Genomic DNA, 129023 nt, shown 5'->3' with positions numbered 1-129023 from the left:
CTCCCAGAGAAGAGGGCTCTGGCTTTGTGGTCTGACAGCTGCCCTCTATTCCTTCTCCTGTGCAGACTCCAACTTGAAGGGGGTGCCTTTTGAAGGGGTGCCACTGAGCAGAAGGAACAAGAGGTCACCAGATTGTGAAGTTGCAAAAGCACGAGGTGGCGGTTTTGTGATCTGGCTGCCCCCACCAGCCATTGCTTCTGCTCAGTGGTATACTGCCTCTTGCGTCCAGGGCAGATGTTGATAATGGCCATGCCTTAGATATGCCTCTGGTTATGATCTGTGTCTCCCTACATAGCCACAGGTGTCTGGCATATTTCCAAATTGACAGCACCTGGTCTATGTCCTTGCAGCTCCCATTGCTCATCAGATGATGGCCATCTGAAGTTACTCCCTTTTTGTTCCCAGCAGTACCTCTACACCCTGGTGTCTCAAAGTGGCAGCTTTATTCCTCTTACTGGGCAGTTCTCAGACTTCTCCCCCTTCTTCACATGATTTCACACTTGACTTCTCTTACAAGAAGATTCTTACAGGAAAGACTTCAAGGAGGACTTTCCATTTCAAAGCACCCCAGATCTTACAGAAATGGCATCCCACTTCAAAGACGAGCATCCTTCTTCCCACCTTCCCCATTCACTTCCATGAGACAATTTAGTGGGGGAGGGGGAATCCACCTCCATGACGCTGTTTCTAAATATGTATATATACTGTATTTAATGCCTAGGATTCTGAAAGGCTGTGGAGACTTCAAATTCTAGCTTCATTTGCAACTGAGAAATGTAATAGAGGTATTACGGAGAAAATGCCAGAGGGGTAGAAATGGAGAATAGATTCTTGAATATTATTGAAGAAGATCTGCTAGCAGTTTGCTTAAGTGGCAGACCTTTGAAGATAAGATGGGGACAAGAAGAAGTACCTGATACACTATTTTCCATCTAGAGGCTGTCTTTGTGTCTTCTCAGTTTGACTGCACGGGAAGTTCTGGTGGCATTGTGGCTAGAAGCAATCAGAGCACACTCGTGCTGACGGAGGGTGAACAAGGTGACACTGAATTAAGTTTTCAGGAACATGCTTTCCCCGACTCATTGTACTTGGCTGTTTCGATCTGGCTGGCACTGTGGAGGCTTTGTGGCTGACAGAACCAAACAATTAGCAGTGAAAAGATCATCCCATTAGCAGCTCTCAAACCTGCTGTGTGCGCATGAATTTTTGTTGTGCCTGGATTTCCTGGGCTTGGCAAGGCTCGAGGTAAAGCAAATGCAGGGGCTAAGGACAGTGCCCTTAAGAGGCAGGTGCAGGGGGTAAATTGTACCCTTGACCAGGTCAAAAAGGGGGGCCAGAAGTCAAAGGAGGGGCTCCAGAAATTTCCTGGGATCTTACATTTTCCTGTCTGAGGGGGGCACCTGCAGGGCAGGAACAGCAGGCAAGAGAAAGCCTCCTCCCCCATTCCTCCCTTTCCTATACTAATGCTCTCCCCCTCCAGACTGTTTTCCCCCTCTCCAGGCAGGCTTCCTTCCAATTTTGAGTCTGGATTTCCAAAATATCCCAGGGAGCACTTGCAGGGGAGAACTGGTGGTTGGGACCTGCATAGTTCCCATGTGACATCTAGTTCTGCCCTTAAGACCCTTCAAGGTAGTTTTCCCCCATGTGTTGAGATAGCGATTAAGCCTGACGTGCCCCCCCATCTCATAAAGGTAAAACATCTCTGCCAAATATATACCCACAGATACGTTCTCCCTTGCTCCCATTGCACACCTCTGCCTCTCTCCATGTACCCGCCCCCCTTTTCTGCTGTTACTTGTCTCCTCCAACTTCTCTTCTCTCATGCTGTGTTCTGTCTCCAGTCTCTCCTGGGTGCCACAAGGAATGGGGTACCATTTGGGCAGTGAGGGGAGGGGTGGTTGCCCTCATTCCACCCTCATGGAATCCACAGCAGTACTCATATCTTGGGCTACTCTCTGATTCTTCACGCTGGCTGCAATCCCACAGAAAGTTAGAGCACACATAAATTCACTGAAAACTGGACTCAATTGCTCATTAGTGCAATTCTATGCACACCTACTCAGAATCAAATACCAGTGAATTCCATGGGGCTTACTAACAGGTATAGGATTGCAATTTAACATCTGGATTGTGACCAGTGAATGGCTATTTTTATAAACAATGAAATGTGCCTACATAGGAAACAAAATGTGCCTATATAGTAAGCTAACAAAACTCCCTTTATTTAAAGAAAGATGAGTGTTCAATCTGTGCCGCTAGCTTTCCTAACATTGCTATGGTTTTTATGAAGTACAAAAATGCTTACAGCAAATACTCTTAGTTTTTTCCCCCCGAAGCTTAATCTTGAATATACAAGGGTGAGTTTTTGAAGCTTGCCATGAATTTTGTTCTGCTACTGAAATAGCAGAATTTTGTTCTGCACTGAAAGTGTTTCCCTGGAGAGATGCTGGAGCTAACACCACCCTGAAAACCCAACACCTCATAATCCTAAGTGTGTGGGGATAGTTGCAGCTACTGAATGATGAAAGCACTTTGCACATGCTCAGGATCTCTTTTCCTCATGATGAGTTCACACATTCCTAGATTATGAGCAACTGGTTCTGTACTTTGGCACAAAATTAAGTCCTGGGAGCAGAAGTGTAACTCACAGCCCCGGCGCCCGGACTAGTGATGTCTTGACATCATGTGACGTCATGACATCACTTCCAGGTTCACCCAGAGAAGGAGGAGGTGGTGGCTGCCGCCACTTTGTGATCTGGCTACCACACTTGTTTCATCTTCTGTGGGGGCTCCCCCTTGAAGGGGCAGTGCTACAAGACTCTACTTTCCTTCATAGTTACTTTTCCTAAAGTAAAATAGTAATACTTCTTCCATTCTTTTCTGCCGCCCTCACCTGCAGACTTGTCTCTCTCTCTCTCTCTCTCTCTCTCTCTCTCTCAACCTTTGTCGTGGAGGGAAAGAACCATTTGCAGCCAAAGAGGAGGGAGCAGCAGTGTTTCTATAAGACCTCAGAGGTGGAATACAAGAGTGGGCAGAACTGATTGTTGCTGGGGCTGTGCTGAGAAAAGGAGGTGGATCCTGTCAGATGGGTGAATGGGCAGGAGCTGCCTGGTACGTGCCTGCAAGTGAATCCAGAGTGGTTTAGGAAGGAGGAGGATGTACAGAAGTTATTGCACACCCCTTGACATAACACAGGTGCCCCTCAGGCTCTGCCCTAGTTATGCCTCTGCCTGGAATAACTTCTTGTTAAGGCCTTTTCAGGAGGAGGGACACAAATCTGCTGCCGAATTCCTTCTGCCTAAGATTGTTGAACTGCCAGTTTGAATCCCTGTGAGCAATCATACAGACTGTGTAAGGCTAAGCAGTATGTGACTGTTGGCTTTGGACTAGAATTTGCCATAGTTATACATATAAAGGTATATTGTATACAAATGCAGTTGGGTTGCAGCCCTCTGTGGGGTATATTTCCAGTGATGAGAAAGCAGCGCGTTCCTCTTCTATGCACACAGGAGTGTGAGGGGCAGCCACAGTGACAGAGGAGAGCAGAGCCAATTTCCTCTGCAAATCAATATAATGTGCTGAAAACAACAGTCAGTCTCTGCTGCAAACACACCCTTGACTGCAGAGCAGCAGGCAAGTATCGGGAAAAAATTATATCCAAATGAAATCACAAATCAAAGCCTGCATCTTGTTGCTCTTCAGGTTCAAAAATGCCAGCCCTGCTGATAAATGGAGCAAGCAATCAGACAAGAAGGGTTCTCAGATCACTGGAGCAGGGCAACAGAACTATGCGAGTCTGTGGGAAGAGCAAATCTGATAGCAACAGCAAAAGCTACATTGCAATAGATCTTTTCACGTATCTTATACGGCTAGAATATGCCTCCCTGGTGAAAAGTCTGCAAGCAACCAGAGGGAGACTTACTGCCAAAAACAGATCCTGTTTATCTTGCTAGATTCCCAGCACTTTGCATTTTATACACTAGTTCAAAAATTGGTGTGCCCTGAGATGTACATGGAGTCTCTGTGCTCCATTCCTTCCATCTGGGAAAACAGAGCCATGTGTATCCCAGATACAAGTAGATGGGATTCTTCCATTTAAGTGAATGGGAAAGCAGTCATAATACCCCTATGGGTTATTGAAATAAAACTGCAATTGACAATGCCGGAAAGCAAAAGGGAGCTGCCCCATAGGGACTATTTTGGTGCAAGCCAATCTGTATTCTATTTCAGCTATGCATATTTTGGTATCAGATGACATTTACTGATTTTCAAAAAAATGTGTACCCCAGTTTTCATCCCGTCATTGGTGCTGGGAGGCTCTGTTGAGAGGACTTGCTCGTTACTGCTTAATTGCTCTTCACTGCATGCTTAATTGCTCTGCTGTCTGTCCCTCAATACATGTATTTCTAGATATGCATCACCCAATAAGCACATGTGCCTGCAGTACAATTATCTAGCACACACAGACCCCAATCCTTTGAGTATCTACTCAGATATAAGCCCCATTATACTCAATGGGGTTTACTTCCAGGTAAGTGAGGATAGGATTGCAGCCGCATCTCATATATGTTTTGTTTTTCTAAGCTCATCCTTGCATCTTGTTCACACAGAATTTGAAAAGCCTTGTCAGTGTAGAGCTGTTATTAACTATAACCTAATCTGCCCTCTGCCTCTGAGAGCTAGTTGTGTATCAGTTCCTCCATTTTGCTGACTTGTCAATGCTTGTGGCACTTATGCCTGTCTGTTATGTATTTTATTTCTTTCAGTTTGTTCAAGCTTGGCTGCCTGTTACTTTGGGGCCATGTACAAAGCAAAGGGGACATGGGTTTGTATATAGAAAGGGATAAGACGTTAATAATACCTTTTGTAAAATGCTTCTCATCCACAAGGTTTGGAAATAGGAAGTGACTTCTGAAACTAATGGCCAGTTCACACAGGAACCCATTCCACACAATCTGTTCAGAAATGCCCCTTCATCACACAGCAAGCAGGTGATTTAGCAACTTGACTACATCCTGCTGTGATGGTTTTTCACTCTTTGTCTGATCCCCCATGTACACTGAAGAAGTAACTATATTGGGTGCAAAAGCTTGTAAGAAAAATTTAACAAATTGCAATGTTTTCCCCACAAATCTTCAATTCTCCTCTGAGACTAGGGGCACAATCCTAATCCACTTTCCAGCACCAACATAAGGGCAATGCAGCTCCAAGGTAAGGGAACAAATGTTCCCTTCTTTTGAGGAGACATCTGTGAGTGCCACCCAACTGCAGGATGCAGCACACCTCCCACTGGCACCACTATGCCAGTGCTGGAAAGTTGGTTAGGATTTGGGCCTAGGCCTCTAAGTAAGATGGGTCACTGGGAATTATAATAAAGTGTCTTCTTTAAAAAGTAGGCATGGAACTCAAGAAGGGAGGCCTCAGCATTCAAAACTGGGAGAACACTGATGCTACACAGATGGCAGTATTGGACAGAGGAGACATTTGCCAAAAGTGCTAGTTTGGTGGGAGGTTTCCATTGCATTATGGGTCAAGAGATGAGCTCTGTTGTTCAAAAATCTAAGGGCGCAATCCTATCCAATTTTCCAGTGCCAGTGCTGGTGTACCTATGGGGGATGCACTCCTTCCTGTGTTGGGGAAGCAGTCTTGGAGGCCTCCTCAAAGTATGGGAACATTTGTTTCCTTACCTCGAGGCTGCGTTGTGGTTGCCCTAGTAGCTACAATGCAGCCCCCAAATAAGGGAACAACTGTTCCCATACCTTGAGGAGGCTTCTGTGATTGCCTCCCCATGAAAGGATGCAGCGCATGCCCCATTGGCACAGCTGCACTGGCACTAGAAAATTGGATAGGATTGGGTCCTAAGAGCCCAATCCTATGCATGTCTACTCCAAAGCAAGTCACATTATAGTCAATGGTGCTTACTCCCCGGTAAGTATGGGTAGAATTTCAGCCTAAGTATTACAACCCAGTCCTAACCTGGCTGCCTGCGTCCCAATACAGTGGTGCCCAAATGGCTGCAGCTGTATCCTGTGCGGGCAAAGAGGCAATAGGAGATCTCCTCGAGGTAAGGTAACCTTTGTTCCCTTACCTCATGTTGAGCCTTAGCAGCTTCCATGGGCTTACTTGGATCTGCACCAGCTAAATCACTGGTACAGAATTGAGTAGTCTGCTTTCAGGCCTAGGATGGGGGTTAGGATGCAACAGAGGCCTCCTCCATCATCCCTGCTCCACACCTGGGCCTGAACCACTCTTCTCCCTGCCCTCCAACCCCTCCCTCCTCACCCCCGCTCCACTCTCCTTCTGCCTCCCCATCAGCTAGTGTAGGATTTACACTGATTGGTAGGTGCCACTTATAAGGTGGTCGTATGGCACATTAAGGCGGCCCTCATAAGGCAATGGCCTCGCGGCACATTTGCAACAGCACACATGCCCATCCCACCAGTGCCAGCTGGCTTAGGATTTGGCTGTTAATCAAATGAACAATATAAAATGATCTATGACCAAACTCACTGATGATCAGTAGTGATGTTAGCCAAGCTGAAAGAAACATTTATCTTTACAGTGTGAACTCTACACAGTGCTATTCGAATAGAATAACTTTGTTGTTTTAAAAGAGCCTTTTTACTAAATAAAATCACACAACGTTAAATTGGTTTACAAAGCCTGATTTTCCCTGATGCTGTTTGAATTATAAAATAGAAGCATATGATATTCAGTAATACAGAGTCTGATGGTTAGAGGTATTTTTATTGAAAGTTGATAGAGATACAAGATCTATGCAAATTTTCCATATGTTGTCTACATTCTCAGTGTTTCCATGAGGTTTCAAAGAAGACCATTAAAACTTTTCTGGGATTCATCCTGAAAGGTTCCAGTGTGCAGTAGACAAGGCTAGAGTAAATTGTCTAGAATCCAAATTTTCCTGGTTTTTGAATTATTTTTTTTTCCAAGCTGTTACGGGCTTCGATCAAATAAATATGAAAACAGGTAAAATGTATACGGCAAAGGTGTGTGTGAGGAGCAGAGTGGGGAGGGGTGAGGGAGGGAACTTGGAAGCAGTCTGAATGCAACTGATATGTTCTGCAAAGGCCATGCCTATCTCTTAGCAGCAAGCAATACTTTTCCCTTCCCTCTCTTGAGCTCTGAAACGGTGTCTGTGCTTCCTGGTAGATCCAAAAGAAGCCTGCAGTTCAACTGGCCCAAGAGGGCCATCTGTTGCATTCCTCAGCTCAGCACTCAGGCTGGTTGTATAATCTTCACTGCAGAATCATCGATGACTTCGTCTTACCTCCATTCCACCACTGCTATTCTCCATCCCCTTTGGTTAAGCTGTGCTGGCTTTCCATCTCACCATCAAACTCTATTTCTTTTTATCATGAAAATAAATATTTTGTATACAAAATGTAAAAGTAAAACTCTCTGCTACAGAAGTTCGCATACCAGTCAGGCCATGGGGGAGTGTGTGGGCAGTTCTGATTGTTTCTCTGAATTGTTTGGGACAGCTTTTGCCTTTAGAAAGGAGTTGTGTGGGGTATCTATTTCTTTGTGTCCCTTCTGTAAGAATCTCAATGGCAGCTTCTGGCATGGAGTAGAAGTCTGGGCAGCAACAGCTGGACATGTTCTAGTAGTTGGTAAGTGGGTATCGTAGGAAAATGAAGACCAGGATGATACAGAAGGTGGCTAGCGCCGAGCTGGTAATGTTAAAAAGACGGGCCGTCTTGGCATCTTCAACAGCACCATTCAGGTCGTTGAGGAGTTTCTTGTCCCGAACCTGGAAAGAGAAGTTTGGGGACATATTAACAGGGAACATACATAGCTAACGGGGACAGTGTTAATGCCCCCACAACAAGAGCAGTGCCTTCTCCAGCATCTTTCCTGGGACTCAGGTACTTTGAAGCTTGTCAAACACAACATGTATGGCATTGCAGCGCTACTTTCTCTGGCTGGAAAAAGGATCACAGGGAAATTGTGGTTGTTTCTTTCAGCTTTAAAATTTCAGGGAAGTTGCTCCAGTTGGGAAACTACTGCATCTTTTGCACTGTTGGTGGTGATAGCAACAGGCAACTGAGTAGCTGGGGAAAGTTGAGAGAAGTGCAATTCACCACTAGGTACTTGCCCTAGGACTACAACTGCTCCCCCTAGAAATGGCATCCCTGCCTTACCTTTAGGTTGCAACATCTGTTTACACAAGATGCAAAGAATGAAAACAAAGGTGTGATGCAGACAATTGGGGCGTTGAGTCACTGAGGTGGACTGAGAAGCAAGTGGAGGAGAAAATAATCTGTATATGGTAAAGAGCTTCCACCTCCTTGATGTCTGCAAACATACTACCAGATCCAGACCTGTTTGCAAAACTGCATGATCCTGAAAACCAGAAATCTGTAGTTCTCCCTCAAACTAAAAGCTGAGATTTTCAGCACTTTGAGTAAGTCACCAGGCTCAGCACTTTCGTTATTTGCCACACAAGTGCAGCCAGGTTCATTTCTCAAGTTCCTTTTCAGTAAAACACATTAGGGCAAAGCAGCATAAAGCCCAGAATGCGAATGCTGGCCCTGTCATATGACTTCAGGCACCTAGCCTCTTGGATCTGGGTCATGGGCATTGGCAGTGGGATTGTGAAAGCTGTCACTAGCCCAGCTCTGTCTGTGTGTGTTCTACCTCTGCTAGTGAGACAGTAGCAGCCTATTTCAAAGCCTGGGGGCATGAAATCTGGCACCAGATTCCACTGCTGTATGAGGCCACTTACAAAGCTTACTGTACATTAATATTAACGGAGTTAGACTAATAGAGGCCGTCTGCAGCTGCTATGTAATTTATCCTACCAGCACTGCAGCTAAAATGCATTTTTCATCTCCAGCAGGGTGGGCAGATACAGAAACTAGCACATCATTAGTCAGTGGTGGACCTCCCCAGCCCTGTATCCCAGGGCAAAGGTCCACAATGGCCCCCCCATGTGCAAATCCAACCCCCACCACCCAATTACCTGGAGTGCAAGGAGCCTACTGAAGCTTGCCCGGGCTCTTAAACTGTGCTTCCGATAAACAGTTTCTGACTGCACAGGGAGCCTCAGAGATGCTTCTACACAGTCCTAGAGGTGCACAAGGTTCTGCACCCTGGGCACTTGCCCCTTTCACTGAATGGCAGGTCCGCCACAGTCATTAGTGCCGTTAAGGCTGGAATAGTCCAACAGCATACTTTGGGGGCTGGGGCAACCCTAATGACACCGTGTCTTCCAGAAAGGGTAACAAAATGCAGTTGAGGATACAGTGCCTATACCTTTAACCATTGTACAGAAAAGGGAATTTTGGCAGGTGCAGCTTTTTCAGCCGTTCCAAAATTACCCTTCTATGCAATGTTTAAAGGTATAGGCACTCTGTCCTCCACTGTATCTGGTCACTCTGCTTCCAGAGACTGGCCAAAGCTGTATCACCAATCACGCAATTGCTTTAGGTGTGCACAGGTTGCAAGTATATGAATCTAGCTTGACATGACTGCAGCCATGTTTGATGATACTATGTGCCAATGTGATTCTATGATTAGCCTTAAGATGCTGACAAGATAGTATAATATACAGACTTGTTGATGTCAGGATTGCTATGGGGAGAATTCCAATGAGAGCTTCCTATTAAAGCTATGACTTCATTTGGGAAATGAAATTCTGTAGTGTTCCATTACCAGTCTGCAAAAGAAAAGGCACCTGTTCAGAACCTGCAAATTGTGTAACTGATGCATGCATAACAATGAGTCAAAGCATTGATCACAATACTTTAATACTTATTGGGGGGAGGAATAAGTGCAATCCCTGCCAAGCTTGTGACTTTTAAAACTGGACACAGTTTAGAGTTGTATATTGTGGTTGGCAATCCCCCCCCCCAATTTTTGCAGACAGGGAGCATTATTCAGCTCCTAGTAACCCACCATCCTTGGCTCGATGGATTGTAAGCTGTGCACGCCCACTATAAGGGCTGAGCCTATCACACGTTGCAGCCTGCTCAGTTCAAGCTTGAAGGCCTACCCTACATCTGAGTCTTATTTTCTTTCATAGAACTCAGGATGCAGCTGCTAACACCATGACTAAAAGTTGCCATTCAAGACAAGTCACCACATGCACTGCAGAGGGCTCTACTCGATCTCACCTGGTGGTGAGACCACCCTCTTTTATTGCCTTTCTCAGCATTATCTGCTGCTGAGGACTTAGAGGAACTCTGGAATTCATCACTCTCAGATGAGGATTCTTCAAAACAAGGAAAAATATATTGAAAAGATTGAACAGCAGCTGCAACTTTATACTTGAAGCTATTTTTGTCCTGGAGACAATGGGCTATTATTGCTGGTCAAAGGGCCTTCCATATGAACATAAAATGGTTAAGAAATTGTTGCCTACCTGCAATACACACAAATGAGCACCAGATGCCAGTGGTGGGCCACGTATAGAAAACTCACTAGCTAGCCTATTGTGCAGCTCTGCCTAGAAAGAGCTAAATGCTTCTATTGACCAAGCGTCTCTAGAAATATTCCATGATTCATGCAAGTTACTTTTTAGTGATTTTTATCTCCCATAAGCATTTACTATCTTGTGAGCCTGACACTTCCCAAGGAACGTTAGAGTAATAACTAATGCCACAGGTCTAAAGATTAGGTCTGCGATTTCAGCTTGCCAATTTCCAAAGCCAAGAGCTTATTTCAGGCCATAAAGCAACATTCCGCGCATTCTAAATATGTGGAATCCTCCACTTTGCTCTCCTTGCAAGACAGAGCGTTTACAAAAATACTCCCTCTTTGTCAAAAATGTAGCCTGCTCTCTGGCAGTTTCCACTGAAGGACATTGAGATCATATTCTCATCTGAAAGAGGCTGCTGTGTATTTTGTGAAGCTGGTGTTGATTACCACCAGAGAAGTAACTATTATTTAGTACATTTCCATCCTGCTCTTCCTCCAAAAACCTTACAGTAACATACCTTTCCCCACCATTTAACCATCACAGCAGCTCAGGGAGGTAGGCAAGGTTGAGTGACAATGCTGTTTCATTTGCCCAGATTTCACTTGCCTCTAGCTCTTTCTCACAGTCTTTTGCTGGGTTGGCACAGCATCCTACGCATGTTGACATATATTTAGGTCCTTGGAGCAATCCCACTAACAGTTAAACTGACATATCCTAATGAATAGCTCAGAGCCACTGCAGCGGTAATCTGCAAAAAACATTGCTAAATGATGTATTAGCAAGCATTAGTGCCAGTTTGTTGTAGTTACATTTATACCCTGTCCTGCCTCCAAGTGGCATTCCCCCTCCCACAACCTTCCTAGTGAGGAAGGTGAGACTGTGAAAGACAGTCATTTGTTCAAGATCACCCAAGGAGCAGCTTGGGCGACTGCAGATTTAAAGCTGGACTTTCCATATCCAACCTATTCCTCAAAGTGCAACCATCTTTGAATGATCACCAACTAGAGCAGGGGTGCTCACACTTTTTTGGCTCGAGAGCTACTTTGAAACCCAGCAAGGCCCGGAGATCTACCAGAGTCTTTTTTACAATGTTCGCGCCATCATAACATATAACATTTATGTGTACAATGTATGTTGGTGTACCTTGAGCCCCACTGAGTATAACAGGACTTACTCCTGAGTAGACATGCCTAGGATTAGGCTGTGAGGCTGCAATCCTAGCCACACTTACCTGGGAGTAAGGCCCATTGAGTACAATGGGCCTTACTCCCGGCGTTTCCTCCCAGAGGCACCTGAAGGGGGGGGGGTCAGCACTCAGCGATCTACTCATTTTGCCTCGCGATCTACTGGTAGATCGTGATCCACCTATTGAGCACCCCTGAACTAGAGGTATGAATTTCTTCCATCAAAAAGTGTTGTGTTCAAGAGGTAATATAAAAGTTCTGCTTTCTAGTGTTCCACTAGTGATGGCTGTTTTATGCATTCCAATCAGCATCCAGTGTTATTGGTCACTTAATGATGTGTTCACTGAAATTATGCAGGGAGTTGACTCTGCCTGATTAACATGTTATAGGATTATGTGGTGTTTCACACATTACATTTTTAGATATACACTTAAGATTTTTTTGTTGTTTAGGTCAGGGGTCCTCAAACCCTGGACGAGGGACCAGATGTGGCCCTGCGGCGAGCCTCTATCCAGCCTGTGGCCAGCCTCTGATCCTGAGAGCCTCTGGCCCAATTGACCAAACACAACTGGAGATATGTTTGTAGGGTGGGGAAATGGGGGTCCATTTAAGCTGGGCTGTGTTGGTTCTTGGAGAAATCCTGGTCATTTGAGTCCATCCATTCATTTATTCATTCATCTAAGTTCCATCTTTAATGTATTTATTTAAATTTTATATTTAATTTTTTTTCTGGCCCTCAACACTGTACCAGATATTTGATGCAGCCCTTCAGCCGAAAAGTTTAGAAATCCCTGGTTTACGTGAACAATTAAAACAACTGTAATATGTGGCTGAGACAGCACATGTGCCATGCAGATGTTCTCATCAGACAGCGAGAACTGGTTAAAAACATAAGAACAGCCCCACTGGATCAGGCCATAGGCCCATCTAGTCCAGCTTCCTGTATCTCACAGCAGCCCACCAAATGCCCCAGGGAGCACACCAGATAACAAGAGACCTGCATCCTGGTGCCCTCCCTTGCATCTGGCATTCTGACATAGCCCATTTCTAAAATCAGGAGGTTGCACATACACATCATGGCTTGTACCCCATAATGGATTTTTCCTCCAGAAATTGTCCAATCCCCTTTTAAAGGCATCCAGGCCAGATGCCATCACCACATCCTGTGGCAAGGAGTTCCACAGACCAACCACACGCTGAGTAAAGAAATATTTTCTTTTGTCTGTCCTAACCCTCCCAACACTCAATTTTAGTGGATGTCCCCTGGTTCTGGTGTTATGTGAGAGTGTAAAGAGCATCTCTCTATCCACTTTATCCTTCCCATGCATAATTTTGTATGTCTCAATCATGTCCCCCCTCAGCCGTCTCTTTTCTAGGCTGAAGAGGCCCAAACGCCGTAGCCTTTCCTCATAAGGAAGGCGCTCCAGCCCAGTAATCATCTTAGTTGCTTTCTTTTGCACCTTTTCCATTTCCACTATGTCCCTTTTGAGATGTGGAGACCAGAACTGGACACAATACTCCAGGTGTGGCCTTACCATCAATTTGTACAACGGCATTATAATATTAGCCGTTTTGTTCTCAATACCTTTTCTAATGATCCCAAGCATAGAATTGGCCTTCTTCAGTGCCGCCGCACATTGAGTCGACACTTTCATCGACCTGTCCACCACCACCCCAAGATCTCTCTCCTGATCTGTCACAGATAGCTCAGAACCCATTAGCCTATATGTGAAGTTTTGATTTTTTGCCCCAATGTGCATGACTTTACACTTGAAACGTTAAACTTACTCTTAAACGTTACACTTGAAACGTATCTGCCATTTTGCTGCCCATTCTGCCGGTTTGGAGAGATCTTCACCACTCAGAAAAGTTTGGTGTCATCTGCAAACTTTGCCACCTCACTGCTCACCCCTGTCTCCAGGTCATTTATGAAGAGGTTGAAAAGCACCGGTCCCAGGACAGATCCTTGGGGTAAACCGCTTTTCACCTCTCTCCATTGTGCAGTTTCCCATCAAGTGCACACTCAATGGCAAACCCAGTTTATGACAGAAAACTGTCATAATGGCAGAATAGTGTATGAAATAGCCCTTGGTCCCCTTGCTGGAATCTTTTCCTCCTATTCGCCCTTGAAGTATTTTCCTTCTCATTCCTTCCCCTTTGGATATACATACACTTTTCTCTCCATTGCCACAAGCTGCTACCTAAGATTTTTAGCAGATTTTTCAACATCAGTCTTCCCAGTTGCTGAGTCAAGCTTCATGCCATCTCTGAAACTGTTTCAAGACTGTTGCTGGCCTGATTTCTACAGTGATGAGCAGACAAACTCCCAGCACAAGTTCCTAGGAACTACAAGGACACAGTACCTTCAGAGCATGCACTCTCTCTCTCTCGCTCTCTCTCTCTCACACACACACACACACACACACACACACACACATGCTTGAGAGACAGCGTGCATGTGCACATCCTCCCCCCATTCCAGTCCATTAATTTCTTGCAGGATGTTTATGATAAGCAGGACATCGAACTAAGTGTTAGAACTTGCATCTACCAGGAACACCAGAATGAAATTTTCCCCCTTTTTGATCTATAATATCTTTGTCATCCCTTTCCACCCTCCCCTCACCACCCTTTCATCACATTACTCCTTTTCTCCTCTTCCTATTGTTTTGAAGCTTATCTGGCACACTGAACACTTTAATGGTTTGTGATATGATGCAGAGTATCAGCAGGAATTATTACAGAAAAGGCAGGCACTCTTTAATCAAGCTGACAATACCTTCAGTGCTTGTACAAGTCCTTCTGGCTATCCGTGCTAAAGCAATATAGGCCTCCTCCTCCTGTCACAGCAATGGCTGTTTACACAGGTCTCGTTCCTCCTGCTCCCTCCCCTTTTAGCAACACAATTCTCTGACACAGGACCAAAATACTGCACCCATGGCAATGCACTGCTATCTCCCACCGATGCTATTTGGCATGGATGCCTAGTTACAGATCTGCATTTTCTTTCAGGAAATGTGAATTAGGGCACAATCCTACCCACTTTCCAGCACCGACAAAAGGGCAATGCAACATATGGGTAAGGGAAAAAACATTGCCATCCCTTGATGATGCCTCCGTGACTGCTCCCCAACTGCAGGATGCAGCACATGCCCCACTGGCACAGCTATGCCAGTGCTGGAAAGTGGGTTAGGATTGTGCCCTGAGTGTCTTAGGGCACCCAAAGGATGGGACTCCACATTAACAATTGTACAGAAAAGGACATTTCAGCAGCTACAGTTGGTCAGGTAGGAATGAGACAAGCTTCCCTTGAACAATTCCCTCTTTTGTACAACTTGTAAAACTACAGGTGTTGTGCCATCTTTTGCAGTTGGCCACCCTAGGATGCTCAGACTTCACACAGCTAGAAAGACAATGACACAAAATCTGTTTTGAGACAATGACTGTTCAGTCTCTTGGAGTTTATTGTTTAGTAGTAATCTAGGTGGTTTGGAAAAACAGACTTCCAATTTCAGTGCAATTCATGGTATAACATACCAATTGCAGTGAGGTCTGTTACAGGGTATATAGCTGAGCCTTTTGTTAAACACAGCTCTTGGTCAGCAGCATTTTGCAACTATCTTTCTGGTTTCACTGGCCTTGTGTTGCTGCGCCTCTCCTCTCTGTTAGCTGCTGTTTTATATGGATCTATAAAGGAGATGTTGGAATTGTACTCTCACCAGGAAGACGCATTATTTTCCTGGCAGTATAGATCCCTTGTCCCAAAGGCTATGCACATATTATGTTTCTGCAGCATTTGCTAGAGGAACAGTTGCAATCAGTGGGCAGGAGATAGGCTACTGGAATATCCTCAGTCTTCTCCAATGCAGTATTGTTGTCTATTGTCTCCTTTTACCTGGAATAACTCTAGAGATAAGTGTAGCAATTCCCACTTGGGATAACAACTCTATAGAATGTTGGAACAAACTCCTATGGACTCAAAGCTGCACATATATAAGGACTTCTCTTGCTCCTCTTGGAAGGGAAATGCTCAGTGAACACATAGGGGTTCTGTAAGCATCATTCTCTTTCTCACAAAAGGAGAAGGGGACCCCCAGATGCATGGAGTCCACACTTTACTTATGAAACATTTTTATTCCACCTAATCTTATAAAATTCATTTATAAGAAGTCCTGATGCAAAAATCATTAAAACAAGATAGTCACAACCAACAACTACACTAAAAAGAAAAAGAAAAGACCAGCTCACCCCACACAATACCAGTCACAAGATGCTCAGGAAAATCTGCCTCAACAAGAGAAACTCTTCAGAAACACCCTAACAGGGAATTAGCATTTTAAACAAAATACATGTTTAATTTAAACAAGCAAAGGTGGATCTCATGGGAGAGCATATTCTAGGATTTGGGGGCCATTACCAAGGAGGTAGGTCCATCACTGTTCTCCTATCTCTCATAGGACTTTGAGCTGGCCTCTGGATAAACTGAAATGGTCAGGAGGCTGATTATGGGAGAGATATAAAAGACTATGAAAGTCTACATAGATTAAAACCGGCAGCTCTCATAAGGTAATAGGTAGCCAGTGCATCTGTTGTCCCATCTCCCTATCCAAGTAAGAAGTTGGATTGCAGTAGTGTATATAGACCCAAGATAGTGAACCATCCTCAGCTTTTCAAACTGGAGTCTCTTGAGAACAGTCAAAGTGTTCATAAGGTCTCAAGCCACCAACCTTACTTGATACTGAGGTACTTCACAACACTGAATTCATGAGGTTGATATTTTGAAATAAGCACTCTTATGATCTTGGATACACTTTTGTATGTACTGTGCAAAATGAGTTGAGAGTTATTTTTATAATCCTCTCTTTTTCTAAAATGACTTCAAATAATCTGTTACTTATGTGGGACTCTTACCAATTCTCAGAAAAGCTGACCAATATATTTATCTTTGTAAAGTTTTCATGAGGCAAAGCATATGAGATGGGTAGCTGAGGCACAGCCTCCTTAGGCCAAAGGGTTCCATGGGGCTCCTATCCAGATTGTATATGTGCACAGAATTCAAAACCAGACCTACACTTTCTGAAAAGGTGCCATTTACTAAATGAATTAAAGTTGCAGCTCTGGGAATCTAGTTTCCATTATGTAGCCTTTGGTGTGATTTTCAAACAAGATCAGCAAGCAGAATAAAACTATCAGATCTCATCTGATGAATTTACATCCTACTTAAAATGCAAAGGCACATCTACATGAGAGCCGCTGTCCCTTCCAGTTCAATGCCTTAGTGTTGAAAGAGAAGTCTCCTGAAAAAGAAGAGACAAATGAGATAGAGGCCAACCTCCCTGCACTAAAGCTGCAGCATGGTTTGCCCAAACAGTGCATGGATTGCCCAAACAGTGCTTTCCTGCTGTTGTCCCCATCTTCTATGCAGACAGGCAGTCCAGGTAGAATACTGATAAGACTGACCTTGCTGACTGGAAGAAGAGTCCATTTGTTCTGGCATTTTGTCTGAAAGGGTGGCCAGCAAAGCTTACTGGAAAACTCACAAGCAGAACATGATAGAGACAGTCACCCCATTATTTGTCATCAATGATTGGATACAGCCTAGATATATTGTTTTTAAACAGAGGTTCCATTTTTAGATTTCAGGGCTAGGAGCCACTGATAGGTTCTCCACAGATTCGTCTACTGAAATAATTTGAAGTCGTGTCCATTGCCACATATTGTGGCAATGAATTCCATAGTTCTGTCTTCTGCAAAGGACCAACCTGAAATGGTAGGGGGAGTCCTCTTTGCTTATTACAGACAAGCATTTGCACTGAAGAACACATCTTTAGTAAGCTATTTACTAAAATTCTGCAGGACAACATTCCTAGCGGCACATGAAACAGTAGGTGCTCCACTTTATAATGGGTAGATCTTACAATTCTGCTCCCATGACCATTCCAAATGTGCAAATGCCTCTCAGGGTAACTATAGCTGAAGAAAACTTGCCTGTACTGTGCCTATTCCCCACTACAGCTCATTTCCCTCTCCTGCTTTCAAAACCCATCTGCACAGACTGCCCACTCTTTCAAAACCATTTCTTGGCTTCCTTGGATTATTTATTAGCTTCCAATTCCTTGTCTCTGCTTCAAGGACCACTAGGTTTTCAACACCAGACAGCGCAGGATGGATGTCTGAGCCCTTTCTCTTGGTCTCCTTCCATCTCTCTGAGGCTTCTTGGGAGCTTTTCCTGCTCCTGGTTAGATGAATGCTTGGAACACCCCTGGAAGTGTAGGGGGGAGGTACTTTATATTGCATGTTATTTGTTTTGTGTTTTCCTGCCATGTGGAATCTGCCACCCATGCTGACTCCCATGGTTTCTGTGGTCTGTCATGCAGGCTATTAGGGGATTTGCCATGTGTCTTATGGGGTATGGTTGTGCACATCCAAAATCAGAGTCCTGCTGGATCAGGCAAAATGTGCACTTAGTCCCACATCCTGGCTTGCACAGTGGCTAACCAGATGCTACTAAGAAGCTCACAAGTAGGAGAGAAATGCATAATCTTCTCTTGTCATTGCCATACACTCATTTGTACCAAACTCAAATTTCCCCTCCATCTGTCTGCCGAATGTCCCTGCCTTTGACTGCCTTATATACATTTCCTCTAGAATTTTGCCCTGCTCCATTCTACTCACTCTGCAAACCCCTGTTCCTGTTTCTGAGTCATGCATTATCTCTCCCCAGTTATCAGAGGTAAGGAATGGGGTCTTGCGTTTATAGCAGTGCTGTAAAAAGCACATACTATGTTGTCAGTGAGCACCTGACTTGATTCAGCTCAATCTGTCATGAAACTAGTTGTTTTCATGAGGTATTTTGTTTAGTAAATTTTGATTTGGGTTATGGTGTATGTTGAGGTTTCTCTTTATTGGTACACCTTTCCTGCATTGTAGAGTTGAGCAGGGGTGGGCAAACCCCGACCCAGGGGACATGAGCCTCTGGTCCATCAGAGACTGGCCTGCTACTGCCAGTCACAACCACTAGACATGAGCTGCGGGCCAAGTTAGAACAAGGCCTTTTATCGTCTCCATGTGTTTTCTGTTTTTCCCTGGGCATTATTTTAATCCTGCCCCCATTGCCTCTGAACAACTTATGTCTCCATGTGTTTCTGGTTTGGCCTGTTTTCACTGTGCCTGGCAAACAGTTCATAGTTCTAGTGTGATTCTACATACCTGTATTATAGTTTTCATGTGTCTTATAAATAAGCTCAGTGAAATCCATTCGTTCATGTAAGTTCCATCTCTAATGTATTCATTTATGTAAATTTATTCAAATTTGAAATGTAAATTAATTTTCCTGGCCCCCGACACAGTGTCAGAGAGATGTTGTGGCCCTTCTGTCGAAATGTTTGCCCACCTCTGGAATATTGTTGCGAGGGTGTTCTTTTTAAAGGAACAGCTTGTTTCCTTTGCTTTTTCTCCATGACTTTTTTTCTTTTCCTTTAGATTTTACAGATCCATGTGTTTATGAACTTTGAAATATTATGAACTTTACTTGCAATTTTCATAAGGTATGTTTTGATTTAGATGACTGTGTATGTTGAAGTTTCTTTTTTTAACTGAGAAATCATAATACTGTATAATTTATTTAAATGCTTTTTTACAATCATTACCACAGTGAGTCAACAGTTAAGATTGTGAGAACAGAATAAATAATCTTATTCCATAAAAATGAACCAGAAGCCGGTGATAAAATGCTGCAGCAATGTATGGAAGTATAAGTAGAACTAATGTCTTTACTCCACAGTAACATCATACTGTTTGTATCCTGTACATGCCGATGCAAGTTAACTTTAGCATTATAAAAGATGGAGGAGATGAGCATCAGCCTAATTACCATCCACAAAAAAGAAGATAGGTACAAGATTTTTGCCCAGCATGTTCAGGACTCTTCAAAAGGAAAAAGATATCAGAATTTGGTGCCAAAGTAACCCAAATTTGCACAAAGAAACTTGTGCAATGTATGGAAATTAAGCGTATTTAGCTTGGTTTTTCTTTTCTTTTTGCAAAATTAATTCTACTTCTGCTAGTCATGACAAGCAACATAGATCCTTGAATTGGAAGTCCTATTCAGCTGCCCTCCTCCACTGGGCACTGCTTGCACACTTTCAAGGCTATCTTCACAGCCATATGGACTATAAACTTGCATTTTAAAAAATGAAAGTTGAGATCCATGATTCTAATTTTAGCATGATCTATCGTGGCTGTACAAAATTACGGAATACACCAGACTGGTGTTCACAAAGTCCTGATCGTACTGCATGTAACCAAATTGCCCATAGTAAGCCACTGCAGCCATGGAGTGTATTCTACGCTATATAAATCCTAAACTTAGAATGCTTTTTATATAGTTAAATCCTTTCTGGATACAGCTTTTGACAAACACCTCTTTTCTGACTACATCTATGAGATATGCAATTGTACAGGAAACTGGTCAGCTTAATCCAGCATTACAGTAACTGCAGCATTGATCAGACTGAATTTTGCATCATCAGAATGTAGTGGATTTCTTTCTCTTTGTACATGCTACATGGAATTCTACTTTCTCATTTTCTTCTTCCCCTACATATAAAGCAGAATAGAAAGCTCTTCACCTGCTTTCCCAGTTATACATAGCCTTTCCAGCTCACAAGTCAGCAAAGTGGAAAAGCTTTTGAGGAGTCTTATTTAACTGAATCACTGGGACTAAACTGGTTCGTGAATTCAGTGTTGCTCAGAGCCTAAACAGACTTAAAGCTGCCTCTACCACCATGGACAGCACCAGAGGTCAAAAATGTTGAATGATTGCCAGGGCCCAAAGAACCAGCTCCGCTAACCTGGCAAGAAGTCTGGTCAAGTCAGAAGCAGCCTGTGCCCTGTCCAATCTGTCCAGGCCCTGTAACAAGGGAAAGTGTGTAAGTGTGTCTCATAGCCCAGTCCTATGCATGTCTACTCAGACCTAAGTCCCATTATAGTCAATGGGGTTTACCCCAGGTAAATATGGATAAGATTGCAACATTAGTAGCCTTACATGTTGGTATGGAGATGCTCTCTTAGCTTATGTGCCCTGCTCCCCTTGAACCTTTGCCTTTGTCATGCCTTTGCTTCCTCCCCCCCAACAGTTAAGATGCCCTCCTAGACCAAGTTTCTGAGCCTCACCTTCTACAGCTGAAGCCCCCATTTTATCTATCTTAACTGCCATGAACTCTCTGAATCTTTGACTATGCATGTACAGCCCCATCTCTGTGGTGATTATCATCCTTGACTCATCCGCCTCTACTTATGAGGCAATCTTGATGTTTTTCAATGTCTTCAAAGAGAAAACCATGAGAACCTGGTGGCTGTTTCTTCACTGAGAATTGACTGCCACCTACTCACCCATCCACCTACAAGTTCAAGAGATGCAATCTCTTATTTCAGAGAAGACGCTGCAGAGTCATAGATCTATACACCCTGTGCTAGAAAGCAAGTCCTAAAGAACTGAGTGGGACTTGCTTCTAAATAAACATGCTTTACCTTGCCCTGCCTATCCCCTCCTCTCTTTGAAGCACAACGCAGATGCCACAGGGAACAACATTCAGGTCCTGATCCTTACCCAAGGGCCAGGGCACATGGAACATTTGCCTGTAGAGGGGGCTGTTAGTTTAAATTGATCCCTGCACTGTCTGTCTACATGACATGTTGTTTTCATGCAGTGGCTTGCCATGTGTATTGTGGTGCTAAACAAAATTGTCTCTGTATCATTGTTTACTTTTTAAATCTTAGTTGGTGCAGCAAGCTGTTGCACTTAAACAGCTAGTTTCATGGAGACACCTGACATACGAAACCATTCAAAATAGTATTTGTGAGGCTGTTGTTCCACACTCACCAGACCTCAATGCATTACTTTACAATTGAGAGAGGCAAACAATATCTACTTTATGCTTAACACCGTTCTTCACAATCTGTCCAAATATGCCCCAGTTGCATGCGTAATGCTTTGTGTAATCCTCTGAGTAATGCTTTCACACCTCCATTTATGACAAGTAGCACTATATTCTGTCCACATGTGATATATGGGGGAAGAGGGAATAGTCATTCTACTCTTGGCTTTTTTGGGGGGGTTGAGACATGTGACTCAGTCTGCTCTACAGCATAGCTAAAAATATAACTTCCAAAAAATGGAGAGCCACTCTTGCTGATATTTACTACTTAAAAACAAACAAACAAACCCAGGGCCCAATCCTATCCAATTTTCCAATGCCGGTGCAGCCGTGCCAGTGGGGTGCACATTGCACATTGCGATGGGGCAACAGTTACAGAGGCCTCCTCAAGGTATGGAAACTTTTGTTCCCTCACCTCCGGGTTGCATTGAAGCTGCACCAGTGCTGAAAGTTGGATTGGGCCCTCAGTTTCCTTATGCTGGAATTCTACAGAAAAACGGGAGGCAGGTCCACAGCCTCTAGAAATGTGAGGGTGCACATATAGGTGTGTCAAGCAGGAGAGGGTGCAGGTTCTATTTTCCTTACCTTCATTCCTGAATGACACATGTACAATCCCTGATCAAATGGGGTTCCCCTTCAATACTTCAGGTGGACTCTTTACATTGTTTTTCAACATTTTGTATCACTTTCTGCTCATATCTTTAGTTAGTACTTTTTTTTTAATTGCACATTTAAAAAATGCTCCTTCCCCCCCAAAAAAGTGGGAGATAGTTTTAAGGACTGGCACAAAGATCCATCAGTCTATGCTCTGAAGAGCCCTTTCCCAATAGTCGTGGGGAAATGTGGGTTCTTGATGGGCACAAGGGCCTGCTAAAATTTAGAAAAACAGATTTCCTCTAAACACAATTCAGAGTGACAGGAAGATGTTTTGATATGTGAGTGTGTTTCCACAGCAGGCTGATCACAAACGTTCTATACATTTGTATGCACTCTTATTTGAAAAAGAACAAGAAGGCCAAAACAAAGGTATATAAAATTGTGCAGGTGGAGGAAGATATGGGTCATATCACAAATAATATCGAGCATGTGCCTGTGACACTTTTGCAGCACTTCCAGTGCTATCTGAGATAAGTGTCAACATTTTGTCAGGGGAAAAAAAAAACTGTAGCTAAAGTGCTATCAAAGGCAATAACCTCATTCTGGAAGTGTAGCTTTTTAGTAAGATGGGAAAGACAAATGTATATTTATTGAGCAAAACACTGACAGAAGCTCCAGCAGTCAACTAAAGCTTCTCTTAACACTATATATTGCAGAAATACACAGTGCTTGTGTACATTATTAATCACTGATCCAAGATCACAACCCTTCAATTCTGTTTCATCCTTGATATAGCTTACATAAGAAACAAAACATCAACTGCATCTAGTCTTGCATGGGAGAAGGCTAAGGGGCATTACTGGGATGAGAATTACTGCCCCTACCCAATACTGAGGGCCTCAAAGGCAGAAAAAAGGGCAAGTTTCCCCTCACTTGAACTCTATCATTCAGAGTGTAGCCCATATAAGGAAAAAAAGAGGTAGATAAAAATTCTGGAATGGACTCACAGGTAATGGGTCTGTATGTGCTTTCTTCCCCTTACAGAATTCTTATGCCAGAATTCTAGTATATGCATACGTAAGAGGAAGCACAGCAACCAGTATATATAAGAAGGCATACTCTATACATAAGAAGGTCAGTACAAGAAATAGACAGTTCAGTAAGCTGGTATCTATATAGCCCCACTTGACCACAAGGATGGGAAGGGATGGCTAAATGGAGTTGTCCTTAACAATATAACTTGTGGAATGGTAACTGATGGCTCTCACATGAAGAATCTGTCATCTCTTGAGATCTAGAATAGTCCATGGAAATGTATACAAACAGTAAAGGAACTTGTAAAGGAGATTATAGGTTTTCAAAGTTTCAAGTTTTCAAATAGATGTATTTACAGTTTAAAATTGCACCGATGTCACCACCCTCTTTGTCGGTCTTTCACCAGCTAGAGTTGGCACAAGTCTGAGGAGGTCCATGGTGGAACAGGAGACTTACAGAAGCTTAATTACTCTTTCCCCTCTTAAACCTCACAATCCACCCCCCCCCCCACTTGTTACAGCGCACTCGTTTTTGTGTGTGACTGCATCAGTGGAGGGAAAGGATAGAATGGGTTCTTACTCTAGCAACCTTTTAGTGATAATTTAAGGAGAACATGCACTCTTGTCTTTTCCAGAGGTCTGTTGTATGGCAGGTCTGTCTGTTGTATGGTCTGTTTTGTGGCACAGATCAGACTGACTGGATGCAGGGAAAAGATAACCTTTTCTAGATTATATACTTGATTCTAGAATCAAGCTTCTTCTTTTTTTTCCCTTACGGAAATCATGAAATAAAGAAAAAATTGGATCCTAACCTTGCTGATCTACCATCTCATAAGATTATAATTATAAGATTAGTACAATGAGGGTTTGGCTTTTTCCAAATGTCTCTTGTAACTCCCCTGCTGGTGACTAATATTCAATCACCTGCCTATAAATGCTGAGAAACAATTGTTTTATAGTGGGTGTTGCAGCTTCCTTACAAAACAGCAGTAATAGACAAGCTATAATTATCACTGTAAAACAATAAGAACATAAGAAAAGTCTTGCTGGATTAGGCCTAAAGCCCATCTAGCACAGCAATGTTTCCCACAGTGTCCCACCAGCTGCCTCTGGGAAGCCCACAAGTGGGAGAGAAAAGCATCCTTATCCCCTATCACTGTTCCCCTGCAAATCTGTGACATAAATTCAACCCCTGAGCTGCTCAAATGGCCTTTACTGGATACGGAGAAGGCCATATCTCTGGATACTAGATATGGACAGGGTCATGAAAGAATCAGCCCAGTTCTGCCTCTTTTGCACTTGATGCACTTTGCACCATTTCCCATACTGTTGTCTGCACCTCATACTTTTTTTTGCTTTTGCCAGCATCAGCTCCCTCTACTGTTTCAACTCTCTGTGCTCCCATTATAAAAGGTTAGATCCTGGGAAGCTGAAGAGTCTATATGCAGAAAGAAGAGAATGTCAGACTAGGAGATGCTCTAGACTAGGAGTGCCTAAACTCTGGCCCGGGGGCCATTTGCGGCCCTCAGAGACTCCCAATCTGGCCCACAGGGAGCCCCCAGTCTCAATGATCCTCTAGCCCTCCGAAGAGGTGCTGGAGCCCAAACTGGCCTGACACAACTGCTTTCAGTGTGAGGGTGACTGTTGGACCTCTCATGTGAGCTGTGGGACAAGGGCTCCCTCCACTACTTGATGTTTCATGCAACAGCAGTGACGGAAAGGCTGGCCTTGCTTTGTGCAAGGTCTTTTATAGGCCTTGAGCTATTGCAAGACTTTCATTCATTCAAATAGGTTCCATCTCTAATAGGTTCATTCATATAAATTCATCTTCAATATATTCATTTATGTAAACTTATGTAAATTTATTCAAATTTGAAATGTAAATTAATTCTTTTTTTTCCTGGCCCCTGACACAGTGTCAGAGAGATGATGTGGCCCAACTGCCAAAAAGTTTGGACACCCCTACTCTAGACCACCACTCTCCTCTACATACTACACATCCAAAAGCAGGTGTGAGGAACCTGCCACTTTCCACTGGCACATTGCCTGAATCAGCCATCTCATCATTAGACTTCATCAGTAAGTCCTGGGTATAGAGCTGTCACCGGTTGTTGTTTTGGTAGTGCTGAGATCTTACACTTGATACTACATGCTGTTGTACAGATGCTGCAGCAGCTCACAGCATTGGGATCTTAGGAGCCTGTTGGAAAGCGTAATCTGCAGTACTACAGCTCATCTAAAATATTTTATTATTTTACATTATCTTTAAGTTTTATATTTTTAAGTTTTTAAATTATTGAAGAGTTCTAAGAACAAACTCTGGGTACTCCATAGCTTTCAGCATGTTGGCTGCCTTCCCACCCATAATTCTCTGAACTTGCTTTAATGCAGAACAGAGATTGTTATGTATACAACCGGAGGCTGTCTGTTAACAGGCATCAATTAAAGCTGCCTGAACAGACATGCAGCCCCAGTGACATTAATGGGTCAAAGTTCTTCACAGAGTTGCTGTGGAGGTCTGTGTGCTGCCTGGAGAACTTCCAAATGAAAATAACTAACCTGCTTTTACAGAACAATAGGGGATGCTTCTCTCTTTCTCTCTCATACACACACCTCAAGATCTCCCACCACATGTTCTCTTCTCAGTAAATCCCTCAGCCTTTTCCCCACAGCTGAACTGTGTCCATTCAAAAGTCTCATGTTGATATGAGATCTATAAAGACCGATTTGTTGGAGCACATTCACATATGTTAATAATAATAATAATAATAATAATAATAATAATAATAATAATAATAAAAAAAACCGGGTAGATGGGACTCGTCAGCCTGGGAAGGCAGCTCATCTAAGAGAAGGAAAACTCTGATCCCAAACCTCCACTGCCTTGTGGCTACATCCAGTTATGGAAAAGGCTTCAGGAGTCAACCTCCTGAGCCGGAGTCCCTGAGGCAGTTCATGGCTGAACAGTCACGTTCTGGCAACTCCTGCGACGCCGCTGGAACCAACTGTATTGGCCTCTGCCTTTCCATTGGACCATTTCAGCGACGTGGAGAGGGGGGATTTGCTGCATGGGTAACAGCCTATCCTCCATACCTACTTTACCCAGGCTTCACGCACTGGAGAGGACAGTCTGTTCTAGAACCACCATTCAGAGCGTGACACCATGGTCTTCCAAGACTGAAGGATGCCAACACACAATAATAATAATAATAATAACAATAAAATAATAATAATAATAATAAAATAATAATAATAATAATAATAATAATAATAATAATAATAATAATAATAATAATAATAATAATAATAATAATATGAAAGTTGGTTATCACTTGAAGGTGCAGTTCAGTGATGGGATGATCATTCATAAGTGAATCAACTGGATGTTTCTAGCCACATGTTTCTAGCGCTTTTCAATTTTCTTGCTAAATGATCCTAGAAAGTTTAAAATTTTTGTAAACAAAATTTGTTTAAATAAAAAAATTAAAAAATTGTATTGGTGTAGAAGTATGCAAGAGATAAAGGAGGGAAGGAACCATGTAAACCACCCTGAGATCCTTGAGGAAGGGCTGTAAAAATGTGAAAAATAAAATAAATAGGAACAGCAGGGACAATCGATGGGTGGGGAGGCAGGTGAGGCAGTGCCTCCCCACTGGAGTCCTTCAAAAAGTGCCACTGCCATGTGAGGTGCTCAGACACTCACAACTTGCACACAAGCATGTGGTTTATGAGTGTTTGAGCACCTCACACAGTGGCAGAGCTTTTTGAAGGACTCCAGTGGGGAGGCACTGCCTCACCTGCCTCCCCACCCACTGCATGTCCCCGAGGACAATGATGAAGATTCCATCTTGTCAGGATTGCAGCTTTGGGATCCCTCTAGTTCCACTGCCGAGCCTGAAATTTAAACTTTTCCCAGTGGTCAAACATGGCATTTACCAAATCCATTCAGAGAGATGATTAGAACCCTGCACATTGTGTATAGATCTGACAACAGCAATTCATGCCTTTACTCTGTAAATAACAATTGCAATACATTCTACATGGGGCTGCCCTCTATGACTGCTTGAAAGTACCAACTGGTGCTGAACACACAGCAGCCCATCCCCTGAGGAGGGCAGGCCAGCACATTTCATCAGTGCTCCAGCATTGCCATTGCTCCCCTATGAAATGCTAGGCTCAATTCAAGGTGCTGGATGTGATTAATGAAACTCATCCCAGCTTGAGGCAAAATAGCTAAGAATCTATTCCCCATCTTCCATGGCTATCATGTCACTAGGGATGGACCTCAACAAGTGGGAAACCCTCAACACCCTTAGGGATGGACCTCAACAAGTGGGAAACCCTCAACACCCTTAGGGATGGACCTCAACAAGTGGGAAACCCTGGCCTCTGAGCGGCCCGCTTGGAGGCAGGCTGTGCAGCATGACCTTTCCCAGTTTGAAGAGACACTTTGCCAACAGTCTGAGGCTAAGAGGCAAAGAAGGAAGGCCCATAGCCAGGGAGACAGACCAGGGACAGACTGCACTTGCTCCCGGTGTGGAAGGGATTGTCACTCCCGGATTGGCCTTTTCAGCCACACTAGACGCTGTGCCAGAACCACCTTTCAGAGCGCGATACCACAGTCTTTCGAGACTGAAGGTTGCCAATATATATGTCACTAGGATGCCTAATTTCTTCACTATCAGAGTAAGGATGCCCCAATCATAATTTGACCATAGCATCAATTGATCTGTAAATCCTAGTTCAGGAATCCTAGAGAACCAGTCTATCTGCACATAAAGTGGGGCAGGCATTGGAAGACAGCGGCAAGGATATTCACCACCACCCCTTTCAAACTTTGGCTGTATGCAAACTTTGGCTGTATGCTCCGCTCAAGCACAAGAGAGGGCAAATGCACACCCACCAAAGAATATTTGCAAATTAAAATTTAAAAAATACAACCATAAAACTGCTTTAAGAGGTTAATGTTGATTCTTTAGTTTTTGCAGTGTTGCAGCCCCGTATTATTAATTATTATTATTAACAACAGTATGTATATACCGCTTTTCAGCTAAAAGTTAACAAAGCGGTTTACAGAGAAAAATCAAATAAATAAATGGCTCCCTGTCCCAAAAGGGCTCACAATCTAAAAAGATGCAAATGAATACCAGCAGACAGCCACTAGAACAGACAGTGCTGGGGTGAGGTGGGCCAGTTACTCTCCCCCTGCTAAAAAAAGGAGCACCCACTTGAAAAAGTGCCTCTTACCCAATTAGCGTATGAGTCAAGGAAGGGACAGAACCTGAAATGCTTGCAGAAGAAATTTTGCCATCACCTACTACAGGATTCCCCCCAAGGCTTCCTCTGACAACACTGAACCTCTATCTCTGTGTCCCACAGTGCACAAGCGACAGATGCAGTGGTCACAGTCTCTTTTGTCAGTCTCTTTTTGTGCCTTTGAAAAATGTTGTGCTTGCATTTTCTCCATTCCTCCCCATCTCTCTCTGCCATCCCTCCCTGCTACAAAATCAGAGCTGAAAGAAACAGAAGAGTTTGAGCCCTATGGGCTTGCTGCAAGAATCACTGACAAAAAAATATCCTGACCTGTGCCATGGAGAAGGTCAAAATAATTGACCATAATAGTCCCTTCTGGCAGTGAGAGCTATGAAGATACAGGAGCTGTCTAGAATTGGTGCAGCCGCAATGCAGCCCTGACGAAATGGAACAAATGTTCCCTTACCTTGAGGAGGCCTCCATGACTGCCTCCCTACCACAGGATACAGCGCACACCCCATTGGCACAGCTGCATCGGCAGTGGAAAATTGGGTAAGATTGGGCCCTCAGGCAGCAAACATGGCACTGATCTAGAGAAGTACTGACTGCCCAATCCTGAACACTGCGCGCTGGCTTACCACTGGCGCACATTATCGCAAACATGCCATTTGCGGGCCCTACTGCCAGGCGAGCACTGGTGCTAGCCCAGCGCTGGCTGGAGCTGGGTGGCTGCCGGACCTCCACTGCTCGGCAGTTATGCGAATCACCAAGCAGTGGAGAGGTAAGTGGGGGGCATGGGGAGGAGGTGTTCTAGGGAGGGGGAAGGCTGGTGGAGGGCAGGGAGGAGGTACTCTGGAGGAGGGAGCGGAATGGGAGAGAGGGGGGACCAGTGGAGCTTTGCTCCACTGGATCCAGAGCCTCCATGCTGGGCTCTCTGTCTGACACGGAGGCTCGATTCTCCGCCGACCTTTGGGTTAATGGAGAATCGTGTAGCCCTATTGCAGGGTTACTTGCTTTACCAGGGGAAGGGAGTCCCCTTCTCCCAAGGAGCCACTGACCGTTACCCAGAGTTTGCAGGATGCGGCAGCAGTCATTTTCGGTGCCACTGCAGCCCCGTGGCCTGGGCAGCTCAGGATCAGGCTGTGAGTGTCTCCTCAACCCTTCAATTTTTTCTGAAGCCTGGCCCAAGCACAATTCTGTTCATGAAAAATGAAATGTTATGGAGCTTTTTGACTGACTAGACTTCCTTCCAAGGATCTGTGGACCACAAGAAGCTCAGAATTAGAATCCACTGCAGTGTCAAAGACACCTGTTAAGGACTTGTTTTCTCTTTTTAATGAAAAAGTCAAACTCATGCTGGCATGTTTGATTATTAGATGGTGTCTTCTTCCAATTATCTAGCTTAACTCTTTGCCCTCACAGTCATTTTGCAAGCTGCTATTATGAGCCTCAAAAGTCCACTTTATTAAAACAATAAATAAATTTGGGGGAAGGGTGCAAAGCAAGCTACTTCAAAAAATCTATACAGGTGGAGCCTATTTATCCATGTTAGGATACATCTATACAGGTGACTCTGCCCGATTAACAAAAAATTCCATAGAGTGCTAAATTCCATAGAGTTACGCAAATACGGAGCAGTCGGACACTTGGGGCTGGAAGGAAACTAAGGCAGCTGTTCTCAATCCCCTCCCCTCTGCTCCTTCGCCTCCCCCCTTCATACTCAGCCCCCCCCCGTTGCCAGCTGTCCCGCTTCTTTCACAGGTGGGATGCTGAGCTTTTAAGAGACCAGTCCTATGCATTTCTACTCAGAAGTAAGTCCCATTGTAGTCAATGGGGCTTACTCCCATGAAAGTGTGGAGAGGATTGTAGCCTAAATCTCATGCTTTGCTTGCTGGGAAGGCTTGCTTGCTGGGTTGTTTTGTTTCCGTAGGCTAGAGCAAGGAGAGCCTGCACCATTTGGGGGGAGTGGGTTTTTTAAAGCAATCCCCTGTTGCTACCGCACCTGCCCCTGTGTGTGTGTGAGAGCGAGAGCGCTCCACCTTCCTGCACATGCTCTGGCTACAGAGGTTTTCCGCCCCCCTTCACCTCTTCACCCTCAGTTGGCTCAGGGGCTCCAGGAGTCTTACTGTTCCTTTGCAAGGGGAACCTCTGCCATGGCTCCAGGGCTATTTTCCTGCCTGGGCAACGCTGAGCCTTTTTGCAGTGTTTTGGGCTACCTAGAAACAGAGCGAGACGATAGCACAGGGCAAAGGAGGCAAAGGTGTGTGTTCCCCGACCCCATTTGAGACAAATCCGCAGATAAAAAATCTGTGGATAAATAGGTTGCACCTGTAGTGCTAGATGCCATTAAGAAAAGTTTCCTTTCTGCCTCAGTATCTACTCTTTAGCTGTACATTTCACTGAGTTTAGGTCAAATGTTGCACTCCTCCAATTAATGTCACACTACAAAGTGGATTTTTATTTTTTTCAATTTTAAGCTCAACACAAGGTCAATATACAATTTTGCACTTTATATCCAACACGTTGATCAAATAATATGATATTCTTTGTAATTTCACTTCCCTTGTATGAATGACATCCATTAACAATTCAACATTAATATTTAAAACTTTTAAAAATTCAAAAATTTCCAGAAAGTTACTCTCCCCCCTTTTCTTGGTGATATTTACTGTAGCCTACTATAATTAGCAAATGAGTGAAAATGCACAATATAAAAGGACTAACTTTATGTGTTCAGATGGAAGCCCCCCACTCCAATATGGCAAATCTCTTCTGAAAAGGAAACATAAGAACATAAGAACAGCCCCACTGGATCAGGTCATAGGCCCATCAAGTTCAGCTTCCTGTATCTCACATCGGCCCACCAAATGCCCCAGGGAGCACACCAGATAACAAGAGACCTCATCCTGGTGCCCTCCCTTGCACCTGGCATTCTGATAAATAGCCCATTTCTAAAATCAGGAGGTTGCACATACACATCATGGCTTGTAACCCGTAATGGATTTTCCCTCCAGAAACTTGTCCAATCCCCTTTTAAAGGCATCCAGGCCAGATGCCGTCACCACATCATGCGGCAAGGAGTTCCACAGACCAACCACACGCTGAGTAAAGAAAGAGTTTCTTTTGTCTGTCCTAACTCTCCCAACACTCTTTTAGTGAATGTCCCCTGGTTCTGGTATTGTGTGAGAGGGAAAAGAGCTTATCTCTATCCACTATATCCTTCCTGTGCATAATTTCGTATGTCTCAATCATGTCCCCCCTCAGGCGTCTCTTTTCTAGGCTGAAGAGGCCCAAACGCCGTAGCCTTTCCTCATAAGGAAGGTGCCCCAGCCCCGTAATCATCTTAGTCGCTCTCTTTTGCACCTTTTCCATTTCCACTATGAAGCATGTTTTAAAAGTATGCTATGGCTAGAGGGTCTACATTTCAAAGGAAAAAAAATCCAAAGTCTCATAGAGCAGGCTTTAAGGTTGCTCAAGGCCCAAACTTATCCAACCTATCCAACTTTGTAGCCACAATGAAGTTCCAAGCAGAGGCTTAGCTGGAGGAGGGGCGGAGCATGCAGCCTGGCGAGGAGCCTTAGCGCGGCAGGCAAGCAGCACCTCCTTTCGAAGCCATTCCCGGCGGCGGGGGGGGGGAAACGGAGCTATATGGCTAATTACATCACTTCAGGCTCTCAGCAGAGAATGCTGGGTAATAAATGAGTTTGACACCCCTGTTCTAGACTGTGCTCTAGTAACAGCCTGCTGTTCGTGTACACTGCTACCTACTACTACTCCTAAATGAGACCAAATTATTCGTATATATTTTATTGAGCGTCATGGTATATGCTTGGGATAAAGAGTCATTTTTATGCTAATACACTCAGACGAGCTTTGCCTATTTTACATAAAAGTGTCTATTCTTCCTCCAAAATTGGTCTCTTACATAGCTTTCTGCATGCATTAACTTTATATTCAATTTATAATAATGTTCGCAAGTAAGCCTTTATTCTTTTGTTTATGTTATTAGGTATTTCTCAAAATTTGTTAGTTCTTTCCTTTGTTATAATATATCAGATTTGGAGATACTGGTAGTATCATATAATGTCTCCTCCATGTTTTTTCACAGGTTTTCTGAATTTATTATACAATTACACTTTACAAAATTTAGTAACTGAATGTGAGAATTGCTTTCATACAGAAAAGCCATGTTGCTGCAGTATGAGCTTAAATCTCTGTGATACATAATAGGCTCCAGAGAAGACTGGATTTGATTCAAGGTTCATTGATAAACATACTAATAGGTTACTTTTCAGTACTGTTGACATCGACTTGAAGGCTTGTAAAATGACATCTTGGTTTTGAAAGAATGCAACTGTGCATCTCACAAGGGAAATAGCCGCCCTGGGTCCCTTTTTGGGAGAAGGGCGGGATAAAAATAAAGTTTTATTATTATTATTATTATTATTATTATTATTATTATTATTTGAAATAGCCTTTCCAATTTCACAGTTCTATTTACAGGCTGCAAAGAGGGTGCCTTTTTCATTGATGAGGTTTGCTGTGCATATGAGCAGTGTGTTCACCCATCATACTGTTCTGGCACTTGTCCTGATGGTGGCAGCAATTGTGGCTTCCAATTCTGGTTGGCAGGCAAACTATATAATTGCATCTTCCAAAAAGCACTATTATTCCTAGCATATTGATGCACATTTTTAAGAAATATCTCTGGAGGTTATTAATTGAATTACAGAGAATATTAACTGAATTGCAAAGAATATTGTGGCACTGAAGAGCTACAATTATTGACAAAGGTTCCCAGCTTCACATATACCATATACTGAGTGGGACTGAGCTGTCAGTGAGAAACTGAAAAGAGATTTCGGGGCTAGTGAAAACACTGACCCTACCTCTTTGTGTTCTCTGGTCCACATTCTCCTAAAATTTCCCTTGCATGACCACATCCCTCCATTGATGCCAACCCCATCAAACTTCTCATGCCCCTAGGCTGCCTGTGTGCAGCAGCAGCAAATAAGGCAAATTCCATGCCAGGGATCATCAGGAAAGGGACCGAGAATTAGACTATTATTATAATGCACTACTATTTTGGAAATGCTCTCCTACATTTTCCCTAGCTTTTTTTATATGTCTGGTACATTATTTGAATGGATAAAATAAAATAAGTTTGATTTCTTTTGCAATTAATCTGACACAAAATTACATTCTTAATGGATTTCTAGCAGTTCAACTCAGTGCACTCTGCACAAAGTTGTGTTGTGTCACTCACATGGAGTCCTTGTCAACCGGGGGCTTTGCCATTCAATATTAAAGACAGATTATATCTCTACCATCATTCCACAGTATAAAGAGTAAAAAGAGTGAAATCTGCCTCAATCTCTCCCTTGTCTTGACAATTGGGGCTTGTTTTTCCCTTTCCCCCAAATTAACAGATACTATTTAGATCCTTGGGAGAAAGTGACTGCAAATGGGAACATAGAGAGGAAGACAAATATGTCCATCACATCAAACTCTTGCCATCCTCACTGTATTCCAGAACGCTTCATCTGCACTGCCCCACCATGGATTTCCTTTCCTGGTCATAGTTGTCCATAGCAAATACATATAAAAAATAAATTCTATTTTGCTTTTCTCCCAAGAAGGTATCTACCAAGAAGGTATTAAAACCTGAAAAATAACAAAAATTTTAAAAAATCAAAATAAATACATCTACAAACTTTAAAACATAACAGCAAAATAATTCAAGGCAGCAGATTGATTTGAGCAGCACATTAGGAAGCAAGCAGCAGGTAGCTGAACTATCATTTTTCAAATGCCTTCTGGAATTTAAAAAAAAAAAACAGTCCAGAAAAGCTGCAGAGAGAAAGACAAAAAGCCTTCTAGGAAAGAGATGAAATTCCAAATCCTGGAAGTTTCATAGACCCTTTCCCATGAAAAATCACAAACACCCTTAGGCAGACAAAGAGATAAGGACAAAGAGATAAAATTTACTGAATGGAAAAGTTCAGAGGTACAAAGAGGTAATCAGAAACCTGGGGAGGAGGTACAGAACCTTACAGGTACTGGAAAAGTTCCATTCAGTACCTGTAAGATTCTGTACCTCCTCCCCAGGTTTCTGACTACCTCTTTGTGTTCTCTGGTCCTCATCTTCCAAAAATGTCCCTGGCATATCCACATCACTCCATTGATGCCAACCCCATCAAACTTCTCATGCCCCTAGGCTGCCTGTGATGTTTTCTTTCAGCCCATCTTTCTCACTGGCTACCAATGACTTCCCTACATTGAATCAGGCCAACAGGCACACAGTATGATTTTTAAACAGGCCTGAGCTCTAGCACCACTCCTTTAAAAGAAAGTAAATACAGTACTGCCCCATCTCCTTTGCCTAGCATAATGTGCAATCAGAGAACAGAATGCTTGCCTTCTTCAATCCACTTCTGGTTTCCCACTCATTAACTTTCTTTCAGTTTCTCACAATAGGGCTTTCTTTTTTCACAGCCTTCTGACCACCATCCTTCCACCCACTCTTGTTCACCAAGCAGGTTATAATATTTTATATTATATTTTGCCCTCACCAAAAAATATTTTGCTCTCAATCAAAGCTACATTTGTGAACAGATCTGGGATTCGGTTCAGGAATACCTTTCAACAAACCTGGAGAACACATTCCCTCTATTTCTCCCCCACAAAAGTCCATTTGAGATCCTCCCCCCACACTTCCCTTCAGTCATAGAACTGCACCCCGCCCCCCCGTGCACATGTCTGAGGAAGGGTAGGATGAAGGCTCTTTATCCGTGGATTGGGGAAGGAAGCAACTCTGCTGAGAAAGTGAGGCTTGCTGGAGAGCACCTGAGCAAGGACTGCAAAGATTATCTCTTTCTCAATAGGAGGCTTAAAAGTCGCATGACCATAGAAAGTAGCAACATTAATCTCTCTCTCCCAGTGCTCTCCTCTCTAAAGCACTTACACAGTGCTCATGGTGAAGCTTTACAGCCACAATATGAGAACTTCTATTGTTTAAAATGCTTCTGTCCTGCTTTATCTCCAAGGACCCAAAGGAGCTCATAGATTCTGTAAGACTCCTGTTATCCAGCAATGACCGCACTGCATATGCTTGCATTTGCTTCCCCTACTCTATACCTGTCTAATTTCAGGTTTTTTTCATAATAATTCTTTGGAGCAAGAACCTGATGGTTTGTCAAACTCAAGCTTTTTTAATATCACTGTGGTAACGGAAGGTGCTCATATCTCCTACATTTGCATGGGTGCTGTATGACAGATAAATAATTGGAGCCTTAGAGTCTACCACATTCCGTATTTGCTCACTTACTAAGAGTACTATCTTATCACTATTATGTATGCACCATGCTGGACTAACAAGGGCACATAAAGGGACATTCTCAGTGGCAATGAAATGAAATACTCTTCCCTGGGAGGCTTACAAAATCCCCAGCATGGATATTGTTGTAGGACAGTTTTCTTTGGGCTGGTACTTAGAAAAGAAATATAAATGAAAGAAGCAGAGCTAGTCATCTTAACACACATTTCTACTCAGCAACCTACTTGGAAACAAATCACAGACACTGCTCCTATCCTTTGTTTGTAAAATAGAATAGCAGGATTTATTACTAATGCAACTATGTAATAGATTCCCAACCATCTGAATTTGCTCCAAAGTTTAACACTGAACAACTTCATAGAAACCAGGATTCATCATACTTTATATCATACCTTCCCTATAAACCCAATTCGATGCTTGTCATTATTAATTAGTATTTCATGTTCCCCATTCCTGCTTCGCTTGAGAATTTGCTAAAAGCAATCAAGTGAGAAACAGAACTGCTAGAAGGACTACTTACCAACACTGTGCCAGAAACTCCAGGATATGAACATATAACCTTACAGACCTGAGGTTGCAACCTAGCATAGTCAGGTACCTGGAACTGTGTGTGCTCAGGCTTCAAAGCTCTGTCCAGGCACAGAAAGGAGCAGTGGTGTGCAACATCAGCCTCTGCAAATCATAGTCAGTAAAAAATGTCTAAGTGAGGCCATGTCTGGAAAAAATGCTAGGAGGCTGGACCCTGCCTGGTCAACAAAGCTGCTTGCTACATTTCAGCTTCTAGCTCAAGCCCTCAGCTCCAGTAACTGACTTTTAGCACTATGAGCTGGAGAACATCCCCATCTCTCCTGGTTTAGATTCAGGTGTGGTTGCCAATGGCCAAGCTTGATCCTGGCATACTGCTCATGCCCAAGTACAGGTTTTTCCCAAGCACTGCAGAAAATCAGCAAGGACTGAATAAGATACAATGTGAACCATTGTGTGGTTCTTGAAAGAGAGAACTGTTTATGATTGTAAAAATTCCCTTGAGGGATTTAGAAACGCCTGCCTATGTAAACCACCTTGAATAAAGTCAGAGGAGTAATCCGATGACCAGAAAGGCGATATATAAATACAGAGTTGTTATTATTATTAATTATTAACCATTGGATAATTAGTATACAGCCATCTTCCAACAAACCACCTGTGGAGATATGTCCTAATGTTTGTAATTGAGTACATGCATCCCCCTATATCTGCGGATCCGGTATCTTTGGTTTCACGTATCAGCAGATCTGTAGAACCGGAGGGGACCCCCCACCAAATCCTCCCCCTGTGTCCATTACAGTAATTTTTTTTAGCAGCCTACACCCTAGAGGAGAGTAACAGGAAGCTGGAAACTTCCTGTTTCCTGTTAACATTTGGTTAATCTCCTCTCTGTAGCGTGCAGGCTGGCACGTCCCATTCTTCAGTTAAGCAAGAATGTTCCTTTTTTAAAAAAACAAAAAACACCCAAGCTTCCATAATTGCTAAAGAAAACAAAGATAATGGGGTGTGGGGGGCCCCCTACTATGGATATAGGGTTTCCCCATATCCATGGTCTCTGTATTTGCAGGGTGCTAAAACTGAACCCCCACGGATACAGTGAGATGCCTGTACAGTACTTGTGATTTGGATTCCATAGAACTAGGAATATTTGAACAGTATTCATAATAAAATTAGGTGTATTGTTGATATTCATGATATGTTAATGTCCTTGAGATGGAGAGAGTGGATACAGAAAAGTTTTTCTCCCTCTCTGATTACACTACGCAGGATCATTTAGGGTGCAATCCTAACCCCTTATGTCAGTGCTTTCCAGCACTGGCACAGCGGTGCCAGTGGGACATGTGCTGCATCCTGCAGTTGGGTGTCACTCACGGAGGCCTCCTCAAAGTAAGGGAATGTTTGTTCCCTCACCTCAGAGCTGCATTGCCCTTATGTCAGTGCTGGAAAGCACTAACATAAGGGGTTAGGACTGCGCCCTTGGTGAAGCTGGAGACTGAGGATGGACAAAAGAAGTTCCTCTTCTCAAAATACAGTAATTAAGTTATTCATGACCTTGGGATGTGGTGATGGCCAACAGCTTTTCAAAGGGGATTAAATCAATCCATAAAGGACCACTCTATCAATGGCTACTAGTTATGGCTATGTGCTACCTCCAGGTTCAGGGGCAATATGCCTCCAAATACTAATTGCTGAAGGGAAACAACAACATATGACAGCATTTGCCTATGTGTCCTGGGCTTCCCAGAGGCATCTGGTTGACATCTATGGGATGACTAGGTGGACTTTTGGTCTGATTCAGTAGGGCCCTTCTTGCATTTAGTACAGGCTGCAGGAGAAAAAGCAAGGAAGGAGAGATGAACTTCAATCAGTAAGGGAATTGAAGTACTGTATGTGTCCCGCCCCCCCGCCCCCCGGAAAAAAGATATAAAGTTGGAGATTCAAAGAAAGCTAACACTGTGCTGCATTCTGCATTGTGTCTATGTCCATGCTTAATACAGAACTTTCATTATTTGGTCCCTGTTGACATTCTTTCTCATTTTGCAAGGTGCTTGTGGGTAAGGCAGATAACAGTACCAAAAACAGCAGTGAGGATTAAAAGCCTGCATCAAGGGACCTTATGACCACAATGACCTTCCTGCAATTTCCAATGGAGACTCAGCCCTTAAAGAGGATGTTAAGTATATTCCAAAGGGTGGTGGTAGTGTATAACTTTTGAGTTGCCTGCCAAAGAATACTAAGCTTTTGCATAGCTTTTGGCAAACAGCAGCACATTAAACCTCCTGAAACCACTTTGAGGAGAGCTAGGTAGGCATTTGTAACCCAATTTCACACGCAGTGAAATTGAAGAATGGAAAAATGCAAGTACTGTAATGCAGTCCAAGTAACCAAGCCCAAAATGAACATGGGGTACAGAACACCTTGATATAAGTCAGGTATTTGGTGGCAGGCTAGCCTGTAATACAAAAGTGACAGAGGGTAGAGCTGGCTTGAAAACAACTCCAATGCACTCTTGTGGAATTCATGGTCGCTGGACTTATATGCAATTAATTGATCTATTTCTGAGATGAAATCCCTCTGAATAGTGCAAATGCTGTCTGCCAGCATGCTGTCTGTGTACATAACACATCCATTATGTACTCCTTCTCACAGGCTACTGGACCTTTGATATGTTTGAGGTTGGTCAACAGCCCCAGGTCTTCCTCAGTCTCACGATCAGTTAGCTATTCCCCTTCCCTTTTTATTGAAAAAAGGGAGTGAAGGGAACAAGATGGGAAGTCACCATCCATTCTCCCTTGATAGATTATCACAATTTGCTTGTTGGCTGCACTGAGCAACAAAATCCTGGAGCCCAGCTGGCTCATATTCACCCTGCAGTTATGAGGAATAATTACAGCAGGTCTGGTGTGCTCAGAGGGTACTGTTACCTTAGCTAAGGTTACATAAGCCAGATAATCTCTACAGCCAGTTCTTCTCTTAAATATAATTGACACCCTACCCCTGCCAACTCCATTTTTGCAATTATAAGCAAGCCAAAGAGCTCCTATAGCCTTTGAAGGAGCTGTAGGTTCTCTTTAATTCCACTATCTAAGCCCATCCTTTCTCACATGCCTGCTGATTTCCCATTCTTTATCCAAACTCCCATTTTCAGATCCACCTTACTTATCCATGTGACCTACCCCCTCCCCAGTTCCTTCACCACTCTAGCCAGAAGCCTTGTTCTCCTAGAAGGTCTCCATTGCTGACCTTATGTTTTTGGAGGCCCAAGGGAGAGTGAAGCATGAGTTGCTTTCCTCCTCCTCGCCTGGGTAATCTGAACAGCAGCAGATCAGCAGCTGTTTCTTTCACCCCCCCCTCCTCTGATCTTACTTGCCAAAGGAAGAAACTGGTCTACGTAATGAGTAGCAGGGGGTTACAAGGGAGCCAGAGGTCCTCCAGAGAGCAGGCTGAGAACCTGACAATTGACTCGTCTGTGCTGTAGGCTGTTTCCCAAGGATTTCTCAGGTCTTCCAGTTTGCAGCTGCTCTCTCTACATCAAATGATTGCTTTTTCTCAGCCTGCAAACACAAAGGATTTCTCACTGAGTCTTAAAGTCACAAATCTGGTGAAAGAATTTCCATTGACTCAAATGAGAAATGGATGTAACATTCTACAGAGTTCTTTTATATCTTGCAAAAAGTATTTTTTTTAATATAAGGTTATTATTTTAATTGTCTGTTTCAAGAACTTAGCCATACCCAGAGCTAAGAAGAAAAGAACACAGTTCTAGTGCAAGCAACAGTAGTGCAATGTGCTTTATCAGTTTGATTCCAGATGTTTGCATAATGCAATGCAACAAATTACAGTGCACCAAGTACAGTACATCATTTAGAACTTGTATGTAGAGAGTCCAAACCACACTCCCAGCTTCCATCATGACTCTTATGATGACTAGCAAATCATCCGAAACCTAGTTGTGCCTTAATAGTTAATCTGGGAAACAACTTTGTTTATAAGAACAGTGTGAAGCTGAATTAAAGTTTGGAAAGTGCTGCAAACAGATAGTGCCTCATGAATTATGAGTCAGTGTGGTGCTAAAGGACCAAGTTTTAATCCCGATGCAACCATGGGAAACCTTAGGACAAGCCACGATCTTTCCACCTCAGATCCTCATCTATATAAGAAGAGAATGTCAATAACCCGACATAAGAATCTTGTGAAGATAAATGCAGTACTATTCATTAAAAAACATTACCAGTGATACAGAAATGATTTATGATGGCGATAATGACGGTTTTCCTTGGTAGTCAAATGAAACATTTCCTAACCCACTAAAGGACCTTTTCTTACTTTTTTCCCCCCTGACTGCCTTTATAGCTACCAGTTGTAAAGTTCACTTGCTTACCTTATTTGCCATGAAATCAGAAATCACAAATCTCTAACAACAGAAAAACGTAATTCATTTCTATAACGTCTTGTGCTTCTCTATTCATCTAGATTCCTATATTAGTTCCTGTATATTAGTTATATCCCTCACCTTGGCATGAGAATGCCTGCAGGTTCCAAAAAACCCATCAAAACCCTCCTATATCACTAGCCTATTGGCCCACTCCATAGATCAAAATATTTATTGTCAGTCACAAGAGAATGTTCACCTCTTTAACCGAAGACATTCCCTTTGATAATATGCAATACGGAACATATCTCATTCCAAGCCAGGATAAATCAGAATCCCTCCACTCCAACTGGAAAGAAACAGACTTACTCAAACCATGGGCTTGACCCCAGACAGCCTCACTATATGGGGCTGAGATCAGTACTTACTTTCAGAGAATACGCCAAGGCAATGAAACCCAGACAGCAGAAATTGAGGTATACAAAGTTGAAGATGGACCAAAGATAGTAATCGTTCACTTCGGTGGTGTCTGGGTAAATTTCAATCACCGTGGTGGGATTAGTCATCGTTTTCTTCTCTACAGAGTGTTTGCATTGGACTGGTGGCCGCAGGCTATCCCCTTTGCAGCTCTTGTTCTCCATGAGGCAAACGGCAGAAGAGGGAGATAGGATAGGTGATCCGTGCTGTGCAGGAGGCGTCTTGGAGATGCAAGCAAAGCACCCCTGCTGGGGTATGTGAGGGGGTCTTCGAGTCCAAAAGGCCCCGTCAAAGGGACATGGAGGGCCCAAGGGGGGTTCCTGTGATCTCTCCGTGGTGGCAGCTTGCAGTTTACACAACTATATCCCAGAAAAGTGTGATCCCCTGAGAAAGATGGGGAGGAAGAAGGCAGGGAGGATTGGGATGGAGAAGGATATGGGAGAGAAAAACAGAGTATGAAGATGCAGGAATTGGGGGGGGGGGGAAGAACGAGAAAACATAGGATGATGATAGAGGAAGAGGCAGCAAAGAGATTGGGGAAGAGATAGGGAAGAAGGGGGGATGTGGAGGAGGAAGAGGAGGAAGGGTTTTCAGGCAAGGAGGAAAGAAAGAATTTTGTTTACACACATGCACCACAAAAGAGTCTTCTGCACACTGAGCAGTCATTAACGTATGCAGCAGTGTAACAGTTCCTGGTGTGCCTGCAGCCGGGTGTCCCAGCTCCCGCAGTCTGCTTGGCTTCCCCTCCCTGCCTCCCACACAGAGCAGCCCCCGAGTTCATTAACACCCTGGGAAAAGCACCGAGCCTGACACAGCCATCTCTCTCTGCTCTGCTCCGCTCCGCTCCATCTTCACCGCCTTCTCCCGAGCCCTGCCAAAGTCCTTTGCGCTATTGTCTGGCAACAACTCCTCACGCACACACCGAGCCCTGTGTGCGATCCCGCAGTCCCCTGAAAAAGGCACGAGAGAGAGACACTTCCGAGGAAGCGAGTGGCCCAGGGCTGGAGGAGAGCTTCTGCTCCAGGCAGCGCTACCCTCCCCGCTTCCCAGGGCGACCCTTCTCATCCCCCCCGTCCATCTGTTCATCAGAGCCCTCCGGATCTCTGTCCCGTGCCAGGATCGAAGCTGGTTGCTGGGAGCCGGCTGGCTGGCTGATCACACTGTTCCTGGAACAGGCTGCCCAGCTGCGACATATCAAGCCCTGCCTTGTCTGTCTGCCTGCCTGCCTGTCTGGATTCTGCGGAGTCCTCTTTCTGCCTGGATTTCGGATGCAATGGACTCTCCCTCCATCCCCCTTCACCTGTCAGCAGTTTTCCCCTCTGGACAATGTCGCCTAGTCAGGGCTGGCTGGAGGAGGAGGAAGGGGGAGGACTGAGCCTGAAAGAGGCGCGCGCGCTCCCTCTCCTTCCCATCCGATTCCATCAGCTTTGCAACTGGGGGGGGAGCAGCCTCTGTGACCCCGCGTTTGTCCGTCCGTCCGTCCATCACCCCGCGCCTTCCACGGCAAAGAGCAGCCGCGGAGAGGACACTTACGAGAAGGGAGCCAGGGAGTTGCCGCATCTCCGGCTCAGCACCGCCTCCGGCTCTTCTTCTTCTTCCACAACTGGAGTTGGTGGAGGGGAGGGGAAGAGGGATGGGGGAAGAGGTCAACCAGCATCTCTCCCCCCCCCCATCCCAATCAGGGCGCGCGCCTGCCTCCCCCGCACCAGCTCTGGCCAGCTGCACCGCCCCACGCTCTTGGTGGGAGCCTCTCCCCCTCTGGCCCTTGCGCGCGCACATCAGCATCCCCTGCTGGAAACAAGTCTCTCAGCCGCCTCCCCCCCCGCCCGCCCCCCAGCCTTTGGGCGCCTACCTGGCGGGAACGCGGGCCCCCCGCAAGGCCAGGGCGCAGGCATCTCCAGGCCACGCGCTCTCGACGCCCAGGGCGAGGAGAGCAGGGCCACCTCTGCCCTCAGGAGTAAGCCCCGTGGGGTCCAGTGAGGCTTACGCCCAGGAAAGCATGGCTAGGGCTGCAGCCTCCCTCAGCAAAGCCACTTGGGTCAGGGAGGAGGACTCCAGTGCCAGGCGCGCGTGGCAGCAGAGCGACGTGGCCAGCTAGCCTGGGGCTGTGTTAGCCACCCCTCCCCCACTCCCTCAGTGGAGGGCTTGGGGGAGTGAGTGCATCATGTGCTGAGGGTGTTGACAATGGTGGCGCCCTGCAGAGGGCCCAGCAGCAGAGCTCAGTGTGTGCGCTTCAGTCATGAGGAAACTGAGAGCAATGGGATAAATGTGCAATGCAGTCTGTGCAAAGGCGGCAGAAGTTCTCCCTGGGCCACAACAGGGAGCTGAGAACACAGAGGAACATTCGGGGAAGAGGGGGACATTTGGTGCCAGGCTTGGGTGCGGCAGGAGGAGCCCACCTTATGTTTGGAAGATGGCTTTCCAAGGCGCAGGCCCCTGTGAACTCCCAAGAGGCCAGCCCCTCCACACCACCTGCCAACCTCCAGTGTTTCTGCTTGCATGTCACCATAAGAGAATGCATCTGTCCCAAATCAGTAGTATGGAAAGTTAGAAGACGTTTGCAGTTGAAACTTCATTTCTAGAGGTCCGTTTTTCAAAACCAAGAGTGGCCTCTTCATAACGAGCTGATCAAATGAACACTCATGTTTTTGTATCCAGATTTTGATACCTTCTCAGGACTGGAGATAACATTTGTCCTGCTAGTCTGAGGGTAGCTGAAGTCAGGAACTCTATTCAGGGATTGAATTGTGGGAGTTAATACTGCAGGAATTGTTAGTATTGTAATGCCGTTGTACAAATTGATGGTAAGGCCACACCTGGAGTATTGTGTCCAGTTCTGGTTGCCACATCTCAAAAAAGATATAGTGGAGATGGAAAAGGTGCAAAAGAGAGCAACCAAAATGATTACTGGGCTGGGGCACCTTCCTTATGAGGAAAGGCTACAGTATTTGGGGCTTTTCAGTCTGGAAAAGAGGCACCTGAGGGGGGACATGATTGAGACATACAAAATTATGCAGGAGATGGACAGAGTGGATAGGGAGACACTCTTTTCCCTCTCACATAACACCAGAACTAGGGAACATCCACTAAAGTTGAGCGTTGGGAGAGTTAGGACAGACAGAAGAAAATATTTCTTTACCCAGCGTGTAATTAGTCTGTGGAACTCTTTGCCACAGGCAGTAGTGATGGCATCTTGCCTAGATGCCTTTAAGAGGGGATTGGACAAATTTCTGGAGGAAAAGTTCATTACGGGTTACAAGTCATAGTAGTAACTGTGCAAGCTCTTGATTTGAGAGGCAGGCCACCTCTGATTGCCAGATGTAGGGGAGGGAACCAGGATGCAGGTTGTGTCTGTTGTCTTGTGTGCAACCTGGGGCATTTGGTGGGCCACTGGCACTGTGAGATACAGGAAGCTGGACTAGGTGGGCATTTGACCTGATCCAGCGGGGCTCTTCTTATGTTCTTATGGGAGAGGGAACAGGATTGGGACCAGAGAGGGGACCTGGTCAGGGTGATCAGGTATGACCTCAAAGAGGACAAGGCACCCCACAATGTAGGTTATCCATGAAAAATGCAGGACATGACAAAATAAAAGCTAAAAACACTTGTATATTGATTTCATGTGGTTAACTGAAATGCCAAATTACTTATTAAATTTAAAACTATAATACATATCATTATTACATATAATTCATTAATTACAAGAAGGCTATGTGCTGCCTGCAGGGGCCCACTCATATGGAAGAGGACATTTAAGTTCGTTTCTAGGACAAGAGGCTAAAAAAGAGGACTTGTCCTGGAAAAAGAGGATGCCTGGTCACCTTGGACCTGGTCCTCTCACCTTTTTGCCAGCCCCTTAGCTACTGTCTTTAGAAGGTGAGTGAGGCTGATTTGGCTAAACTGGTGGGGAATGGGGTGAAGCTTGTGTATTTCATTAGAGGACCCTTATCACCTCTCCCAAATTTCAATCTTGGATCTTATCCACAGGTTTATTTTTTGTAAGGTTTTGAGCCTATTCAGAATCCAGAAGACTTTAAAAAAGAATATGGCATCTCAGGTATGGCTTTGTGTAGATTTAATGTATTCAGGTATAAAATATTCCAATGATTTTCACAGTTTCACCAACAGAGATGCCAACTTTAGCTATAAACATTTCTAGTAGCAGGCTAATTTACCATTTCGGCTTTGAGACTTCTAGTATTTGCATACATACTCCTATATATTTTGTCCCCCTTCTGTCTATTTTATGTGTGAATTTACCCTTGGCAGTTTATTTGTTTTAATTGCCTCCCATTAGTATTAATGTGCTTGTTGTCAGTGTCTGTCTTTATTTGAGAATGCAGAGCATTTAGATCATCACCCCCTAAGGAATAAGTTGTCCAGAACCAGATGCTCTCTCAGTACCTGTCAGCTTTCTCTCAGAAGTCTGCTCTACAGCCTTTTTTATTTTAAGTGCTGTCAGCAACCAGCTCCCCTTGTACCAAAGTATTCCTCAATGCCTAACAAATCTCAACCCTTTCCCATCTACACACTGTGATCCTAAAAACTCTATGTGGCCCTGTGCATGGAAAAGGGAGAACTGCAAAAAACTTCCCTTGGATGCTCTGATCTTCGGTTCGTAATAAATAGATATTTTGCATTCGTATATTTCAAGAGCTCAAAATGTGTGCCATACAATTTCCTAGTCATCCTCAAAAGAGGCCTCTGAGGTCAGTCCTACATTTAGCTCTTGAAAATCTGTAGTACCAAATTCACCTTTATTGTTATTTCATTGAAAAACACAAGTAGCTGCAGTTTCGCCATAACTTCCTGTTTTCTTCTGGAAAGAGACTTCAGAATGCTATTCAGATTGACTAATAAGTTGAGTTCCATTTGAAGTTTTGTAATTTGGCTTCTAAAAATTGCTTATATATACCGACTTGCATTTATTTATATCACTTTATTATCCATGACCTTTGAGGGTGAGGAGGATGACTTGCTGAGTTATCTAAGCTAGTAAATATGTCTTTATTTATTTAAATAATTTATACCCCACCTTTTTACCATACTCAAAGGAATGCAAGGCGGCTTACAAAATAAAACTCCTATACAATTATAGATGAAGCAATACAAAAACATATAACATAAACAATTAATAAAACCACAACATACTACAATGGATCACAATTAAAATTAATGGTTGGCAGCCTTCAGTCTCGAAAGACTATGGTATAAGCCTACAGCAACAGGTGGTCTCCCATCCAAGTACTAACCAGGCCTGACCCTGCTTAGCTTCTGAGATCAGACGAGATCAGGCATGTGCAGGGTAACAATTAAAATTACATTTCATTAAAATGCACATTTCTTTATGTTTGATTGATACAATAGATAGTGTTGAACTTCGGCAATGAAGACCTATCTTCAATTCCCCACACAGCAATGGGAGGCCCTGAGTTATAAACTGTTTCTCTTAATCTCGTTAGTTATGAACAACTTGGAACCTGGCTATCTGAAGAACCACCTTCTACTGCATGAATCTGCCTGCCCACTGTGTACATTACCAGATGTCACACATGGCAACCCATTCTCTTTCAAGGCTTAGTTGGTGGGCAGGACCTGTTCAATGGTAGTACTTAGATTGTAGAACTCCCTAACCTATGAGGGCTATGAAAAAATCCATCTGTTTCAAGTAGCTAATTGACACCTGTGCTTTTACTACTTTGTGTTTAATTGAAACTGTAGCACCTGTTGTTTTTATGCAATATAATTATTGCAATGGTTCTCAAACGTTTTAGTCCAGGACTCACTTTTTAGAATGACAATCTGTCAGGACCCACCAAAAGTGATGTCATTAACCTGGAAGTGATGTCATGGCTGGAAGTGACATCATCAAGCAAGAAATATTTTTAACAATCCTAGGCTGAAACCCTACCCACACTTACCCAGGAATAAGCCAGTAGTGTACCTCCCATAAACTTCCCTGGGGCAAATGTCCCAGGTACCAGCCACTAAGACCCTGAGGAAGCCTCCCTGAGGCTCCGGATGGGGGTGGAAACTGTGCTTCTGGTTTGCCGCAGAGAGGTTTCCCTGATACGGGAGAAGGTTGTGCGAGGCTCCATAAGCCTCTGGTGAGTAGGGGGCAGATTTCTGCACGGGGGCAGCGATAGCCTGGGGGGACGCCATCGTGGAGCTTTGCCCCAGGCGCAAGGCTATGGAGGTCCATGGCTGGAGTAAGCTGCATTGACTATCATTGTTAAAAGCATATACATTGTAGCCTGTTAAAAGTATAGGTCTCCCCAAATGCAGTCACATACCATGGTGGCATCAAATCTATTATACTAAAAATAAAGTATTGAAATGAATGGGGATCCACCTGAAATTGGCTCACGACCCACCTAGTGGGTCCTGACCCACAGTTTGAGAAACAGTGATCTATTGTATTACTGCTTTTAAAAATACTAGTCACCATCACTTAGATGGGAAAGTTCAGAATAAGTATTTTAATATTTCTGCCCAACATTGCATATACGCAACAGGAACCAAATGTGTACACCTGTGAGCTGGGCAAAAATGGGTTAAAACCTACAGGGTTGTTTTGAGGACAACCCCATGTATGCCACTCTGGACTCCTTGGAGTAAGGACAGAATGCAAACGAGATGTGTAGAAGCCTTTAGCCTTGGAGTGTTTACACAACAGCTAGACCAGGAAAGTGCAAGTGTATCTGGGATGATATATCATGGATAATCCCCTTCATCTCTGTAAATGTGTGCCATTTTACTCCTTTTTCTTTTGATGCTCCTACATGTTTGCCATTGTGGGTATGCTTCTGTTATCCGACTTTTAAATGAACATACCTATATAAGAACATAAGAACATAAGAACAGCCCCACTGGATCAGGCCATAGGCACATCTAGTCCAGCTTCCTGTATCTCACAGCGGCCCACCAAATGCCCCAGGGAGTACACCAGATAACAAGAGACCTCATCCTAGTGCCCTCCCTTGCATCTGGCATTCTGACATAACCCATTTCTAAAATCAGGAGGTTGCGCATACACATCATGGCTTGTACCCCATAATGGATTTTTCCTCCAGAAACTTGTCCAATCCCCTTTTAAAGGCGTCTAGGCTAGACGCCAGCACCACATCCTGTGGCAAGGAGTTCCACAGACCGACCACACGCTGAGAAAAGAAATATTTTCTTTTGTCTGTCCTAACCCACCCAACACTCAATTTGAGTGGATGTCCCCTGGTTCTGGTATTATGTGATAGTGTAAAAAGCATCTCCCTATCCACTCTGTCCATCCCCTGCATAATTTTGTATGTCTCAATCATGTCCCCCCTCAGGCGTCTCTTTTCTAGGCTGAAGAGGCCCAAACGCCATAGCCTTTCCTCATAAGGAAGGTGCCCCAGCCCCGTAATCAACTTAGTCGCTTTCTTTTGCACCTTTTCCATTTCCACTATGTCTTTTTTGAGATGCGACGACCAGAACTGGACACAATACTCCAGGTGTGGCCTTACCATCGATTTGTACAACGGCATTATAATACTAGCCGTTTTGTTCTCAATACCCTTTCTAATGATCCCAAGCATAGAATTGGCCTTCTTCACTGCTGCCGCACATTGGGTCGACACTTTCATCGACCTGTCCACCACCACCCCAAGATCTCTCTCCTGATCTGTCACAGACAGCTCAGAACCCATCAGCCTATATCTAAAGTTTTGATTTTTTGCCCCAGTGTGCATGACTTTACACTTACTGACATTGAAGCGCATCTGCCATTTTGCTGCCCATTCTGCCAGTCTGGAGAGATCCTTCTGGAGCTCCTCACAATCACTTCTGGTCTTCACCACTCTGAAAAGTTTGGTATCGTCTGCAAACTTAGCCACTTCACTGCTCAACCCTGTCTCCAGGTCATTTATGAAGAGGTTGAAAAGCACCAGTCCCAGGACAGATCCTTGGGGCACACCGCTTTTCACCTCTCTCCATTGTGAAAATTGCCCATTGACACCCACTCTCTGCTTCCTGGCCTCCAACCAGTTCTCAATCCATGAGAGGATTCTATGTATAGAATATCTCCCAATCCTTTCTATGTATAGGCTTTTAAACTACTCTCTACTTTATTTCCCATCACAAAGGAAACGGATAAAGGAAGCAGAAAGAACAGAAAGCATTTAGGGTTCTCCAAAGTAAAAGCAAGTTTCTAAAACAATATTTCTTTACCAGGCAACGATGCTAAAGTGGTTGCCCCAGCTCCTAGACATCTATAACCTCCATTACTCAAATTCCCACATAAGTTTTTTTCTGTTCATTGTTTGACCAGTGCTAGATTTTAAGCATCAGAAGGATGATGAATCAGGCTTAGAGAAACAGTAGGTTTCTACATCTATAAGAGACTAACTATAAGAGAATACAGATGGGACCTCAGTATCCACTGATCTTCTCATCCATTATTTCACTCAACACTGATACTGGGATCCACCTTAAAATGCCTTCTAACAAGGAGAAAAAGCACAAAAATCCAATGTCCTACCTTCGTGCTACTAAATAATAATTTCTTTCAATTAAGATTCCATTATTCACTCCATCTAGTGGTTGAATGTGGTACAGTGTCTACACCTATGCATTCTAGGGCAACCATAGAGAAGCAAGAAACCTGGAAATGGATCTTTAAAGCTGTCTTTCCTCTGATTTGATATCCACTGACTTTTTCTTAAATCCACTGGGGGTTCTGGAACAGAACCCTAGTGAATAACGACCTGTACTATATAGCTACCAGATTTCTAAACATAGGACAAGACCTATGCATTGCAGAATAGAGCATTTTGCCCAATGCAGTTTCTCCCATTCCAGGGTTAAGATAGTAGCTGCACTTGAAAAGTAGTTGTGCTTCAATGTACCATCCAGTAACAAGAATTCTGTTTTGGGACATAATTTTGCAAACTTACTTGCTCTTTCCAGGTTGAGAAGTGGTTGCATGTGTTCTTTCCTGTTCCTAATACAAAATTCTAAGGTGTAAATAAAAATTTGTTAGGAAGCATATTTCCTGCATGTAGAAATGGATCTCAAAACATACAAGCCATGCAAGTGCATTTTTTAAAAATGTAATTTTATCTCTGTTGTCTTCCAATGTTCATATACATGGTCTGTTCCAACTATTTTTTCATCTTGTATATGTTTAACACAATTAGCTGCTTTTTGATTCCAAATAATTGGATGAAGTAACTTCAGAAAGGAGAGCACTTGTTTGTATGCACATGTATGGCTATGAAAAGGGTAAAGTTCTATTGTCCCTGACCTCTCAGTCTTCCCCAAACTATTGATTCTGCATTGCCACACTCTAACCTCAAAAACTACTAGCTAAAATTGCTGATTGAGCAGTATAGTAAGTAACTGCTTCTTTAAAGTTCACCTGTCAATTGCTAGGCTGAAGCTACAGTAAGCCCAAACCCAACATCCAAAGGCCACCAGTTCAAGTTTACCAGAAGTTTCTGTGAGCTACAGTATCTTAAGAAACTGACAAGCTGAGCTTTTTCCAGCTGCTCTTTGGTGAGAGGAAAAGAAGCTGTCTCACTGCCCTTCAGTGTGTGAGAGAAGGAGCTGTTAGTCAGTGTGAGAGACGACTGTGGCCAGAAGCATTACCAGACTGTGAAAGATCCATCTGGAATGTTGTGTTCTTGAAAGATTAGAACATCTTTGTTATTGTAAACCCCTAGGGGTTAGAGAAAGCCTGCCTATGTGAACCACCTTTGATTAAAGTCAAAGGAGTAATCCAATGGCCAATAAAAGATGGTATACAAATACTGATTATGCAAATAGTGAAGATATTTGTGATCTATGCATAACCCTACTGTAACCTGTCTGTAGCACAAATCTGGCTCCCCCCCCCCCAATGCTATTCCAGGAGTATTTTGGGTTAATCAGGTTGTACTTCTCAGTCTTGCTTTTCTTTTCATCCAATTTGGATGTTGTGCCTATATTCCATCTCTTGGTTTCTTTTTTAAAAGAATCTTCAAACCCACCCAAAATATGACACTATAAAACACACTGTGGAGGAGAAATGTATATTTATTTAGTTTGCTATGACAAAGTGAGAACAGATATGACAGCAGATTGTATTTCCAACAGAGGAGTCATAACAGTATTTCACATGTTTAGAAAAAGCAGGAATAGAAGTATGGCAGCAAGCTACAGATCTAGTAGCTCTATTTGCATCCTAAAACAAACCCATTCCTCCACTTTAAGTTACACCTTCCAAAAGGCTTGTGGTGGACTTCTGTCCTTAGATTGTGATCCATGTGTAATGCCTTCAGGCTAGACAGATGTTGCCACCAAGATACACTAGTACACAGCATTACCAGCCAATCCACCCACATCTAAAATAAGCCAGAGATGTTATTTTAATGCCATTCAAGAGGTAGCATTTCAAGATTAAGTCTGCACTCAATCGCACAGTATATCCCACCTCCTAGACTGAATGGAGCTGGGCATGGGATTTAAAAAAAAAGATATTCTGTACAGCTGCTTTCTTAAAGAGCCTTAGGTAGTTTGAAAGAAGGCTCCTTGATGTGAATCTCTTCTTTTGATATTATACTGTGACTAGAATAGATTACTAATTCAACACTGAAGATCACTACAAGCAGCATGTTCAGAGAAGCATGTTTATTATACCTGGGGCAAGCCAGAACATGCTATAGTTAACAAATGCCTTTAAGACACATTCATGTGATACAAATTTATAAACACAACCAGTTTGAATGGCAGAGAACTATGAGCAACCTTAAAACAGATATTAACTGGAGTTGCAGATCCCGACTGGCTTTTCATCCGTATTTCCTCAATAGCCTTCTCAAGGACATGTTACTATTCATAAATGTTCAGACCAACAAGGAAGAAAAGTTTAGGACATGCAGATAATGAATACTCCCCTGTGACTGCAAGCTTTTCTATGGCAATGCTCTACATGTGCCAGGTATTCAGCTGTTTTGAGAGCGCATCTTCAGCCAAGCACTGCTGGCATAAGCAGCCTTTTGTTTTATTCTCAGATTCTGGGCTCTGCTGTCTGTACTATCTCACAACTTTAGGACTGGATCCAAAGTATTACAGAATGTGCTACATTAATTTAACAGGTACTGAAAGCTCCTCATTCACAAAGCCAATATTAAATTAACTCCAATTCAATTAGCTTCCTACCACAAACATCCATCTATCCTTCCTCCTTCTCCTGAAAGGCCATTTTATGTAATGTACTTTACTAGTCAATATTAGATCCCAATACAGAGGCAGACCCTTATCTGAAAAGACTTGTTGTAAAAGTCTTCAGAACTTCTGCCAAGGCAGCAGGAGCCCGACTGTTCAGCTATTCACATATTTGAGTTTCTAAATCAAACTTCTCAAGTTTGAGACACAATGGCCTAATATTCTGCATATGAACTGCTGTAATGGGAGGGAGTGTATGCTAGTGGCTTGACAAGGGTGGAGGGGAGGAAGAACCACACAGACTTTAGAGAAAATTATAAATTTAGATGCTTCTCCAAAACCAATTTGAGTCAAAGGTTCTCAAGAATAATTGTTCAAAAGAACTTTTGGTTTGGATCTAGTAGGATGAACTACACCAGGTCACTTTTCTTGTACCTCCAAAGAAGCTGTGAATTTCAGAGGTGTGGGAAATAACTAACAAGTTTATAAATAGACATTTGATGCAGTATCCCCTTGAATGAGATTGTTCAAGCCAGAAGTACCAAGGTGACCATTTATGAATTTGAACTGGAGAACTCAGTTATGTCCTATGGAAATAACCTCCCTGTTACTACTCCCTGAGGATTTTCTAGTGGCTGGAGCCACCCTCAATTGGTGACCCAGCTTGACTTATAAGATTTGTACGATCAGGATCTTTGTTCCACATTCTCATGATACTAGAAAAAACTACTAACATTTTCTTATCCTCCACAGTGCAAACTGGGAAACATTAAAAACAAAAGCAAATTTATTGGTAACCTCCCAACTATCTAGTAGTTTATCCTGGAGAAATATGAGACAGATAGTTTCCAATGAGGCTGTTTTGTTTAGGGGGGGGGGGAAGAGAAGGGGAAATGAGAAACATTTATCCAAAAGCTTTTGTGGGGAAGGAGAAGGGAAAGAACTGGACCAATAGTCAATCTAAGTAAGGGCTCATTTATAATCCTGATACTTGGGAAAGTGTTTGAAGTAACCCAATGTATGAAGAGGCCACACAAAGCAAGGGTTCCATAGATGTGGTGATTTTATTAGTAATTTTCTATAGTATTTTTAATTTACTTAAGTGGGGTATTAAGGTCAACATTAAATGAAAGAGTTTTCATTTAAGTCTTAAATGAGTAGGATTTTAAAATTTTAAAATATGTCTTTCTTGATTTTTTTTTTAAATACCATTAAGTCACAATACAAGACTCCAGTGTGCTTGTGGGTGCAGTTTGTGGACAGACTCTGGGAGGCAAGGTTCAGCTTCTTTTACACTTTGCCTGTACACTTTGCAAAACCAACTGAATCATTATCACGGTCAAACACTGTGTAGTATGGGCCAATGAAGACATCTCCCAGGATCCAAAGAGGGCCACCAGGTGGTGGGACATCCAGGCCTGAAAATCCACTCAAGCAGAAAGTTTGTCCTTCAACAGTAACCTACAAAATGGGTTAAAAAAAAGAAATAAGACATATGTTTTCCTCCCCATATTTCCCAATAGAGTGTGTTCTGCTATAACTGCATTCCTAAGGAATCCTGCATTACCAAAAATAATTTTTCAATGAGAAAATGAGTTATGGGCTAGAGAGTTTCAGACTTGCAGTAAGAGTTAAGAGTGTTTGAGATACAAGCCTTTGCTCTCATTTGCCAAAGCACTTGGGGTGTGTGCATGTGTATGTGTATTGCAGCCAGTGTTCAGGACCTGAGAAGGCAAGGGAGGGAAGAGAATAACTGAACAGACCTGACAAAGTGATCCTAACCATGTTTACCAAGAAGGAGATCCCACTTAAAGAGGGTTTAATCCCAGGTGAGGAAGCAAGCAAGGGGGCAAAGCACCAAGCAACTTGCAGGCCAGGTGGTATGGGAGTATCAGAGCCTGTTGGGGGGGAGGACCCAGCCCCAGAAGGAACTCTTTCCAGTTCCCTGTTTTGCCTGCAGCTGCCATGCAAAAGTGGCCAGCAGCTCAAGAGTGCAGCAGAGGTGGCTGGAACAAAAGCTGGTAGGGCCTGTAGTCCCTACTACCAGGTTCTTTCCTTGGCTCTCTCTATTTCCAGGTCTGCTGCCACCCATGTTCTCCTGCTTCTCTTGAGACAAAGGTAATATTGTCACTGCAGAATGTATTACACAAATCATGTTCCCCAATTAATCGACTGCATTATATTCAATCTGCATTATGAAAATTCATGCTGCAAGAGAAATGCCTGTATGATCTTTGTGCAAAGAATCAAGAGACATAACTTAAGGCCTCATAGTTAGCCTCACACTTTATCCCCCCTCCCCAGACATAAACCACCCCCCAGTTTATAATAGTAGTGGGACAAATCAGGTTTTAATGAACTTGTAGAAGCCACTGATGAAACATTTAGTTTTTGATCCTCCATGCCAGATTGAAGAGGTGGTACCCTACAGCTTGTTCTTGGTGTAGTTTTTATTGCAAGGCTACCAAAGATTTTCTAGTGAATAGCTAAATTCCCCACACACAACCAGCTTGTTCCAGATGAACAAACAAGTACACACACCCCTTCAATAGAGTTGCTCATGACTACCTCCAGTGTCAAAACAGTAAGGATTTATAATTGAAGTCTCAAATTGAGACCATTGTGTTGGAAAGCCCTAGCTATTTTCTTGAGCTAGAGAGATCTGGTTCTAGAAAACCATTACTAGACAAGAGGCCACGATTACGAAACCAGGGACATAGTAATATGCCTAAGATTAGGCTGATAGACAATGTAATAGAAATAACTTTGAACTTACCTTTAGGGCATATTGATCTGCAGTGAGGGGATACGATTTCCCTCCAAGTACAAGGTTCACAGTGGGCAGGCTGTCCAGTTTATCACAGGGAAGCATGTACTGCAAAACAGAAGTGTGTAAGAATCTGGCATGAACACCAATCTTCTCCTTACAAAAGATGAAAGGTCTGTTCTTTGAGAGAGTGAAGCTGGTAATTGATACCCAAGGCATATTAACACCAGAGCTTGTTCACATCCCTTTAGGCAGGCACCTGTATGGATTACACTGGGGTGTCAAACTTGTTTCATACAGAGGGCTAAAGTTAGCATTCATGGTGTCAGAGGGCCAGAAATGACATCATTAAGCAGATGATGGCCAGAAGTTTAACTTCTTAAATCTATTTACTCACCATGATCATTAAATTTGTTCAAATGGTATAACACATTTAAAAATAGTTTGAATATTCATATGTACTTTTTTCCAGAATTCTTTTGCCTTAGGACAGAGCCACCACATGTGATAAAAAGATCCTTTCGCCTCCTTACATTTCCAGCATTTATTGCATGTACCGGGATACATTTTTGCCAACCTGTCTAGAGATAGATACCATCTATAAAATATTTTATAGATATTTTCTTTCATTGTTGTTGCTTTGATTATCTTCATATTTCTTTTCCAGATCTGTTCCCAATTGCTCATTGTTATATTATGTCCAATATTCTTTGCCCACAGGATCATCACCTCTTTTACTGATTCATCCTCCATTTTCATGTTTAACAAATGTTAACATGTTTCATGTTTAACAAATATTGGTACATCTTCTTAATATAGTGTTCCTCATTTGATAAGAATATTTATACCCTTTGAACCAGAGATATTTCTATTGAACATTTTTCCTGAAAGCTGTAATAATGATACAAGACCTTCTGTTCTACACAATTACAGCAAGATTACTTTATGCTAAGATGTGGAAGAGCTCAGAAATTCCCATTATAGATATGTGGATCAAGAAATTATATGAAATGATTGAAATGGATGTCTTAACAGAAAGATTGAAAGATGGCAAGATAGAAATACAGCAATTATGGAATCTGTTTTACAGATGGATAGACAAACGATTATGAGATATTTAAGTAAAATCAAAATAGACGAAAGTAGACAGACGAAAGTATATATATTAAGGATAATTAGACTAGATTGAAATTTCTGTTAAATTGGTATTGTCATTATAGAATGGAGGAAAGTAATAATTAGTTTTTTTGTGTATGGTGATTTAAAATGGTATTAACTACAGTTCTGCAATTTCCCAATGTTTTTCCCTTTGTACAGGGTGACCCCAAAAAAACAGAACCCACAAATCTTTGAATAAAACTGTTAATTTTTCTTTGGAAAGAACATGACTTTTATGCAAAGCGACCAAGATAACTGAAACTTTGGGGAATAATCGTACACAGATTAAAGTTTGAGTCCAGTAAGTTTCTTGAAATTTACTGGACCTCTGTAGGATTTAATAAAATTTTATGGGCTCTGTTTTTTTGGGGTCACCCTGTATTACCTTTAACCAATGTATATTTGGTTCTTCTTGTACCCATTTCTTTACTCAAACAAAAAACAAAAAAAAATTGTTTTAATCCAGTGGACTCTGAGTTTATAACTGGTAAATTATAAAGCTTGAGGATTTCATATTTTATATTCATTGCAATGCAAAAAGGAACTTATTTCCATTGCAATTCCAAAATGATGCAAAAGGAACAAAACAAGGGGACACCAAACATGATGTACATACAGGGGCAAGTTTTAAAGCCCATCCTTCTTTGAGAAGCATTTTTCAACTGATCTCTTTTCTATACTTAGGAGAAACTGATGTTCCATACTATGGCACTATTGTGCTCATGTGGGGAATCTGAAGTCTTTCCCAATGCAATAAGTGCTCCTTGACTGCTATCACTGCTCTTGTGCTTGAAATATGGCCTATGCCATACCATTTCCTATAGTGGCCAGATAGATGCATCCAGGAAGAACACAGACAGGGCTTGAAGACCTGAATCTTCTGTCACCGTTTCCCTGTCTTCTTTAACCTCAGTAAGTGAAGTTCATGTAGTGATCCATTCCTGGCCAATAGTTGTTGACTTTATCCAATCCCCTGTTGAACCCAACTAAGCCAGCAACCATCACCCCGCATCCTGGCACAACCAATACCACGAGCCAAATTATGTGCTATGGAAAGTGGTACTTCCTTCCGACAGGCCCAAATCTACCGTCAATCAATTTCAGCAGCTGAGCCCAAGTTATCGCATCAGGAAAGTGTGCGGACTCCTTTTACATCTGGTATAGAGAAGTTCTATAAGCACCCTGTGTCACTCCACACCCCTTTAGATTATTTATTCTGAACTAAACACCAGAGAGAAGAAACTGCTCCAATCCCTGGATTCTTTCAATTTCCAAATGTTGCCCCATAAAGGTAGTACAATACAGGACTCCCATCTACTGTTCACTCTGCTTTAAAATAGCAAAAGGTGCAGGAAGTGGTCGTTCTGCTATCTTATTTTCAGTCCCTGGTAGTCTTACAACAAAATTTATCACTATCGCAACAAACGGTTTCTCTTAATTTACCTATCAGGACCCTTAAGAGCTGGTTTCTAGCTATTTACACTTGAACACTGATTGATAACTTGGAGTAGAAATTTTGCCATCCAAGACATCACATGGGGTGTGGCATGGGGAAGTGAAGATGTGCTTTCACCATTGCTCCAATACCTTCTGTTGTCACTGGGGATGGAAATGCTTGCCAGACATTGTCTCTCTGGATTGGAAGCACATCTTCCAATGTGCTCCAATGGATTGGGGCAGGATGCAATGAACTTACCTGCTACAGCTACTGAAAAGGAATAAGGAACCATTTGTTATGGCCAGTTCTTTAAGCAGATTGTGTTGTGGGACAAGCTAGGGGCTGTTGTATGCCATTTGAGATAAACTGGTTTGAATCAATAATCATGTTGCCTTTTGGATGACAATCCAATGGAACCTGAAAGTGGAGTCACACCAATACGATAGTAGTTAAGGTGTCATTTAGCCAATATATACATGTACCAACATCAGACCTGACATCCTACCCAATTTCCTGCCTGCACTTACCTGTCCTTTAATGATTGGCTTGGCTCCAATGGCTTTCTGCAGCTGTTTAATTTCATCTGTAGGTCCTGTAATGAGAGAGGTTCCTGTGTCTACAATAGCTGCGCAGCCATCCTTGCATACTGTGAGGCCATCACCGACATCAACTCTGTAACAAGAAGGTTATACCCAGGTTAATAGAATCCATTCACCTTTTTCTTAGTTTCCAGTTGTATAGTTAAGTAATCTTCATTACAGCAAACATATATGCAGAATTGTGAGAAAGTGTTCTAAGCAAAGATGGTATTTAATTTTGAAAGAGATCCCAACCTGGGGATCTTAGCTGGTTATCCAAAAGAAAGGTGTTTCAAAATGTGCTCTCTGTGATATATGACATAGGAACCCCCTCCTCTTCTCACCAAGTTCTGCACTCTTGTTTATTTGACCTATATACCATAATAGGCACTAAATTTCCAACTCACTATTTACTTGGAGCCCTCCTGGTTCCTAGACAGATTGTCAACCACTGAGTTTTGTCTATCAGATTGAAAAATCTCTGGAAAGCTCTAGACTCCCAGCCAGCCTAATCAGGCACTGCCCCTTCTGAGAACCAATTCAACTCTCCTACTCAGGTACTGCAAGTACCACTTCTTCCAGCTTCCTGGTGTTACCAGCAAACAGCTGAGAGGTAATGAAGTGGAACAAGAAGTGCAGGACTTGGAAAGGTACACATGAAGCTGGAAGTTGTGCAATGGGTTGAGGGCAGGACAAGGAGACAAACCATATTTGGGCTAGGTCAAGTTTAATTATCATTTGGCAATGTCATTTGCTAATGTAGCTTCTTAAGTTGCACGTACACATTTTCCTTGCCATGTGTATTTTTGTATAAATATTTTTTGTGTGTCTGTAGTTTATGTGAAACTGAAAAAACAGCTACTCACTTGTCCATTTGGATTTGCCAGTAAGCTTTGCGAGTGACATTCACCCAGTTGAGCTCTCCAGTGTAATACTGTGGGTCTATTCCGCCAAACAGCAGTTCCCCACCAGGTGTTGCTCCAGGATCCCTGGAAGAAGGAGTACACGGGAGTAGACACATCACTAAGAGAACAGTGATGGATGCTCACGTCAAATGTAATCAGATAAAATATCACTTTATCATCAAATGCATTTTGTTTGGAGAAGTGTAGTGAAGACTGGAATATACTCCAACAGCTGTGATCATATACAGGCCTAATAAAAGTGGAGGTGTTGCAGAGCAACTTGGAGAAGTCCACAGAATACACGCACAGATCTCAAGATATCAGAGATTTTCCTAAGACTGGAGTTCTCCTGCTAAAGTTCAGGTTGAAATAGCAATCACTCTTATGAATATTAAACTGCATCAGACCATTATGTCTATGTAACTTAGTATTGCCATCAATAGCTGGTAGCACTTCTCTAGGTGTTCTTTCCTACCCTTACCATGAGATGCTCTTATTAGTTAGAAAGTGGGAATTCCAGTTGGACTGTCTTCCCAGGAAATATATTTCACATTGGACTGTAAAGCCTGATATGTTTACACAGAACATGCTGTTCTCTGAGGGACTCAGAGTAGTCAGTATAGGGACTCCACATCAATGCAGTCTGTAGGGTTATCCATCTAACTGAAGCAGTAGATCCATGTTGTGTCCAAGTCTATATGAGCACTGTGCCCTTTCCTTAGCTCCCTGTGCTGTTCCATAAGCATGCACATACTCCGGAGTAACTTTAGTCTACATCCCACAATAAAAACTTTATTTGGAAGCAGCAAGGCCATCACATTTGATCCATGCTACAAGAACTGGTCATACAGCAAGGGATGATGCAAGCTCAAGACCAGGGGTCTCTAAACCCCAGCCCAGGGGCCAGATGTGGCCCACAGCAAGCCTCTTTCCGGCCCGTGGCCAACTTCTTGTTCCCTGAAAGCCTCTGGCCCACTCAACTGAACATGACCAGAACTGTGTTCTAATTGTGTCTGGAGGGTGTTCTGAGGGCCAGAGAGGTTGAATCAATGAGTTCGTTCAGTCATTCATTTACTCACTCATCTAAGTTCCATCTCTAATTTATTTATTTAAATTTTATATTTAAATTTTTTTTCTGGCCCTCCACACAACGCCTGATATTTGATGTGGCCCTCTGGCCAAAAAGTTTGGAGACCCCTGCTCAAGACAATAAGCTTTTGTTCTACCAGATCTAGTTTTACCTGTTCAGATAAAATGAAAATACGTTCCTGTCCACCAGTTTTTGTTCTATCACATTGTCAAAGACAGGTTTCACATTTTTCACAGAGATCTTGTCGTATGCCAGGCCCAAGATGCCATCAAACTTTGCAGCAATGAACGTAATACCAGGCTGTTTGGTAGCTTCCCCAAACAACTGTTCCTTGACCTGCAAGTTACCAATCTAAGATCAAAGAAACAGACACTTATGAAACAAGCTGCTGGAATGGTTTCTTCTAACCATGATATCTAATGCAAGTTACACAAGAGAAAAGAAACACAAATTTGCTTGGAAAGTTCTCTTGTCATTAGCTGTGCAAGCTACTGAATTCAATCAGAATTATACTGAAATGCCTGCAGAATGTAGCATGACATGAGACAGCTATTCATTCTTTTGGACTTTGTAGATGTTCAGACTTCAAACATATATAGCCCAGATTTGTTTACTATCTCCAAGATCTTAGCAGGAGTACACTGCCATAATAAGCTGATACAATAAGCTCAAGTAAGGGAACCATTCCTACATTGGTTCACCTAGTGCACTGCAAAGTATATAAATATTCTTAGCAAAAACATATGCTCACCTTTAATACAAAGATGCTTAGAATACCACTGAAATACTAGCTACATATGTACTCTCATACTTGTGTTTGTTAAACACATTTAACTGCAAGACTAAGCAAACTTTCTTGCTAGAAGGGCAAGGGCTTAAACAGCTTGGAAAAGAAAAGTGCCGTTAGCATACTAACCGTGACTATATCTTGGCTGAGGAATCCAGACAGGCTCCCAGTACCATAATGGATGGCAAAGTCAGTACCATTTTTCACATAACTACTGGATTTGGCAGAATCATATTTATGATGCAGCACTACAGGGAGAAATAGCAATACAAGTAATATATACAATTTGCTCACCTGCCCACCACTAGATAGTATTTAAGAGAAATGGCATTACTATTTTATTCCCAACTATGAACCAGTCCATAACCCTTTAATATAAAGATGTGTTGAGTCTAGGGTTGTAGGTTTTAAAGACATGGTTGCTTTTACCAATTCAGTTTCCTGGATTTTCAACAGAGGCACATTTTTGTGCACCAAATGAACCACAGATTCCATTTAGTCATTGCAGTGAAAGAAAAGGATACCTCACCTCAGATCCCAGAAGCCAGATAAAGGCAGTTTCATTGTACTTTCATTCTGAAAAACTAAGCAGCAATAGCGACCCTATTGCTGGAAGAAGTGTCAAGACTCTCTATTGCCCCAAGCAGATGCAAGATTAGGAACTACCAGATCTTATGAACATAAACAGAAGCCCTATTTAATCGATCTCCAACTACGCCCACCATCTCTCAAGCATAAATTTTAAGTAAAGATGGGGAAAAGTGGTGGGAGCTACCAGCATGAAGAAACATATTAACCCAGTTTTAGACTTGCCCTAGAAGTTTTGTTTATGCCATGCTGTTTAAGGACAACATGCTTCTGTACCCAATATATTATAAGTGAGTCAGAATTGTTTGCTTAACTGTAGTCCTATAGAGGGCTGTATAAGCTTCTGGAAAAAAGAAGGTCATAGTCCCTGCATGAGCTGACATTTTCCAAGTCTGGGATAAACCTGGATTGGCCTATAGCAGAACCAACCAGGCGTGTTTTAAAAGTTCCATGTGCCATCTGCTGGCAGCAATCTTTTTCATGCCTTTTCAAATGATGAAGCTTCTTGAGCAGATCAAAATGACTACCAGCATGCAGTTCTTCACCTGGAAGCACTGGTACAGACTGCTTTCTAAAACTGCTCTAACCCATGGGGAATTAAGAGAGTCAATTTAGCAGCCAAATTGGATTTGAAAAGAAGATTTTGAGAGCCAAGTACACCTGGCGGTTCTTTCCTCAAGGGTGTTCAAGACAAGAAACTGGAAGATAGGAGTACTGGAGATGTGATCAACATGCAAGAGAGTGGAAAGAAAGTGGCTTCAGGCACAATCCTACCCTACACTGGAACAGGCAAGCCATGAAGCTTGCACTGTACCCAGCACAGGACAGTGACCATAAGCAGCTCAGCTAGAGGCAAGGGGAAACTTTTCCCTTACCCCTGGGTAAGGGTCACTGGCCCCTATGGGTCTCCTCAGACTTGTGCCACCTCTTAAGGCGGCAAAGGTCTGAGGAGAGTGGAGTGACCTGAAGCTGCTCTATTCTCCCTGGGAACTGGAGTAACTGGAGTTGGGATCCTGTGTAACTGCTGGATCCCAGCCCCACCTCCCTCTCCCTGCCCCCAGGGCTGCCCACCACCCGCTCTCCCCCTGCTGAGAAACACCTCTCTCTCGCCTCATTTCCTACCCACCTCATGCTCACCACTGGTTAAACAGGTTTGGAAATAGAAAAACTTGGAAAACCAGAAAGGTGCATATGAATACACTGTGAACAGGACTCCTTACAAACTGCCTTCAACCATTTAAAAAGCAGCTAGTATCCATGTTCTGGTCAAGGTAACAAAGGCACATTTAAATATGAACCCACAGAAAACATGTGGAAAAACTGGCTCTTTTTGCCCACACATATTGGATCCACCCCATGCAAATGTATACCTGATTAATATGTTGCAACCCATCCCACCCCCAGATTTTGTCTTCATAGAACAGTGGGATGATTGGTATCCATACAGATTCCTCAAGTTTGCTTAAACACCGTCACCATCGCTAGAATGTGATAGAACTTTATTTAAAATTGAAAGGTAAATACAAACATTGCCATTTCAAGTGCATCCAAAGGCCAAACCAGATCTAGAACGCCCCACAATTTTTTCCTGGTCTTAAACAGCCAGGGGAGGGGTAGAGGGAGAGCATATTTGATAGGAGCCATGAAACAAGGTCTTAAAGCTTTTATCCCTCCCCCCACCCATGCCAGTTCAGTCACACCCGAATAATGAACTTTATAAAGTTAATTCTGGGTAAAAAAAACTAAACACAGGACTCTGGCTACACATGAGATGCTTTCTCAAGGCACTATCCTATGTGGTTGCAGTATGCACCAGTACTACAACAAGCGAGATAATTATCAAGCAACTAAAGTTCTTCCCCCCCCTCCAAAAAAAAAAAGATACTTACAGCAAGCAATATCCAGCAAGTGACACTTGGAAGAGGGCACCCAGAGGTTGGATGATCCAGTGTCAAAGACTACAGTGAATTTCTGTGGTGGTGTCCCAATGCCAATCTCCCCATAATACTGAGCCTGAAGAACAACAAGACACAAGGGCAAGGATAAGAACATTATCAGTGATAGTATTCCCAAGTAGAACAAGTTTACACAGACAAAGTATATGCCAGTTCTATGAAACCACATACACATGGATACAGAGATAGTCAGGATAGTCACACCTAAGAAGCAGAAGAGCATGTCAATCAACCCTTGCTAATTGGGTAAGAGGCACTTTTTCAAGTGGGTGCTCCTCTTTTATTTAGGGGGAGATTGACCCTCCTCACCCCAGAAGTGTCTTTTCTAGTGGCTATCTGCTGGTGTTTTAGATTGTGAGCCCTTTTGGGACAGGGAGCCATAAGTCATTTGATTTTTCTCTGTAAACTGTTTTGTGAACTTTTGTTCAAAAGTGGTATATAAATATTGTTAATAATATGTCGGGGTCACACCAACCCTGCACTGTTCAGAGTTCTCACATCACAGGCACAAGAGAAGATTTGCAACACACCACTCACTACATCTACCAATCATTTCCTCCCTGATATCCAGGGTTCCCAACATGAAAAGTACATGCACATCAATGTGTAGGAAGAATAGGTACTCTGGAGGAATAGTAAATGGTGCATCCACTGGGGTGCTCATCTCCCCTAGCTTTGCCAGTAGACGCACCACAGAGGGTGGGAAGTTCTTTTCTCAAGTATGATATCCGAGTACTGTAGACAGGTACTGACCCAGACAGGCATGCTTGTGCAACACACTACAAAGTGGAAATGGTACTAGTACATAAATTACTGTTTGGGCATATGTTCCAAACCTTCTGCTTGCAAGGTTAGTTTTGCTAAATTAAGATTACTGTACTAGAGGCTGGATGTTTTTCCCCAAAACAATGGATATAGTACTAAACCCAGGATACTGCCTATTACATCCAAAGCGTCAAAGCAGACAAGACCTTAATCACAAGGGTTGCAGCTAGAGATGTTTGCAAGTTTCACCAAGCTCAAGGAAAAACAAAACTGCTGAATCTTGTCCTCTTCTTCACTTACCACCTCCTGGACCGATGATGAGATGAGCAGCAGCAGTGGCAAAGGAGCAGGGAGATTTTCCTGCTCTCTCCTTTACTGCCCAGCTCAGTGCTTGGGGTGAGATACAGAGATTTTCCTTCTCCCCATTTGTTATCCTGTCACACTGCTTCTTAGTGGACCAAGAATAAAGTAAAGTTCCCAGTGGCCCTTGGGGGGAAAAATCACTACAAGTCCAAGAGGGGCCTTGTGAATTTTCCCTTTATTCACAGTCAAAGGAACAATGATCAACCCAGAGGGTAGGGATAGGAGGAAAAAGGTGTTACAGCCATGCTTTCTCCACTGCTCATCCCATCATTGTTTCAGGGCATGAGTAAATAAAAGAAAGAGTATGTGTCTAGGACAGGGGTGCTCAAACTTTCAACTTTAGGGATGCTGGACCTTTAACAAGTGTATAGAAGAGAGAATTGCAGCAGGTGCAACTTGTCATCACAGATCATGATGACAAGATCATGATGACATCACAGATCTCTGATGACAAGTTGCACCTGCTGCAATTCTCTCTTCTATACACTTGTTAAAGGTCCAGCATCCCTAAAGTTGAAAGTTTGAGCACCCCAGTCTAGGAATTGGCATGAGGAATGGCAGGCTGACCAAATGGGGATTTACCAGGCATTGAACTAGAAGGGTAAAAATGGTTAGACTTCTATTTTTGCAGGAGGGAATTATTCGAGCCAAAAAAAATCAACCAGTTCTCTCACCCCTAGAACAAGCAATGTCATCCACTTGGCAGAACTGTCAAGTTTAGCACGTTATGCAACATTACCAGAGAACAAAGAGAATGAGGAATAAAGTTTGGAGGCCTATGCTTAAGAACACTTGCTCCAGTTTCCTCCAGTAAGAGGAACAGCATTTCAGTCCAGTATTGCTTTTACTTATAACAAGGCAACATGTTTTGGAAGGTCTCAGGAGGGTCTTTGCTTTGCACCAATGATTTTGATGCAAGTAATTGTGAAATCTCAATGGGTGAAGAAAGGGGGTATGTACAGGAACTCTAGCAGTGATCCATTGCTGGGATTTTGCAAGCAGAAGTTAAAGAGACCAGATAAGTTCCTGTCCTTCAGGTTAATGCCTATTGCAGCCCAGCTATGGTGCTCTGCCTTCACTTCTGTGCAAGTGAAAGAGTCCTTATTGCCTTCTTCTCCCTCCCCACCCCCAGCTTAGCCTGGTCATCGTTGTTGTTCTTCAACTTGCTGGGCAAGCAATGGGTGCTGGTATTTGCTGGCATCTCATTTATCCTCATCCTTGTTCAGGACTGAAGCCATTAAGGGTGGGGGACAATCCATCTGCGGGATAATCCAGGCTCCTTGTTTGAACCAACTACCTTGACTGCTTCTGTGGAGGTGGAAAGCAAGTCTCCAAATAAATTCTCCAGGACTTCTTAAAAGAAAAAAATCAGCATCAATTTTTAGCAGTCATACCTGCATGGTCATATAATGCAGAGAGCACTCAACCCAAGTGCTCAGTAAGAAACTGGCATGGCCCCTTTATTCTGGTTGTTGTAGCATACAGTATTTCTGAACCAGAAATTAATCCACCATGTGGTTGACTAAAAGCTTGAAAAAGAAAAAGTTCTGCCTTTTCCCATCTATCACTTTTGATAGCAGACTGTATACAAATGAGAGCTGTGTTCTTCATTGATCATCATCTGATTAACAGTCTAGCTGACACAACAGTGTTATTGCCAAAGCAGGCTGCCACAGTAACCACATGTGCACTGCATTCATTACTTTAGAAACATTAGCGTATCTGCAGAGCTTTAAGTCGATGCCTCCCTTTAATATCTAATAGCTAGATGCAGACCTCTGTGCCTTCACTTTGCATTCCTCTCATTGGATAGAGGCAAGGAGATTTCATTAATCTCCAGGTTTTCCAGGCTGCTTTCCCATGTTTAAGTTCCACAAATTTTAGAGGAATGTGTGAACTTCTTTCCATACATTCTCCAAGCAGCATACACAAGTAACCAGGGAGCATGTTCCTGTGTTTGACAATCTGTGTTGGGAGAGCAGAACCTAGAAGGCAGCATTTGGGAGAAGAAAGAACACGACAGACAAGTGCCTGCTTTAAGCAAGGAGAGAACAAAGAGCAGATTTCTGGAAGAGTACAATGAAAAGAGCTTTTTCACTGTACAAAGTTCACCTGCCTTTTTCCACCTCAGTGCAAGTATCTGTTGCATAAGAGCCACAACCATCTACTACAAAGCAAAAAAAAAAAATACACATCACACTGGATAGGAAAGATATGAAGTGGTTCTAAAATGAGGGAAGAATCAGATTGTTTTAAGTGTTGCTAAGAAAGCTGACTCAGTATTCCCTTTTAACAAGTTGCAAGGAGGAGGTTGCAGTAACCTAGGTAGAAGGTTCAAGCTTTAGGCTAAAAGGGATTCTCTCCAGGTCTGGAAAGTTTCCGAAAAACCACACCTGAGCTTCAGAGGAAAAGGAAAAGCAAGCCAGTTTTTCCAGTTTGACTTGACCAGTTTAGAAGTTGGGAGGAGATGAACATCTATGTTACAGCCATTTTGGATGTAGTCCTAGTGGCCAGGAAAGTGATGTTCAATATTTCTGGTCCCCAGATGCAACAATATACTAGCATTTCTGGGAATCTAGAAAGGGTGCAAGTGGGCATGGCTGCTTATTAGAGCAGCAGTAATGCATTTTTGCCTGTGTGAATGACTAGAGGTGGATGGGGTGTGTCAGAGGGCACATTTCCAGACTGCTTCAGGCAAATGCACAGTTCAGCACAGTTCAGCAAGTTTGCTAAAGTTAGTTATTTAGCAATAGCGCTTCAAACTTGTTAATCATGTGCTTGCATATGGAGAAAGGAGGAAAGTGTGGCAAGTGTGAAATTTAAGGTGGTAAAGAAATTCTGTACCATATAGAATTGATTAACAGATGCTGGCTGTAACAATATCCAATTTAAAAGCCAACTCCTCACAACTAGACAGTATTCACTTCTGCACATTCACACACAGGGGTTGTAGCAGTTGTGTTGGCTCTGCAGTTGTGTTGGCTCTGCAGTCAAATATGCTAAACTATTGTCATCCTGTAAAGGGACATCATACTACTAGTACAGGTGTGCTCTGCGCTTGGGACTTGATGCAATCAATTTTAGAACTGATTAATTGACACCTATTACAACCCTAAAAGGAGAGGCCAGCAGTTTTCCACATGAAGCTCAACATTAACCCATGCAAACAAGTCTCTTTTGCTGCCATCATTACTTTCAAGGAAGAACATTCCAGAACTGTGTTCCTGGAACAATTCTCAAACTGTGCTCTGAAAGGAACCCAAGGGTTCTTTGACAGATTCAAACACCATGTCAGATATCTACCATGTTATGATTGTCAAGATGGGAGAGGCTTTATGCAATATTGAGCCCCTCTCTCCACTTGGCAGACAGATACTGTTCCGGGATTCCCACAAGCAGTCTGTGTTACAGACCATGCATTGTATTGGGCAAACGTCTCCCCAAGAGTCCAGGCCCATCCTTCTTCACCTACATAACCTGCAGTCTTATATCTAATTAAGTTTCACTGAAATTAATGCATATTTACCCTTTGATTTATCCTTGCAGCCAACTCCTTGCCCTTTCTGTTGTCTACCTGGTATCAAAATTTAGACTATAAGCCCCTTGGGGCAAGGACCTTTGTAAAGCACTGTACACAATGATGCCGAACCTGGGTGACTGGAAAAACAGAAAAGCAGGTGCTGGGATTAACTGTGCTATCCCACAGGTAGATACCTGCCTAACGAACTGGAAGCTGATCAAGGAGAGATCTCCAGGCACAAAAGTATGTCTCTAGTTAATCTAGACCAGCAGGAGCCAGACTCTCCACTGCTGCACAACAGAAATGTGGGCCTCATTTGGACTGCATCTTACCTTTGCACCCAGTCACTGTGTGTAGTGCTCCTCGATCAGGGGACAGGGTCACTGTGGGCAGTTGCGCCTGCTGCATCCCAGAAGGCTGCATGACAGGATGTCTGGGCAATCACGACTTCCTAGAGCAGGGGTGCCCAAACCCCGGCCCTGGGGCCACTTGCAGCCCTCGAGGCCTCTCAATGAGGCCCTCAGGGAGCCCCCAGATTCCAATGAGCCTCTGGCCCTCTGGAGGTTTGTTGGAGCCCACACTGGCCCAATGCAACTGCTCTCAGCTTGAGGGAGACTGTTTGACCTCTCACGTGAGCTGTGGGGTGAGGGCTCCCCCCGCTGCTTGTTGTTTCACATCTGTGATGCAGTAGCGGCAGCAAAGGACAGGCCAGCCTTGCTTTGTGCAAGGCCTTTTATAGGCCTTGAGCTATTGCAAGACCTTCATTCATTCATATAAGTTCATCTTTAATGTATTCATTTATGTAAACTTATGTAAATTTATTCAAATTTTAAATTTAAATTAATCCTTTTTTCCCACGGCCCCCGACACAGTGTCTGAGAGACAATGTGGCCCTCCTGCCAAAAACTTTGGACACCCCTGTCCTAGAGCATCCTTGTCTCCCAATCAAGGGGGACTATATGCAGCAACCAGGTGGAACAGTAAGGTCCGCTCACCAGGCAAACGGATTCATCCAAACCCTGATCCGGCCCCTGGCCTGGGGTTTGGACGGCCCTGATCTAGACAAACTTTTGCTTCAGTTATCGGAAGTTTGTTGGGGAAAACAAATTGTTCAAGAATAAAGCTCTACTAAAGTGAACTTTAAGTGCGTTTTACAGGAGTTATGAAATTAAGTAATTAGAGATATATCAAAACGTAGCATTTCTAATTATAGTGGGCCCTAACTCCCTTTGATTGATTTCCCCATCTACCCCAAACTGTAGTTTTGTCTTCCCTCAGACATGGAAGACAACAGAGCACACCTGCTAACTAGGACAGAAGTTGTCAAATGGGTCAGGACCTAGAAGTGAGTCAGGACTCAACTTATGGTGAGTTGCTACAATGTGTCATTTTGTTTCGAGGCTTAGGTCTACACAGCTTGAACTCAAGGCAGGGCTATGAGATCCTAGAGGAGGTGAATCCTGCAACAGATCCTGACTCTGGAGGTGGTGCTGTGGTCAAGTCTCCCAACATTCTAAAATAAATGGACATTTATACCTTATGGATGGTCAGCTTGCACAATATTTATGTGTAGTTCTAAAGCAGCTTGACAGAAATACAAGTATTACCTAAAAGTAGTATTACCACCAAGTAAAATATTTAAGAAACTTGGTATGACTTATAAGGGTGTACATTAGCTTTATTCAGTTTTAGATCGATATACTTTTATCATTATGACCAGCCAATATGCACTCCTATCTATGAATTACCCAAATAAGCAGGAACGTTTTTAAATTACATTTTCCTTGACTATTTAAATTGCTCAATTAAGGCCAGTCATCTTGTTCTATCTGTGAATGGCACATTTCATGAATTCATAGAATAAATCATATAAACTTTGTTCAGGGTTGCAGCTTTACTGGAAGGCCATCTAGAAAAAGTGACTTAGAAAAATCCCTTCTCTGAAGTAGCTCCCTGAGGTATGAAAAGGTAGCAGTCCTTGTATGTGTGGGAAGGTCAGCCTGCCCACTCAGCCATGCAAAAACCACACAAGAACATGTAGAAGGTGGAAGCTTCTGTGTATCATGAAATAAATTGTTTAGAGCAAAAGCAGAGTGATCCCAAGGAGAGAAGACCCACTTCTGTCAGTACTAAGTGGCAAGCTAGAGTAAAGGTTACAATTTTTACAGCAGTGAGCAAGTCAGGAGAACCAGTTAACCCATAACAACAACAACAACAACAACAACAACAACAACAACAACTTTATTTTTACCCTGCCTTTCTCCCTGAAGGGACTCAAGGCAGCTTACAACAGATTAAAAACATAATTTAAAAATAAAACATATTAACACATCATAAAAAACCCATCAGTCTCATGATAAGATTTTGAAGAGATACCTGCTCTTTAGCTTCAGTCTTAAGAGTTTATTACCTTAAGGAGGAACCCAACTATTTTCGGTTAGCCTCCTCTGCATTGACTGCATGAAGAGAGAAGCAAGGGACTTTCAAGACCACAGTCCCCACATCTCATTTTGTGTGGACTATACTTAGTCTAGAGCCTTCTGAGCAGGAAGGTGTGAATAGCACTGCAGGGGAAAGGCTTACCACTTTTCCCGTGAAGATGTGTACTTCTACATGAGGGAAGATAGACATACAACTTTGAAGGAGTACAAACCATTCACAAAAATAGATGCGGCTATGGCAAACACTAACAAAAATTAAAAGAGCTTCATGAGACATGTTTCTCCAGGGTGCAGACCCTGTCCAGAAAACTAAAAAGCAATTCAATACACCCAAATATGGCACAAAGATCAAGATACCATAGAAACGGAAAGAGAATTACATCAGTGGTGTTACAGGCACAAGCTAACAGTTTCTCCACAGCATTTGCAATTGTTTTCTCCCTCAACTATACTAATGCACCTATTCAATACTTTGTACTATGGCTGCACCTTTTGCCTTTTTGAATTTTTTTTTTTAATTAGGGAGTTTCAAGTTTACATAAGCTCTAGGTAGTACGTGTGCTGAAGATCACTTATGGCATTCTCCACAGAAGTGGTGCAACACATAGTCTAATCGGTTCTCCTCGTCTCAAACTGCAAGGGATTGCCTTTCTGCATATTACTGAGGGAAAAGCTAGTGACCTTATTTAACTTATCCCACCTCCTACCACATTTATCACAATCTGGTAGATTGTGATAAATCCCACAATTCCAATGGGATTTATTTTCAAATAAGCTTGCAGCCTTAGAAGACTAATTTGACTATTGTAGATACAGCAGAGATACTGCATTTTGAGTATTGGGAAAGGACAGAGTTTCCTCACAACAGAGGTACTTCCTCCAAGGAAACTGTTTCAGGAAAGCCAGGCAAATACATGACTATTATGCAAAACCACCAGCCAGTCATTTCAATTCCAGAAAACACCCACTGAGCATCTGGCAAATTCCTGAAGCTTTAAGGTTCTTCCTATAACTACATGAGATAGCCAGCTTTGGCTGCATGTTCTTGGTAGATTTGGAGAATGCTGTAGAGAGAAGCAAGCAGCGTATTCACAATTCCCTTTTCTTCAAGGGAAGGGGAAAAAATTAAATTCATAATGTATGCCCTTCTTTGGCCTTCTTCCAGACCCTGAACTGCTCCAGTGATCTGGAGACAAGAAGGAGCTACAAACCATACTGCCATACTGCATAGAGGTTCATAGCCATCTACTGTTATTGAGGGTCTCCATGAGCCAGCAGTTGGGCAGATAGGGAGGGGGGAAAATCTGAAATCTTAGGAAGATTCACACATCCTTCTCACACTCAGAACGATGTGTAAATATGCTACGACTCTTAGCTGCAAACCACATGAGTGTAAACAGGACAGCGGGAGGGGAGGTGTATGAACAGGTAATTATTGGGTTACAGCAGGAAATCAGTGCAACACTGTTGCAACACCTTACCTACCCTGCTCTAAAACTAATATAATGGTCTTATAGAAATATAGAGTAATCCTGTTACACAGGTATCAATACAAACACATGCAGAGGTGTTGGGAAATGTCATTGTGGTAACAATTCAAAGGCAATCAAGTTCTATGGCCTGGCATTGTCAACATTTTCTTAATATCACATTAAGAGGAGTTTTAGGTCCTCAGTTTCAAGAAGGTTCCAAAACTCATCAAGACAAATTTTTAATTCCACTGCATTCCATTCCTTCTCACGTGTATCTCAGACAACTACTGTGGATTGAACTACATGTTCAGAAAGGCACACGATATATTCTTTAGGACTGTACTACACAATAATGCAGACATGGAACTGTGCCTTTGAGAGATTGCTTCTGGAAACCCAGGGGGTTGTGGAAAGGTGTTGAAGTCTAGCCACCTACCCAATATGCTGACTGTCATGTTTGTTTTTCTTAAAAGCCACAGGGGAGTATTTAAACCCCATTTTCCGCCCACATTCTAAATTGTTATAGGCAGGATAATTACTACATGCTTGAATGGGAACAGCTGAGTTATCTTCATAAAGTAGGAGCAGCCACCAGTACATACAATGGATAGGATTCCATCTACACCAGTTCCAGAGCAGCCTACTTGTCATTGCCCACTTCAGCTTCATGAAGTAGGCAACCCAGTAGGGCTCTGCAGACATGCTAGCAGCTATCCAAGTACCCTGGATCAATTCTTTCCATGGCATCTTTTGGGTTGCACAAGCCTATTTGGGCTAATGGGTGGGTGGATTTCACCTTCAGGTTAGGGCAGGCAAGAGCATTAGCTTAAGTAGCATTCTGTCCCAGTTTTATGCTTGTATAGCATGACTTGAAATCTTTACCTGGCCTCCCAGTGTTTATTGGAGAAACTATCAGCTACTCCTTTGGGTTGATTGGCAGCTGATGCTAATCAAATTGAAAGACAAGCGCTATCATACACGTAAGGGCACTAAACTCTGACTTGCTCAGAAGCAAGAGGAAAAAAAAGACTGCCCCTCCAAAGGTTAAAGGAAGCCAAGACACTTTTGATGTGTGATCTTCATTTATCCTCCCATCATGACAAACACAGGACAGCCTCTAACCTGGGCTGTGGGTCTACCCACAACTCAAAATTCTGTTATATACTCTGCAATAAAGCCATCTGAACAATAGTTTCTGCAAGATACGTGCTGCACTTCACTTCTGTTCTTGGGGCCTTGAAGTTCTCTAGTGCTAAACTAAGACACCACAATCTTTGACTTGTGTAAGGCAATTCAATCCATTCTGAGACAAACACAATCCGTACATACTTCTCTCACCCACCCCCTCCCCAGAACTGCCCTGGATACAGAAGGCAAAAATAAGAGCACCCCAAGCCAAGACAAACTTCCTTCAAAGAAACATATACTTTTGATGCTGCAATGCTTCAAAACCCTTTGTACATTTCAGCATCATACAGAAAGCTTGATTAAACACTTCCATCCTCTCCTTGTAGATCTCTCTTGGGACGGGCAAACAAAGTAGTGACGAATCACACTAGGAGAAAGTGGACGGCTGACAAGAGCCTGAGGCAGGGAAAAGCGAAGCCAAGATACACACTTTCCCAGGAGACTTAAGATACGGAATTGAGAGCACAGCAAGTATAGGCCATGCCTTAGTTAGTGATGCAGCTCCACCATTCCCGGGCCCTAGTTATCATTTCAGGCAAGTGCCCCATCCTCCTCTGTGCCACAAGCTCTCAAACACATCTGTCTGGGATGCCCAGATTGACCTTGGATTTTAAGAAGCAGCAAGAAGCCCGTATAATTCCTCCAGCTATAAAGGCTTGGCATTTCTGGGAAGAGAGTGCCAATGCCACCCTTATAAAGGAGACCTATACACTATTGGGTCAAGTAAGCAAAGTTGCTAGATACATGCTAATTTAGTATACAGAGAAAGCTAGAAACTAGATGAAGGGGAGAGTTCCCCTCCTCTCAAGCTCAAAAATTTGAAAGAAACTATACTATTTAAGTGATTTATAGCCTAACTATCCTCCAAATAAAGTGAGTGCTCAAGGCAGTGAAGTTAAATGAAGTTAGAAGTTCACACACAAATAGTTTCATATAAAGTGTCACATATATGCAACAAGCACCTGATAATTCTACTGCTAATTCTCTGCCAGGATTAGTAAATGGCAGTTTGGACAATCCATTTCTCATCACATGTTGAAGATAGAAATCTTCAACGCTCAAGGCCTCCCTTTGTTTGAGAATCAGCACAACTTGTCTAAATAGTTACAAATTCTGCAGAGAGGAATTCCATGTTCAGAATTCTGTGGATCAAGCAAAAATTATAATTGCAGTTAATAATTTAGGGGTCTCTGCAGTGTTGAGATAAAGGAGATCTCAAGCAGCACAGATCCTTCCCACATTAGAAGTCACATGGAAGGGGTCCACAATGCAATTCTCTCCTTTGTCAGCATTGGTCCAGTTTCTAAACAGAGCAAGGCTGGTATAGGAGCTTCCCAAATGAACTGGGTTTTTGACATTACTGGAGTGCCACTGAGAAGATTTGCATTGTAGTGGTTCCTTTTCTACCAAGAGCAACACTAAGAGGAACTTTTAGAATGCCACTTTTGGATATTGCAGAGTTAGAAAAAAGGGGGGGGGGTTGGCACAAGAACTGGAAGACCAACAGTCCAATCCTATGGGCATGTTATGCCAGCAGAATATGTGCTCTGCTGGCATAATGCACTTGATGGCAGTCACCAATGATTATGCCAATGAGTGTACCCTGGCCACTGCCACAGAGGAGGAATGTCCACTGGTGCAGGTAAGACCATGCAGGGGATAGAACAGGGTAGAGGGAGGGTGGGGCAAGTGAAAAAGGGAGGAGATGGGGCAGGGTGGAGAGTGAATTAGGCCTAGGAAGATGGTGGGTTATGTTGCAGTAGTGCTACCAAATCCTACCCCAGGTTTGATCCATCTTCAATGTGGACTTGCACCAGTGATATCACTAGCTTCTGCTGTTTACCCCAGGACATGGGAACAAACTTCCCTTAGGCCTTGGCATGCTAGAATTTCCCTGCAGGATACAATGGGTACCATGTTGGCACTGCCACATGGGGAGTTCGGTAGGATGGGGCTGCCTGACAAAAGTAGGAAAGCAGTAAAGGCCATTGCTTCTTAAAACCTAGAACTCCCACACAATCACCTGCAGGATGCTTTCCTCCTTCAAATTCCTCCCCAAAGTCCAACTTTCTGTGATGTGCTACTCCCTTACCCTACTGCAATTAAACTTGAGTACATGAAATAATCACAAACCCATGGCCATTTATCCTGGCACCACTTATTTCCCTTTCTTGATTCCTTGTGTCTATTTACAGTTTGTGAAGACCTTCAGGGCCCTTCTCTTACTAGACTGAATTTTTTGGTAGTCAAATAAGGAGATGACAGTGTGCACAAAGCTACCACACTTCCAACATTTTGGTTAGTTTTTGAAGAATGAGGAAGCATTACTGCCAGTTCTCTCAACAGATGTGAGATCCAAACACATTTAAGAATCACAAGACTCCAAGCCTGATCCTGACCATGCTTCAACATATACCTTACAAACTTCACTAGGACTTGCAAGGCTTCAAGTTCAGTGTGGAACATAGGCATACAACAAACAGAGACCTCACTCTAGTAAAAGGGCAGACATGCTTGAAGTCACTGACCAGGTGTAAGATATTTACAACTAAGACACAATAATCTTAAGAAGCTTGGAAGTTTGTGTCCTACAAGGAGACCCTTTAATTGGTTGAAATAGAAAGACAAATATGTTTTCCACTTGTCTTATACAATGCAGAAGAGAGTTCTCAACCGTTTCTTGCAAGCAAAGCATCACTATTGCCCTAGCAAAATTCCAAGCTAAAGAATGGATCACATAATGTTTCTAAGGGCACAATCTAACCAGCTTTCCAGCACTGACCAAGTCACAATGCAACCCCAAGGTAAGGTAACAAACATGGCCTTACCTTGAGGAGGCCTCCTTGACTGCCTCCTCACTGCAGGATGCAGTGCACACCACATTGGCATAGCTATGTCAGTGCTGGAAAGTTGGTTAGGATTGCGCCCTTAGTTACATTATATGCTCAGACTATATATTATTATTATTATTTTATTAATTTGTACCCCGCCTTTTTGCCCAACGGGCACACAAGGCGGCTAACAAACAATTTAAAAATACAACATAAAAGCAGTTAAAAACATTTTACAATGATTAAAAAGCTAAACACAAAACAAACCCCGTGGATTTTCATATAAAATATGAAATATATACACACAAGACACCTTGTACTTTATTTTATTAGACTCAAAGTAGCTACTAGCTCTCATTTGGTATTCAACAACTGTACAATTCTCATTTTACCCATAAGCATACGACTTAAAAAAACCAAGATGAACTCTCATTTGAACTGGAGTGGAATAATAGTGAAGACATTAAACTATGACTCCTAACTTCTCCAGACTGAATCTAGTTACTGCCATGATTTCACTAGATGGCCTCAGGCAAATCACTCCTCCTCAGTTACAATGTGAGAATACTACCCACTTACCTTACAGGGTTGTTACAACAAGATGATTAATGCAAAGGAAGTACTTTGAACCCTTGAAAGTGCTACGCCAATGTTAAGTACTATATTCATTCCTCCCCTTTTCATCTCTTTAATCGCATGATTGCATGTACAGAAGAGAATGCAGGCTAATTTATCTGTGTCAAGTGCGTTGTTAAGCCTCTATTGAAAGAATATTTAGGCCACCTTCCCGTCCTATCAAAGGGACCACTAGGGAGGATTATAACAAAATATTAAACACATTTTAAAACTAGAATAGTAAGAAAGATGCAATAAAGATCAGATTTAGTTATCAGGAAGCAACAGAATTAAGAGGAAAAGGTAAAGAAAAAACTGCTTTCATTGCCTACTTAAACAGGCAGCACTGGGGTTAGTCTCTCATTTGACTAAAGAGAAAGATATGATGCATTTTGCACTAAGGCCAACATCAAACTATTTTCAGAAGTAGACCTGCATCCAAAAAGTTTAGGAAGATCTTTTTAGTAAGCCATGGGGGGGGGGCGCTAATCATTTGCAACTTCTACTAGATAGGAGGGTTGTGTCAAAACCAGAAGTCTTTCTCAGGGCTTCAAAAAATGTCTGCAACTGTGGTGCTATACACAGTTTCTTTTACTACTGTTCAAGAGTTGGATATCTAGGGTTCTGAAGATGCCTGAAAGTCTGGCTCCCATCCAGTACTGCTGCCAGAGTTGGCCCACCCATAAAGCCAAGTGAAACAGCTGTTTAGAGCAGGAGGCTGAGGGAGCCTGTACTCCATACCTGCATGACCCCTCCACCCTGCCTGTCACCCTGAGCCTGTCACCCTGATCATGTTCTCACTTGCTTTGCTGGAGAGCAAGTGGGGAAAATATTGCTACAGCAGCTTCCTGCCACCTCCTCCTCCAGCATCGCCATCAAAATCTCTTCCATTACCATAGTGGTGCTGGTGCTGGAGGCAGCTGCTGTGGTGACCCTTTTATTGCTTGCTTTCAGTTATGGGAAGGAGAACAAGGCAAGAAAGAAAACAATGGAGACAGCAACACCCTCTTTGCTTTAGGCTGGGCAGGCAGAATCTGGGAAAAGAAAGGCTTCTTCTTGGTTCTACTCACCAATTCATTTAGAAAACAGAACCAAGATCATAGGGACCAGAGAATGAGGCAGAGGAGGCAATACAGGGTGCAGACACTTGACACTGCTTTGAACTTAGCAGTTCACCCATCTAAAATCCCCGGAGAAAGGCAATTACTGTAGTTCATCTAGCCACAGGTTTTGCAAGTGTTCTCAAAGTGTGGGTTATGACTAGCTGGAATGGGCATGTGTGTTACATTTATAGCTTTCAGGGGTTGCAGTAACAAAGTTTGAGAACCTCTGACCTAGTACAGGCCCTTGGCCTAACTCTGGATAAGGGTATCCTGATCTAAACCCAAACTTGAACATCTACTTTTCCCTTTAAAAATTGTTTTCCTTGAACCAGCCAGAAAGATTTACTGCAATTCAACAGCTTGCATACTGCATATATCACTGAACTAGCTACAAAAACCTATCTTCAATAATTGCCCTGTTAGCCAGTAGCACTGTGACATTACAAAATCAGCAGGGAAGAAGTTATTACAAAGAAGGCCGTTTAAATCCAGTGACTGAAAGAGGAAACCATTTGCCTGAAAAGAGAATACTGTCTCTTGAAATGTAAACAGACCTCTTAGTACTGCTGAGGATGCTTATGTCAAGATTGTGTTCCCATGAAGAACTGGACCACAAGTACTTCAAGTTTGTGTTATGTGGATTAAGTTTTCAGATGACAGGGGCCCCCCATATCCACAGATCCCATATCCAAAGGTCAGGTCCTGGCCCTCCCCAACAGGCATCCCCACCAGAGCTGAGGGGAGCTTTGTTCCCATCATTTCCAGAGGGTCTTCCAAGCCCAGCAGAGGCTGTGGACATTCGCCCGCAACCTCTGCCAAGCTCAAACTGAGCCTAACAGTGAAAAAAGTCCCTTCCAGTTTCAAGAAGAAACTGGAAGGGATGTTTCATTCACTGTCAGGGACCTTTTGGAGGCAAGGGGAGCAAAGCCCCCCTCAGCTTCAGCTGGTGGGAGGGATTCAACCATATCTGCAGTTTCACTTAACCACAGGGGGTTCCAGAATAAAACCCCCGCAGATATTGGAGCATCCTTTATAAACCCCCAATTCTTCGCTGATCAGGTGCAAGTCACCCATGTGTGCAGAAAGTGGCACAGGTAGACTAGGAGGCCCCCCCCCTCAACTCCAGGTTAAGTCTAAGCATGCTCACTGTAGCTGTATATTTCCAAATAAGGTTGAGCAAGGGCACAATCCTAACCAGGTCTACTCAGAAGTAAGTCCTACTGTGTTCAATGGAACTTACCCCCAGGAAAGTGAGGTCAGGATTGCAGCCCATGACAGTTATGTGAAGGCTTGAGATTATGGACAGCACTCATTCTTACTTTACCCACCCTTAGCTTCATTGATTGTCTTATGCAAAAGCTGATGAAAGGAATGGAAATGTGTAGGAGGCTTGTGAAGCAATCATTAACCTACCCTGACTCCCAAAGGAACACACACATTCTTCAGATAGGAGGTCGTGTTCCAAGGAGTTAACATTTCACTGGGAGTGGATCTGCATGGGATGCAGATATGTGGGATGACAGCTCATGGGATGGTAGCTTAATAAGAACTGCCCACAGCCTGACCCAGCCCAAAGGAATGAAGCTCTGCATATGCAGTTCTTCCTCTGAACACACCATGCTGGATGTTTCCAGTTGTGACCAGGCAGGAGGTCTGGTCTAGAGGGTAGAGCCTCCATTTGCCTGAAGATTAACATCCACAAGGTCGCCAGTTCGAGGCCACCGGCACCGTGCGACCTTGAAGCAGCTGGCAAGCTGCAGCTGAGCTGTTCCATCTGCTCGGAGCGTGGGAGGATGGAGGCCAGAATGTGAAACCAGATCGGAGTGAAACAGCTCGAATGTGGTGGTTCTTGAAAGAGAGAACCTTCTTTCAATTTGTAAAAATCCCTGCGTGGATTTAATAAGCCTGCCTATGTAAACCGCCTTGAATAAAGTCTTGAATAAAGACCAAGAAAGGCGGTATATAAATACTGTATATTATTATTATTATTATTTATGTTTCAAGAGTTACTTGTAGCAGTGGTTGAAAGCCATGTGCAGCTATATATACTAGGCCTTTTTTCTATTAGTCTTGCTCACTGCAGTGGAGCAGGACCCTTAAGCAGAGTTCCAGCTTAGTGAACCACCACCTAGAGCCTCACATTGTAAGAGTCAGTTTATTCTTTCAGAGCCATGAGAAGAGGAAAGATCAGCTGCTATACTTACATCCATATAGTTCTTTAAAGCTTCTGGAGTAGGTTCAGTTGCACCTGGACCACCAAACTTGTACTTCAGCATTTGTCCCAACTCATTCAAGTCTTGGATATCGGTCCCATATTCGGTGTAGATGCTACGCATGGAGGGGTATTTCTTCAATGGGATTCTGTCCAGTAGAAACAATCAGAAAAATACACTGTGATAGCTGAAGGAGGTAGTCCTTTTGACACATGCACACCATTCATACAACTGTTATTAGCAGGATCAAGATAAGGCCCAGGTGCCACACCAGAGAACGTTGCCATTATCTAGTTCTAATTTCACAATGAGATTTTTAAGAGGTCGAAGAGCATTTGCCTTTGTAGCAAGCCTAGCATTTTTATCCCTCTGATCTGCACAAACAAGTACAGAGCAGGTTCTGTGGGAATCATATTCACTATTGGGATTTACTGGCATGGCTCCTCTGAAGTTAATGGGTCCTTGCTAGTTCACCCCTGCAGGGGATTTGGCACCACTTGATGGTAACCTCCCTACTCTATCAGGTTTAGGAAGATTTTTTTATTAAGTTATTTTTGCTGCAAGGACCACCTCTGGATATTTGCTATCTGACTTTTAATTACAATACTCTTAAATGACACCTTTGTAGGTAGCAAATTGTTTTGTTTTTAAAAGCCTTAACTCAAAGCTACCACCAAAGTGAAGCACCATCTTATTTCTCTCCAAGCAAAAGAACAGAACAATGTTGGTAGAACTTAGGTGTCAACCTAGCATGTTCCAACCACACTTCCTTCCATCATTCCCATTTCACAATTACAGCCCTTTTTCCACACTAGAACTTATGCAACATTGGGCCACTAGTAACAACATGCACCTCACTTAAGCATATTTAACCTATTTGTCTTTGGAACAAGGAAGAGCAAAGCTCCAATTCTTGGCTGAAGGATTTACAACCAGCTACACCAACTTCGGTCTTAGGCAAAACCACATGTTCTAAGGCAACCTGGGCAGCAGCTATACTAACCCACAAAGTAAATAGATATAAAAGAGAAGAAGTTTCACAGTTAGGTTAGGAGACTATTGTCATATTCAGACATGCAATTCCAATTAAAGCAGCAGATCATTTCAGACTGGAAACTTTAAGATTTAGTTTAAAGCAGTTAAAGAATATACAATCCAGGATCAATAAGAAGAGCCCTGTTTGGACTGCTAGTGTCTTACTGTGCTAGGCCTTGTGGAGACAATCAGGAAAAGTGATGTTTCAGAATAACTCCAAAGTCCAGCACAAGAAGCCGATCCCTCTGACTTCTTCATGCATGCCAGAGAAGTTGGAAGACAGGGCATAGGTATGTCTCTCCCACTCAGTATAAAGCAAGCAGTGTCCCCCACTAAGTTCTGTGACAGATTCAGAGGTGGGAAGAGGTCTCTTACTTATGTCTAGGAATACAGAGATAAAAAGGATCCCTGTAGAAGTTTAAGTTACAACGTATGTCCAATCATGCCTGGCTCTCAAATATGCCCCCTCAAGTGGGTGTAATCAAATTCTTAGCTTTTTTTGAAATAACTCATCCTCTCTGCATTTGGATACAACTACTGTTTTCATAAACTGTGTTAAACTAGCTTATTATCTAGCATTAGATAGTAAGAATAGAAAATGCCACTATTTTGGTTAGAGCAGGTCTATGTTTTAGAGAACATTTAGGAGGCATTTTCTACATATCTCAACATCACAAACTTGTTTGCTCACTATGAAAGTGGCAGTTGTTATCTAGTGCCATCTCTTCTAGCAGGCCTCATGAATGCAAAAGGGGGGATGTGAAACAAGGAAGATAGTATTGGGCAGTTATTGTGGAACCCCAAGCAAGTTGTTCATAGGAAACTGGGTTAATGTGCAAGATTTTTATATCTAATATTTGGTAATTTGGGTCACACTTGCAGACCTGTAAGAGCAAATGGTTCTTTGCCACATCAACTTTTCCACAACATCCAATAAGTGCATTTGGAAGACCAGAAACAAGACAGTGTTCAGTCATCTCAGTGTTAGCTTTGCACACACAGGCAGGGGAGTGCAAGCTCTTGAAAGTCTCTTCCTGTTTTCCCTCTTTTTCTACCTACTCTGCATTTTAGGGCACTGCCAACACTCAGGAGGCATTTTCCACATATCTCCACATCAACAAACTTGTTTGCTCACTACAAAGGTGTGATGGCATTCATTATCTAGTGCCATCTCTTCTATGGTGAATGCAAAAGGGGGAAATATGTCATTGGCATCCTTCAGTCTTGGAAGACTACGGTATCGCGCTCTGAATAGTGTTCTGGAACAGTGTCCTCTCCAGTGCGCGAAGCCTGGGTAAAGTAGATATGGAGGATAGGCTGTTACCCATGCAGCAAATCCCCCCTCTCCACGTCGCTGAAATGCTCCAATGGAAAGGCAGAAGCCAATACGGTTGGGAAATATGTAACAAGGAAGATAGTACTGGACAATTATTGTGTGGCTCCAAGCAAACTGTCAAGAGGAAACTGGCTCAATGTGAGCAAAGCAAGACCTGTAGAATTAGGGTATTTCTCCCCACACTCCCATCCCCAAGTCCTGAAAAAGAGGTTCTCAAATCAATTCCATTACATTCTACAGGGTATAAAAAAAAGATAACTGAGAGTCAATACAATGAGAGACAGGAAGTGATACCAAACAGGTGGTCCCAAGCAAGGCAGGAAAACATCCCAGTGAAGCTATCTGAACCCACAACTACAAATTAACAGCAGCATCTCTGCGTCAAATTAGAGAAAGCAAGAGCACAAACTGCACTTCCTGTTGGAGTTAAACTGCAATCCTCAAACACACTGCATTCCATGAGATGGACTCCATGCTGAATAAGTGGAGGGCCCAGGGACATCCTAAGCATAGGATGGGCCACTCAGCATCTGTGGACATACGTGCACAGGCAACCAGTGCCAACAGCAAGTGCACATGCCAAGCTTAACATAAGAACTTAAGAACAGCCCCACTGGATCAGGCCATAGGCCCATCTAGTCCAGCTTCCTGTATCTCACAGCGGCCCACCAAATGCCCCAGGGAGCACACCAGATAACAAGAGACCTCATCCTGGTGCCCTCCCTTGCATCTGGCATTCTGACATAACCCATTTCTAAAATCAGGAGGTTGTGCATACACATCATGGCTTGTAACCCGTAATGGATTTTTCCTCCAGAAACTTGTCCAATCCCCTTTTAAAGGCGTCCAGGCCAGTCACCATCACCACATCCTGTGGCAAAGAGTTCCACAGACCAACCACACGCTGAGTAAAGAAATATTTTCTCTTTCTTTCTTTTGGGGATTCCTCCCCCCCCTTGTTTATTCCCTAACTAATCCCTGCCACTTAAGCCTTCTTACAGGAAGAAAGGATCTGCTTCCTCCGAGGGCCTGTCCAATGGGAGAGCGAGTGCCCGAGCACCAGGCTCTACCCAGCTCTACCCCATGGCCTCCCAGTCACGCCGGTTTGCACTGCAATGGCAAGGGGCACAGCAGCCACCTCGAACCCACCAGCCCTGTTCCTTCCAGATGGGCTGGGAGGCTCCAGCAGGGGATGGGCGTCCTGGGCATCGCCCTAGAGCGCGCCGCAACAGGGTCACTCCCGCAGCGTGCAGGCGGAGACCTTTCCTCGCCTCCCTTTACGAGGCTTCGCCAAGCAGGCGCCTCCCTCCTTCCCAGGCTGGCGCTCTGCACCTCGGGGGGGGGGATTGGTTTAGGAAGCAGGTGCTCACCTGATCAGGGCCGAGCCAGCCGCCACCAGAGCGGCCAGCAGCAGGAGCGAGCGGAGTGCCATGACAGCGGAGTCTGGAGCGAGGGCTGGTCGAGCGTCTGCAAGCCCCGGTGCGTCTGGAGCTGCAGCCGCGCGCCCTCTGCTATTAAGGCAATGACTGAGCAAGCCAGTCCTGTGACTTGGGGGTCAGCTGATCCTCTGAAATTTCGACAGGGTCACGTGGCGGGGAGGAGCGGGAGGAAGAGGAAGGCTGTTAACCCGGTGCGTGCCGTCAGGCGCTCGTGCGCGGCTGATCTCACCTCCCCAGGAAACGCTGATGCAAGAAGCGGGCTGAAGGATGCGGGGGCTCCACGCCCCGGCCGGTGGGAAGGCTTTGGTGGCAGAGAAACAACAGCCTCGTGGCCCCCCAGGGGCTGACACACCGGCTGCGCCCGAGGCTGCTGCTTCCTCCTTCCAGAAAACTTGGCTTGCGCAGGAAGAGGTGACCCCCCCAAATACGTTGCACAAGAAACGCATGCGTCAGATCAGGGATCTTCAGCCTTTCCCATCTCACAGCCCAATCCTATGCCTGCCTATTCAGAAGTCAATCCCATTAGAGTCAATGGGGCTTACTCCCAGGAAAGTGTGGAGAGGATTGGGCTGACACAGACAAGGTGTTAAAATGGTCAAGGCACACCAACCTTTTTTGGCTGTCAATGGCGGAGCCTTCATACCCCCCAAGGGTATGGCATATTGATTTCATGTGGTCCACTGAAACAACACTGGCATATTGATTTCATGTGGTCCATTTAAACACCAGGAGCACAATCCTATCCAACTTTCCAGCTCCGGTGTAACCACAGTGCAGCCCCGAAGTAAGGGAACAAATGTTCCCAAACCTTGAGAAGGCCCCAGTGACTGCCCGTCCACCACAGGATGCAACACACACCCTGCTGGCACAACTGCAACCGCACTGGAAAATTGGATAGGATTGGGCTCTATTTTAAATTTAAAACTATATAATTTATAAAACTGTAAAAACTATAAACTATATAATAAACTATATCATGTAATTAATTTCAAGAAGGTTCTGTGTTTAAGAACATAAGAAGAAACCCACTGGATCAGGCCAAAGGCCCATCTAGTCCAGCTTCTTGTATCTCACAGTGGCCAACCAAATGCCTCAGGAAACACGCTAGACAGCAGACACAACCTGCGTCCAGGTGCCCTCCCCTGCATCTGGTAATCAGAAGCAGCCAACCTCTACCTTGCACATACCTACCATGACTTGTAACCTGTGATAAACTTTTCCTCCAGAAATTTGTCCAATCCCCTCTTAAAGGCATCTAGGCAAGATATCATCACTACTTCCTGTGGTAAGGAGTTCCGCAGACTATGCTGGGGAAAGAAGGGCCACTCTCAAGAAAAGGAGGATATTTAAGTTCTTTTCCAGGACACGAGGCTAAAAAAGAGGAAATGTCCTGGAAAAAGAGGGTGTTTGGTCACACCTGGGCACACCTGCAGACCATCTGTGGCACACCAGTGTGCCACAGCACAGTGGTTGAAAATGGCTGCATTAGATCATGGTGTTGCAAGGCACTGTAGGTATGTGTGTGTGTGTTTTCCGATCAATACGTGGGGTGCAGAGAAACAAAATATAACCCCCTGCAGTGCACCGCAGATTATGCTAAACAGCATCCATGCTTCATAATAAAGGTATCTACAAGTCTTGAATTTGTCCAGAAATGAAAGAGTTGTTTCAAAGTAGCAAATGTTGGTTTCTCTTTTTGCCATTCACTTTTTTGCCATTGCACTTTCTTTACATGTTAACATCTTATTCTCAACAAAATAAGCTATTTTAGTGTATTTGGGCTTTTAGAATATAATTTAGGAAGGTTCTTAAGCTCAGCAGCTAGGAGTCAGAAAAAATATCAGTCCTTGTACTAACTGGCTACATTGGTTTATGTCAGGGGTCTCCAAACTTTTGGCCAGAGGGCCACATGAAATATCTGGCACAGTGCTGAGGGCCAGAAAAAAATTTAAATATAAAATTTAAATAAATAAATTAGAGATGGAACTTAGATGAATGAATAAATGAATGAGTGGGCTCATTCCCTCGGCCTCTCCAGCACTCAGAACACCCTCCAGATGCAATCGGAGCACAGTACTGGTCATATTCAGTCAAGTAGGCTTTCAGGGGACAAGAGGCTGGCCACAGGCCAGACAGGGGCTCGCTGTGGGCTGCATCTGGCCCCCGGGCTGGGGTTTGGAGATCCTTGGTTTATGTGATCATGAGCAACACATGACAGTGAGTAAGTTCTCCATGGGCTTTTCATGGCCCATGGAGAAGGAGGGCCTAGTCCTATCCAATTTTCCAGCACCAATGCAGCCACGATGCGGCCCTGAAGTAAGGGAACAAACATTTCCATATCTTGAGGAGGCCTCTGTGAGTGCCCACCCCATGGCAGGATGCCCCACTGGCACAGCACTGGACTACTGGATAGGATTGGGCCCAGAGTTTAATAAGAGGGAGGGGAGGCCTTGTTCTGGCAAAGTTGTCAGTTGTTCTTACAGTGCTCTCCTATGCTCAACTGGAAGTAGTGTCCCTGCTACATTAGGTTGAAGTCCAAAGTATCGTCTGAGAAAACCTAAATCAGTTTGGTACAAGTGGGAAGGCAATTCAAGACCCCCAAAAATTCCAAGCAGGCAAAACCCTATGCCAGCTATGCTCCCAATCTCCGCAGAAATATTGACACCATGTACCACATGGACCAGATGTGGAGAGAGCCAATTAATATTCAGCAACAGGGAGACACCCTAAGATGTCAGCACACCCATGTAACCCACCCAGCCCCAGCAACCAAGAAAACACCACCAGGAGGAACCAATCAGAGGGTGGCAGAGGCAGGTCCAAGATGATTAATAACACACAGGAGACAGCTGCCAAAGAATGGGAAGCACTGGGCTGCCCCCCTTCAAGCAGCTCCCTGAGTTGCCACCACCTGGCTGATGTGCCACAGATGTGCAGGGGTATGCTGGCACATGAGGCTCGTAAAAAAGCCAGAAACAGAGTTCTTACAGAGACTGTGTCAACCTGCATAGGCACACAACAGGAGATCACAATGCAGGGACAAGGAACAAGGAGGGGAGCATTGTCCAAGAAGAAAGGGGGGAACCCCTTAGTGCAAAGAGTAGGACATGGAACCTTGAGCTGCCACAGGTACCCAGAGCAGAACTGCACCCTGTCGGCCAGGCATCTGATGCATCTCCTGCATGCAGTGGCTGTGGCTTTACCAATGCTGAGCCAAGCCACAACCAGCATGTGTTGCCACTTCCATGCCCTGGTGAGGCAACATGTGGGATTTAGAGGAAAGTGGGAGGGAAATGATGGCTGGAAGCAAGGGTGGGAAACCTAGTGATATGCAACTCTTCCATGGCTCCCAGAGGCAGCAGCTGCTCAGGCCATGCCTACAGCTGGCTCTGGCCATGCCTACAGCCTGCCCTAGGTTCTTCCACAGTCTTCAGTGCCACCCCAGCTGCAATGGCCTGGAGCATCATGGATTTACAATGTGTCAACTCTGAAGATCACCCTTGCATCCTGGCCAGAGGGGTGGGTTGGTTTCTAGGAGGGTATCAGTGTGGGCCAGCACAGGCTGTACTTAGGAGTCTCTAGGTGGTGGCTATGGTCACAAAATGCGGTTCCAGCAGGATTTGGAGCTGGAAGACTTCTCCTGATTTTTGGAGACTTGAAAGGTCCATTTGAATTTAAGAAGCAAACAAACCTTTCAAATTTAGAGCACTGAATTCCATAGATCAATTAAGGAGGGATGTGATTACATGATTGCATGAAAAGTGTGGCCTTTCTGGCCTATGGACCTGTGGCCCATCAGTTTTGTAAATAGCCAAATTACTGGCTGGGCCCTTGATCTCAGGCAGGCCTGAGAGCTTCAAGTACACATATATAGAGGCATTTCTGGTGCTTTCCTACCTCCAGCAGCCATCTGATGAGACACCAGAGAAAGCGATCCAAGTGTTTCTCCTGTGCACCTTGCTTCTACAAGTATGACCCTCAGGAGAAGGTTGCCCATCTTAATGGGGAGGGGGGAAGCCCAATGCCCATGAAGATGCTGCTGCTGCTGCTGCTGCTGTTTGAGTGGGGCTGCTGTGACTGGCCAGAGGTGATCAGCCCCTAGGCCAGCCCTGTCCAGAGGTCTTTTCTGAGAGTCTTGATCACTGTCCCAGAATCAGTTCTGAGATACAAATGCTAATACTGTACAGTATTATGAAAGCTTCATTTGGATTACAAAAGACATAGAGTTAATTCTGGTGGCTTTTCCAATTAGTCCCCATATTAATTTACTAATTTCATCTGCATCTGATTATGCCCAAACTTGCATCTAATTGCACCCAAGCTTGCAACAAGAGTGGCCAGATCTGGTGTAGCTCAGCTTTTGACATGGAATTTTGGACAGGTAGGTGTTGCCTCACTCATATGGTCAGCTGTCTCTGATGAACTGCTGTCTTGGGGTCCCTTTTAATTCTTCTCAGTGGCTCCTGTTTTCTTACTCCTTGCATCATTCCCTCCTCTTCTTGGATACCTTCAAACTGGGAATCTGGTGTTATCTTGTCCTCCTTGCTTAGACAGTTGGATAGCTCTCCAGTGTGACCAGTTACCTACTCTCACTTTATCCTTCTTTTGTCTCTTGGTCCTTGCACCATGCTGTTATGGCACAGTTGATATTATGATACAACTGGTGATCACGAAATGCATGAAGTTCTCTCCAAACGGTCAAACAAGCCCAGTTTGCATTCCTAGACCCTTATTCTTTGCTCGAAGATGGAATTTTGAAATTATCTTCTGCCATGTTTTTTGCTTCATATGCACAAATGTAGTCTATTATGTTCATCTTACATCCATTCAAAATCAAAAACCCAAAGTGACCCATGACAATCTTCCTTCTGACACCATGTTTATTTATTTTTGTATCACATTGCAAATTGTACCCATTTGGGTAGATTGAGTATGTGAGGAGCCTATGTTCATAGTGCTCCTATAACAATGGAAATAAAAATAACGTACAAAATTAATTTCATTGAAACTACACAAAAATATATAGTATAATTAGCAGTGGGAACATAGTTTACATGACATGTCTGCATCATCACGAAACATGGCTCTTCACAGCCCCACATTACACATCTTCCACCTTATCTATACTTGCTTCCAAAATAGCCAATAGTCTTTGAATCTCTGAGGACTGTAATGATGGTGGTTGCAACACTTTTTGCCCCTGGAATAGATTCCAAACCAACTGGGTCCATTCTACGGGCATAGACACCTGAAGAATGACATCCTGGTAAATCAAATTGGGTTATTTTAATACAACTGTGATTGATACCTTGGAGCCCAATCCTATCCCCTGCCAAAATGCATGCTGGTGGGGGAGGGTGACCTGAAGGCAAATGGGAGGTAAGTAAAAAACATTGGGCATAATCCTAACTAGGTCTACTCAGAATTAAGTCCTATTTTGTTCAATGGGGCTTGCTCTCAGGAAAGTGTGATTAGGATTGCAGCCATTGCTACTTACCTCTTTGAAGGCCTGCTGGCTGCCTATGGATCTCCTCAGATATATGCCAACCATTTTGGTGGCATATGTCCAGGGCAAGAAAAGGGGTAGGAAGGTTTTGTAAAGAGAGGATAAGATCTGGTGAAAGGAACTATCACACGGTCCAAGGTAGTAGGCTGGGATAATATATTCCATATTCCCGAGAAGGTTTGTATAGACTGCATGTTGGTGCCAATCAAGGTAACAAAACATGAACAGCAAAAACATTTCCACCACCCATTTGTTGTCCCTGGTTCCACTTTTAGATAGGTGGTCTCTATCTATAAACAAACACTAAAGCTCATCAACAATGTACTTAATACATATGCAATCTATAAATGCCATAGCCCATAGGAAGGAAGGCCCATAGCCAGGGAGACAGACCAGGGACAGACTGCACTTGCTCCCGGTGTGGAAGGGATTGTCACTCCCGGATTGGCCTTTTCAGCCACACTAGAAGCTGTGCCAGAACCACCTTTCAGAGCGCGATACCATAGTCTTTCGAGACTGAAGGTTGCCAATACAATACTATAAATGCCATCTCATTAGCTACTCATGTCACTGACCACTCTAAAACTTGTCATGTTTTAAACTTGCATAACTTTCTGCCAGTGGGAATGCAGGCAGCAAAGGAGTTTTGGTAAGTCTGCCCCAAGCCCCAACACATACCTACCTTACAGAGGTAGGTGCTGCTGGGGGAGCTCTTTAAGGGGGAGCTCTTAAGGGGTGTAATGCACTACTGAAGGGGACTCTAGGCATTAATGGACACCTGTACCCTCATTTTGTTAAATTAAGGGTTCACTTTACCAGAAAATGCTGCAAAGTATTCAGCCTTAATATTTTTGTTAAAGAAATCCAGAGAAATTTTTTTAAAGAAATCCAGAGTAATGTAGACTTCATGCCCTCTCACTTTGACTCCTTTTTGTTTGCTTTATGCTTTGGATTATTTAGTCTGAAATCCTGTACTGTATACACTTACCTGGGAATAAATCCCAATAAACTCACTATTACTTGGGGAGGAATGTCCTGGGAAATTCTCACTGGATACATACTACTAGCTTTCCATTACCTGAATTATGTGTAAAGAGTCTTTCCAGTGCAAACAAACAGCCAAGGAATTTAAATACAATGCTACAATTGTTATGCAAACTCTTCAACCTTTTTCTCAGTGCCAAGGGATACCAAACTCTCTTTTGCGGGTTGGTGACTTTATTTCCTCTGTTCAGATTAGCAAAAGCAGATATGCAAAAGAAATTAACAAACACAATGCAGATATAGCTGAATCCCTGGCTCAGAGAAAGCCTGGCCTCTTTCTTACTCCTTGCTTCACTCCCCCTTCCTTTTGGATGCCATCAGTCTGCCAAGCCAGTGTTATTTGTTCCTCTTGCCTTAGTAGTTTGATGACTTTCCAACATGCACACTTATCTCCTACCACCTTATCTTGTCTCTGGCCAATCCTGGCACCACACTGTTATGGTACAATTGATGGCCATGGAAAGCATGAAGGTCTCTCCAAAGTCTAAACAAAACAAGTTTGTAATTGGTTAAACCCAGCCCAGCCCTAGTTAGAATTGGGCTGTGAGTCAAGCCGCAGGGGCAGAATCCAAGGGACACAATTATTCAGGAACATGTGACAAGAGAATACTTTGGCACATGAGGATGAGTCAGAAAGCAGTGATGAACCTGTGGCTAGAAGTTTGCCTGCACCCCTTCTGTGATAGCCCCCCTCTTGAGTGAAGATGAGAATAGGGAACAGCCCACTGGCATATAGAATAGACAAGGACCTGTGGAATGGGGGGTGGGGGTCTTGCTTGCTGTCTACCTAGGATTGGCCAAGATCTCCAGAGATCTAAACACCTCTCTTGGTTCCTGCAGCAGTCCTTACATTTTGACTGGGGTACATACACCAGGATACATGCTGGCTTTTTCAATCTGCCCCTGGTGCCCCCTCCCCTCACATTGTGGTCATGGTGGGCTTGGGACAGCAGTCATTATTCATGGCGAATCCTCTGGAAAGGGTGTCATGATGTGACATTGCACAGGTGTTGGAAAGATGATTGGAGGGACTCTCAGCTCTCCACATCAGCCCCACATTTGTCAAGTGTCACTGATTCTATTACTGCCAGTCCAACAAGATGGCTTCTGAAGTGCACAAACACTGCCAGAGGATTCCAGAGGCTGTTGGGGTTCTCCTGAGGATGTTCAGGAAGAGCTCACACTTCCCCTCCGTCCTGGGAAGTTCAACTGCCCCAAATAAGGATGGTTTGGGAGTATGTGAGGATGGCTATGGGCTGCCTTGGAGCCCAAAACTCTGAGAGTCAAGCAGTCTTCCTTGAAAGCAGCCTTCCATGCTGAGTGGGCATACTAGGTGGCACACAGCCACCCAAGTAATTCTTCTACCACTGTAAATGCCACATTGAAGCACATGTGGGAGAAGGTGGACTGGGCCTGTGTTCAAAGACAGGCAACATACTGTTAAGTATGGGCAAGTTGCTCCCTATTCTCAGCTGGTGTTCAGATAGGTAATCAGCTGCTCAGTGTGTGTGTGTGTGTGTGTGTGTGTGTGTGTGTGTCACCCATACCTGTAGCTGTGGCTCAAGTCACAAAAGTCCAGTAGAGAAGAATGCAATTTTCCCATTGATGATATGCTGTGGTGTGAGTATTGGAAAAATGTGCTATCTCTAAAACAAGAGTGCTTCTTGGGGGGGGGGGGGGGACGGGACCTTCAAGATCCTGAACATGAGCAAGAACTGCATATTTGTTGCTCAATAAACTGATTATCTGGAAAAGACCCTTGCAAACCAATTGCTCCCATTGGGGCTTTTATCACCAGATTTCACAAACTAGTGATGAGAAACCCTTGGAAAACATTGACATGCATTAGAATTCAGTTAATGGTCATATACCACCTGACTGCATGTAAATGTACAGTACTCATCTTATCATTTTGCTTTCCTATTAATGCTATGTCCCTGATGATGTGCTCCAATATTAAGTTCAAAATCAGTGGTTCTAGTGTATTAGGTAATCATATGTAAGTTCTCTCATTTTGATAGAAGCAGAGCAATAACAACAACAACAGCAAGGTATTTATATACTGCCTTTCTGGTCATTGGATTACTCCTCTGACTTTATTCAAGGCATTTTACATAGGCAGGTGTTTCTAAATCCCTCAAGGGGATTTTTACAATCATAGAGGTTCTCTCTTTCAAGAACCAACAACATTTCAGAATGGATCTTCCCGGTTTGGTGTCACTTCTGGCCTCCAGTGCCAGGGGCCGAATCTCAGCCAGCCCCAAACTTGTGCTGGATACAGCACAGGCCCACCAGCCTGGCTGTTCCAGTGCAAGTTAGGATTGCGCTGTAATTAAAGACAAAGAGTGAAGAGATATTTTGTAGATGTTTGTGAAATGCACAAATTGAAGTTGAAGCTTCCCAGTTGCTTAGATGTGCCAGAATCTATGGAAACAAATTCTACTGCCTTCTTGCTCTCTATGAGAAAAAAATAATAATTAATAGCTAGAAGCTGGAAGGCTTCCATAATAGGATTTCATAATATTTGAATTGCATTATCGTCCTTGGTAATGATGTTCAATGGAGCACATTGTTATCATCTGATGATAGGTGATTAAGCCTTGGTGATTGTCAAAAGGATGACATACCACACATGCCTAAAGGGCATTCAGTAAACAGGAGAGCTATAATTTGGGTGCCCAAAATAAGGCATGTCACCCAGGATATTGCAAAACTTGGCAGATGTTTCTGTGTAGTCCAACATGGAGGTCCTCTGAACAGCACAGTATTGAACTCAGTGCTTGTGACATTCTCAACACACCTGGACTTCCTAAGGTGTGCCCTGCTGGGAACATAAAACAACTCTGGCAATCTCGGAAGTCAAACTGGCATACTCAAAACTCTGACAGTGCAAGACTCATTGAACTGAATGGCACTTGTATCAGTAAGAGAAGTTTATAGTGTAAAGCAGGGATCTCCAAACCCCAGCCTGGGGGCCAGATGCAGTCCGTGGTGAGCTTCTATTCGGCCCGTGGCCAGCCTCTTGTCCCCTGAAAGCCTCTGGTCCACTTGGCTGAACATGATTGGAACTATGCTCTGGTTGAGTTTGGAGGTTGTTCTAAGGGCCAGAGAGGTTGAATGAATGAGCCCATTCATTCATTCATTCATTCATTCACTCATCTAAGTTCCATCTCTAATTTATTTATATAAATTTTATATTTAATTTTTTTTTCTGGCCCCCAACACCATGCCAGATATTTGATGCAGCCCTCTAGCCAAAAAGTTTGGAGACCCCTTGTGTAAAGCCTAAAGCGCAGTGAGTTCAGATTATCCAAAATCATAACTATCCACACTTCATCTTTATTGTTCTCTGTATGTGGGCCCTTTAAATGCTTTTGGTGGTCTCATAATTATTTTCTGTCACTTTTTATTCTGTAGCTGCCACTTCAGTTCATAGTTTCCACATTCTTCTTGCACAACACTACAAATTCTGCTTCCTTTATGGTCAAAAACACACAGTTGCCTCAGTCCCTGGGTTCCATTTGAGAGTTTTTTCCCCATCCAGAATGACTTTTCATTCCCATTTCAAAAGAGCACTGTTCATCAACACTCTTGCTGATGACCTCCCTTTAAATAACTGTTATTAGTGATTAGGGAGCATCTCCCTATCCCAAAACGGATTCAGACAATGTATACTATTATCTGAAAATTTGAATGAAATCATTGGGAGTGCAATGGAGCTCTCAACCTCCCCCCCAAACCCCCCTTAGGCCCCTGAGACTCTCACTACCCCCATTCCTTTGCCCACTAGCAGTGACAACAGCAGAGATTCACAATAATAAAGGCACCAAGAGGCTCCTAGCCACCTGTACAGCTTAAAGCAGCACAATCCTTGGCGTGCCCACTCAGAAGAAAGTCCAATTGTGTTCATGGAATTTACTTCCAAGAAGGTGCATATAGGATTGCAGTCTTAGGCATGCAATTTTTCAAGGCTCCCACGTCTTTCCTACACCACATTTCTCAGGGATCCTGATGACCAGGAAACTTTCTGAGAACGTTCAAAACTTGGGAAATGGCAATTCTTAGGGCTCAGGCACCTTAGAGCAGTGTTTCTCAATTAGTGAGTTGGGACCCAGTAGGTGGGTTGCAAGCCAATTTCAGGTGGGTCCCCATTCATTTCACTGTGTATTTTATTTTTAATGTATTAGACTTGATGCTACCATGGGGCTTACACAAAGGTAAGTGTGGATAGTATTTCAGCCTTTGGAATGTTTGGGAAATTAAAAAAAAACAACAAGAAACAGATCAGCAACTGCTTGGAAGGATTAGAAGGTCTCTTCTTTATTTTAAATAATTTTTTAAAACTTATACTTATTTCAGACTTTTAATTTACTTAGGACACAAGCCTAACCAAGTCTACTCAGAAGTCCTATTTTGTTCAATGGGGCTTACTCTCAAGAAAGTGTGATTAGAATTGCAGCCTTAATTAATTTGTTTTGATTTTGTCATATGGAGGGTGTTGCCCTACTCACGTACTGTATTGTTTTTAATTGGTTTAATCTGATTGTACTTTTGTGTTTTTATTTGCTTTTTTGTTTTTTTGTACACCACTTTGAGCTTTAGGAAAAGTGGTATACAAATCTTTCAGATCAATCAATCAGTAATGGAGGTCCTGGTGCCAGCCCATCCTGATGCGGTTGCCCCTACTTTCAGGGGGAACTGGGTATAAAACAGAAGGGTTAGTGAAGGTTGTGGTAGTGGGAAAGGTTGTTGATCCTATTATGAGCTGGGCCCAAACTTTGTAGGACTAAAGTCAGGAATCCCAGACTGTATAAGTTCATTTCCAAGTTCCCCCAATGCTGAGATTTTCCACCATCCCTAGTCAGCATCATAAACACTTGCATTGCAAACACTTACATAAACTCTTGCATAGCATCAAAGCAGTCAGTGTCTAGCTGGGATTTGCAAGCTACAACTTGTCTTTAAAATATATATAAATTTGGTTTCAGTCGTGGTGCCCTGCTTGTGGATCGCCCTCTATAGGAAGGCTGCATAGTATCCTCATTGCTCTCCTCTTGGCGCCAGGGAAATCCCTTTTAATTCTCCCGGAGTGCAATCCAGCGAGCTTGTTGGGTCAGCGCAAGTCTCTTGTACCGGCCAGGGAGTGTCACAGATGTGCTGTATGGCATGTTTGCACTTCCTTAAGTGTCGGAGAGACCACAGCGAGGATGTGCGCCAGCCTCCCCACACCATTTCCCCGGCAGGTAGGGGTAGGTTCACACCAGCCTCGGGAGGTTGGTACGGAAGGTTGGGGAGGGCAGAGAGAGAGGGGATGGATCAGGGCAGGGGGAGGGAGGGCAGCCAGCAGGCCAGTGGGCAGACTGGCCCGGGAAGGGATTGGAACTGGCCTCTGGCACTTAGGCCAGATCCTAACCCCCTTCTTGAGCAGCCTGATGTTACACTGGTGCTTGGACTGCACAGGGATTTCGCTGACGCAGATCCAAATATCCCCATTGAGGTGGCTGCCGTGCAACATGGGATCAGGGGAAATAAATTCTGTTATTCCAAGTTGTGCGGTATCCACATCCTATCTTGTGCTGGATACAGCGCAGGCCAGTCAGCCAGCCTGTTCCAGCACAGGACAGGATAGGGCTGCCAGACTCTTAAAGTTTTTATTTCTCACTTCAGCCTGCCATGGATGCAAGCTGTGTTAATCCACTACCTGCTCACTTTAGTGAGAAGATTGTCCACTTCCTGGCTATGCTCCTCACAGAGTTTCCTTAAACCCTGAAGTGCTGTATGTCCCATTTTAATTATAGGGACTGCATGGTCCCTATAAGACATGGTCCCTAGAGACTTGCATGGTCTCTTTAAATAGAACCAGATACCCCATCTTTCTGGGTTTGAGGGAATTATGAGAGGGCATAGTTAGGGACTTTTTTTTTTTCCTTGTAGCACCCAGGGTGGCAGCAATGGGTCCAAGAGCATGCCACCCCAAGATGGTCCAACAGAAATTGGTAAACTACGATCTGCCTCCTGCCCATTCCATCCCTGCCACGGACCAACATGGCTGTTTTCCTGGCATAGGTCCCCTATGAAGTCAGCACAGTGTAACATCTCAGCTATGCCAATCATGTGGGAAGATCCTCAGGATGCCGCTTCCACGAAACTTTGCTCTCACATGCTGACATTTCCTTTCTTGATAGATACTTCTCGGTACTTGTATTTCTTTTATCAGTGCCAGCAATGAGTCAGCCAAACTTATTTATCTTTTTCCTTGTGTAATTCATTTGCCAACAAATGCTAAAGGCTGTTTTGGGCAGAGACAATGCTCTCCTTTTTTCTAGTAGCCTTTTTCAGTCAGCTCACCCTGGGACATACCTCTCCTATTGCGCCTCTCTTTCAGTGATTCACATGCCCCTGGCCCTGTTACTTAGAAAATGCTTCTGTTCCACATACTGTGTTTCTTGACCCAGTGCCTTGACTGTGGCACCCACTTTTGGTTGTATTTAATGGAAATAATAAATAAAGTTCTTCAAAAAAGAAAAACTTTTGGTTGTTCTTGGCATTCAAAAAAGAGGGTGTGCGTTTTTTGTTTCAAAATATATCGGAAGTATTTCACTTATATAACTGTATAGGACCCAAAAGATGACGGCTCTCTCTTCTTTGAGGGGGCTTCCATAAACAGAAGAATTACAACTAAAGGATATGGTTGATGGCAACCACTTCCTTCTCAGACGCCTTCCCATACATCTCAAAATGACTGCACATGTTTTCAAACCATCTCAACCTTCTCCTTTTTATTGGCATGTGTGCTGTCTAATGTCTTTTTTCTCACACAAAAATTAATAGAGACACACCTGCCCCTCAGGACCAGGAGGTTGCTTTCATCCATGAGATGAAAGAAAAGTTTGTGAAAATCAGCATTTCAGTGTTATCTTTTATCTATGAAAGCCACTTTCTGAACTTTTTGTTGACAAGTGGTACCTAAATATTCATCATATTAATCATCATTATCATCATTTTCTGTTGGTTCCTGTACCAAGTAAATCCTTATCAGGCAAACATACCAATGTTCTAGAGAGGCAGTGGGGGTTTGACCCTGGGTAGTACCATGCATGGCTATGCCCCAATACCCCTGGGATCACACAAATATGGTGGATACGGGCAGCCCAATCCGGACTAAATCCTTGTACAGTGATGCAGTATTGCTGACGTGGCTTCTGCTGTATCTTATGGGGGATTTTTGGCCACTGGAGGCCTCCTTGGAGTAAAGGAACATTTGTTCCCTTGCTCCATGGTAATTCCCCAGCAGCTGCTATGGGTCAACTTTGACCTGGACCAGCTCAATTGTTGGCACAAGTCCAAGTTGATCCGTGAAGGTGTATAAAACCAAGGAAGGTGGTCAGGATTTGGGTCAGGATTGCAACTGAAACTGCTCTCCTCTTGGGCCTGATCCACCCTCCTTTCTGCCCCATCACCACCCCATTCTGCCATCCTTCCCTTGTTCTACCTTCTTTCCTCCCTGTTTCACCCCCTGCATGGCCTTACCTGCTCCAGTGGGCCCTTGGTCATTCATAGGAGACTGCTGTGGCTTTCCCACCAGTGCAGGCAGCACACACCAGTGGAGGCTGCTCTGCGACTGCCATAAAGCAGTTGCACTGGCACCTGGCCCAGTTTTTGCTGTGATCAGCCCAGTTGTAAGGCTGTGATCAGTGAACCAGTACTGTAGACCTGGGGTAGGAAAAACCCTGGCCCGGAGCGATTTGTGGTCCTCCTGGACCCCCAATCCAGCCCACAGGGAGCCCCCAGTCTCCAATGAGCTTCTGGCCCATCAGAGATTGTTGGAGCCTGCACTGGCCCACAGTTCATAGTTCTCATGTGTATTATAAATAAGCTCAGTAAAATTCATTCATTTAGTCATATAAATTTCACTTCCAATATATTCATTTGAAATGTAGATTAATTCTTTTTTCCCCCAGCTCCCAACACAGTGTCAGAGAGATGACGTTGCCCTCCTGCCAAAATGTTTGTTTGCCCTGACTGTAGACAAAAAGGGGTGACTTGACTCTTACTGCTACCGTTGACAGTTGCCAACATTTTAACTGGCTGCTACTCAGCTGCCTTTTAACAGGAGATTGATCTGCACAGGTTCAGGTGAAAAGTTTAACTTGCTGATGTGAGGATCTAGGTGCTGTGCTGGAAATAGATTCCTAGATTAGCTGGTTCAGGGTCTAAGGGCCAAACAATTCACACTAAATAAAAGGGGGGGGGCAGAGAATCAGGACTGGGACATGGAGAGAAGGAATATTTAACTCTTCCCACTGTGCTCTGGTTCCAATGAAAATCACACACACCTTGAAGCAGTTATTGTTCAAGAAGGGAAGAGTTCCTCCAGGAACTAGCAGCAGTGTTGTGAGCACAATCTGAACCAGAACAAAGGTGCAGCTGGAAAGAGCTAAATCAGTGGTTCTCACGCATTTAGCACTGGGACCCACTTTTTAGAATGACACTCTGTCAGGACCCACCAAAAGTAATGTCATGACCGGAAGTGACCTCGATCAAGCAGGAAGAGTTTTAACCATCCCAAGCTGCAATCCTACCCACACTTATCCAGGAGTAAGTCCTATTTACTATCATTGTTAAAAGAATATATATAGTAGCTTGTTAAAAGTACAGGTCTGTCACATTTCCCCACATACAGTCACATACTATGGTAGCATCAAGTCTAATAGACTAAAAATAAAATATTGAAATGAATGGGGGCCCACCTGAAATTGGCTTGCGACCCACAGTTTGAGAAACACTGAGTTAAATCATTTAATTTAAATGTCCTTTCCTTGTGCGCTTTAGTCCCAGTCCTGATTCTCTTATGGCAGCTTTTTAACTTGTGGAAAAGAAAAACCAATCACACAAGAGCAAACTACACATTTAACGTACGTGTCATGTGGCTCTAATTCAGCAAAAACAATATTTATGTTCTTAAACTACCTTAAGTCTTAGGCAACTCCCTTTCCAAATAAGGTGATGAGTGCTTGGTACATTTAGCTTCTGGGGGCAATTTAACCCATTTTTATTTAATTGGCTCTTCAACAATGGCATATACAGTGCTACACTGGAAGGGGTGCAGCAGTATGATTGTCCCCCTGTCCATCTTCTCATGCTTCTTTTTAATAAGCGGCCATATGTCATGTGGTGGAGGACTTGCAGGACAATAACACTACAGGTACAATGCAGTTAAATGTATTAAACTTCTGGATAAGTCCTTTGAAGTAGCACAAGCCAACTAGAAGGCCAGGAATAGTTGGGAATGTGTTTTTGACGTATCGAGTTTGAAAATGCACAACACTTGCTTTGCTCACAGACTTTACAAAGTCATGGGAATCTCATGTTCCACTGATACATAAAGTTTCTAGTCTTGCTGGATGTGGCAAAGGGCTGAAAATGAGAACAAATGTGCCCTTTGTTCAGAACATGAGTTACACAACAATACATGCATGAATCAAATTCTTTAACATGGTCATTGGGGTTGTTATTCTTTTCCCACTGATCTTCAGTAGTCAGTCTAATAAAATTCTGACTCATCTTCTGATGTCATTCAAGATAAGAATGAGCTAGGTCTGCTTAGTATCTTGGGTGGTTCCATAGGATGAAAAACGTCTTCATTAATCAAGCCTAGGATTGCCACCTTTATCCTGACAAAAGCCTTTAACACCTTTATCATAGGGAAAAAGGAAACTGGTGCTGTTTTCATGTATTTTAGACTGATGTGAGATGGTATAAAAACTATTTAGTTGTTCTGTAGTGTTGGGTGTTTTACGTGCACAAATATGACTTTATGTTGCAGTCATTGGTTATTGAGAAAAGGATGTGTGAATTCAACCAAAGTAACTTCTCTGTGAATTTAACCAAAGTAACTTTCCCAAGTCATGACCGAAGGTTTTTTATTGCTTCTGTTTTGCTGCTGGTTGGCTTTTAATATGGTGCTTTTTAATGTATTTTATCATTTTGTGTATATTTTAATGTATATGTATTTTCAATCTGTTGTGAGCCACCTTTGGGGAGAAAAGCGGGATAAAAATTGAATGAATGAATGACATTTGTGGGAATGTGCAAAGATAGACATTTAGGGCAGGTTTTAAAAGACTAATTTCCCCCACCCCTTGGGTAATAAAGTAGTCTTTTAATTCCTGTACCCTGGTTAGCAGAAATAAAGCTGTTACTAACAATGTGTACACTAATATTGAGTTTTCAACACTGTATTTCATTCTCTGAACATTCCACCATTTTTAACATGACAAAGAACTCTAATCCAGGGTGAAGGGCAGGCTTGGTTCTCAGTGGTGAGGGTTACCAGGCACAAGAAATAGGTTCAGCCACCATTCCAACAGTTACTGCAAAACAAAGTCACTTTTTCCAATAAGCAATTGGTTGCCATATATGACTATCAAAGGGGCAAATTACATTGTACTTTAAACAGGTTGTTGGGGGGGGGGCAACTATGAGACCACTTGAAATGCTTGCATGAAGACCTCTTCCCATGCATCTGCCACCCTCTCTGGCCTGCTCTGATCCACTTTCAGCTTTCTGGGAGCACGTAAGGAAAAGATTGTAGTAGCAGCAGAGTTCCTTCTCTCTCCAACACCACTAGAGGAAGAAGTGGGGGGGGGGGAGCTGCTGCAGCTCCAAATTACTTCTCCCCACCTGCTTGGTTCTTACAGGTAGACAGGGAAAGGTAATTTGGAGTCTGCTTGCCCTCCTCTTCCCTGTACTTATGAAGATCTCAGCATGCAGCCTTCCCACTCTGTCCCTCTTCTGTCTGCGAGAACCATGAGTGGGGGTGCTGGGTTTGTTTGAGCCGACAGGGCTACATTTGGGGACACTGTTGCATTAAGAGCAAACATTTGCTTCCCATCTCTGCCCTGGAGAGGACACCTCTGCCCTGACCTTCACTGACAGGGGTCACACATGGTGGCACAAGGCAAGGGATGGGCACTGCATTTCCCTTCTAGAAATGGGTAGATGGGACTGAATGTGGATGTGTGTGTCTATTGTTTCTTTCTGCCTTATACTGCCTCAGAGCCCTGATCCATCCAGTTCAGCATCCTCTGCACAGACTGGCAGCTCTTCCAGGTTTCAGACAGGAGTCTTTTCCACCCCACCTGAAGAGTCCATGGATTGAAACTGGGATTTGTGACATGCAACACTTGTGGTCTATACTGACCTACAGCCCCTTCCTTTAAGTCTGTGATTTTCAAACTCTCAGGGAGTTTGAAACCTGCAGTAAGTCTTTGCAGGGGCAGGGAAGAGGCAGCGGTGTGATCCCCAGGATCGCGCCGCTCAGGGGAGCTGCAGCGGCTTGGGTACACTTGCTCAAGCCTCCTGCAGCCTCCTGGAGGTGCAAGGAGCCCTGCGCGAACTTCTGCCTCCGCAAAACCGGAAGCGGAGCGCGATCTCCCCACTCTCACTTTCCCTGACCCCGGGAGCCCTGCAGGCACTTGCGCCAAGCTCCCCGCACCCAGGGACGGCTGCTGCAGGGACTGGAGGGTGCACCCCAGTCCCTGCAGCCCCATCAGAAGGGAAAATGGAGCGATCGCGCTCCACTTCTGGTTTAGTGGAGTGGGGTGCGATCACCCCACTCTCACTTTCCCTGACCTGGGGAGCCCTGCCAAAGTTCGCGCAGGGCTCCCCGCACCCCTGGGAGGCTACAGGAGACTTGGGCAAGTGTATCCCAGTCCCTACAGCCCCTCTGAGCGGTGCGATCTTGGGAATTGCCGCTGCCTCCTCCTTGCCTCCTGGCTGCCCCCGCCCCTTAAGGGGAAAGGGACCAGGACCCTCAGGCTGAATACCACTACTTTAAAGGAAGGCAGAACTCATTTAGGTGACATGTTTCAGAGTATATACTCTCCCTTAAAAACGTAATTACCTTGCTTAATCAGACGTAAGGCTCATTTAGCCCAGCATCCTGTCTCCCACATTGGCTGGCCACATGCCCTGTAAGCAGAGCAGGATGGTGACAGCCATTTTATTCCGAGTATCTGGTAATCAGAAATATACAACACCTGATCACAAAGATTCCATTTTGGGGTTACTAGGACTAGTAGCCACTTACGGACTTTTCCTCCTTGAATTTGCCTAACTTTAAAAACAAAAACCTTATAGAGCCAGCATTTGGTGCTAATATTTTCTGTTTCCTATCTCTAAAATGAAAATGAGGTTGGAGGCAGGAGCTTTATGCCCACAGCTCTAGACAGCTGGCCAAGTATCCCATCTGATAGCTAAATGGACCTGGTGCAACATGTGGCAACAGTACTGCTGGACTGATGGTGCAAACAGCCCGTGCTGCACTTTGCAAAAATGTCAACTACTAGCAGTTGTCCACTGGTAGACTGTGCTCTACCTTCTGTCCACTCTTTCCCTAACAGTCATTATGATACACAAGCCATCCCTCCATATACCCCTTACCCATCATAATGAATACACAACTGCTACTATTTGTATACACCATCTAATCCAGGGGTTCCACATTCATGTAATACAGAGGGCCAAAGTTAGTATTCATGGTGCCTGCTGAGGGCTGGAAGTGACATCATGAAGCAGGAAGTGATATCATTAAGCAGATGATGGCCAGAAATAAGCACATAGTCATGTTGGGTCTGTGACAGTAAATAAAAGATGATGAGGAGCATATAGTCCTCACACATTAACTGTAAATGGAGGAAGACAAGATGTCTTGTTTATATTTTCAAGATATGAGAGAGCTCAACTATCATGCTGGGAGAACCCAATTATAGCAGAGGGTACATAAACTGCTTCTGGGCGCCGCATTTGGCCTGTGGGCCTTATGTTTGACACCCCTAATCTCCATATACAGTCTCAAGAAATCAGTCACAAACATTCTTCAATAAGTGTGACACCTACCTATGATGTTTCCAGATTTATTTTTATTTATGTATTTTAACAGATTTTTATCCTGCCATTCTTCTGACTAAAAGGGAACCAGGGCAACTTACACTCACAATAAAACACCCAAACATTAAAACAATAAATACAATCAATATCAATATAAAAACACAAGCAATAGAACAATTACCGGTAAAGAAAAGCAGAAGTATAAAGCAACTACAAGTTGTGACTAGAAATGGTGCAAGACTCATCTTTGTCATGTGGAATTAGTCAGAACTCAGAGCTGGTACATGACATTTACCTGCAATGTTGATGTTCTCCGGTGTTTTTTTTATGACTATCTGCAATTTCACATGGGTATTTTCATCCATAGTTTTTTTTCCCCCTGTGAATGTTTGAGTGCATTTTCAAGTGAAAAATAGCCACAGAACAATTCCCAAGTGAGTAAATTCCCACCCAGCATGTGAATATTTGTTCTGCCTCTGAGTGTAAATTGCAGATGGCTGGTGTCCCTGAAACTGGTCTGTGAAATATATCTGATAAACGCACATAGAATGATTTCTTACAAATAATAACAACAATAATAACTGGTATTTATATACTGCCTTTCTGGTCATTGGATTGCTCCTTCGACTTTATTCAAGGCGGTTCACGTAGGCAGGCTTTCTCTAAACCCCCAAGCGTTTTTTTTTTATAACAATGATAGAGAGATTCTGTCAGAAAGGAACCAACCAAACTCCTGATGAGATCTTTCAATAGTCTGGTTTCACTCCTGGCCCCTGGTTGTCTCCCAGCTGGCTGACAAACAGTTCCTTCATCTTGCACTTGAAGGGCAGCTGAGATAACTTTTTCACTCACACCGAAGAGCAGATGAAAAAACTCAGCTCAGCTTGTCAGTCACTTCTCAAGGTTCACGGAGCTTCTGGTGATCTTGAACTGGCAACCTCTGGGCTAATGATAGCTCTACCCTCTAGACCAGACCTCCTGCCCAACAAAGATACACAACCTTTGTCATTGTTATTGTTGAACCTGTTTCTCCAAATATATTTCGAGAACATGAGCCAAGACATGAGAAAGCATCTCTGGGATCTCAGTGAGATCTTCTTCATCTGTGCAAAGAGAAGGGGTCCCAACAGAAGTTTGCCAATTTCCTCTTATTTCCTCAGCTTCCTTACAGAGCCTGTGAAAGGTTGCATCACCATACTAGTAAAAAGGATAATGTTCATGGGTGACACTAAAAATCTTATAGCACAACTGTAGGTATGCCCAGAGCCAAGTCTCACTGAGTTCAGTGGGGTGTACTCTCAGGACTGCAGCCTTAGGATGAAATGCACCACTTGCGCATCTTGTTATTGTGGGATAGAAAGTGGAAATAGAAGAAAGTCATCTTCAAATCAAGTGGCAATGTAAAGCTTACAGCTCATTATAGTCATTACAGCTTCTCCTGCTTGTCCACATTTACTCAGTGCTTACTGGGGAGTTTGGTTTTGTTCATTGGAATACCCAATGCTGTGACCACAGAACAATCAATGCTCTATTTATTGTGTGGCTCAAACATGAGCTGGGGAGCAGAACTACAGTAGAACCTCCAAAGTTGACCACCTCTCTATATTGACCACCTCCTTAAGTTGACCTAATTGTCACAATATGGACAGACACTGCATATACACTATGGGAGACCAACCTCTCTATATTGACCACTTCCGTAAGTTGTATCTTGACCACTTTGACATTGTACAGGGTATTAATTTACCCTCCATAAGTTGCCCACTGAACGCGATACTGTGGGCCTATGTTTTGTCTGGTTTGTCCCATCTTGGAAAAGCAAGAAGCCACGCGACAATCCCTCCCCTACGCCTGCTAGCGCATGTGCGAAAGGGATTTTATAGGTGGGCACACTGCACATAGCCGACAGATCTGTGCCGGCTGCCAATTGTACCTGGACATGTATCAAGTTGTGAGGGACATGAGGTTGCTTGTGCATAGTGTCCTTTCACTTTGGTTCCCATCACCAGTGCATTACTTTACACTTATACTGAAACACAACTGCTATTTTGCTGCCTATTCTCCCGGTTTGGAGAGATTCTTCTGGAGCACTTCACAATCCCTTCTGGTCTTCAACACTCAGAAAAGTTTAGTGTCATTCATAAACTCGTCCACCTCCCTGCTTATCCCTGTTTCTAGGTCATTTCTGAAGATGTTGAAAAGCACCAGTCCCAGGACAGATCCTTGAGGCACTCCACTTTCCACCTCTCTCCACTTTTTTTGTCAATTGCCCATTGACACCCACTCTCTGTTTCCTGGTCCTCCACAGTTCCCAATCCATGAGAGGACCTGTCCTCTTATTCCCTGACTATGGAGTTTTCACAACAGCTTTTAGTGAGGGATCTTATCAAACACCTTCTGGCAGTTAGTGAATCTGAGGAGACCCAGTGGAGGCCAGGAAGCCTAAGTAAAAAAGTGTGTGTGTTGTTTTTTTTTTAAGCTGTTGGGGCTATGTAACATGCTACATGCTATGGACAGGCAAGGGATAGCATTGGTCTGCCTGTCTGCTGTGAAACCAAGTATTTTTTTTTAACTTACAATTTTTTTAAGCTTATGAATTTTCAGGGTTGTTTTTTTTTTAAACACTGATTGAGGCTGTTTATTCTCTGTCTCTTGATATAGATGGTATAAATAGTAAGCATCACAACAGGATCAATTCTCATTGATATTTGCAATAAAACTTTTAAAAAATCCAATCTAAATAATAACTTGGCCTTGTATTTGTTGTCCTGGGAGCGAAACATGATAATATTGAAATGATATTTTTTCCCGTATGTTGACCACCTCCTATGTTGACCAATTTCCTCCAGTCCCTTGAGTGGTCAACTTAAAGAGGTTCTACTGTATTTATGTGCTGAAGTTGTCCAACTCCTCCTTACTACCAGGGATGGGAAGGTCCAGCGCAGCTTGACTTGAGTCAAGTCCAGAGTCTCCACTCACTGTGACTCAGCTCGAAAACGAGTCATAATGGGGGCACTTTCCAAGTCTTTGAGTCATCCCTTTGGGACTCTAAAGGACTCGAGTCAAGCCCCCCCCTTTAAAAAGCCTGCTGTGAAAAAAATGGGACTGCTGCCAAGGGGTGTGTGTGTGTGTGTGTGTCAGAGTTTTCCTTTAATACTCCCCTGCTGCCCCATCCCATCTGCAAACAAGGTGGGAAGGGTGAGGGGCTACGTGAGAGCATAGACAGAAGCAGCAAGAGGGAGGAGGGTCTCATACAGCAGCTGCGAGGCTTGCCAGGACAACCCAATCCTTGGCAGCTCTACACAGTAGTTTCATTTGCACCAGTCATTCAATGAGGGTTCGTCCTCCCAAGTAACAATGAAGCTCAGAGCAGCCATGCCATGTGGTGGAAAGCATGATCACTATGCTTTCTTCCCCCACTTCCTTGCCTCCTCCCTCTCTCTGGACTTCTGCAGCCAATCATAAGGCAATAACCCCCTTAACTCCTCCTTCTGCCCTTCCTCAGCCAAAGAAAATGCCAGAACTCCCATCCTATGTCTAATGATCATCCATTCCTTCCTTCCTATCAGAGAGCCCACTCCTTCTTCCCCCCCTCCTACTCAGTTGCAAAAGGAAACAACCCTTCCCTGCCTTGTGGCTGGATCTTCCTTGCTGCTCACATGAGGTTTTTCACACCCCCAAAACAGTAAGCAAGCACATCCAGGTACAGGCAGACTCAGGTCAGCATGCGTGGCGATGACTGCCAAGTCAGGGTGGTCCTGACTTGAGTGTTTTTGCTGAGACTTCCACACAAACAAGTCATGAGGCAATGAGTCAGCAAGTTTTCACGACTTAAGTCCGAGTCATCCAAGTCCAGTTCCCAACCCTGCCTACTACCTAGACATATTCTGAGCATGTTTTCTGCTTCAAAACGAATTAGAAGCAGGGAGGAGATTGGTTCAACAGGCACCTTCAGAGAATGCAGATGCAGTTCAATCAAAAGGACACATTTAACCAGGATAACAGAGCCTTTCTAAGGCAAGCTGTGAGGCACATTCTAGGTCCAATGCTGATGTTGGGGAAAAGCCAAAGGCAGCAGCATCAAAAATGCCAAATTTCTCACACGTCTGCCACGCAATACAAAACAAATGTTTACTGTCAGTACTGATAAGAGATTGAAGCAGAATTGGCACTACTCCCAGAGTGAAGGCAAAGATAAGCTACTGCTTGTTTCCATACAGTAATTCATTTAAATGTATGCAAATTTGAAGTAGTTCATTAATCAGTAATCAGACTGAGTCCAGGCAACTTCCCTGTCCTTGACAACATTGATCAAGGTTTAAGAGAGTCTGAATGGCAGATTTTCACTGACAATGTCTCCCTTTGAACAGCACGTGTATTATGGTCACTTTAATTTTTATCTAACACACATGCTCGCACTCCTCCCCCTACAACTTTTACATCTGGTTATTCACCTCTAGTTATTCATCTCTAACTTTTCAGCTCTGTGAAAAGTTTAATGCTGGGGTGTGCATGAGAGAGAGAGAGAGAGAGAGAGAGAGAGAGAGAGAGTTGGCAATCCTAGGAGAAATAGAAAAGTGTACTTCTAGTTTCATCTATTACATGGTGCAAGGTATCCTGGCAAGTCTACAATAGCAGTGGGGGGCAGATAGGGGAAAAGGAAATTACTGTAAGAAAACCAGAAAGAGCTTAATGTCAGGGGGAGCCTGATTCCATGCTGATTCAGGGAAGAAAACAGCACCGTTGAAAGACCAAGCAGGTGTAGCATTCTTTGACTGAGGTTGACATGACGGCTGTCATCATGTCCCAGGATGGAGTTGAAAGTGCCTGCTGCATTGTGAGCAGTTGGGATATTGTGTGAAAGATAGTGGAGGCTTCAAGCACCCAAGCATGTGAATATTTGTTCTAATGTGCTAACTAACTACTTGGTTGTGTGCCTGTCTTCCCGCACCAGATCCCGGCCTGGTGGGAGTAAGAAATGCCAGCCTACGGAGGCCAGCACATGGAGTTGGAGAGGATGGCAGGAGGAAGGAAGAGAGGGTTAGCACATTTAGGGCAGGGGGAGGATGATGGGATGGCAGACTGGTGGGTGGACCAGAATGGGAGGGGGGTGGGACTGGCCTGGGAAACATAGGCTGGATCCTAGCCCCCCTCCCAGCCAGCCTGACATTACACCAGGATGCTCAGATTTGCACTAGCGATTTTGCTGGCGCAAGATTCAAGTAGCCCCATAGGGGTGGCTGGCACACGATAAATATCCCCTTACTCCGAGTTGCACAGCATCCAGTGCTGAATATGGTGCAGGCCATTTGGCCTGCTGGGTCCAGCGCAGGTTAGGACTGGGCTGTTAATGAATGACTGGTTAATTTAATTGACTACAATTGAAAAAAGTTGAATGCCTCTTGTGATGAATGAATGGGATGAGTGGCATTTTTAAAATGATCATATGAACATGGGTGGAGAAATTATTTTATCTTTCTGCAAGTGGGAAATAACTATATTGCAAAGATTCTTATAAGTATATTGTATTGGTTGGGTACCAGAAGATCATTCCAATCTCTTTATAGTGATTGTGTTTTCAGTCTAATTAGAGAGGCCTGGGGCTCCAGGCCTAGCAACTGTTTTGCTTTTTTACCCCCCTTTCTCCCCACCACACACCCAGAGCAGCATCCTGTGTTGCTTATCTGTTATTCTTGCATAGTTAGATAATGGCAAGGTTAGCCTGGGTGGAAAAACTGCATAACGGAAAGTAGCTACTTCAGTAAATATCAAGGGGAACTATATATGGTTTTTATATGTGGAGGGTTTTTTTATATGGAGCAGCTCTTGAGTCTTCTAGAATCTGCTTTGCATATAAACCCCCCCCCCAAGAAGCCACCCCCCCTTTGGATTTTACCAGTGGATGAGGAACATGTGTACCTTGGAACCTGCCCCACGGAGTAACAGTTTCTGTCAGGAATCCCCAGCAAATATTTGTAAGCTTCCTTTTGCCAGTGTGTCATCCGCATATGTAGCCATTCTTTTATCTAATGCAGTTTTACACACACACACACACACACACACACACACACACACACACACACACACACACACAAAACATTTACACAATAAATTTTTCTAACACACTTTATATCTGAGTCTCTTTGGCTATCCTTTGAACCGGAAGGACATATAATCCGGCTGGATCAACCTCTGATATTAAGAGAGAGGTGATAGTCCTGTGTGCAGTTGCCTTTGAGAAATCCCTGCTGAACATGGTGGGACTTTCTTTTGGGAAAGCATGCATAGTAGTGGGTTGAATAAGTCCTAAAGAAGCTTTCACTTGTCTACAATTTGTTTCTGCTGCATCTGGATAGAGTAGATGAGATTCACCTTGCCAGCACCCCGCCCTCTTCAGTGCTATGTAAGCAGAATTCATTTGGCTTGTCTCAACGGGGAATGTATAATTTATGAAAGGCAACCAGGAGCTGCTGAGCTCCTAGAGACAGGATGAGGCAGACAATGAGTACCACAACAGCATCCTTCTTGTAAACTCTGTCCTCAGTGGTTTTAATAATGGAGAGAGAGAGAGAGAGAGAGAGAGAGAGAGAGAGAGAGAAGCTTCTTTAAAAATCTTTTATAAAGGCAACTCTACATCTAGACACAGTCAGACATAAGCACCTCTGCCCACTGACCTGGGATGTGCAGATGCTATGGGAGAGCTCTACCTCTCCTTTTCATCAGATCCAGGTGGAGCTGTGAACAATTTGACCAAGTGCTTGGATTCAGTAGCAGGCAGAATGAGAGCTAAGAAACTGAAGCTTAATCCTGAGAAGATGGAGATGTGTGGTCAAAGACTCATCAAATCAAAAAGTAATTTTGACCTATTTGTACAGGTATTTATATACCGCCTTTCTTTGGTCGTCAGATTTCTCCTCAGACTTTAATCCAAGGCGGTTTACATAGGCAGGCTGTTTTAAACCCCCGTAGGGATTTTTTACAATTGAATAGTTCTAGTCTTTCATAGAACTCCTCATTCCAGCTGGATTCCTTCCCAGTCTGGCCTCTCTCTGGCCCTTCGCCTCCCACGCTCCACTTGACGGCAACTCCTCTCTGCCACTGAGGGTCAGCTCATCAGTATATCAGTGTGTCATCAGTTCTCAGGTACTTCAGGTTGTTTCTAACTGGCAGCCTCAGATCTTCAGGCATACAAGGCAGCAGCTCTACCAACTGAGCCAGACCTCCTGCCTATTATAGATGGGGCAGCATTCCCCCTTCAGGATCATACATGCAGCTTTGGGGTGCTTTTAGATCGACTGTTAGTGAACACAAGGAATATTTGTGGCTTGTTTGCTTTTCATCAACTTCAGTTGGTGCACTAGTAGTATCCTTTTATGGAGAGAGATGGGCTGGCCATAATGTCATCTATGCATTATTAATGATACCCAGGTTACATTACCATCATGTGTGGCACATGGAGCTGCCCCTGAAAACTAGTACATAGTGTGGCAGCCAGTCTATGAACTGGAGCTGATTACTGCAAACAGAGTACTCAGATGTTGAAAGATCTTCACTCTTCCTTTTCATCCCCTTACCTCAATTCAAGACCCAGCCTGCTCAATGGGGTTTCTCAAGTTTGTGCTAATCAAGTCAAGTCTATCGGATAGGAGTTCCATCCCCTCTCAGGCCTGACTCTCCCCCATTTCATCCTCCCCTGCCCTCCCTGTGCCCAGCCCAGGAACATCCCCCGTACCCTTCCATGCTCCCCATGCTTTCTGTTTGCCAGCAGCCGGGGCTCCAACTGCAGCATCAAAGGACAGCGCAAGTCTCCCTGCCAGCACTGTTTATTCCCTGGATGGCACAAACATACCTTATGGCACATTTGCAACATCCAGCACTGGTGCTGGGGCCATAGTGCTGGCAGTAGGACAACACTGGATTGGGCTATTAGTCAGCCTCATAGATAAGCTGATTCTGCCTATAAAGCCCTAATTGGACTTGGTTCAGTTTCTTAAAAGATTACCTTTCAGAGATCTTCAGTGGTTCTTCTCTAGGTGTTCTCACCTTCTGAAATCCAGCATATGGAAACATGAAAAAGATCTTTTCTGTGGTGGCACCCAGGGTCTGAAGCTCTCTCCCCAAACTTGTTTGCTAGCTCTGTTCTCCTTGAGTTACCAGGCAAAATTCCTTCTTTTTTCTTAGACTTTTAATGGGACACAAGATCTTTTCATGTCCTTTCTATTTGCTGTATTTGTGTACCATATTTTTTATACATATTACACACACTTGCATGCACATATGTATTCACCCCTGATTTATCTTGTAAAGCAAGAATTACACCTGTTGCATTGTAAGCTGGCTTGGCAAGGGTAGAAAATTGCATGAATAAATAAAATGGGTGCTGTAAGAATATATCTACGCAAAGATACCATGATGATGAAACTCAGTTGCAAATAATTCAAATCACATTTCCATTTACTTTTTTTTCAAAGTGGCTCTCACAATTCAATGAATTCAATGCAAATAGCAACAAATTCAGTAACTTCAACCCATGCCCTGCAATCTGCAAACACTTCCCATTGTGGTCCCATTCCGTTCTTGCATGCTAGCACACAAAAGGAGAATGGAGAAAGCCTCCCTCCCTCCAATGAGCCCAGTGCTGCTGGGAACTCCCAGCATTCCCTCTGCTGGGCACTAGAGGAAACAGTGGTTGCAGCAGAGGCAGCAGCCCTGGGCTAATCTAAGGGAGGTAAATGATGAATTCAGTACGCCACCTCTGCAGCCGCTACTGCTTTGCCAGCAGAGAAGAAATGGCTGCAGAGCAGTGTTTCTCAAACTGTGGGTTGGGACCCACTAGGTGGGTTGCGAGCCCATTTCAGGTGGGTTCCCATTCACTTCAGTATTTTATTTTTAATATATTAGACTTGATGCTACCATGGGATGTGACTGCATTTGGGGAAATGTTACAGACCTGTACTTTCAACAAGCTACCATGTATATTCTTTAAACAATGATAGTCAATGGGAATTACTCCTGGGTAAGCGTGGATAGAATTGCAGCCTAGGATAGTTAAAGAGTTTCCTGCTTGATGACGTCACTTCCGGTCATGACATCACTTCTGGTGGGTCCTGACAGATTCTCATTCTAAAAAGTGGGTCCCAGTGCTAATTGTGTTGGAACCACTGCAGTAGAGGCAGCAGTGCTGAACTCAGAGGAGAAGGTCATCTCTCCTCATGCTCCTGGGTTACCAGGGAGGCAGGTGGGTGGGCAAACTAGTCCTCTTCCTTTTCGCATCACTGATGGTATGTGTTTGAGGAGCTGCACACTGTGTACACATGCATGGGTTTGGGTTGCTGAATGCAATGCACCTGCCTGCTTGGAGTGGGCTCTCACTGGTGGCAGAATTTGAGGGGATTCAGGCAATGATTTGTCACGGTCTGCCCCTTCAGGTAACACTTTCTCATTCATGACTGCATTTGCATGCTGGGAAAAGCTTCATCTGTTGAATATCCATTGGTCAGGCAGCTATCAAAGGTTCAAGAGCCCTGCTTGCCTGAAAAAAAAATGGCAACTTTACAATTGAGAGTTCACACTATGAATAATACCGCTGATACTCACAACCCTTCCTATTTTTAACACAGGAAGACTGACTGATACCTCAGTCTTACGGCTGATGTGTGGGTAGACAAACTGGTGACTCAACTCATATGCATAAGCTTAACCTTATTATCTCCACAAGTAGCCCAGTTATTTTGGATTTTAGGTTTCATACTCATATAAAGCAGAGCCTGCCTGAAGAGATCAGGATCAAGTCCAGTCCTGTAATCTTAGACAAGGTTCGGGTGGAACTAGTCATGGTCTAGTTATGTGAATTTGGTCTAGTCATGTGAACCTACACATTTGCATTTACTATGATTCACAACAAAATACATCACAGGCAGAAAGCAGGAGCAAATGAGGCATTGCTCAAAAATTTCTGGAGAACGGATAGCTCTGGAACTTGCAAGCGTTATGTGTTTTTATTCAGAATTACATTATTATTATTATAACTTAAAATCACTTAAAAATGTACAAAGGCGGTGATATAGGTGATATAGTGTCAGTAGATGCAGCCACAGTCATTACCGATGTTCCATCCATTAAATAATAAGTTAAAACCAAATCAAGCTTTTTTTGCAGATTTGTTTTTTCCCCCCTACAGAAATGAGAAGTGCAGGAAGTGGTGTTATGTGTTTTTATTTCGCTATCACCATTTTCTCCTACCTCTACCTAGAAGTAGTAGAGTTAGTACTAATGTGAATTGCTATGTGGCTTGTGCTGGTGGTACTTGGGCACCACAGGCAAAACAGTAGTGGAAAGACATACACAGCTTGATCCTATGTAATCACAATCATTCTCAGTGAACAATTTATTGGTCTTTAGGGTATAGGTTTTATGGCCCAAACCTATGGGCATGCTGTAGGACCCTGCAACTCCTAAGGCCAGCCCTGTGCCTCAAAACCCAGCCATGCCAAGCTCTATGCAGCTCGGAGTCTGGCGCTTTTGGACATGAAGTCATTGCCATGTGTCCGTAGATGCTACCAGGCTGCGAAGCTGCAATTTTACATCTGCAGCCTAGTATTTGTACAGTAAAAGTTGGGTGCTGTGTCCACTCAAATGTGTTGAAACATGATGGTTAGGCATTTGAACTGACTCCAGGCTAAAAGAAGGAATAAAAGAAAAGAAAATTAGTCAATAACACTGAATCCAAATTTGTATGCATACATGCTTTGTCAGTTCCCGCCTCAGAAATTAGAGATAATTGTATATGTCAGGAAGATATATGTAGAGTCTTTGGGGGTTCTGCAATGACTTGATTCTTTCAGTACAGTGGAAGAAACAAAATGTTGGTGCAGCAGAGAGATATTTTGCTCAAAAGATGTTTGCAAGCAAAAAATCATCAAGAAAATCAACAAGATGACCAACTGACCAGAAAAACTACCTGGATTTGCTTTTTGTCTTTGATGGCAGCTTGATCAGATGAAGCTTTGGATGGCATGGAGAGATGCATTGTTATCTGCTAATGCCTGAAGATCAAGCTGCCGTTAAATGCACCGGAGCATGGGTCAGTAAACAAGTTGGCAGCACTAGTTGGCATATTCCAGAGTAAATAGTTTGATTGGCATCTTTATTTTGGTGTCTCTGAGCAGCCAGACAATTTGTGCAAATGTCATAGTTCTGTTATGTTCTACACCGGGGTGCCCAAACCCCGGCCCTGGGGCCACTCAGGAAGCCCCCAGTCTCCAATGAGCTTCTGGCCCTCCGGAGATTTGTTGGAGCCCACACTGGCCCGATGCATCTGCTCTCAGCATGAGGGTGACTGTTTGACCTCTCGCATGAGCTGTGGGATGAGGGCTTCCTCCACTGCTTGCTGTTTCACTCTGTGATGCAGTAGCGGCAGCAAAGGAAAGGCCAGTCTTGCTTTGTGCAAGGCTTTTTACAGTCCTTGAGCTATTTCAAGACCTTCATTCATTCATATAAGTTCATCTTTAATATAGTCATTTATGTAAACGTATATAAATTTATTCAAATTTTAAATGTAAATTGATTCCTTTTTTCCTCAGCACCCGACTCAGTGTCAGAGAGATGATGTGGCCCTCCTGCCAAAAACTTTGGACATCCCTGTTCTACACAATATACAGCAGTCTGCACAGTCTGTATCCTACATTTGAAGGTCCAATTCCCAAATTCACTTTTAAAATGAATCCACGTACTGATCAACAACATACATTTGTTGCGTGAACAGTGTGTACAGACACCTTTCTTCACATACAACTGAATGTGCAAATAGTCCTATGTTCCTAGGTAATTATGACTTTGGACCCAGTTGGACATTTGTAGGGTGGACTATTTAATGTAAGTCTAGGCAGCATGGAAGCTTGAGTGGTTGCAAATGCAATCTCTTTAAATGATATTTGATAATGCAATCAATAAAGCACTTTAGCACCAAGGCTCAGAAATGGCATAAAACATTCATTTGAGCTCTGAAGAGCTTTGAGGTCATTTCTATACATAGACCAATTGAAAATCTGATCAAAGTACCTGCACTCAGACCCCCCTCCCCCCCAAAAAAAACAGTTAGATGATATTTCTACTGCCCCCCCCCCGTTTTTGTTTAGTCTTGCAATTATCTTTGGCTGTGATAAGTGCTGGGTGAACTCCCTTCAGTTTATTTCAGAATCTGCCTGGTGTTTACAAGCTTCCTCAGCAAGCACTTGGAAAAAGTATGTCTGTTTTCTGAGAAGTCTTTCCTGATTTGTAGTGTTGATGCATTCATAGTATAATATTGCCTCCTGGAAATTGTTGTTTGATTTTACTCGCCCTGCATTGCATAGTACTAGCAATGAACCAGTTGGGAATTCAACTTTTCCCCTGCTTCTGTGAACAAACATACTCTGAAACAAGGGCAGGTTTTAGATTTGAACTGAGGGACAACCACCATATAAAAGGTTTGTAAGAAACGATCAAGGGAACTGACTCCAGGAGTGAAAATACTCACCAAACAAAATACTGCGTGGTTGAATGGTCTGGTTATATAGTTAGCATTCAATCAGAGTTACCTTGAAAAGAAAGGGTTAACTTAGGTGCATGAACTTACAAAACAGCTGGCTTTGTGGTTCACACACACAGGGCGCAGTCCTAACCAACTTTCCAACACTGGCATAGCTGTGCCTGTGGGGCATGTGCTGCATCTTGCAGTTGCGGGGCGATCATGGAGGCCTCTTTAAGGTAAGGCCATGTTTGCTCCCTTACCTCAGAGCTGCATTGTTCTTATGTCAGAGCTGGAAAATGGGTTAGGATTGTGCCCACATTCAACAAGAGTTTCACCAAGCATACGTAGTTAATATTAAATAGCTTCTGTGCTTGTGCATATAAATTTTTGGACCTATGGAAGGCATTCTGAGCTGGAGAAGACTTTCTAAAGCAGGAGTGTCAAACATAAGGCCCGTTGCTGGATGTGGCCTCTGGAAGCTCTTTATCCAGCCCACGTGACAGTTGGGCTATCCAGGCACCACCATCAGCTGCTCAGCTATGCAGGGCTGCTGAGCTGTGCTGGTGGCCCAGGTGATAATGGGATCCTTGCAAATATAATCAAGATTTTCTCTTCAGCCTTTTGCAGTAAAGAATTCCAAAGCAAGGAAAAAGTCCTTATTTCTGGTCATCATGTGCTTACTGATGTCACTTCCTACCCTCAGCAGGCATCACGAATGCTATCTGGCCCACTGTATGACATGAGTTTGACACCCCTGTTCTGAAGGCCGACTTCATAATAAACCTAATATGGTTCACTTCGCAGTACAGCTAAGCATTAGGAGGTGGACACATTCAGGTATCAAATAATTCTGAATCTTCACTATCTGTGATACATAGTTCTAATGCTGCCTTCCTTCTTCCCTTGTCATTCTGGGTTGCAGTGCCAAAAGTGACACAATCCTCCGAGGTTGGAAAGGGTCCAGCGTGAAGAGCTTTCACAACCTCATACTCTCAACAATTACATTTCAGGATGCCTTGTGCATTCCCCGTGTTACTGTCTAGACTAGGGTGTCAAACTCATTTCATACAGAGGGCCAAAGTTTGCACTCATGGTGCCTGCTGAGGGCCAGAAGTGACATCATTAAGCATAAAGTGACATCATTATGCAGATAATGGCCAGAAATAAGCACTTTGTTGTCATGTAGAGAAACGCATTAGGTGCAAATGACAGAAGACAAAATGCGCAAATCTTGTTCATATTTTCAAGATAAGAGAGCCCAATTATCAAGCTAGGAGAACCCAATTTTCATGGGGTCTGAATAAATTGCTTCTGGAGCCTGCATTCAGTCTGTGGGCCTTATGTTTGACACCCCTGGTCTAGACCTTTATGGGATGCAAATATCAGAATCCCCTATGCACCTAAGTTCTTCAAGTTCTTCATTGACTTTCTTCTTCGCATGCTTGTGGCCACTGAAATTGAGAATCTGCACTTGCTGCTACGCATGGAATAGCTAATGGCTGGAACAGGGTTCATTTTGAACATCTGAAGCAGACTTTAGTGCTAAAAATTACTCTCTTGCTCATAGATCAGCATCTGTCTGCCAGGCATGATAATACTAATTCTCTGGCCCTTGTGGGCTATTGCATTCATATGCTTTTCTTGATGGCTCCATTCTACCTGTCCATTAAGCGAAGGCACGGAACCATCTGTACAACAGAGTCCCAAATTAAGTCTGCAGTGCACTTCCTGGACTGTCAAAAAGATTTATTTCGCAGGGAAGAATAGGAAGGCTATGCAAATATGCAGGACTGGTGCCACAACAGGACAGATCCGTTCCGACAATCTGCTATTATGTGCTAATATGTTGACTGGGGCAGTTTTAATTGTTGTCACCTGATGCTTTAATGTTTACACCTGCTGGTAAATCTGAAGAGTTCTGGCCTCGGGTCCCGGAGTATGTCACTGACAAGAAGGCAGGAAATGATTATTACATTGATTGCAACAGGAATTACAGAAAAATAAACCCAATCAGGACCTTGCTGTACAGGTTAGTTTACATCTAGCCAGGGAGACAGACCAGGGACACACTACACTTGCTCCCAGTGTGGAAGGGATTGTCACTCCCGAATCGGCCTTTTCAGCCACACTAGACGCTGTGCCAGAACCACCATCCAGAGCACGATACCATAGTCTTCCGAGACTGAAGGTTGCCAACATATAAGCTCCTAAAAGGAAATGCTTGATTTGTTGGAGTAGCTCAGGGGGGGAGACAGACTGCAAGTGGATGATGACAATGGCTGAAAAATAGAATAGGTTGTGCTGACACTGTGAAGGAAAGTAGAGGATCTGGGTGGATCCTGGCTGCTTGACAGGGTGGTGTACAGCAAAAAGGACAGAAGGTAGAAACACAGTGAACTACTGGCCAATTTTGCCTGTGCCTGCTTGTTAATGAAATTCTTGCAAAGCAAAGCATGGGCAGTTTGTGCCTTCCTCCCAGCAACTTCTGATCTCGGAAGCTAAGCAGGGTCAGGCCTGGTTAGTACTTGGATGGGAGACTGCCTGGGAATAACAGGTGCTGTAGGCACCATAGTCTTTCAAGACTGAAGGTTGCCAACCATCAGACCTATTCAGCTATGTGGTGGGGTACCTGGTTTGCTGGACAGAAACAGAAGACCTCTGTTGGACCATCCTGTTTATCACAATGACCAACCAAAAAATTCCTGGATGTCCACAAAAAGGCATGAAGACATCCCCTGCCCCTGCTGTTGCTCCCCAGCAAACAACATTGAGATATATAATACTTTTGATAACAGAGGTTCCATTTAGCCTCCTTGGCTAATATCAGTCATTGATAGACCTGTCTTCCACGACTGTCTCATCTCCTTTTAAAACAATTTGTGGATGTGGCCATTGCCTAGGCCAGTGAGTTCCACAAATGCATTATGCACTATGTGAAACATTTTGTCTGATTTGCATCTACGCCAGTCAATTTCATTAGGAGACATCAAGTTCTAGAATTCTGAGAGAAGGAGAAATAAAAATCTCTATACACTTTCTTCAGACCATGAATCCTTTTAATCTGTCATGTTTCCCCTTCGTTGTTTTTTGTCTAATGCCCCAGTCCTATGCCGGCACCCCCATACCATGCACTTACAGCATTTGCAAAGCAGCCTCTGCCAACGTGCACTGCTGGGCAGCTAGCAGGGAGGTCGGACTGGCCTCCCATGTGCCCATGGACCCACAGAAACCTGCTGGAGCTGGTAAGCCCTTGCAAGTGGTTGAACAGGGTGGGGGGAGAGCGAAGGGAAGGCAGAATGGGGTGGTGACAGAGGCAGGATGGAGGGTGGTGGCAGTGCTGCTGTAGGACCAGGACAAATCCATTTTGTTCCTTGACAATTTTAGTTCCTTGTCAATGTGCCATGAGATGAAAAAGGTTGAAAATCACTGCCCTAGAGGCTGCAACCTGATTTAGGACCCAATCCTAAACTGGCCCAGTGCTGTTCCTGAGCCTTAGTGCTGGCACTGGATGCTGTAAATGTGCTGTAAAGCACGTTTATGGCACCCGGTGAGTAGGGAGTGATGGTGCTGGTCCCATGCTGAGGGTTAAATGCAACCGCTAGGTGGCGGTGCTGCCTCTGGAAGGTAAGGGGAGGGCGGCCTGGGGGGAGCAACCAAGGTGGCTAGGTGAAGCACTGCTCCACAGTATCCTGAACTCTGTGTCAGAAGGCCCGACACGGAGTCTCTCAAGTCTGCACTGGCAAAATAGCATGTGCAAACTTGAGAAGCCCCATTGTGGGGCTTGGGACTTTCCCCTGAAGAGATATCTGGTTGCTTCCTGGCACCCACCCAGTTTGGGACCTCTGCTCCAGCAGGCACAGGACGCTCAGGATTGGGTTGCTATAAATGCCAAGGGGTGTGGCTATAATGGTGATTGGGTAGCAGCGCCCCCCCCAAGTAGCAGCTTGTTTCACCCTTGATGCATTTAGCTTAATCTGCCCTGTCAGTTTCACAACCCCACAAAAATTGGGTCATGACCCACAGTTTGGGAACGGCTGCACTAGAATATTAACTACCCCTCCGAGTAGGTGTTGTCTGTCAATGTGATGAGCATCCCCTCTATTCCCTCAATATAACGACACTGAATGATACCATGCTCAAAACAGAGTCCCAAGCCCCTTGCTACTTCCCTCCAGAATGTTGAGGAGCCATTAACAAGTGCTCTTTGGATATGGTTTGTCAGCCAGCCACTAATCCACCTGACGGTAGCATCATCTAACCCACATCCCATCATCCAGGGCACCAGGATATCGTGGAGAACTATGCCAAAGAGTACGTTGGGGATCATTTTTTAAAGCGTTGCTAGAGTGAGCATGTACTTTTCACCGACTCCCAGGTTTTGCAGTTACATCACTGACTGTGCAAGGCAGATGCATCTTGACTCTACTGCACAGCCATGTCAACAGACATAAAATACCAGCACAATGTTCTTCTTCAGTCTTCTTGCTATAGCTGCTGATCCTACTAGTCATTGCTGCCAAATGTATGTGAACTGAGCAACTGTGCAACAAATACAACCAGAGATGTTATGAGATTAAACAGCCTATTCAATATCTTGTAAAAAAAATTCAATGTCCATACTCAGCTTAACAAATAGCAGTTGAAGGAGGAGGGTGTGCATCTGTGGTGATACTCTGGAAGTGATCCTTAGTGTCAGGTGGGACAAGTGCAGCAGAGTGGCTCTCTTTTGATCTGTGAAAAGACTGGAGAAGATGTCATCTGTGCCATCCAACAAAGCAGGAGCAGCACAAGACCTTTATCAGGGTCAACTCAAAGTCACAAAGTAATGAACTTGCTTTCACGTTTCACAGAATTCCTCCTCAGGCTGGATACTAAACAATAAGGGGTGGAAAAGAGACAAAAACGTAAAGGGTGTGGTGGTGTAGCCTCCTCTGGAATATGTGACAGTATTAAAACAGTGATTCAGGAAGCTTTTTGCAGACTAATTAAGGTAGTAATCTTATGCACACCTATGTAGACGTAAGTCCCATTGAACTCCATGGGACTTGCTGCAGAGTAAACATGCACAGGATTGAACAGCATGTTCATTTGTAAGAAGTACAACAGACCTGGGGCTGTGCCAAAGTAAGTAAGGAAAAACACCCAATGCGCCTTCGCCCTTTGAAAAATTAAAACCAGAGCTTATTCCCATCTGTCTCTTGCTTTAACTGGCATACAGAAGCCCTTTACAAGGCAGAGAGCAGAAGGAAGGGGAAATGTGACACTCCTTGTATTAGCAAAGCTGGAAGTTGATGTTATATGTTGCACATTATTATTACTAAATGATTGCTCACTAATTAGCCTGTAAAGAGGTTCCTCAATTACTGTTGGAAGACTCTCACATCTTGGAAACAGGACCTTCTACCAGCATGGCAAGTTCCAGCTGCTGATTTAAAGTAAAGCAAGCACCAGTGAGGAGTCTGGTGCCTGACTGTCACACATGTCAAAGTCAGTTGGCTGTGACATTTGTAAGCATCAGCAATAAAGACACTCAGTGCACATGATGGATAACACAAATAAGATAATGAGAACACCCCAGAGGAACCAGGTACCAGCTGCAAAGCAGAGCACTGGAGATTTAGAGCTGTTTTGAGCGACAGGAGTAGGCCTGAGCAAAATCTGTAGATCTCCACTCCACCCCAGGAATCTAAGGATTAGGAGTGAACTGAATCAATGCAGTGCCACAGTGCTTGGGCCGACATGTAGGATCCCAGCTGCATGCTGTTGCCTCCAGCAAGTTAAGCAGCTGTCATATTAGTGGTGAATCCACATACAGGTAATAATACTACACAACAAAACATCTGCTGGTGTAGTCAGGCTAGCAAATTGTGCTTTTGGAAAAGAGCTAAACAATCACATTTCAGCTTGTAAGAAATTATTGCAAAAATCAAATGTGGGGAAAAAAAACCAAAATGGCAAGAGGCAGGCAAACTCCCTCGCTCCCACAATAACTATTTAGCTTGTATTTTGAATACGTTATCCTAATTTCTGCTAGCAGATCCTCTGGTCCTTGAAATGTTGTAGCCCGTTTATTTATATGTTACTTATTCAAGGATTTATAAACTTTCCTACAGGCCAAGGCAGCTAACCACATAAAAGCAACCTGCTTTAAAATACAAATAATAAAATGACACTGAAAAACAACAGCAAAAGGCAGCAAATAAAAACTGCCTAAGCCTTTTTAGCCACACTATACGCTGTTCCAGAACCACCTTTCAGAGCGCGATACCATTTTCGAGACTGGAGGTTGCCAACCAAGCCAACAATGTTCCCATTATGCAGAAGGCACAGTTCCTCCAACACAATGACTACGTAAGAAACAAGATGGAATATGTGCAAGATGCTGACATTCCTCCCATACAGAGTAACTTGAAAGTGCCAAGCACTCTCTGCACCTAAAAGCTACCAACACAACTTGGCTCTTGTGGCAGTTCTTGATGCCACAAAGCAGTACAATTAATAAGCAGTCGGGCTGGCCCACCCATGAGGCCAACTGAAGCAGCTGCTTCAGGCAGCTGACTGGCAGGGGTGCTCCCACTTTTGTCCCCCTGCTTGCCTCCTCTGATGCCACTCTTCCTCTTCCCAATCCCTGGACTGGAAAAGGGAGACAGAGCAGAGGAGAGCAGAGCAGTGAACTAGAGTGTTGAAGGAGCAGCAGAAGCTGGCACAATGCCAGGCAAAGGAGGCAGCATTTGGCATGCCCAAGACAGGTCATCTTGGGCTGTCCCTAACAAATAGTTTGGGCAATCTGAATTTCACTGACAGGTAAAGCTGTTACTAGGTGGTTGAATGCTTTAACAAAAATGCAGGCCAATGTTTTAATGCAGAACATATGCGCCCGCCCCCCCCCCAAAATAAAAACCATGAAGACATCCCCATTTTCCTCATTGCACTCATCTTGTTCATGTATCAATAATGTGGTCTTGAATGCATAGGATGGTGGAGACACTTAGCAGTCTTGTCTTCAGGGAAGATGACACAACTATTGATCCCTTTAATTCAGTGGTGCTTTGAAATGACATATTCCACCACACTGATTTCTGACCATAAAGTCATTTCCCCTGGCCTATCCCTATTATAACTGCATTTATATTCCACCCTTCACTCAAGCACCTGGTGGGGATATACATAGTCTTTGTGTTTTATCCTCACATTTCAATATGAGGTACACTAGTCATTGGCCCAAGATCACCCAATGAATGTCATGGCTGAATGGGGAATTTAAACTTGGATCTCATTCATTTAAGTCAGTGATGAGGGAAAGCAATCCAAACATGCTCAAAGGCACTCTTCTTAGGCTACAATCCTATAACACTCTCCTGAGAACACATAGAACACAATGGGACTTACTTCTGAGTAGGTATGCATAGGATTGGGCTGTTAATGTCATTCCATACATTCAAGGGCTGAACATTTGAACTGAAGGCAGCTTGTGAAGGTGAACCTTGACTCAAATTAACCCCTGGGTAATCAGTTGCTATGAAATGCAGTGCTCCAGGTGACCTGCCTAGTTGCAATGTGCCTAGTTGCTATTAAATGCTTCCTGCAATGTAAGGTTCTCAATAGCAGTTTTACCTGAGAGCCATGATATTGGTGGATGCAGTCAATTAGGATTGAAATATGGTACTCTTCATGAACTAAGAACATGAAATATGTTCATGAAACATGAACATTCATGAACATTCATGAAACATGAAAATTCATGAACATGAAATAAGGTACTCTTCATGAACCTCTTTCAAATGAATCATCACAAAGGGCATTTCTCATTGCCCTTTATCACTGCACAAGGGCAATCTCCATTAGCAGGGAAGATCTTGTGACTGGTGCGGCTCTAGTGAATGACTGAAGCATCTCAGCTGTAGCATAGCCAAAAAGATGATATGCTTTTCATATCAGTGGAATGGTATGGCAAGCAGACATTCCACACCTGTATGTATTAATGCTATTTATAGTTCATACAGCTCATGCAGCATCCAAGTTCGCAGGTGAGTAAGGTTCACATTTCTTTGTGGTGCTGGGAAACAATTTCACCAGGCAGGAATTGCAAGCCCCATTGTCAAAACTATGACTCATCAGAAATTAAATCAGTGAGATGGGGGAAAAATAAGGCAAGTGTGGCAAAACAAATTCCTAGCATTGGTCTATACACCCCTGGCCCTAAGCCACACTATCATCATGACTAGATCACTAGATTTGGTCATAGGTGACCTGAATTCAAATCTCTGTTCAGCCACAGACACACTGAATAGATTTGGAGCAAGACTGTCAACCTTGAGTCCTTCATCTTACTGATAATAGTGGCCTCGCTCATAAGTTGTTGGGAGACAATTAACTAGTTAAAGAAATGTTGTCATCCATCTTGGGCCTGATGCACAAGGTGTGCTACATTACCGAGGCATCAAGGCTCATATTTTCCAGGGTGCTACAGTTAGTTTGCATGTCTGTTGATGTGATCTTACTGATGACAGATTCATTCTTCACAGAACAATCCATAAATATAAGACAGGGCATCGACAAGTGCCAGAAATTAATCCTTATCTAGCAGAATGGCTCCTTGTGGTTTTCAAAGGCATAAACAGCACCAAGGCTATCACCCATGCATCCTGTTGCTGTTTATTATCTGGAAACATAACATGCAGGCAGCAGTATTAATATCACAGACAAGTGCCAGGATAAGGTCTGAAGTCACATGCAATAGCCACCTGGCAGAAGCTAAGCATGTTACAGTCTGTTTACAGTATGAATGATGTCTGTGTCTGGGAAGTCCTGTAAAACATTTTGAGTTCCAGGATGAGGAAATGAGGAGATATAAAAATAACGCACAAGTCATCTAAGCGCGCAGTCCTAACTTGTGCTGGAACAGGCAAGCCAGGAGGCTTGCGCTGTATCCAGCGCAGGATTGTGGCCAGCAGCAGCTTAGTCAGAGGCAAGGGAAAACTTTTCCCCTGACCCCTGGGTAAGGGCTGCTGGCCACAATGGGTCTCCTCGAACTTGCACCACCTCCTGAGGTAGCACAAGTCCGAGGACAGTGGAGCGGCTTGAAGCCGCTCTGTTCTCCCCAGAGACATAACTGCCGGATCCCAGCCCTCCCTCCCCCTCTCCATGTGCCCGCCCCCAGGGCTGCCCATCGCCCTCCCTCCCCCACCCAGGAACGCCTCTCTCCCTCCCCCTCCCCACCTCCCCCACGCCTACCTGTCACCCTTGCATTGGCTCATCTGAGCTGACGCAAGGAGCCGGGAGGAAGCCAGCATGGAGGCTTCCGTCGGCTGGCACTTCTGGGAGTGCCGGCCTGGCTTCCTACCACGGAGGCGCCAACATGCTTTATGGCATGTTTGCAACCCGCCCAGGCTGGTCCAAGGGATGTGAGCTGGCCAAACTCAGGGTTTGGATTGCACCCTTAGTAACATTGTGCAATAGGTGAAATGTACATGTGCTATTATTTGGAAATATCATGATGCTCTGATCTTAAACTGTAATCTCCTTTGCAACCACCAGGATTTACGGAAGTAAAAGGAATTTGGGTCATTATGGGTTGGATCCAAAGAACCATGAGCAGAAAGAAAGCATTGTTGTTGCACAAGAGTTTGTACCACAGCATAATAAGGTCAGTTAAATAGCAGTATTCATGCTTTATGTTGTGCAAGAGGCTGTGCAATAAGAAGTACACCTTTGGATTTCATTCACTTTTCTTGTGCACTGCAACATGTAAACCAGCCCTATGATGAGTGAAACATACTTTCTGCATACAGGAAGGTATCCATGGATCCAGCCCCATAAGTTTACTTATCTGAATACACAGTATTATACAACCCAACATATATAACATGAAGTGCATTAAGACACATTAGTGTGTTTTAGTAGGAGCTGATACAATGGCTAAAGTGTTAAAATAGAATACTGCAGTGGTTCTTATACATTTAGCACTGGGACCCACTTTTTAGAATAAGAATCTGTCAGGACCCACCAGAAGTGATGTTGTGACCAGAAGTGACATCATCAAGCAGGAACATTTTTAACAATCCTAGGCTGCAATCCTACCCACACTTACCTAGGAGTAAGTCCCATTTACTACCATTGTTAAAAGAACATACATAGTAGCTTGTTAAAAGTACAGGTCTGTAACATTTCCCCAAATGCAGTCACATACCATGGTAGTATCAAGTCTAATATATTAAAAATAAAATATTGAAATGAATGGAGACTCACCTGAAATTGACTCCTGACCCACCTAGTGGGTCCCGATCCACAGTTTGAGAAACACTGGAATACTTGGTTGGAATCCTACCTCAGCCATGCAAGGCCCAATCCAATGCCTGTCTACTTAGAAGTAAGTTTCAGTAGAGTCAATGGGGCTTATTTCCAGGAAAGTGTGGATAGGATGGGGCTGTAAGTCATTTCTGCCCAATATTGCATATATATATCCGGGACCAAATTTGTACACCTGTGGGCCGGGCAAAAATAGGTTAAGTCAGAAACAATCTTTAAACCTCATGCTGGCATTTGCAGAACAGGAAGAATTCAATTATTGTCTTAATAAAATTGTAACTTTACTGTGACAACCAGTTAGTTATACAATCCACAATGTGATCTACCATATAATAGATGCCTAGTACATTGGTTACAACCCATTGTAAACCTGGGAATCCTTGGGAGGAAATGGTAGCGTTGAATTCAGCCCCAAGTACACTTGAAACAAGCAAGGAAAAGAAAAAGTCGGCTCCCACACTCATATCACAAACATTTCATCTGCTCTTGAAAGGCAATAGAAAAAGATAAGGAAATCAGAACTTTGCTGAATATGGTGGGACTTTTATCCACAGCAATCTTCTCGGTTTTAGGAGCAACAGCATGCAAAGTGCCATGACAGGGTGTTTGCCACATCATAACTCACGATAAATGACTACTGTTCTGGCAGTTGCTGGCCCCAAGACTGGGGTCATGAGAAAAAAGCGATGAAGGCACAGAGCAACAAAGGCATTCCCTACCCAGAAGAACTGACTTAATTGAAGACAAGCATCCAGTAATAAGGGGTGGGGAAGCAAGACTGAGAGTGTGTATTTCATATCTAGAACTGCATAAGTATGCATACATCTTTTGAGAGTGGAACTATGACATAAGGCACATCCATTTCAGTTGGGCTGACCAGATGTATCTTTAACAGTGGGGTTCAAGGGCTCATGTCTTTAACAGACGGGTACAATTTTGCTGGGTATTGCTTGTCATAGAATTTCCACAGGTGCTGCTTTTCCTTTCTTTGACCCAGCTGTTAGGTACATGAGGAATAATGAAGTTAATTTTATCATTCCTCTGCTTCCTTGAGTTTCTGATCGGGTAGCTAGCTAAATGGGGAAATCCATCTTATTGCTTGACAAGATGCTACAGAATAGAGACCCAACTTGCAAAGTGGTTACATGATATACGTTGTGGTAATCTACCCACTGGAAAATCTACCAGTGTCTATACCAGGTATGTCCAAACATTTTGGCAGGAGGGTCAAATCATCTCTCTGACACTAAGTTGGGGGCCTGGAAAAAAGAATAAATTTACATTTCAAATTTGAATAAATTTACATAAATGAATATATTAGAGATGGAACTTATATGAAAGAATGAAGGTCTTGCAGTAGCTCAAGGCCTATAAAAGGCCTTGCACAAAGCAAGGCCGGCCTTTCCTTAGCTGCCACTGCCGCATCACAAACGTGAAACAGCAAGCAGTGGAGGGAGACCTTGTCCCACAGCTCACTGAGGTCGAAAAGTTGGCTATCACGCTGAGAAAAACTGTGTCGGGCCAACGCGGGATCCATCAAGTCTCTGGAGGGCTAGATGCTCATTGGAGACTGGGGGCTCCCTGAGGGCCGGATTGGGAGACTTCGAGGGCTGCAAGTGGCCCCAGGGCCGGGGTTTGGGCACCCCTGGTCTATACACTTAACCATGGCTTTGGTCATGCATATAGAAAATAAGCTTGTGATTCTCCTGGTCAGTCACAAGGAGGAGAAAAGTATTATAATGATGATGAATGGGGCTGTTCTTATGTTCTTATGTTCTTATGTTCTTATATAATTTCAGTGCAGGGAGGACTGGGCATATATGCTGTACATGAGTTTAAATGAGTTTTCAGCTAGTTTTAGAAGGCATTACTTTCCAATTGTTTTGAATGAAATATTTTTGCTGTGGTGCTAACCATAGGGCTCTATTAGAGACCCCTATGAATCTCCTGGATTACAGTTCCCAAGATTCCTTAGGGCTAGTTGTGATGGTGAAGCCAATCAGTGTAGTAGGATTGTAGTATAGCATACCTTTCAGGTGTGTGTTATTTTTACTTCTTTTCTCCTTATTTCCAAGAAGCAGCTTTGCTCTTCTACGTGAACTCTTATCATTTAGCACAGTCACAAGTTATCAGCAATCCATTTCTCCTTCCCAGCTTGCCACACCCCATTCTAATTAAGCTTCAAATTAGTTCTAATTACACTTAGTCATACTGTCCTCATTTCAGGTCTCTCAGGGGCTTCACTCATCTCTCTGAAACCTGATCAGTGCATCCTCTCTATCTCTGCAGGAACAGAATGTACAGTACAGTACTGTCATCTATGCATCTTTCTAGCATCCACCCAAACTATGGGTAACTTGGGTCTGTCAGTGAAGGCTTCAAGATAAATATACTTGGGAGTTTTAAACAGTGACCTGTGGAGTGCTTCTATCAGGTGAAGGCCAAGGATCAAAATTCATTTTGCCTTGAAAACTCTCTGCAGTTTGAGCTTCATGCTGCGTCCAGCCTTTCAACATCCCATTAGTTGACATCCTCATTGGCATCCTTCAGTCTCAGAAGACTATGGTATCGCACTCTGAATGGTGGCTCTGGAACAGAGTGTCCTCTCCAGAGTGCGAAGCCTGGGTAAAGTAGATATGGAGGATAGAATGTTTCCCATGCAGCAAATCCCCCCTCTCCATGTCACTGAAATGGTCCAATGGAAAGACAGAAGCCGGTTGGTTTCAGCGGCGTCGCAGGAGTTGCCAGAACGTGACTGTGTTCAGCCATGAACTGCCTCAGGGACTCCGGCTCCGAATTTTGCCTCAAGGTTGACTTCTGAAGCCTTTTCCTTAACTG

General features: G+C 43.7%; 2 protein-coding genes across 2 annotated transcripts; both read right to left on the bottom strand.

Moving 5' to 3' along the window:
* Window positions 1-7621: 7621 nt before the first annotated feature.
* IFITM10 (interferon induced transmembrane protein 10) lies at window positions 7622-41324 on the bottom strand. The gene is made up of 2 exons (XM_066611834.1): window positions 41112-41324; window positions 7622-7771 (listed from the first exon to the last, which is right to left on the bottom strand). Exons 1-2 carry the CDS (start codon window positions 41322-41324, stop codon window positions 7622-7624), a joined length of 363 nt encoding a protein of 120 aa, XP_066467931.1.
* Window positions 41325-51189: 9865 nt separating this feature from the next.
* On the bottom strand, window positions 51190-84048 carry CTSD (cathepsin D). The gene is made up of 9 exons (XM_066610119.1): window positions 83857-84048; window positions 80107-80263; window positions 63539-63662; window positions 61191-61309; window positions 60426-60625; window positions 59146-59268; window positions 58229-58373; window positions 55115-55213; window positions 51190-53799 (listed from the first exon to the last, which is right to left on the bottom strand). Exons 1-9 carry the CDS (start codon window positions 83916-83918, stop codon window positions 53629-53631), a joined length of 1200 nt encoding a protein of 399 aa, XP_066466216.1. The 5' UTR covers window positions 83919-84048; the 3' UTR covers window positions 51190-53628.
* Window positions 84049-129023: the final 44975 nt, after the last annotated feature.

This window comes from Tiliqua scincoides, chromosome 1 (assembly GCF_035046505.1).
Source record: "Tiliqua scincoides isolate rTilSci1 chromosome 1, rTilSci1.hap2, whole genome shotgun sequence".
Taxonomy (NCBI): domain Eukaryota; kingdom Metazoa; phylum Chordata; class Lepidosauria; order Squamata; family Scincidae; genus Tiliqua; species Tiliqua scincoides.
This window is presented reverse-complemented; position numbering and strand designations above follow the sequence as displayed.

Coding starts and splice junctions, on each gene's coding strand:
- IFITM10 (XM_066611834.1), bottom strand. CDS start 41,324: ATGGAGAACAAGAGCTGCAAAGGGGATAGCCTGCGGCCACCAGTCCAA. Junction 7,772..41,111: donor CCTTGGCGTATTCTCTGAAA/GTAAGTACTGAT, acceptor TTCTCTTTCCAG/GTTCGGGACAAGAAACTCCT.
- CTSD (XM_066610119.1), bottom strand. CDS start 83,918: ATGGCACTCCGCTCGCTCCTGCTGCTGGCCGCTCTGGTGGCGGCTGGC. Junction 80,264..83,856: donor GCTGGCTCGGCCCTGATCAG/GTGAGCACCTGC, acceptor TCTACTGGACAG/AATCCCATTGAAGAAATACC. Junction 59,269..60,425: donor TTTTCATTTTATCTGAACAG/GTAAAACTAGAT, acceptor TCCTTCTTCCAG/GGATCCTGGAGCAACACCTG.